The following is a 142,983-nucleotide window of genomic DNA, read 5'->3' as shown; positions in this document are numbered from 1 at the left end:
CTTCCATGCAGTCTGTAATTATCAGTAAATAAAAAAATTAATAAATGGTTACAAAAACGTCACGATACCACGATCTCTCAGATTATCACAATATCAATATCACCAAACTGCCTTTTATTACTATATTAAAAATAAAAAAATTTATATATTTTGACCGCACCTCTCTCTTCACGTCTGTCGTCCCGTCTTTCGTATCTGTCGTCTCCGTAGCGATCTCCATCTCGCCTGTCGTCATAATCGCGCCTGTAGCCGCTACCGAAAGCCCGCCGTCCTCCGCCACGGGAGTCGTAACCTGGAAGTCACATGACCAAAAGCTCAAATAAAAAAGTTTCAAATAAATAATTAAACAAACAAATAAATATGATGATAAATATGTGCCTAATTTGCTATTAATATTTTAGAACCACTAACCACCACGGTCGAAGTCCCTGCCCCCTCGGTCGTCATAGCGATCCCTGCGGTCCCGGTCGTCATAGCGCTCCCGGTCGTCATAGCGATCACGACCGCCATAGCGATCGTCGCGTCGCGGCCCATCCCTGTATCGATCGGACTCATACCGGTCACGTGACCCTGAGGAAGAAACGAGGGTTATAAAGGATAAACGTATGGAGCGAAATTACAGTCGCGTGATTAAGAACACACTCTCGCCGAAGCCGTCGTCTCTGCGCGGCCCGTCATCCTGCTCCACGCTGGGACGAGCCCTCCAATCAGAATCCGTCTTATCAGGACCGCCGTCACCGCCACGCCCACGATCACGGTCTCGGTCACGCCCCGACATCAAACCTCCGTCTCGCTCTGCGGAGGAAATACAGGAACGTCGTCAGAGACACACAATCAACACACACGGGGGAAAACGTACTATTTAACTAAATGCACTAATTAGTTTCCTGACGGCTTTCGCACTTTGTTTACTTTCACAGCTGCAGGTTTTCAAAAGCAAAATCCTAACAATTTGTTTAAAAAAAAGAAGAAAAAAAAGATGATATTTATTTTCTGGACACTGATGACAAACATGCACCAACATTTATTATTACACAATAGTCCAATACAAATAATAATATTTTACTAATATTTTTTTACAACTATAAACTATTTTTGTACTATTTTTATTAAGCGTTTATGATTTTATATATATATATATATATATATTACATTGTATTACTTTTTTTTACATTTTTTTAAAAGTAAAAATCTTACTGCATTGGCAGATAAGTTTATTTCCTTTTTTTTGGGGCAAATTGCTAGTGAAATAAACAAGCTTAAGAAGATTAAATACTTAGAGTCAATAAAGAAATGTCTAAAAATGGGTTTAACATTCTCTAAAAATTTACAAATATGTTTAACTTGTATTATTTGATCATTTACAGAACATGTTTAAGTCCGATTTGGTTTCTTCTCAAACTGCTTTATAAAGAGTTCCCTGCTATTTTTATGAAGTGTTAAAGCTAAGAGAAATATCTTTTAACACTCATTATTTCCTTTAAAAGCAATATAAATGAGTTTTAAAGATATTTCTCTGAGCTAAATACATAAACAAGCCTTCAACTGCTTGAGAAATGTAAAATATGAAGCAGACACTGAACTCTCTCACTGTTTATCTCCACCACATTCACTTACCTTTGTCATTGGACTGATCTGCGATATCTACTCGAATGCGTCTGTTCCCCAGGTTCTACACACACACACACACACACACTGAATGTAGAGCACTAAATGATGATGTAAGTAACAGTGACCTGTGCGGTGTGTAACTCTACCTCCTCGTTGAGGGTGAGCGCGCGGAGCAGCGAGTCGACATCATCAAACTCAGCGTAGCCGAAACCCTTCAGTCTCTCGGGGTTACTGGGTTCACGCGGCAACCGCACGGCACTGATCTGAAAACACACACACACACCCCAAATTCATGTATTTCTTTGCTTACATTTGTGTTGCAACACAACATGACACAGATACAAACCCTCCTTAAATAACGGACGGTGTATCGTTTAATGTTCTGTGTTTTACTGGCTACTTCAGGGTGTAACATCAAGTTGTAACGTCAAGGTGTAACCTGAAGTTGTAACGCCGAGGAGTAAAAGAAAAGTTAAACGTCACAGATTAACCTCAAAATTTAACAGCAAAGTGTTACAAAGCGTGACAGCAAGGTGTGATGTTAATCAGAAACCTCAGAGCGCAACGTACAGCGTAACCCCGCAGCGTAACCCCGCAGCGTAACCCCACAGCATCACCGCACAGAGTAACCCCACAGAGTAACCCCGCAGCGTAACCCCACAGCATCACCGCACAGAGTAACCCCACAGAGTAACCCCGCAGCGTAACCCCACAGCATCACCGCACAGCGTAACCCCGCGGCGTAACCCCACAGCATCACCGCACAGAGTAACCCCACAGCGTAACCCCACAGCATCACCGCACAGCGTAACCCCGCGGCGTAACCCCGCGGCGTAACCCCGCGGCGTAACCCCACAGAGTAATTTCATAGCGTAACTTCATAGCGTAACTTCATAGCGTAACTTCATAGTGTAATCTCATAGCGTAACTTCATAGCGTAAAAGACTGAGTCAACAAGTGGCACAGTTTTCACAGTGTGTGGTTTACGAGACATTATAACCTCATGAATATTAATTCTGAATATTTTACTACACTCGTCTCACCGCGAGGCCTCTGAAGAACTGTTTGATGGACTCTTCGGTGACATCATAGGGCAGATTTCCGAGGAAGGCGGTGTAGGGCGGGCTGCGGGGCAGACGTGACCGGTCGACGTTGGGCTCCCGGGCCGCACGAGGAGCCGTGGGCAGGATGGAGCGATCGATGGGCGGAGCACGATACGAATCTTCAGGGGTGTGCCAGGAAGTGGACACTGCGGAGAGACGGAGAGGTGTGTATTAGAGGAGGAAACCACAGATGCAGGAAAAGGAAGCAGTCAAGAAATTAAAAAAAAAAAATATATATATAAAAATGTATTCAGTAGGGTGAACGATATAAAAAAAAAAATTAGGATTAAATATTAAACAATGGCGCTTTACACATTTCATCCTGCGCTTTTATTACTGAACAAACGGTTTATAGACACACACACACACACACACACACACACACACCCCTTCGTAAGTGAGTAAAAAAAAATGTAACTGTGAAATATTGCAGTTTTCCCTTTTAATATTAATCGACCTGTTTATCCAAAAAAAAAAAAAAAAGCTAGATCCTTGTTTTGTTGTTGGTTTTTTTTTTTGTTAGCACACAAGACCAAAGTTCACAAAGTCACAGTTCAAAGTTCACTCAGATAAAGTCTGTAAAATAAACAAAAAGTACTGCAGAAGTGGTTTTCGTGTCCTGCGCGCTCTGACAAGCGTTTAGTTTTCAGTCATATCGCCATAGCAACGGGTCTAATATCATACGTTACACCTAAACCCTGTGCAGAAGTCAAGACTTGTAACGTTTTAAAAACATTTAGCTCTTATTTTAACTCCTGAACACCTTCTCCATCCAGGTCCTCGGTCTCATCTGCCCAGCTGGTGGCCTTCGCGGCGGGATAAGCGGGCGGTCCGGATCCACCGCTATCCTCCGCCAGGAAGTCTGTCAGGGTTAAAGTCTTCCCCTTCTTCTTATTCTTCTTAGCTGCAGAAAGCAAAAGAAAAAAAAATATAATGAAAGATCACCATTTAAATAGAAAGCCGTATTCTACTTTATTAATATCGCAGTGCTGCTGAGTTCTGGACTGCGATTGGTCAGAAGGTGCTGATTAATATAACTGCATTATTATATTAACGTAATTGCTGTGGTATAAGAGGAATAAAACACGTGCTGTTCTAGGAAAATTATTCACTTCAGGGTGGTAACAGAAACTCAGTAACAGAGTGGTTTCTTCTTTATATACAGTTCTGTGCAAAAGTCTTAGACACATGTAAAGAAATGCTGTAGAGCAAAGGCACCTTCCGAAATAATGAAATTAAATGTTTTTACATTAAAAAAAAAACCCTATAAAGAGCAGTAAACAGTAATAAATGACACAAAGTCAATATTTAATGTGATGATCCTTCACTTTAAATAAATAAAGCAGTATCTGAGGTGCAGTGTGTGCAGTTTTATAAGGAAATGAGCTGGAAGTGTTACTGAGCATCTTGCAGAAGCAGCCACAGTTCTTCTGGAGACTTTGACTGTCGACTCGCTTCTTATTTCTGCAGCGAAACCCAGCAGCCTTCATTATGTTTTTATCTGAAAAGTGTCTCTTATGGAATCTGCTGCTTTCTTTACTGACATACAAACATTTTTCTGGAACATTTCATTTTGTGCTGGAAAACTAATGTTTGGAATCTAAAAGGTTTCTGTACTGAATCAATAATGTAGAAGTCAGAAAATAAACATCTATAACAAAGTTTGTACTAAAAAAAAAAAAAGGGAGCCAAGACTTTTGCGCAGTACTGTAAATGTCAGTATGTTTAGACGTTGAAAGCGATAGCGGCTCTAAACCATGTGGACTTGAAGATAAACGCAAGTCAGCGGGTGAACAGTGATAAAGGCGTCTGATATCTCCTGTACAGATAAAAACCAGAACGCTAAATTTCACTTCAGCTTTTTTTTTTTTTCAGACGGCGACGCCCAGCTTCTTTGTCCCTAAATCCACCATATAACGAAAAATAAATAAATAAATAAATAAACCACAAAAATAATTGCCTTATACTACCAGCGATTGCACAGCAAAATGAACGAGAACTCACGAGCACGAAGTTTTAATTTCTGTTTGCAGTTTTAGTTTTAACATTTGACTACAGAGGAGGAAAAAAACATTACATTCTTTATTTCTCTCTTTTCTCACTAAATACATTAATATTCATTAAGGACTAGTCAGGACGCGATACACTAAAGCCACGACACGAGACGTATCCCGATACAGGCCTCCTGAGACGCTGACACAAATAAAACATTACATTTATTTTCTAATGATATCAAATCAAACCGCTGCAATATTAGTACACCGTACTGTAAAAAACAAACAAACAAACAAACATGCAAAAAAAAAAAAACCAGCTCATGTTAGAGATATTAATCGATTTAAAATTAACTGACAGTGGATTTGCTTGTTTGTTGGTTGGTTTGTATGTAATTTAACGCCACGCCAGCTATCGTGGCTATACTCATGATGAGAAACAGGTTAAATCGTAGCAAATTACAAAAGTTTTTTAAAAATTATCTTTAATAAAAAAATCTAAAACTAAATCTGGCCTCAATGCATAAAAAAAAATCTTTTCATACGAATCAACCGAATAAAAAAAAACGAGTCCTAGAGGAGTTGAAACCATCACAGTCCATTAAAATACGCCTCAAAGATACGAGACTGTGGCATAAGCGGCATAAAGGAGGATCTTCAGCCGTGAGTCTGAAGTCTGGGAGAGAGTCTGAAGTGGCTTATTCAACCTGACATTTACTTTATAACGTTTTGAGGCAATACGGCAGAAATTCAGCGAGGATGCAGAACATACACACGGTACAACAACACGACGAAACCTTTATTTCTTGTGAGGTCATCGCCGAAACAATGACGTTTATCGTCGGGAGGATTAGTAAATGAGTAAAGGCATTACATATCTGTTTTACTGATGCGCATTTGGATAATTTTATCAAGTCGTTGCTCTTGAATCTCAGATTAAACGTACGTGAGGTTCTGGGGTAATTTCTAATTTTACAGGAGCAACTCTGTGATTTTATTTCCTTCCGGATCGGCCATGTTGGTGTTTCTCTCCGTCCTCCTCTGAGAAAATTACAGGATTACTGTTTTGTTTTTTTCAATTCAGCGCTCAGTTGATCATTTTAGTCCGGATACATGTCTGTGATTTTTCTATGTAGATTTCACTTCATATTTAAAAAAAAAAAAAAAAAAAAAAAAAAAAAAAAAAAAAAGATGTTTGACTTCTGCTGCTTGCTGTATTTAGTCTCGTAGCGCGTGTATCAGCGCCTCTCCCCCAGATACTAAACACTTCCTGAATCGGCTAACATTTTCAGGAGGAGAAAGAAAATAAAATCATTAAGAAAAGCGAGGCTGATTAAAGGAGCCGTTATAACGGCAGCTACAGGGATAAAACATTACGTTCACACACACACGATATCATCAACTTTTACTATTCATTATTAATAGAAACGTATCACTGACACTTTACGTAAACATCTGGGTTCATAGAAAACACAACCTGCTGGAAAATCACTCCTTCTGTGGGAATTTTACTGCTGTACAATATACTGAAGGGCTGGACAATATATCGAAATTATCGAAATATCACGATACGCATATCACAACGGCTCGCGATAACTGAATGATTTTTATCCTTTAAAAAGTTACGAAAAGTTTTAGGGCGACGCTGAGAGCAGAGAACGCTTTCTTTTCCTCAGAAGAACATGAAACATGTATGTTGGTTAAGTCATTTCCAGTTTTTAAATATATAAATATATATATATAAATATAATTTAAATTGATTTTACACATTTATCGTACGGCATATCGCATTGTCCATCAATATCGTGCAATATCGTGTCCTGATGCGAGAGTTTTATCGCTGAAAAGTGTAAAAATAGTTATTACAGACGACCCGCTGATAAACGAATCCAATCTGTATACGGCTAAATATAAAACGCTGAGCGACTTTCCTGCGTCCACAAACTCCTTTTCTCACTGTGTATGTATTAATCACGTTTAATAATCAGATGGAAATGATTCGGGACCTGTTTAAAGCTAAAAGCAGCGTGAACTCATGCGCTCTGTGTTGTTACGTTAATGTTGACGTCGACTAAACCTCGTTCCACACACGCGCTCATAACTCTGGATCGGATTACGACGTGTAGTGCGCATGTAAACAGAGATTATAAACAGAGGGTGTGGTTTAGGATACAAATAAACAACTCATTCGAAATCTGTGCTCAGAATGACGCTGATTGGGATTGGGAGCAAATCTTTGCGTGTAAAACAGTTATTTCAGACAGATTAAAATATGCAACATGAATTTCACAAGTAATCAGATACTCTACTGCGACCGAGCTGCTTATATGAACGTTTTAAATCAGACTGAACTCGGATTATAATCAGATTCATGCTCATTCATAATGAAACTGCATGCAAAAATGACCTGATCAGCTATAGAGAGGTCACGTGACTCTAATAAATGTTAATTCTGACCTCCAGGACACTGTAACTCTGAGAAACAGTGTAGTATTGAGTGGTGCATGTGCTCAGTCTGTACACTGTAAGCCATTTTGAACACAGCCTCGACCCTTTGTTGGTTAATTACTGTCTAATTAATGAAGACATCAATTAAATAATTAGATATTTTTCTAATACGCGATAAGGAGGTTGTATATATATTATTTCTTTTGCACCAGCTGCGTTTAAGACTGCAGGATGAATCGTAAAAGCACGTTTGAATGCAGTGAGTGACAACTCGTCTGCGTCGACAGCACTGCGCACTGCTACACGTGGAAAAGCCCTCCTCTGAGACCCTTGTGCGCATGCGCGGAAAATGCACCTCGTCATTCGCACGGCACACGCCATTTCGCACGCGCACAAAAAATAAAATAAATAAATAAATAAAAACCCCGCACATTTCAGCTCCGTGTCTAATAAGAATTATAATACCCAGGAATTGCGCACACACACACGCATGTGCATACGAGCCAACGACAAAACAAACACATCACACAGTGCGCGAGATGGACAGACCACATGACTTGCTAGCTAGTTAGCTAACTGGCTACTCCGCCTGGATTAGCTAACCCGCCGCTTGCTTGCACAACACTCTATTTTGTAGTGTTTTTTTCCACAAACGCTTCACGGATTATCATTAGAAGACTGTAACTAATCATTTCCCTAAAACAAAGCTGCATTCGAAAAACTGGCTTTTTAAGTTTCCCTTAAAATTCACACAGACCGTAAGTGCACATTCAGCTCACCTGACGCCGCCATGTTGGAAAGTGTGCACGTCACACAGAACCCGGATGAAAGCGGAATGCGTCATAGGGGCGCGTCAGAACAGTGGAGTGTACACATTACAGCATCCAGCTCCTATTTCCGTACTGTGTACAAGTACATGTTCAATAAATGTATTTTATTGGCTTTTATTGTGTCATATTTCATTCTTGACAAATAAAGAATCTTAAATTAATTTTGGAGTTAAATGTTATGACCAATTAAAGTATAAAAGGCAAAGAACGTCATAGTGTCCCGAACTGTTAGACTTTTTAGTGTTTTTTTTAAATAGTATATTGTTATAGTATATTTCCTAATACACACTGTTGTGTTTTAAATAATTAGGTGTTTAACTGTAAAAAGAAGTATCTGCTTTTATATAAGAAGTGTCTTCTTTTATATAGGTATTCTCTGTTATATTTATTCTTAATGTTTAACGTAACGTTTAATAAAAATACACAGTCAAATAAAAAACAAAACAAAACAAAGCAGCATCCAGCTTTTGCTACCTATCCTGTTCCCCTTCCAGATTTTCATAAGCAGGCGCTCGATTCTTGGAAAATTTCTCTTAAGCTTTACTTTGTACAACACACATTTATTGTATGTAATAATCAACACATAATATCAGATAGTGAACTGATCAGAATATGAGTAAATGAACGAGCATGGGGAATTTCTTGACTCATTGAAAGGCTCTTCTTGGCATTAAAAGGGGTGAATATTTTCTGAAAGATGACATCAACATTACAAAAAGCATTTTAGATCATTTAAGAGCTCTGTTTAGGGCACAATTTAGTTATGGTTCCTTGATCAATAGCATTTCATTACTCTCAATTTGTGCTACTGATATTTTACATTTAAAAAAAATTTAAATAATTACCTTATTAGAAAATCTTTCATGTCTGAGAACAGTTTTGTGTCTAGTATGTGCTCTAAATAGAAAACTTTATACCTCAGTGCAAAGATTAGTGAAATGTGGCCTGCTTCTCGCAAGCTACTTTTATAAAATATTAGAAGTTTATTATATGATTCTTCATAATTACTCTCCATGTCACACAGTTTGAATAGATTTTTAAAAATGACACTTTCCCAAAAATGTTATTTTGGTAAACAGGATGATGGGACTTTTTAAAAAAAAATCATTTATTTTGTGACTGTCCTCACTCAAATAAGTTATGGGTGGATATGTTTACACTGTTATTTTTTTAAAGAAGTGTTGCAGACGTATGATATTTGTTTTACACACACAGACAAATGTTGCTGACCCTGATAATGCAATAATTTTACTTTGTCTTGCAGGAAAGTTCCATATTCATGAAGTCAGAGCTCTTAATACTAAGCCTATTTTTAGTATTTTTGTTTTGCTCATGATAATAAACTATCTACAAATGAATGGAAGAGATTTACTCTATCTACAGTAGTGGAAGAGATTTACTCTTAACTGACTTTTTTGTGCTTAGCATTATATAGACTTTGACCAGTAAATGTGTTTGTTCTGATGGATGCTGTAGAGTTCAAAACCCCTACAGTAAACTCTACAGCTAAACTGTAGTTGTTGACACCTCTGCATTTTGTGATAAAATACTTTATGTAATGATGTCACTTCCATGATATGTGATATTTAGTTCCCTTTATATTGTATTACTTTCTCTTCCAACTCTGACGCATGTCTCCTCTACACCACATGAGTGTCTCCTTGCACAAGAAATGTAGTAGAGGAAGGTAGGAGCAGAAAAAAATCTACCCAAGTTATGTCATCTATGATTGTTAGATGGACTGTGTGAATACACATAACCCAATTTGCATATTTAAATGTTATATATGTGTAGATAATTTATTGCTCCTGCAAGCACTTTGTTCTCCATTTTTTCACACTGTTTTTAAAAAAATTAGAGTGGTGCTCGAGATTTGACTTTAGCCTTTAGAGCTTTATTTAAGTTTAAGTAATTCAACAGCCTTTAGAGTAAACAATGAGGGCAAGTTGATGAGGGCGTGTTATAAAACAGCACTGGGTTGTAATGGGGCTCTCCAGACTGGTTTACGTAACAGGGAAGTCAATTAACATATTTTTACTTCATTATGTAATTATATAATTATGTAGTGTACCTTCGAAACTTGTATGGCATGCAATAACATGATGCTACCACAACCATGCTTCACGGCAGGGATGGTGTTCTCAAAGTGATGGTTTCTGCTAAACATACTACTTTGTGCCAATTTCAATTTTGGTCTCATCGCACCAGAAACCTTCCCCATCATGATGTTAGGCAAACCTTAATGACTTATTTTTCTCTACTCACAACTCCTCCATAAAGCCGAGCATGCGATCACAACTTGTAAATAATTTTGCAATCTATATATTGATTTTATAATGAATAATTATGCTACATTGTAATTAGGGGCTCATATGGGTTAGGTTTAGTAGTTTGAATAGGACAGCTATATGCACTATATGGCTAAAAGTATGTGCACCCTGATCATCACACCCATATGTGGTTCTTCCCCAAACTGAGGCCACAAAATCTGAAGCACACAGTTGTATAGAGCGTCTCTGTGTGCTGTAGCTTTACAGTTTTCCTTCACTGGAACTAAGAGACCCAAACCTGTTCCAGCATGACAATGCCCCTGTGCACAAAGCGAGCTCCATGAAGACATGGTGTGTGAAGGTTGGAGTGGAAGAACTCGAGTGTCCTGCACAGAGCCCTGACCTCAACCCCACTGAACACCTTTGGGATGAACTGGAACACCGACTGAACCCCAGACCTCCTCGACATCCCAACATCAGCGCCTGATCTCACTAATGCTCTTGTAGCTGAATGAACACAAATCCCCACAGCCACGCTCCAACATCTAGTGGAAAGCTTCCCAGAAGAGTGGAGCTCATTATAACAGCAAACACAGGGAGAATAAATCTGGAATGAAATGTTCAACAAGCACATATGTCACACAGAACCATGACAGTCATCTGACAGACATTTTGTGCTTCTCATTTCCAGTAGGAAACCAAACACTGTATATATATTTTTTATTTGTGTGTCAACATATCTGACTCAAGGTTTATGACATAATATGTTGACACAGATGTATTACAGCAGGCAAGCCACAAGCCAAATTATATAATTACATGACACACCACTACAGGAATGACATTTAACCAGTGACATGACATTCCTACGTCAGAACTAATTATTACAGAAAGGGAAATGCTAAAACATCTAATAGTAAAATGCTTCAAAATAAACAACAACACATCTTTTCAAGAAGTCACTACATGAAAAACAGGACTCACCCATCTTACGTAAAGGCATACAGGAACAGCCATAATAACACAGCCTACGATAAAGCAAGGCAAGAAAAACAGCTCTTATTCAAAGTACTCATTACAAAAACGTCTCTTCTTCTCTCATCCAGCTAATCACTGTACGCTATACACCAGTTGCATTTCATTTACATTTCATTTTAAAGCATCCAATCACGCTTATCAATATATATATAAAAAAAAAACTTTGCCAATTTGTCATCTGCTGCAACCTTCTCATTCTACAGTGTAGTTAGTGCTATAGCTATCCATTTATCCTACACAAGGTCACAGGGAGCCTGGAGCCTATCCCAGGGAGCTTGGGGCACACCCTGGACAGGGTGCCAATGCATCGCAAGGCACAATCCCACACACACTCACACAATACGGTCAATTTGGAAACCCCATTCAGTCTGCAACGCATGTCTTTGGACTGAGGGAGGAAACCGGAGTACCTGGAGGAAACCCCCAAAGCATGGGGAGAACATGCATACTCCCTGCAAACAGGCATTGGTGGGATTTGAACCCCCAACCCTGAGGGTGCGGGGCAACAGCGCTAACCACTAAGCCACTATTTTAATAAGCTGGAGTAAGTAAAGACTCCACAAATAAAATGATTTGTCTCCTTTCCCAGCTTAGAAGGCATGAACTCCAAGTTGAAAAACATTTTGAGTTAAGATTCTCTAATTTGCTAAGATTAACTGGTTATGTTTAATTTAATTGAACCAGGTTTCTTTGCTAATGCCAGATTAGACTAGCATTGATTCCAATAACCAAGGTAACCAGCTAGATAGCAAATCAAATTCTAGCTAATGGTAACTATTTATTGTTTACAGCATATTTCATTTCTGATTAGTTCATTAGCAAACTCATTCAGCTCATCAGCTGAAACTTAATAGCAGCAAAACTGAATTGCTGTTCATCTCAGGTGATTCATCCCCATGTCAGGATCTTGCGCTCTCCGTGAACAACTCTCTGATCTCACTTTTGTTTAGTGAACGCAACCTTGGGGCAACCATGGACAATCAACTCTCCTTTTCCTCTCACATTGCTAATCTGACACGCTCATGTTGATTTCTCCTTTATAACATCAGAAGGATTCGTCCATTTCTGTCCACACAGGCCACACAGGTGCTTGTTCAGTCCCTTGACATTTCGAGACTGGACTCCTGGCAGGTCTGCCTCTGAGCGCCATTCGACCTCTGCGACTGATCCAGAATGCAGCTGCACGACTTGTTTTCAACCTTCCTAAGTTCTCCCACGCCACCCCATTGCTGCGCTCCCTCCACTGGCTTCCTGTAGCGTTGGTGGAATGGAACTTCCCCTAGATTTCCAAACAGCTCAGTCACTGGCAGTCTTCAAATGACGTCTAAAGACTTACCTCTTCATAAAGTACTTAAAATAGCACTTTAAAAAAAAGAAAACTTGTATTGTCTGAGTACTATATTACCTCCCCAACAGAGTTTTTTGGACTGATGGTATTCTTAGCTTGTGACCTAGTGAACCAGAATCAAAATATATTTATTGACAGAGACTTCAAAACACTTCTGTAAGTCGCTCTGGATAAGGGCATCTGCCAAATGCCATAAATGTAAATGTAAATACAAATGCAAACTATTTTGTGTTAGTCATGCATATGACCAGCAAACTTCCAGAGACTGAATGGCATAGTTGCCTTATCACATAGATAAGTAATAAAAGTTGGTTTTCATGAAAACACAATAGTACTTAATTTCAATTTTACTTTTTAACACCCGAGTACATTTACAAGTAGCAACTTTTTACTTCTACTGAGTATATTTTCAGCTGGATACTTCCATTTTTAATTCAGTAAGATTTACTAAGATACTATTACTATACTTTCATTTAAGTATAATTTCTCAGTACTTTTTCCACCGCTGCTGGCATAAATCGCTTCCCAGGTTTGCATGCTCCTGCACATCCGGTCATCTGCTAGCGCATCTCAGGACTTGTCTAACCAGAGATTCATAGAAGGTTGTTATCGGATGCACTGGAAGAGTGGGGAAGTTGTTCCAATAGACTCCAATCTTCCAAAAAGACAGAATTTTCCAACTTGGGTTGCACCAATTTTTTTTTTTTTTACCCTCGGATTGTTGGGGACACTGCTGACCCATAACTTTTTTTTTATGGTTATAGTCATGCTTACACCTATCAGTAAGTCAGTTTAAAATTAAAAATAGACACATGTCACTGTGTCACTGTGTCAATATGTCAAGCTTTAGAAAAGAAGCTGCTTTTGACAACTAGGCCACACATGAAATACTGACATGCAGGTAATAATTATTTAACTGCCAGTAGTTAATTAAGTAATTAAGGTAAGATGATTAAGTAAGAATATGTAGGCTGGTGTATTTGTAGTACCATACAAGATTCCATACATTCATTATAATTACAAGAAAGCTTAAATACAATGGCTAAATAGTAAAACGTATAAACCCATTGAGCACCTCTGGAATGAACTGGAACAATAACTTCGCTCCAGACCTTCTTGCCAGACATCAGTGTCTGACCTCATGTGCTCTTGTGGCTGAATGGACAAAAATCCCCAGAACTACAGTCCAAAATCTAGTGAAAAGTCTTCTCAGAAGTGTGGAGGCTGTTATAGCAGCAAAGGGGGAGCAACTCAATATTAATGCCCATGGCACGACCAATATGTGCTGAAGTATCAAGTGAATTTGTTTTCAACCCTCAAAACAAAGGCTTTTTAACTGCAAACAGTCCACATGAGTACCTGGTTTTGGAATCTTTGCTCTGACAACAATGGGATGAGCCAATTTTCCTTGACTTTGCTGGCTTCACCACATCTCACTGACTGGTCCCTTGTTACAAGCAGAATTTTCTGATGTGTTTTTATCTCCCCTTGATTACAATGACCGCATAGAGCAATTTTTAGAAATATATCTGCTAAAGCAAAATATAATTGACCCCAAATTGCTCACAAATAGGCCCCACATTCAGTTTAACTCAATTTTATTTGTGTAGCACTTTTAACAGTGGACGATGGCAGTGACGGTTCCTGAGACAACACGAGGAAGAAAGCTTGAGAGGAACCAGACTCAAAAGGGAATCCATCCTCATTTGGGTGACACCAGATAGTGCGATTGTAAATTATTTCCCTTCTATAACTGTTTACTATATAGTCAAAAAGTGCAATTGTGTAACCAGGAACTTATGAATATGAGCATCAGAGTCATTTCTGAATTCATTATATTTTTAACTTGAAGTCTATTTTGTTGAAGTTATTAACTGCTCAATGATGGAGACTTGAGTGCAAAACTGTTTGTAGCAGTTGCAGTCCAAAGGCTAGGACAAGGAAGAACATCCACAGCCATCCTTATGGTTTCTATATGGTACTATCCACAGTAATCTCATGGTGATCTTTAGGCTGTCCATGTGGGGCATCAGGATGGATCAGGCAGGTTTGGAGAGCAGAAGCAGTCAGGATCACTGGTATCTCAGGAGTAGCATGTGTAGCTCGACAGGGAGAGAGAGAGAGAGAAACACAGATTATTACATATGCTCATTGTCACGTAATGGTTAAAGACAATGTACATTGCGTGCAGAGTGCAAGCAGGGACTCTGGCATTAACTAGCTATAACAGCATAACTAAAAGGGAGAGCCAGAAGGTAACACAGATATAAGGGCATCCTGGGACATAAAGCAATCTGCCACTCCACCGTCAACAAACCTGAGTGAACGCGTGAGCGTAGAGGGGGGTGACAGCGTCCAAACTTCCCAGTTCACCACAACACTCTATGCTAAGAAAAAACTATTAACAAAAGCCTTGACTAAACAAATATGTTTTCAGCCTAGACTTAAACACTGAGACTATGTCTGAGTCCCGAACACTAAGTGGAAGGCTGTTCCATAACTGTGGGGCTTTGTAAGAGAAAGCTCTACCCCCAGCTGTAGCCTTCACTATTTGAGGTACCAACAAAGAACCTGCACTTTTTGATCGAAGTAGGCGTGGCGGATCATAAAAGATCAGAAGTTCAATCAGGTACTGAGGTGTGAGACTATTCAGTGCTTTATAGGTTAATAGTAGTGTTTTATAATCAATAAGAACTTTGATCATGAGCCAATGCAGTCTGGATAAGATAGGGGTGATGTAGTCATATCTTCTACTAAGGACTCTCACTGCTACATTCTGGACTAACTGGAGTTTGTTTATGCTCCTACTGGAACATCCACACAGTAAGTCTTTTCAATAATCCAAGCTAGAAGCAACAAAATCATGAACTAGTTTTTCTGCATCATCTGGTGGCATTACATTTCTTATCTTAGCAATATTACTGAGATGAAAGAAGACTATCTAATAATATTATCTACGATGAAACTGAACGGCCATCCAGAGTTATTATGTAATCAGAAAGCTTACTTCTAGCTGCATGTGGTCCTAGTACAAGTACTTCTGTCTTGTCAGAATTAAGTAGAAGGAAGTTAGTAAGCATCCAGTGTTTAATGTCCTCAACTTTACTAAGCTGGTGTCTGTCATCTGGCTTTGCTGAAACATACAAATGTGTGGAGTGGAAGCTAATACCATGTTTATGATTAATTTTACCCAGAGATAGCATATATTAGAGAAAAAGCAGTGGGTCTATCCTTGTAGATCCTTGTGGAACACCAAACTTAGTAGGCATAGAGAAGTCACTATTTACATCTACAAACTGATAACGATAAGTCAAATAAGACCTGAGCAGGGAGATCCATTCCCTTAACACCAACAACATTTTCTAATCTATCACAGAGAATAGTATGATCAATGATGTCAAAAGCTGCACTAAGGTCAAGCTACACAAGCAAGGACACACAACCCTGATCTGACTGAGTCACAGACCCTGATCTGACCGTGGGGTCAGATGGCGATCCAATCAAAGTTGATAACTCTGGGAGATTATTGCTAAAACATTGTGCAGTAGCTGACGTGAATGTACGTTTTATGTGTTAGCATGGCAATTTTAAATGAGATTGGGTAATGATCTGAGAATGTGACTATATTTTCTGTATTCAATCTGACAGAGTGTTTATGTTGTGTAGAATGTTTTCTATATTTAATCCACATGAAATGATGACTCACCAACCAAGAGGTTTATTCAGGTAATTACTATTTTATTATTTGAATAGTTAATTAAAGTGATTACATTAAAAATATGTAATCCCCAGTACATATAGGACTATACAAGATGATTATCACAATATTCATCATTATTACAACAAAGCTTAAATACAATGACTATGTATAGATAATTTATTAGATACATCTCAGTAAAAAAAATAAATATAGACCTGTATAGTAAAACATATAGACACCTTATGTTATATAATACATGCTGTTGTTAAATTAAAATGCTTTCATTTTGCGTGATCCATCAGAACTGCCACCGGTCGTCCCACTGTGTTAATACCTGGCAAGACACAAGAACACATTATGACCAAGAAGTCAGTGACTCATGGCCTGAGTCATATATGTTCATGACCAAATAATGTCTTACTTGATAAAGCCAGGCAGATTTTGGTTGATGATGCTGGATATCCAGATCTGGTACTGGGACACCAGAGTATAAACGCCAGGTGAGTAGGACTGAGCACAGCCTCTACCCCAGCTAGTGATACCAGCCTGAATCCAGACTGCACCCTGCTTAGTCACCATCGGACCTCCAGAATCCCCCTTCAGAAAGAGAAATAACTTTTGTTGTTTGTGATTGTTAAGGGCCATACACAATTCTATTATGCCTTGTACTATTCAGATACTTGTTCATATTGTATGTGTGAGACTGTGTGTACCTGGCAGGTGTCCGTGCCTCCTTGTAGATAACCAGCACAGATCATGTTTGCAGTAATGGATCCAAATCCCAGTAGAAAATCACAAATATATGTATTGACAGTGGGCACCATTGCCTCCTGCAGCACACCAGGGGATGGAAGTTGCACTACACACAAACACAAACAAATACAAACATATCTTATAAGAGTAACAAATTATACCCCAGAATCAACCTATGCCCCTATTTGCTCTGCTTTCTCGAGCCCAACACCTGGCTTCAGGACCGTGGAGAGCAACTATTCACAACCCGTCAGCTCAGCCCATGAGGAATAGAGTCACCAGATAGAGCAATGCCTGGCAACCTGGTCTAGAGTAGTTGTAGCCACCCCAGGCAATTTCAGGATCCTTACACAAATTCTTGTCTTTTGTGTCAATGATCAGCAACCAAACCCTGAGCACCTCTACTACTACTGAGACACGTACATGATGATGCAAATAAAACACCTCTGTGGTTGAAATTGGCCTAATAAGTACAATATGAGTATGGTAACTTGTGCACAGAGACCTATGTTTGTGTGTGTGTGTGTGTGTGGCTGTGTATGTATTTTACCTCCAGAGGCAATGCTTCCCCAGCCTGAGATCCAGCAATTGGTGCCATCTGGAAAACTGCTGCCTTGACCTGCCAGACACACTGGTCTGATGTAGTTCGTGAAGGTGACGGAGGAGTTCAGACGTAGAAGGGCGATGTCATTGTTTTGGGTTGCATTGTTATAGCTGGGGTGAAGGACTATCTGTGCAACACCTCTTGCAATTTGATTGGGATTAGAGCCACTTAGAGTCTGTTTCCCCAAATACACAGTCAGACCAGAAGTCTTAGTGCTGAAGGCGTAAAAAAGAAATAAAAGCGTTTAGTCATTTGTTCAGTTTCGTCTAAGAGTAGAGTCAGTACAGTGTTATGTGCAGAAATGTGTGTGATATTAACCTGGAGAAGCAGTGTGCTGCTGTCAGAACCCAGTCCTTGTTAATGAGGGTACCTCCACAGAAATGGCCGCCGTAATAAGCGGGGCTCTGTAAACTAACCTGCCATGGCCACACCCCATCTGAGGCACTCTGTCCACCCACAATACGGGTGTTAAAAGGTGCACGACCACATACTGAAAAAAGAGAAACATCAGTTACAATCCCACTGTCACCAGAATCTGACTGAGCAGAACAGAGGAAAATAAATGCCTTCAGCAAACACTGAGAGTGATTAAGATTAAGAGAAGTACCTACCATCAAGCTGGGAAAGGGAACCTGAAATGAGAGAAAGAATATGTGTCACAAAATGCAATGCTGACCCTGTTGTTATAGAATCTATGGTCTGTATTCAGAGTTCAGTTATGCATGCATAGTGAGGATTTAATACTGATAATTGCACGCATCGGTATTCAGACCTCAGACATAACTACAGACTTAAGTCCTATTCAGACTTGCATGCAGGATCGAATCTGCCTGAAACCGTGGCCACATTTGCAGTGATAATTACAACTATGACTTTTCATGTAGTAATGTTTTTCTCTTGAACAGTTTTGTGTTCAATTTACCATCATAGTAATTGTAAAAATAAATATAAAAACATTTATCAGCTAAGAGATCATTGCAAATCAGCTAAGAGTGATAATTGCAAATACCTTACCTTTTAAATACAAGACCAAGGCCAGGACCACACACTGCAATCTCAGCATAGTTGCAATCAGCTCTCTGTCTCTGTCTGTGTAAGTCAGCAGGTGTCCTTGTCCTCTCTCAGCACTCTCTTATATCTACCCAGTAGTGCTGCAACTAACAATGTGACTGGTTTAACCTGTTACAATCCTGGAATGCCCTGGGGAAATAACCTTTTACGCATCCAGTCAAATTACATAGTTTGAATTCTATAATTCTGAGAGTACAGCATGTACAGGTCAAAAACACAATCCCAGGGTTTGTGCAGTGATACAATCCTTACTAAAGACCAACAGGTCATGATACTTTGCCAGGATCTCTGTGGAGGTGGGGCCACATTGAAACCTGCTCCTCTACAAAGCTGAAGTGAAGTGAAGTGACTTGTGGCCAAGTATGGTGACCCATACTCGGAATTTGTGCTCTGCATTTAACCCATCCAAGTGCACACACACAGTAGTGAACACACACACACAGTAGTGAACACACACCCGGAGCAGTGGGCAGCCTTTTTGCTGCGGCGCCCGGGGAGCAGTTGGGGGTTTGGTGCCTTGCTCAAGGGTCTCACCTCAGTCGTGGTATTGAGGGTGGGAGAGAGCGCTTGTCATTCACTCCCCCCACCTACAATCCCTGCTGGACCTTTGTGCAGCTTGGTGACCAGCTGATTATCTTCCCTCTTGACCAGCTTATCTTTTAGTTGTGTTTCTACAACCATGGAAGAAGTAGAATGACAGATGTGAATCCATGTGAATAAATGACAGAGAGTGAAAGAGACTCAGAATGGTTAGTTTCAATCTATATAGTTAGTTTCATCTATACGGTCTCTCTGTGCCATTGATTCACATTGATATTCTGTCATCCTAGTTCTCCCATGGTTTAGGAAACATGACCACAGGATTCAGAGATCGACAGGGGAGAGAATCAGCTGCTGAGACGAGCTGCTCAAACAGTTGTCTCATTTACATTCACCTCATTTTGCTGACAGTTTTATCCAAAATGACTTACAACTTATACAGGATACAACTGAGTAGTTTTGGGTCTTGCTCAAGGGCCCAACAGTGGAAGCTTGGTGATGCTGGGATTTGAACTCATGCCCAGGAAAGTACAATAATGTGCTGGCATGTGTGTTGACTAGTCACAGGATCCACTGTAATGATGACGAAGAAAAAACTCTTATTGGAAAAAAATTTTGAAAAATTTAGATGTCTTAATATGGCTTTTGGAATGTCATTTTTTAAATAAAATGTCTTTGACTGTTATTTAAAGCATAGTAATTTCTTGTCTCTGTTCCTTACAGTACCTCTGGTAAATTATAGCATTTTTAAAACGTATTTTCTAAAAAGCAGCAGTGCTACAGTGTTACTGAATTTAACATAAGGTGTGGAACGTTCTCTTATTATAGTTCAGGAAGTCTATTTTTAAAATCTTAATTTTGATTTCCTGCTCATGATGATGATAATTGCGTATCAAGTATGTAGACTGTAAATGCTGCAATTGTCATTGACCTGCTTCCAGCCAGCAATCAGACTCAGAATCAGAATCTTTTTATTCCCCAAGTACAGAGTGTACAAGAAATACAAGAACACTGCCATTTCAACAGCCAACAGAAACAGTTAATACCTGATGATGCTATATGGCCTGGCCCCAGTTGTTTTTTTTGCCCCAGTGATTCATAAATTACAGTCCCTCCTCCATCCTCTTTTGTTTTTGCAATACAATGAAGACATTTGGGTTTGAGATCAAAAGAAGAATATGAGATGATTGATCAGAATTTCAGCTTTCATTTCCTGATATTTACATCTCGATGTATTGATCAACTTAGAACATGGCACCTTTTGTTTGAACCCTCCTATTTTTCAAGTGATCAAAAATTCTGCAACATGTGACTGACAGTTTCTTGTTGCCCAGGTGTGTCCTGTTAATTGTTTAAACAATTAATAGCTCTGAATGCCTACTCTTGGTTTGAGCCCTGGGTTTTGCCTGTGAAGACAGTATTTGTTGTTAAAAAAAGAATAAACCAACAGGAAGACCAGAGAGCTGTCTATGGGAGAAAAGCCACTGGTGTACTAACAACCAGACATGGAACAAGTCAGCCAAGGAAAACAACAGCCGATGATGACAGAAACAATGTGAGAGCTGTAAAGAAAACCCCAAAAACAACAGTCAGTGACATCAGCAACAACCTCCACAGGAATGCATTTTTGAGCAATTGTATTAACTAACCAAGCAAGCTATGCTGAAATGAACATCACCTTGATTATCATCAGTATACAAAGAAAGGTAATGTTAGCTGGCTAGCTAAATTAGTCAAATGCTGCTGGGGTTTTAGTAGCTTGCTAGCTTGCACATGTTTCAGCTAAATAGTTAGCTATCTAGAAAATAGGCCCCTTTTAATCATGAACATATCCTATATGCTGTAGCAGCACTGAGATATACACTACATGGCCAAAAGTTTGTGGACACCTAGGTATTGAAGATTCCATTTGAAAACCATGGGCATTATTACTGAGTTCCTTTTTGCTGCTATAACAGCCTTAAGATTGATTAGATAGAGTGATCAGATAGATTAGCATGGCTATGGGGATGCAAGTGAAGGAGGCCATCATTAGGCTGAAAAAAAAAACCCAGACCTATCAGAGAGATAGCAGAAACTTTAAGAGTGGTGTGGTGTTGCAAATGAAAAGGACCGAGGCCAAGGCTAACTCTAAACAACGGGGATTTTATTACAGCAATACCGCCGGACAACCCGAGTCTCTCTGCAATCATCTGAACTCTCTTAATCTCTCTATATCTTATCACTCTCAGGTGCGGAGGCAGAACGAGCCAAGTGTGTGGCATTCCATCTCTTCCCATCGCTTAGAAGAAATGTGTTTGGTCCCACACGCTTTTCCACAGTTAAGGGAGCAGAGAATTTAGGGTGTGCTTTAGGAACTAAGCGAGGAATTCTGACCCTCACTTTCTCTCCTTGAGCAAATGATGGTGTATGTGCATGCCACTTAGTGTCAGTGTACTGCTTCATCTTGGCTTGTTTCTTTTCCACCGTGTCATGGGCAGATGTGTATGGCACATGCGCAACGGGCAAAATGTCCAACTTGGTTTGCATTTTTCTTCCATAGAGCAGTTCATAAGGCGAGGTTGAGGTAGTTGCATGCGGCGTAGCACGATACACTTGAAGCCAGGTAGTCACAGCCTCCTTCCAGTGCTGTGACTGCAAGATGGCTGTTTGTATGCAGCCTTTCAGGGCACGATAGAACCTCTCAACTGCTCCATTGGCTGCGGGGTAGTACACGGATGTCCTGTTGTGCTGTATACCTCTAGTCCGTAGAAAGTCACAGAAGGTAGCCGATGTAAACTGCATTCCATTATCAGTGACGATGGTTTCTGGATTCCCAACGGTAGTCAGGAAGTCTAAGACTGCATCAATTGTGGCGGACGGGCAAAAGGCAAGTTCTGGCCACTTCGAATAGTAGTCAGTCAGAGTCACAGCATACTGACAAGCAGGAACAGCAGTCTCAAATGACCCTACCATATCAAGGCCCAATTTCTTTCAGGGGCCGTCAGGGAGTGGAACAGGCTGTAGAGGAGCTGGGTGAGTGACAGCTGTCTTATCATTGGACTGGCAAGAGATACAGGCAGATATGCAGGCCTGCACCTGGGAGTCCATATGAGGCCACCAGTAAAGGTCACGCAGACGCTGTTTAGTGCGTACAATACCCTGATGACCTTCATGGGCCAGGATGATCAGTGTGTGGCGCAATGAGACAGGCACCACGAGTCTGGCACCACGGAAGATGTAAAGACCCTGGACTGAAAACTCATCCCTCAGCTTATAGTAAGACGTTAGATTTTGGGCAACGGCACGTATGGAGGGAGGCCACCCACGGCTGATCTGTTCCCGGAGAGCCACCATTTTTGAACAAGAAGAACAAGCACGGTCAAAATCAGAGACTGGAAGGGGACTCAGTGCTGAGGAAATCAGTGCTACCAGTTCTGGTTCCACATCTGTGGATGCATCTGCTGGCCCGTGCAGAGGGAGGCGGGAAAGGCAGTCCGCGGTGTGATTTTGTGAACCTGGTTTATAGACAACCTCATAGTCGAAACAAAGCAGGTGTGCCGACCATCGAGCAATGCGCAATCCTGCTCTATTCATTCCCTTTGTAGTAAGCAATGCTGTAAGAGCTTGGTGGTCGGTACATAAGGTAAAACGTTTACCCCACAAATATGTGTGCCACTTCTCCGTAGCCCACACACACGCGAGTGGCTGTTTTTACACAATTGAGTATTTACTCTCTGTCACCATCAGAGTACGCGATGCAAAAGCCACTGGTTTCTCTGTGCCGTCTTGCTGAATTTGGGAAAACACCGCTCCCAGTCCATAATCACAAGCATCAGTCGAGATGACAGAGCGAAGGGAGGGGTCGTATAGGGCTAGGGCAGAGCTGCACACCAGGAGCTGTTTCACATGGCCTGTGCAGCTTCAGACCATGAGAAAGTCTCTTTGTCCTTGGCACACTCGCGCATGGGGGCTACCACCAAAATTTGGGATAAACTTCGAGTACCAGGATGCAAGACCCAAAAAGGATCAGTGAAGGAGGCGGTCAAGCTCAGTTGAGACAGCATTCCTTACTGCGAATGGTAAACTCAGCAGTTTCTGACGTATGGGTTGGACTGTAGGATCAATTTTTACTTTATGTACGAACTGGTTTACACATCCTATCTCAGGTGGGGGTGCAAGGAAGGGTGCGGTTGCAGTTGTGGACTGGACAGGAGTGACTGGCATGGCATCTGCAGTTGTGACTGTATCAGCATTAATAGAGAGATGCAAGCTACTGATTAAGTCCATACCTAATAATGCAGTGCCATCCTCTACCACAAAGAATGTGGCTGGAGCGCTAGAATTTCCTACACGCACCTGAGCATGGAGACATCCAAGTACTGGTATATGTGTTTGTGTGTAGGTCACAAGTCTAGCAGCAGGTGGAGATAATGGGGTGAGACTAAAATGTTGCTTGTAGATGTGGTGCGGCAGTATGGAGACAGCAGAGCCTGTATCTAGAATAAGGCATATCTCCTTGGCAACGGAAGCATGTGTCAGGTGCTTTATCAGAATTGTCCAAATACAGTATGGTTACATCAGGTAACTGCACCTCATGCACTTTGCTAGTTGGGACGGAACGGCATACACGGGCAAAATGACCCCTTTTGTTACAAGATTTGCATTGAGCATTTGCAGCAGGACATTGAGAGGAGTTGGCTAAGTGCTTATCAGAGCCACATCTAAAGCAGGACTTACGTGGGGCAGGAGTGGTGGCATGAGGCTTAGCTGGGCGATGGGGCTGCTTGTTTGTAGTTTTGTGCGATTTGGAACGCACGACCTGCACTGGGATTCCCCTTTCTGAGGCTCCTCTGTCTGAGACCATTTTTTTTAGCTTGATCAGCAGCCGCTTCCATCTGCGTTGCAAGCGTTACGGCTGTATCTAGTGTGAGGTCTGACTCCAGTAACAGCCTTTCTCTGATACTGTCACTACACAAATGTTCCAGTAACTGGTCTCGTATCATGTCGTCAGCTTTATCTTCAAAACCGCAAGTGGCAGCAAGGGCACGCAAAGCAGCTACATATTGCATGATAGTCTCGTGTGGAAATTGAGCACGTTTTCTGAATGCATAGCGTTCAACGACGACATTGACTTTTGGAGTGAAATGTTTCTGTAATGCACTGATAGCAGAGGCATAAGTGTCACCTGTTTCAGGTAGAGCATAGAAAATCCGCTGCCCCTCCATCCCTAGACAGTGGAGTAATGTAGCTCTTTTGCAGGCGTCTGGCCAAGCATCCCCCGTCGCATTAATCACTAATAAGTAGTTTTGAAACATCCGCAAACACATGTCGAAAGGCATAGACGGCTCCCCAGGGCAGGGAAGAAACATCGCAGGCGCCGGAACATTCACGGACATTTTGAAATCAGCAACAAAACAAACTTGCAGGCGGGTTATCCTCTTCGCCAATTTGTGGTGTTGCAGATGAAAAGGACCGAGGCCAAGGCTAACTCTAAACAACGGGGATTTTATTACAGCAATACCGCCGGACAACCCGAGTCTCTCTGCAATCATCTGAACTCTCTTATTCTCTCTCTATCTTATTACTTATCATGTTATTATAGTGCCACCTAGCAGTCATGTGCAGAATCACAGTGTTTCACAGAACACAACAAGTGGCCAAATCAACATTTTGGTACATTCTTAAAAAGAAGGAATTCACTGGAGAGCTCAGCAAAACCAAAAGGCCTGGAAGACCAATTAAAATGAGGATGATCCCAGAATTTTTTCCTTGGTGAAGAAAAACCCCTTTACACCATGTAGCCAAGTCAAGAACACTCTAGAGGAGGTAGGCATGTCCTTGTCAAAGTCTACAATCAAGAGACACCTTCATGAATGTAAATACAGAGGGTTTACCTCAAGATGTGAACCACTGGTAACATTCAAAAAAAGAAAGACCAGATTAGACTTTGTTAGAAAACGTCTTGTGCCAGAATGATGGGAAGTGAAGTGTATGGAGAAGGGAAGGAAGGGCTCGTGATCCAAAGCACATCATATGTCCAACATGGTGGAGGTAGTGTTATGGCATGGGCATGTATGGCTGCCAGTGGAACTGGATCACTGGTGTTTACTGGTGGATCACTGGTGTCACTGAAGTGTATAGAGCTATACTTTATTCTCAGATTCAGTTCAATGCTGCAAAAATGATAGGACAGCGCTTCACAATACAGATGGATAATGACCCAAAATGTACCATGAAAGCAAAAAATGGAATGTTTTAAATGGCCTGATAAAGCATCTCAGTGGAGGAAACTCAGCAGTTGGTGATGTCCAGTCATTGACTGCAAAGGATTTGCATCCGAGTATTAAAAATAATCCTTATATTTATAATTATGTTAGTTTGTCTAACTACTTTTGAGCCTGTTAAAAGGGAGGGACTCTGTAAAAAATGTCTGTTCTTTATTGCCCCTTTCCTAGACTTGAGCAGGGACACTGCTGATCCATATCCCTCATGTTATGGTTAGAGTTGGTTTGAAAGCAAATCTTTGTAGGTTTGTATCAATTTTTCAAGTGTTCACAAGTGTTAGGCAATGCATGAAAAGATGAGACAGCAACCAAGAGGCTCATGAAGGTAATTATTATTTAATTATATGTTAATTAAAATAGTTAATTAAGTTAGGACGATTACATTAATAATATGTAATCTTGTGTATGTGTAGCACCATACAAGATGATTATCACAATATTCATCATACAAAAAAAAAATACAATGGCTACTTATTAGATTGATGTCAGTAAAAAAATAAATAAATATACCTGTACAGTAAAATATATACATTACATTTCATGTAAAATAATAAAGGCTGTTATTAAATTAAAATGTTTCCATTCTTCCTGATCCATCAGAACTGACACCAGTCCTCCCACTGAGTTAGTACCTGGCAAGACACAAGAACACATTATGACCAAGATTTACTGAATAGCCATTAAAGCCAGTCAATGACTCATTGCCTGATTTTGTTGTATAAACTCATGACCAATTAATTTTATACCTGATAAATCCAGGAAGGTTCTGTTTGATGATGCTGGATATCCAGATCTGGTACTGGGACACCAGAGTATACACACCAGGTGATCTGTACTGACCACAGCCTCTACCCCAGCTAGTGATACCAGCCTGAATCCAGGCTGCACCCTGCTTAGTCACCATTGGACCTCCAGAATCCCCCTTTTAAAAGAGAAATAACTTTTGTTGTTTGTGATTGTTAAGGGCCATACACAATTCTATTATGTGTTCACACTAGAAGGATGAGCTAGGCTGTATTATTCGGATATTTGTTCATATTGTATGTGTGAGTCTGTGTGTACCTGGCAGGTGTCAGCGCCTCCTTGTAGATAACCAGCACAGATCATGTTTGAAGTAACGGATCCAAATCCCAGTAGCAAATCACAAAGATATGTATTGACAGTGGGCACCATTGCCTCCTGCAGCACACCAGGAGATGGCAGTTGTACTACACACAAACACAAACAAATACAAACATATCTTATAAAAGTAATAAATTATACTCCAGATTGGCTGCCAGAACCCACTTTTGTATACAAACCTAAGTTTGTGTGTGTGCCTGTGTATGTATTTTACCTCCAGAGGCAATGCTTCCCCAGCCTGAGATCCAGCAATTGGTGCCAACTGGAAAACTGCTGCCTTGACCTGCCAGACACACTGGTCTGATGTAGTTCGTGAAGGTGACGGAGGAGTTCAGACGTAGAAGGGCGATGTCATTGTTTTGGGTTGCGCTGTTATAGCTGGGGTGAAGGACTATCTGTGCAACACCTCTTGCAATTTGATTGGGATTAGAGCCACTTAGAGTCTTTTTCCCCAAATACACAGTCAGACCAGAAGTCTTAGTGCTGAAGGTGTAAAAAAAGAAATAAAAGCGTTTAGTCATTTGTTCAGTTTCGTCTAAGAGTAGAGTCAGTGCGGTGTTACGTGCAGAAATGTGTGTGAAATTAACCTGGAGAAACAGTGTGCTGCGGTCAGAACCCAGTCTTTGTTGATGAGGGATCCTCCACAGAAATGGCCGCCGTAATAAGCGGGGCTCTGTAAACTAACCTGCCATGGCCACACCCCATCTGAGGCACTCTGTCCACCCACAATACGGGTGTTAAAAGGTGCACGACCACATACTGAAAAAAGAGAAACATCAGTTACAATCCCACTGTCACCAGAATCTGACTGAGCAGAACAGAGGAAAATAAATGCCTTCAGAAAAGCCTGAGAGTGATTAAGATTAAGAGAAGTACCTACCATTAAGCTGGGAAAGGGAACCTGAAATGAGAGAATGAGTTGAGTTAAGCATAGTGAGGATTGAATACCAAAATTGCGCATATGACTATATAGACTTCAGACGTTAGTACACAGGAGCATCTCAGTTATGCTCGGTTCTGACCTTGGATTTAAGTCCAGTTTTCTTGCTCAATACCAGCTTGAGTGAGGAGCAGCATTTAATCAATTCAATTCAATTCATATCAATTCAACTGACATAGCACTTTTACTGATGGTGATTTAGTGATTGTCACAAAGCAGCTTTACAGAAATCTGGCTATATATATACATATACATTTAGATTTGTCCCTAATGAGCAAGCCAGAGGTGACGGTGGCAAGGAAAAGCTCCCGGAAACGATATGAAAAAGAAACCTTGAGAGGAAAGAGAATCCAGCGCCACTGACAGTTTGACGGAACCACAAAATCTCGTATTGAAATTTCTGTTTTTGGCTGTAAAAATTAATTATCATCCCTTTAAAGTTAGTGAAAAGCTTTTTTATCCACATGGAAGACATTAGAGACACATCTTACTCAGAGACATTATCTCAAGGACTATAAGAGATGAATGATCAGTCAGCGTATGCTTAAATTGATGTGCACATTTTCTTTATAGAAGTTTGCATTGAATTATGTAGAACATTTGCATTATTTTATTAATTTGACAACTCAAAATACAAAATAAAAGAGTGATAGCCTACATCCTGCACACACATTATGATTTCATTATCTTTATTAGATACCTTTTGGCTTCTTTAAATTGTGTGGACAATCGATTGTCATCGCATAATATAATAAAATAAAATGCAAAGCTACAGGATGCGCTAGATCAAGTGCTGTTTTATACGCTACTGAACAATAAAGGTGGAAACCATACGGTTAAATTACAGCTAATTTTCTGTGATTAATGTGATAATTACAACTATAACTATTCATGCAGCAACGTTTTTCTTGTGAACAGTTCTTATGTTCAGAAATATAGTAACTTTCATCAGTAATAATTGCAAAAGCCTTACCTTTTAAATATAAGGCCAGGGCCACAGCCACACACTGAAATCTCAGCATCTTTGCGTTCAGCCCTGTGTCTCTGTCTGTGTAAGTCAGCAGTTGTTCTTGTTCTCTCTCGACACTATCTTATATATTCCCAGCCTTTCCACAGCTAACAAAGGTATGACCTGTTACATCACTAGACTGCCCTCCTTTACTCAGGAAATAACATCTGTGTTACAGCACCACAGAAGTTCCAGTCTATACTCATAGCATGCAATTATCTTCATGACAAGAACTCCATGTATGTGACAGAAATTTTAAAAATGGTACTTCCTCAACTATAGCAGGGCAAATTCTGCGCCTTATTTCGAATGCGGTACAGCGTAGCACTATAGCTCTGCTGCTTTTTAGAAAATAAATAAAAAATTTGCAATACCCAAATCAAATCTTAAACAATTGAAATGGTAAATGATTATTCACAAAAAGCAATATTTTACCATTACTGAAAAAAAAAAACATCTGCAATGAACTGGTACTGCATATTGAATGTGCTTTTGGTAAATACTTTTAATCTTTTATATAATTTATTATCTTTTAATATTTTATTCTTTATGGGGATCCATCACTCATGAGAGCAAGTGGTGGTATTTCTGAGGGGACAGCATCCTGCAGAGGTCCTGGAACTACAGGGTGAAGGAGAGAGACATGGGTAGAGGGTGATGTATGGCCTAGGTGACACATTTATGCAACGGTGAATCTTAAAAGCCTGACATAGCGTGGACAGGAGTCTCAGGTGCAGGCCTTTTGTGACCACACTCTCTCTTGTTCTGTTTTCTGGGCCCTTTCTGCGGCGGCGATCGGCCTGTATCTTTAGTTTTAAGACCTCTTGCCCAAATATTTAGAGCTTACCGTATACTGCTCTATTCAAATTCACTCATCAGACAGCATGCCTTTAAACAATGTTCTAAGAACTATGTCTGTTGGACTCTGGCCCAAGGTGTGGCTGATGATGACACATAACATTACCATCAATAGGTGGGGAGAGTTCAGACTCGAAATGTGATCTTAAGCCCGCAATGGGAAACAATGTATTCCACGAAACTGAATTGGAGAAATGCATTCAGGGAAGACCTGGAAGAGGAATCAGACAAGCATTAGAGAACTGACCAGAACCACTATGGTATGATATCACAGGAAGACTGATATCACTGAATGATATTACTGAAAGGTGTGTCTGTGGCCTTTGGGCTACTGGTAAGAGTTCTAGGTTGCCAGCAGGTCATGGGAGTCATGGTATTTCTATACATCGGCACGTAGACTAGGACTCCAATAATGTCTGACAGAGTATTAGAGTAAATATATCTGACAGTCATTTAAAGTAATCATCAAATTCTCACTATCGAGTGTCACTCAGAATAGGATGGGTTCCCTTTGAAGCTGGATCCTTACAAGGTTTCTTCCTCATTCCGTCTCAGGGAGGTTTTCAGTGCCACCGTTGCCTCAGGTGTGCTAAAAAGGGACGCAGACAAAAATAGTTCTTGCTTTTGGTACCTTGTTGTCTGGATTTTCCCGTGGGTGCACAAACAAGCCCCAGTTAGTCAAAAATGCAGCAGCCAGAGTTCTTAGTAGGACCTGAAAGTTTCAGCGATGTTGTTTACACACTCATGTTCATGAACCCAAGGCTCCTTTTCTGGCTATCTATGATTTTTGACATCAGTCCATCCGTGTGTCCATATATCTACACATCTGTTCAAGATGCTTAAATGATGGTAAGCAGTAGTCTAGTCTGCAATAATCAGACATACAATCCCCTCTGAAAGCCAATTCTTTTTTTTGTTTGTTTTTGCTATACCCTGAAGACATTTGGGTTTGAGATCAAATGATGAATATGAGATGATAGATCAGAAATTCAGCTTTCATTTTCTGATATTTACATCTAGATGTGTTAAACAACTTAGAACATGGCACCTTTAGTTTGAACCCACCCATTTTTCAAGTGATCAAAAATATTGGAACTGACAGGTGTTTCCTGTTGTTCAGGTGTTTAAACAATTAATAGCTCTGAATGTTTACTCTGGGATTGAGGCCTTGGTTTCTCCTGTGGAGACTGCATTTGTTGTTAAAAAGGATAAACCAATGTGAAAAACAGAGAGCTGTCTATGTGAGAAAAAGAAAGCCATTTTGAATCTGAGAAAAGAGGGACAATTAAAGAGGGAAAAGAAAGGCCAAAGAGAGGAGAAAGAATGGATCTGCTCATGATCCAAAATATACGAGTTCAACAGTCAAGCATGGTGGAGGTAGTGTCATGGCTTGGGCTCACATGGCTGCTCCTGGAACAGACTCACTCATCTTTATTGATGATGGAACTCATAATGGTAGCAGCAGAATGAGTTCAGAAGTCTACAGAAACATTCTGTCTGCTAATTTACAGAGAAATGCATCCACCTGATCATCCGCATCCTTTTATTTATTGTCAAATATCTTCTATTACACATTTAATGTTAGGAATAAATGCATAATAGGAGTTAATAGAAATATTGGGGGAGATATCAGGATCAACTGAACTCATAAAAATGATAGAACACTAGTCCCAAAAATAATTTGTGGAGCTGTAACTTAAAACAAAAGATTGCCTGATGTCCCATTCACTAACATGGGAATGGGTGGGGTTAAAAATTGTACTCCAGTCAGTCAATAGAGGACATGATGACATCATGTCTAACCATCCATTTAAATATGCCATTTGGTTTTACCTTCACAACAGGTAAATCAGACAGTTCATAGTAGAACTACAAACCCAATCTATGTCCCTGGTTTCAAGCTGTTCCACGCCAAAAGTAGAACCTGCAACTGTCAAAGACGTATGACAAAGTCAATTAGACAATTAGGCTTTGGAGAATCATTTATACAACAGATTAGGGTTCTTTACTTCACCTATGGCCTGTGGAGTTAATACTAACTGACTTATATCACAAAGTTTCAGATTGTGCATATGTGCCCATTCTCCCTGTTTAAATTTTACATTTTTATTGAACTTAGCTGCAATTATTCGCCAAAATATACAGTACTGTGCAAAAGTCTTAGGCACCCTATTTTTTTAGTACAAACTTTGTTATAGATGTTTATTTTCTGACTTCTCCATTACTGATTCAGTACAAAAACATTTTAGATTCCAAACATTAGTTTTCCAGCACAAAATGAAATGTTCCAGAAAAATGTTTGTATGTCAGTAAAGAAAGCAGCAGATTCCATAAGAGACACTTTTCAGATAAAAACATAATGAAGGCTGCTGGGTTTCGCTGCAGAAATAAGAAGCGAGTCTACAGTCAAAGTCTCCAGAAGAACTGTGGCTGCTTCTGCAAGATGCTCAGTAACACTTCCAGCTCATTTCCTTATAAAACTGCACACACTGCACCTCAGATACTGCTTTATTTTTTAAAAAATGCGAAGGATCGTCACACCAAATACTGACTTTGTTTCATTTATTACTGTTTACTGCTCTTTATAGGATTTTTTTAATGTAGAAACATTTAATTATTTTTGAAGACATCTTCGCTCTACAGCATTTCTTTACATGTGCCTAAGACTTTTGCACAGAACCGTATACGTCAACAGAATTCTGATATCTAACATACAACATAAAATCGGCCTATATGCAGATATTTTATTCTTCCTAAGCCTGACAATCGCATGCCTGCTGCCCGACTTTGCACCTGACCCCCACCCTTCATCTTGCAAGTGGTGAGTCCTCAGGACTCCACGTTGCCATTTTGGGCTGAGCCACACCTGGTTACTCAGTCACCATGTGCTTGCCTGTGGACACCTGCCCAAGGCCTGGCTCCAAGGAATGCTCTTTGTCTGATCTCAGATCTGTTCACCAAAGGTGGCACTACTGGGAGCATTAAGCTCTAGGTGGTACACATACCCTTTCACCATGAAAAGGTCTCAATCCACAAAGGAAGTCATACTTTTATTGCAATAAAAAGCTTTAGTAATGTATCTGCTTGAGGCAAAATGTAATTTATTCCAAATTGTTCACAAATAGTCCACAACTGAAAGAAAGACTCAGCAACTGAGACATTCATTCATGTGTCTGCAATTTAATTATGATACTAAACAACACTGTTTACAACACTGCTTCAAAATAACAGCTATATATCAAAAGTATTATCTTCAACTCCAGTAAAAAAATATATATAGACATGTGTAGTAAATAATTAAATAATAAATACAGTTGTTAAATTAAAATGTTTTCATCCATCAGTACTGCCGCCGGTCGTCCCACTGCGCTGGTACCTGCCAAGACACAAGAACACATTATGACCAAGATTTAGTGGATTGCTGACGTGAATTTGTTATGTATATATTCATGACTAAATAATGTTATACCTGACAAATCCGGGAAGGTTCTGTTTGATGATGCTGGATATCCAGATCTGATACTGGGACACCAGAGTATACACACCGGGTGAGCTGTGCTGATCACAGCCCTTACCCCAGCTAGTGATACCAGCCTGAATCCAAGCTGCACCCAGCTTAGTCACCATCGGACCACCAAAGTCCCCCTTTCAAAAGAGAAAATAAATTTTGTCTTAATCTCAGTGTTTTGTAGACGTGATGCAAAGTACCATACAATTCTATTATGCGTTCACACTAGAAGGTTGATCTAGGTTATATTATTCAGATATATGTTCATATTTCATGATGCTGGGTATACCTGACAGGTGTCCGGGCCTCCATCTAGATAACCGGCACAGATCATGTTTGTGGTCATGGATCCAGGATTCAATAGATAATCACAAACATATGCATTAGCAATGGGCACCATTGCCTCCTGCAGCACACCAGGCGAAGGCACTACACACAAACGATCACACATAAACATCACTATGTATTAAAAAGGTACTAGATTATACTCATATTTCAGTGTGTATGCATTTCTGTATAGTTACAATGGCCTAATGGAACCTACTTCTGACTTCCCAGACCCGAAACTTAGTTTCTGAGTCAGTTGCACCAGTTTGACTGTAAGTCTGGGATTAACGTTGGTCCTAAACCATGCCTTGAGAGGACTTAGTTTAAACTAGAGCAGTGTATAATACTGCACCATAGACATTTAAGGTGCTTCACAACCAGTAATATATAAAGTTATCATAGATAAAAATGTTTTCAATGTCAAAACGCAAGTATTAATGTACATCTTTTTTCATTAATTCATTCTTCTTCAGTACTGCTTTATTCTGGTCAGGGCCATGCAATGCATATCCTGGGTGCATGGTCAGAGATTTCACTCAAGATGGGACACCAGTCCATCACAGGATACCATGCACACACATTTACACAGTCATTTACACCTAGGGGCAATTTAGAGCAGCCAAGCGAACTACCTACATGATTTTGAACTGCAGGAGGAAACTGCAGGACCCAGAGTAAACCCACACAAACACTGCACAGAGAACACGAGAAACTCTGAACAGACAATAACCAGAGGTCAGGATTGAACCGGGGACCCTGGAGGTGTGAGGCAGCAATGCTGCCATCTGCGTTACTGTGCATCCCATATATTTTTTTTTTTTTTAGGGTAATTATATATCCAGTTTAAACTTAATCTGCATTTGAATACACTGAATGATGATGTAGCTTAGCAGGACTTATCTTCAGCTGATTCAACTGGCTGCTAGACCACAGAAAGCAACTATTTGCAATATTCAAGCTCGGCAGCCTTGGAGGAGACTGGCCAGATAGAGGAATGCCTGGCAATCTGTTCTGATATACAGTTGATCCAGCTCAAGACTTGTTAAATTTATGATTTAGTGGTCAGCTCGTTAAGGTCTGGAGGCTGTCTGAGTATTCTCTAAACACTTCCTAATTCAAACACTCGAACAAGAGAAATCCAGTATGTTTTCTCTCAGATGCTCGTGGTCAGTTGCCTATGAGTTTTAGTGTTACTCTAAAGAGAACACACTCATTGTACTTCTTGTGCATGGAGCGATGGATTTGTATATGCATTTTACCTGTAGAGTTAATGTTTCCCCAGCCTGTGATCCAGCTTATGGTGTCATCAGGAAAATTGCTGCCTTGTCCAGCCAAGCATACTGGTCTGATGTAGTCTGAGAAGTTGACAGAAGCGTGCAGACGCACAAGCGCGATGTCATTGTTTTTGGTTGTGCTGTTGTAGTTGGGGTGCAGGATCACCTGTTTAGCATGTCTGGTAATCTGATTGGGATTGAAGCCATTGAAAGTCTGTTTCCCCAAATACACAGTCACAGCAGAATTACTTTTCCTAAAAGAAAGAAAGAAAGACGTTTAGTCATTTCTTCAGTTATCTCTCTGAGTGGCGTCCGTACAGTGTTACGCGCAGAAATGTGTGTGATGTTAACCTGGTGAAACACTGGGCTGCTGTCAGAACCCAGTCTTTGCTGATGAGGGATCCTCCACAGAAATGGCCGCCGTCTTTACCAGGCCTCTGTAAACTAACCTGCCATGGCCATGCCCCTTCTGAAGCATTCTGCCCACCCATAATACGGCTGTTAAAAGGTGCACGACCACATACTGAAAAAAGGAGAAACTCTATTACAGATGTGTATCTTTATTTTTTAATGATTGAGCAGAACAGAACAAAATAAATGTGACTTAAGATTAAGGTAAGTACGTACCATTGAGTTGGGAGAGCGAACCTGTAGTGTGAAAAGATCACATAGAATATGCGTTACAAAATGTTATGCTGACTCTGATATAAAAGTTATTGTAAATTACAATGTTTACATGCAATGTCACGATAAGATCCATAACTATTAAACAATGTCTATTCTTATTAGTAGGACACAAAGGTGTCATATTTTGCTGGCGAAATGTTTTTATATTCTGATTTCCTATACCCTGATCTCCTTTATTCAAGCAAACAAACACAAATAAATATAAAAACATTTATCAGCTAAGAGTGATAATTGCAAATACCTTACCTTTTAAATACAAGACCAAGGCCATGACCACACACTGAAATCTCAGCATGTTTGCATTCAGCCCTCTGTCTCTGTCTGTGTAAGTCAGAAGGTGTACTTGTTCTCCTTTGACACACTGTTGTATCTACCCAGTCTTCCCACAGTGCTATTTGTCAGACCTGCTACATCACTGGAATGTCCTCCTCAGTTATGGAAATAACCTACAACCGCATTTCCAGTTTAAGCACATAGCATGCAATTATCTTCACTTGCTACAGTTTGCTTGACAAAACAAAACAAGCAGGAAATACATGTAATGGGATTAAAAAAAAGCACCTGAACTGTAACGGGGCAAAATTCAACACCTACTGTTGAATGCAATAGAGTGTAGCATTATAGATTGATTTTATTTGTATAATGCCTTTAACAATAGACATCACTGCAGAAATCCAGATGTAAATTTTGATTATAATGAACGAGCCAGAGATGACAGAGGTGAAGAAAATTCCATGAGACAACAAAAGGAAGAAATTTTTGAGACAAACCTTAAGAGGACCTTAAAAGGGAACCCTTCCTCTTTTGGGTGATGTACTGGGATAAATCATTACACTATACAGGTGTAGAAGAGTAAAGACAAACGGTACTAAGCGTGTTGAAAGGATGTATGAATGAGTCCTGGGATGAGCACAGGACAGTCTTACCGACTACAGCAGCAGTTTCAGTACAAATCTAAAGTATCTGGCTAAGATTATCCAGTGATGTAAGGGGGACTCTTGGGCATAAACTGGTTTTGGGGAGGGAAATCTTTAGGTGCTCATGTGGGACCTTCTAGAGCAGCAGAAGGTGAGTCACAACTGCAGAAGCTCCAAGTGGAAGTAAAGCATCAGGATAAATCAGGCAATCCGGAAGTCAAGAGGACCCAGAACAGTAGAAGTGTGTAAGGTTCAGACATCTGCATCACATCAGCAGGCCTTGCCACTATGGAGGCTTCTAACTGCCATAGGAACCTCAACCACAGAGATGTACTACAAAACCCCAGAGATTTCTGGTCTGCTGAGTTAAGGTGCTCCTCAACATGCTCCTTCCATCGCTCAGCAATATCCTCAGTAGATTGGTTAGAGTAGAGTAGAGACTCTCGACACTCCTACACTTGCTTGTCAGAGCTTGTGCATGGCCTTTTGTTTTTGCAGTTGCTTTTTTTCCTCCTACACCTCTTAATTTAATCACAAAAGCCCCAATCTCTGACCTCTGACCAGTAAGGTGGCACTACTAGGACCACTAGTTCATAGCATGATGTTCACTGAAGTACATAAATAATGAAAAGAATAAAGAAAAGAAATAAACAAATAATGAAACGAAAAGGGCCATGAACTGATACCTGGGGAACACCTTGAGTAGCAGATATTTGTGGAAATTGTGGAAAAAATGATGTCTGTTAGTACGATAAGATTTGAACCAGACAAGAGCTAAACCTGTAACCCCAATACCTGAGAGAATGGAAATGAGTGCATCATGATTTATTATATTAAAAGCAGCACTGACATCAAAAATGAAATGAATGGTGATGGCAGTAGAGTCAGAGGAGAGACGAAGACTATTTAAGACACATAAAAGTGCAGTCTCAGTATTGTTCAGTGTTTGAAAGCCATTATTATTATTTGTAACTGTGAGGCTATAACCATTCCAACACTTTAGCCAGGAAAGGTAGATTAGAAATAGGTCGATAGGCGGACTACTGAGTGTTGTCACATTAAAAAAACAGAGATTGTACGTTCGAACTCAACGATGCCTTCGCTATCTTTAGCCAGGAGTCCCAGAGAGCTGGTCTTGGTCTCTAGATGGGAATGATGACATACTCTATCTCCTTTGTCAATGAGTTCAACACTAACCAATCATGGGCATCTTAGGGCAGTTAGCGTTTTTCTCCAAGTGTGTTCTTCTGGCCAGCAAAGTTGCATGTGCAGCAGTTTGAAAAGATGTAGAGGTATGCTTTACATCGCTGTTGGTAGAGGTCACGTGATAGGGGATAGCTAGCTAGCTAGCTAGTGGGTGGGATTTGGCAAATGAATAAAAAAATATGAGTTAATAGTTTTCCAGTAAAGCAGGGCCATGATAAGCATTACAGACCAAATGACTGAAAAAATCATGCTGATCTTATTTCGATGATTTGCACTGAATGGAGTCAGACAGGTTTGTGTCGTTCTGCTGATAACAATCAAAATTATTGCAACCACTTCCTGGTTACATCACATTACAATCACATCACATTTATTGATCTGGCTGATAAGTTTATGCAAATATTCTGTTAAGTTGAGACAGAATATAATCCCCAACATTCACAGTGTTATTTTTCAGACCTGTTCCTTCATTATTTTATTAAATAACCTCTGTCTTGCTGCATCTATTAGTGTATCAATTACTGCATTTCCAGGTTATACACATGTATGTATGGTACGTAATTATCTGCTGGAATTTCAGGTCAGGAGCTCTCACCACCAGGATAGGAATGAAAATAAGTCTTTAAAAATGTATAGTTATGATCCTGTCAAAAAGAAATTCCTGGAGATAGAATTTCACCCCTGTCATAGGCATGTTCTGTTTATAATAATAATAATAATAATAATAATAACTGCTCTCTTAAATAATTGATGACAAACTGTGTATTTATGCCATCTTTATCTCTCTGTGCAGCTGCTGTTGTTCTGACCATAAAATCCTTCATATAATAATATTTCTCTGAACTCTACAGGCACATTTAAATGTTGGTCAAGAGGAAGTGTGTACAAAAATTATTCTAACAAATGAATCATAGGAAATGCTACAGCTGCTAATTCTTCTGCCCTTCGTCCTCACCAACTCAGTCCTAAACTTTCATATCAAGTGGCTCAAACAAATTCTTGCAAATACTGTAATTGTGACACCAAGCAGCCCCGCTTTCATTATTTTAGATAACTTACTTACCAGATTATGTGTACTGTAAATAGTTGTCAGGGCTCGAAACACAGAAGTAAAAACCCCAAAACACAAAATACAAATGCTCAAACAATTAAATTAAAGAATGTACAAATGACTCAGAATGAATATGCACTAGAGAAGACACACTAGCGAATAACGAGACTGGGGTCACCAGATCTGATCCTTCACAAGTCATCTGATCCTTCCTTCATAACTCCATGAGTGTTAAAGCTGCACTCTGTGGTGGTGATCTGCTCCACTCTCCTAACTTTAATCTCCTTATGTGTTGCACACCAGAGGACTGGGGCCGATTTGTCCTGGGTGGTGGACGTGGAGGGCTGCTTGGTGTTAAACATTAGTTGGGAGCTCTCAGTGTGGAAGTCTAAATACCACTGAGAAGGAGGTTCTTGCCGACAAGCGGGTGGTCTTCACTCCGTGGTACTACCTACTGAGGCGCCCAGTCACACCGGGCAGCTCCCTGGTCTGCGTTGAGGGTTCTGTGGCTGGTGGTTTAGTGGGAATCTGCAGCAGGAAGGTGGTGTATGGAGATTAGCTGATTTGTAGGGCACGTCTAACATCTATCTTCCTTGCTACGTATATTAAAGAGCTGTGTGTGTGTCTTTCTCTAGCAGTGAGCTGAGCAGGTGTGTGTGTGTGTGTGTGTGTGTGAACGTGAGTCTGTCGAAGCAGAAGCAACCAATTAAACCTGCCAAGATTCATGCTATTTACTTTCTTCTTTTTTTTTTTTTTTTTTGCCCACTAACATGCCACAACAGACACGTGCCCAAAATAAAGAAAGCTCACGTGAGATCTCAGCCTAATACACGTTATTTTTGTATTGAATACTGATACAGATACTCAGCTTTTGAACATAAAATGTGAAAGTGCATGTGTGTTATTGATGGCAGTTCATGATAAAAACAGCTTTGGTCATGAGCATTTAAAATTGTGGAGTTTGTATAGATCTTCATTCACAAACAGTCTGCAACGGGATTGTGTGAGTCTCTGATAGTTGTAAACCATATGAATGGGTCATATATGCATCTCCAAAACCTTGCCAGAACTTTGCACACTAACCCTAACGTGTCCAGTTCTTTGTCCATATCTGCAGTCACCCAGACTCTCGCTCTTCCTTGATACCAGTAACGATATGAAATACAAATGTTTTTGTTATGTTTAATAGCAGAAAACTTTGTGACCAAAAACCCTTTTAGAGCCGAAAGCGACCTTTTTGCGGACTCCAATCTGTTGAAATTAGGATTATGCAGAATGTTTGAAGTGATAAAACTTACAAATGATGACTTTCAGTGCATGAACTTCTCACCAAAGTAGTTTCTCACCTCCGCTGAAACAACAGAGCAAACAAACTACATTTCCTACGTGACTCACAATCAGTGTATGGTCAGGGTTGCCAGATAATCACTTCCTCGATATAAACCATTAACTGTGCATTCCCCAACTAACATGCTTTATTTCTTTATCAGTAAATTTTCTATGCAAAGTTCATAGTTTTATTTCTTAACTATTTCATTTTCAAGGTGGAGCTTAGCAGGCTCCCAAATGGTTACAAGCAAGACATTTTGACCATGTTTTGTTATTCGGTCTCTACATCAATCATATATATATATGGACATATAGAATTGTGGAGTTTGTGTAGTTCTTCATTCACAAACTTTAATAAAATTCCATCTATCAAGTCTGTGCATTCATGATAGAGCTTTTACTACGTTTGGATTGAGATTGATTTTTTTTCTGCGGCGAGGCAAAAAACAACAACAACAACAACAATAACCTTGGCCTCAACCCTTTTGAAAAGCATTAAACCTAATATTTGATTTAAAAACTATAATATTGGTATTATCAGCATTACAGACCAAATGACTGAAAAATCACACTAACCTTCTGATGATTTGCACTGAATGGAATCAGACAGGTTTGTGTCTTTCTCAAAAATATTGCAGCCACTTCCTGATTACTCATCACCAGTTACGTCACATTTATTTATTTAGCCGACCTGATATTTTTCAAACCTGTTCCTTCACCACAAAGTCCTTGTTATTCATTATTTTCATAAATAACTTTTGGATTTCTTCATCAGTTACTGCACCAGTTACTGCATTTCCAGTCTAAACACATGGTATATAATTATCTGCTGGAATTTCAGGTCATGAGCGCTCACAAGGTAAACACCAGGGTAGGAAAGGAAATGTCTGATATATTATTAGTGATTATAATCCTGTCAAAAAGAAATGGGAGATATTTCATTCCTGTCATGGACATTTCCTGTTCATAATAATAATAATAATAATAATAATAATAATAATAATAATAATTGTTGTTGTTTTTGTTATTAATACACTGTTCATTAGAACCTTAGCACATTCTATTATTTTTATAACCTTTATAAATTTTATACCAACAGAACACATTGGGTCCAAGCTGACATTATTTATAGGCTTATTATTCATAAATTCATCCATTTTCATAAAAGTGGGTTGTGATTTCCATCGTTCTAACTAAAATTTTAAAAATAACAAACCCCCTTGCTTTGCTTCATGGATCTCCGGACTCCATTTTGAGAACCACTGCTGTAAATAATCAACAAACGGAAGAAACCAGCACTACTTACAAGCTAATCAATGGACTGCAACAGTTAATTTAGCAATAGATAACTTATTTTGCACACTGTTTCATATGAAATGATCAAATTTAAAGAATTTTAGTAAGGAGTAACAACAGATATGACTTCAAACTCACACTATTGAAACTCACACATCATGCAAAATGCCTGTAAGCTTACATAAGGTATTTATATATAAATATAAATTCCACATAAGGATTAAAAAACACAGGGAAAATAAATGACTACAAGCCTTGTTAAAAAAAAAAAAAGAAAGAAGTAAAACTCGGTTACATGCCATGCCGTGTTTATAGGTGTATTTTAATACAGTACAGTACAATACAGTACACAGAACAATGTTTAGAAAAACTGATTAATTGAAATATCTAAAACTGTGATCACGAACTGCTTTTTTTCATATTGCTTTAGTGTAAGATGTATTATCATGGCTTTTATTGTAAGCAGAAGAATGTCACTCCACTGGTTAAATGATGTTTCTGTAGGATGTAATTATGAGATGATGCAATACAGCTTGTTGTACATATAGATTTGTTTAATTAATTGAGTAATGAATTAATTAGCTAAACCTAATTGTTTGGGATAATTGAAACATTTGCGGTGTACATGTTTATTACATGTATAATAATAATGATAATAATAATAATAATAATAATAATAATAAGGGGATAATAGCAGTAGGAAGCTCTTGTTTCATATTCGCTGGCAGATATAAGCGCAGGGAAAAGTGTGTGAGTGCGACATTTTTAATAAAATGAAATATCAGCTGAATGTCTGAAGAGTGAAGTCTGTAAACTGCTTGAAGATTTCAGGAGCAGAGCTGAACTGTCTATCCACAAATGACATAACCTTGGTAGGTTACATAACGTGAAGTAACTTAAGCCTGTAAATTACGAGGGTAATCATTTTGACATCACTTCTTGTGCGGTTCACACCTCCGAGCCGTGAGGGAAAGTCAGTTTTGGCATGTTAATAATTACTGGAATACGTGAACAAGCTCTGCAGCCATGAGTACATGATTGACCTTTTAGTACCGGGAGCTAAAACAAAACAAAAACCTGTTCGCTAAACGTTTGTATTCAATCATCAAAGCGAATACACGCCTGCAAGCATATTCATTAAATTTGGAGACACTAAAAACAGTACTAAATGTTCTCTTTTCAACTTGGGCCATATTCAGTGTTGAGTTAAGAGTGTGTAGTGACTTTCACGGACGACATCACAGCCGTGTGCCTGGTTACTACAGACAGCGCTTTCATTAAAACGTACAGTACACGCATGCATACGCAAACAGTCCTGTGCATTTATGAATATATATGTACTGTACACACACTTACTGTTGAGATACTCAGGGTTTGATGGCAGGAAGCAGTGAGTTAGTGGAAAAAAGTGGAAAAAAATAAACACTCTCTCTTCCTCTTGTTCCACTTTATTTATAGAGTGTTTATAACACATTAATAAGCATTGTATAAATCTTTTATAAACCAGTGCTGATGAAATTCTTGAAATTCTCACGTAAAACTTGTAAGATAACAGCTTTTACGTCACGACAGAATATAATTACAATATATATTTATAATCAACCCATAATATTAAGTGATACACATGTAATATAATATAATATATAAGTAATAAAACACTGTGCTGCTGCTTTAGTGAAATACTGAGTGATGGTTCCTCTCATGCCACAATGATTACAATTTTTATTTATTAAAGAGCAACATGTCCGTCTTTATTATCCATTTATAGTTATATTTAATGTTGTAGAATGTCCTCTGTCCTGAAAACGTAAAGTTTCATCTTTACCTCTGTTACGAAGTGCTGACACTGGAGACTCCTTCCATAATGCCTAAATAAATGTCTCATTAAATAAAACTTCACCATGTCAAAGATGACACACATTTTTAAAGATTTGTTCATGTGCAGCGTCCATCTTACATGTCCCTGTGATTTGCAGCTGCACTACTGTCAGAGCTGCTGTTTTAGAAAATTAATCAACACCTTCTGACCAATCAGAGTCCAGTATAAAACCTTTTGTCATCTCATGGGTTTTGGCTTGAGTCTAACCAAAAATCCTCCAGTGCTTCTTTATAAAAACATGTACGCAGTGATTATATTTTCATTCATTTCTAAGCCTTTTACAAGTCAGTGTTGTTGAGTTCTGCATTGTGATTGGTCAGTAGGTGTTGATTAATTTTCTATAACAGCAGCTCTGACAGTAGCTGCAGATCACAGGTTTATATTAATGTGCGCGTTCGAATACATTATCGCTTCTATAGTAACAGCTCATTCACAGGAGTGTGTGCGGCAGACGCTCCACACAAACAGATTAGAAAATGTGATAAAAATTGTTGATATGGTGAAGTTTTCGGTAAGGAAAATTTATTTAACATTTATGGAAGGAGTCTCCAGTGTCAGCACTTCGTAACAGGTGAAATTCTAACTTTAAGGCTGTACTCTATCAGAAATGCCACCAGGGGGTGATATAAGCAAACAGGAATAATCTGTGGTCTTTAGTGTTTCTCTGTTGTCACTACACAAAACAGGATTATAATCTGATTTCAAAACCTACAAATATATTTAATCATATTTAATTTTTGTGAATTATCAGTACAGCTTCCCATTCTATATAATTTATGTTCAGATTTATACATTTATAGAGCAGTGGATTCCAATGGCAGATGAATCCATTCACTGATAATTATCTTTTAGGAAGTCTTCACACAACAACCTGCAATCACTCCCATAAACAATGAGAATTATACAGCGATAAATTAACTTCATATACAGTTCTGTGCAAAAGTCTTAGGCATGTGCAAAGAAATGCTGTAGAGTAAAGACGCCTTCAGAAATAATGAAATTAAACATTTCTACATATAAAAAAAATCCTATGAAGAGCAGTAAACAGTAATAAATGAAACAAAGTCAATATTTGTTGTGACGATCCTTCACTTTAAATAAATAAAGCAGTATGTGAGGTGCAGTGTGTGCAGTTTTATAAGGAAATGAGCTGGAAGTGTTACTGAGCATCTTGCAGAAGCAGCCACAGTTCTTCTGGAGACTTTGACTGTCGACTCGCTTCTTATTTCTGCAGCGAAACCCAGCAGTCTTCATTATGTTTTTATCTGAAAAGTGTCTCTTATGGAATCTGCTGCTTTCTTTACTGACATACAAACATTTTTCTGTAACGTTTCATTTTGTTTCTGGAAAACTAATGTTTGGAATCTAAAATGTTTTTGTACTGAATCAATAATGTAGAAGTCAGAAAATAAACATCTATAACAAAGTTTGTACTAAAAAATAAACAGGGTGCCAAGACTTTTGCACAGTACTGTACATACCTAGACAATAATCGAATGTGTGACTACACGAGAACATTTCAATGAGCCGTTGAGTTGATCTTGAGTAAAAAGTCTACCTGAAGACAGGAAGTCAGCATTCGACTGCTGGGTTTTTGGGGGTATTTTCATTTACAATTACAGTATATACAGTTTCTAAAATCTCCCCTAAGCATTCAAGCAACAAATGATCAAACCACGTATAAATGCTTAACTGTATTATATAGCGACACTGATCACACCCAGACCGGTATGAGCACATGTTTATGAGGATTTACTTAACATGCAAAAGGAAAAAGAACAAAGGTGAAGCACGAACCGCATGCAATGTGATTTCAGTACATTAACCAAGAGATCACTGTACAAGGAAGTAAGAAACTAAACAATAATGACACATGCTAAAGGAAGAGCTTTTCATTAAAATTAGATTCAAGGTAATTTTTTTAAAAAAAGGAGGATAGTTTTGGTTGAATTTTTAGTTTAATTATCTGTTACGCTAAGTACACACCACTTTACTGCACTAGATTTTAAAAAGAAAGCTTTAAGGGAATAAACATGAAATATATCCTTTAATGTTATGAAAAAAGTATTCAATGCAATCTTTTTTTTTTTTTTGCTAATAGTAGTACATGTGTAATTACACCCTAACACTGGAGACTCCTTCCATAAATATTAAATAAATGTCTCCTTACACCTTACAGAAAACTTCACCATATCAATGAGTACACACATTTGTGATTTGCAGAACTACAGAACTACTGTCAGAGCTGCTCTTACAGAAAATGAATCAACACATTCTGACCAATCAGAATGCAGAATTAAACAGCGGTGTGGTATAAAGGCAATATAATATAGGAATGCTAAGATGTAGTTATAGTAGGTTGGATGGGGAACGTGTGAGGCAAGTGTTCAGAGAGAGGAGCTGTTCTTGCTTTTCAGCATTACTCCTTTCATCATGAATTCACAAACATGTTAATCATTCCTCTGTTTGATTGAGTTCAAGTTCAAGTTCACCATCACTGCTTGCTGAGCTCCACAGACATCTCCTATCTCAGCTTACTGACAAAAGAAACGCATGGAAATAGGCATGAGTTAACCACACATAACCACCTCAATAACCGCTCCTTCTCCTTCCAAAGCCAATGCTCAGCCATGCCTTTGCTGCCGCATGGGATAAATACAAGCAAGATTCGCAACTAGAGTCTCTTTAAAACCCAAAATTTGTGAAAGGATGGCGTGACATAGAGGCAGACAGCGAGACCTGAGCTGGACTCTGTGTGTGTGTGTGTGTGTGAGACTGTGATATAGAAAGTGCTGAAAAGTACTCGCAGACAAAAACAAAAGGAAATAAAGAGCACTTTTATATTGTGCCAAGTCTGCCTCTTGTTTCCTCGCAACCCACGCGATTGTCACACACATTAATCACATAAGGCTTCCACTCTTATTATTCAGCAGCACAAAAAATAGCACTTGATCCAGCGCATCCTGGTCCATATTCAGGAACTAGTGAGTCATACAGTGAAGATTTAATACTGAACTTGTGCACATCATTAACTCCAGACTTCAGTGCTATTCAGATGATCTACACATGCAGGGGTGGAGTCTGTCTAAAACAGAGACGTGTCTAGTTACGCATGATACTGACCTTGAACTTAAGCAACTAAGGGATTTCCACAGCCTTTGTGGTTGTCTGAAAGCTACCGCAGAGCTCTTTTTAATCATTATAATATGGTCATATAATCATATAACATATAATACGTGTTGGTCTTCGCAATCCGGAGCTATCAGTAAATACACTCAAAAATCTATGGCCTAAAATAATGCCAGATAAAAACACAAATATGGCACTATCAATTACTTACTTTCTTATTAACTTAATAATATCATTCCTTTAATATCTACACAAAACCTTTTTTTGTTTTTTTACACAGAGGGCATCAGAGGAGATGCATCTTTTTTTGAGACATTGCTTATCCCAAGTAGTGAATTTTCATGGATAAGGTTATGAATTATCCTAACGTGAGGTGTAAGCGTGTCAGAAGACGTTTGGTCGGATTACAAATCAAACACGTGGGCATGTTTTCGTTACAGCAGCGTGCATCAAATTAACAAAAACATTCATTATTTTATTCATTTTGACTTTAAATATGGAAATGAAGTCTGAAGACATAGTCTGCATCCCACAAACGTTATGATTTCATCACATTAATTAAGAATCTAGTGACTTCCTTAAGGTTTGCTCATAAGTCATCCTGCAGTTCTGCGTATTTCCCTGTTTTACCAGGTTTAATTCTCTTCACACGTAACATAATCATTCAGCTCTTATTTCAAACAGTCAATTACTTTTACATTTTTTGTGAGAGGAAACATTACTTTATCAGTAATTGTGAAAGAGATTTTCTTAATAAAGTATTGTACTGTATGAACTGACATTCACTCAGCTACACTGCTATTGTTTGTTGGCAAAAGTTTTCTGTCATGACTCTGCACTAAACCTTACATCACTTCCTATTAAATGTGCACATACAAAATTTCCCCTGGTTGATTGTCATTTTACACCTGAAATTCCTGTCCAACCAGGGACCACAATGACTGGAGACAGTATAAAAGTGTGCTTGATAAGGCATTACCTTATCTTGAGTTCAGAGCATTGCCATGAGTGCAAATATGCTGAAGTCGCGGTGCGTGGTCTTGGCACTGCTTTTACTTGTGAAAGGTAAGACACCTTTGTGATATCTCTAATAAGATTAATTTATCACTGCTGTTACAATGCCTGAGAGGAGAACTGATGCGACATATTCCTCAAGAAAATGTTTGCAATTTTATTAGTTTATTAACTTTAACAAAAAATAGAAAAGAATACTAAATAAAAATATAATGATAAAAATACAAATCATCATTTATCATCTGGCATCTAACAGACCATCTCCTTGAGCGATCGTAACACACGACTTCAGAGAAGTATTTATCGTATTTTATTTACAGCGAGAAGACAATTGTGTGTCAGTTTTCCACTGAACTATACAACTAATCAACTGAATACTAATAATACTACTACTACTACTAATAATAATAATAAAAAATAATAATAATAATAATTCATTATTGGCTAGAAAGATAATGAAACTGACAATTTTAAACACCACATTAAAAAAATTAAAAGAAATCAGCACAAAGCTCTCATAACATTAATAATTAAGTGCAATGCAGGTTGAAAATGATTATAGCATTATCATATTCCTAATTAAAGAAAAAGCTGCATTAAAAAAAAAAACATACGGTTTCCATCTCTGACGTCATTGTTTGGTATTTTGTTGGTGCACATATTTCTTAGTCTGATGTGCTACTTGTCTTTCTTGCTTGTTCCACTGAGAGTTCATTCCTCTACATTCAGGTGACAAACAACTAACCAGAGGAACGAAAGATTTCAAATCCAAATTCAAATTTTATTGGACTCAAATTTTATTGGACACACACACACACACACACACACACACACAGCAATACACAGTACAACGTGCAGCGAAATGCTTTTTACGGCTGTCCGTGACATAAAAATAGAATGTAGATAAACCAGAATTACTTGTATACAGGTAGAAAAGGAAAAGGAAAAGGAAAAATATAAAAATAATATGAGATTTTTTTAGACAAAGCGTTATTTCCATGAAAGACAAAAGCCATTTCAGGATAAGTGTCTTCTCGCCAAAAAAAAAAAAAAGTACTTTTTTCAGACAAAGTGGCATCTCACAAAAGAATAAAGATGTTTTTTTTAAGGCAAAAAAGTGGCATCTTATACCATTGAGTTTTTCCAGATCATCAAAGTGGCACCTCATCAAAAAATAATGGTTTGTTTTTTTTTGTTTTTTGCATTTTTTCTTCAGGAATCTCATAAAATAATCTCTTTTTTTCCTCAGATTAACAAAGTGGCATCTCATAAACAAATAAAGCTTTTCAAGTTAGCATCTAACAACAGAATAAAGTTTTTTGAGAAAAAATCAGGGCATCTCTGAAAGACTAAAATTCATCAGATTAATAAATTGGCATCTCAGAAAATAAAAAGTTTTTTTGGCCTTAAAAAAATACATTCCACAAGAACAAGAAGTTCAAAGTACATACATTCGAGTTGAGACAGAATGGATTCGTTGTACTCCAGTGAAGAGTGTGTCATGTGCCACTGGGAACTGGAACACCAAAATCCACTGATATGTCACATGAATGATGTAGTATTAAATTCTTACTGTTTTCTGTCTTTCATTGCAGGTTCTCTTGGCCAGCTAAATGGTAAGTGTTTCTCCTGGTCTTGGTCTTGGTCTTGGTAATCAAGAATGTATTATAATTAAAAATTGCACAGTGAGATTTCTCTCTTTTCTCAGTATGTGGTCGTGCACCTTTAAACACCCGTATCGTGGGTGGACAGAATGCCTCAGCAGGGGCGTGGCCATGGCAGGTCAGCTTACAAAGCTCTGCTTACGGAGGACATTTCTGTGGAGGTACCCTCATTAACAAGGACTGGGTTATGACCGCAGCGCACTGCTTCTCCAGGTTAATATCACACACATTTACATCACACTACACTAAGAGATCTAGCTGAACAAATGACTGAACATCTTTTGTCTTTGTCCAGCATTGGCACTTCTGGCCTGGTGGTGTATTTAGGGAAGCAGACTCTGGTGGGTGTCAATCCCAATCAAATCACCAGATCTGTCACCAAGATTGTCCGCCATCCCAAGTACAGCAGCATCACCAATGATAATGACATCGCCCTGCTGCTTCTGAGCTCCTCTGTGACCTTCACCAACTACATCAGACCCGTGTGCCTGGCTGGTCAAGGCAGCAGTTTTGCTTCCGGTACCCAGTGCTGGATCACAGGCTGGGGAAACATTGCCTCTGGAGGTAATTTGCATTCATGTTCACTTAGCTGCATTGTGTAGAATCAAAGGTGTTTCCCTGAGGTTGCCCTCTGACAATTCGTTAGGCCAATATCTTAGGGAAATACATAGATACATAATACAATATGTGGAAAGTATCGAAATGTTTGTCCACTGATGTGGCGCTTATCAAATACACTCACGAAAAAAATCAGAAATTCAACTGTTATTGAAATTCAATTGTCAGAAATTCGACAGTGTTACATTATCATTATGCATATAGACAAATACTCCCATACACTTGTGAAAATTCATTCACAGTTCAGAGATGGCTGCAGGTTACATCAATACTTACTCGTGGAAAATAATCCATAGTCAGAGTCAGGTAATGATGCAGGTTATGCAAATGACCTGAATGTAGTTCATCTCTCCAAGCTTGCTATATTTTTCCTGAGTAAAAATGTCTGAGTAAAAATGTCTGAGACAGATTTTTTTTTATGGGCTGAAAAAGGAAATAATTTTAAAAAATTAAAAATTTAAAATAAAAAGACTAACATGATGATATATGAATGAGAAGATGGTGAGCGGTGAAATTAATCAATCAGTTTGATTTAATTTAACAATATGGCTTCCACACACATTATTCAGACGTGCATAAAATAGCACTTGATCCAGCACATCCTGTTATTTTGCAATTCGTTATTATATCCTACTCTGACTGTCACTCATGAGCACAACTGGAAGCCATAAGATAGAGAATCAAGGTCATGAAATTGTAATGTGTATGTGTACGATGTTGGTGAGTTTATCAGACTTTTAAGTCACTATTTTGGGTTGCTGAATTAACAAAACAATGTCAATGTTTTTCTTAATTTAATGCCTTTTCTAGTAAAGAAAATGTTCCTGTGGTTTGATAAGGATAAGGGACGATATTATCAATTAATTAACAGTCATATTTACTATCAAAGATTATAAATCTTTACAGTATACAGGTGTAGAGGAGTAAAGACACACAGTACTGAGTTTAGAGGATGTTCAGCATATTGGGAATAAAAGTCCCTGGATGATCACAGGACAATCTTTATGATTACAGCAGTGGTTTTTAGCTACAAATCTACAGTATCCAGGTGAGATGATCTATTGAAGCAAGGCTGAGACTTGGGCATAAACTGTTGTTAGGAAACGCAATCTTTAGGTTATCCGTGTAGAAGCATCCACAACAGGGGAAAGTGAGTCACGAGTGCAGGAGCGCCGAGGATGAATTAGTATCAGGATGAATCAGAGAGCATGAGACACAGCAGGAGAAGGGCGTCAGTATCAGGCAGCAGGAGTACACTTACAGCTCAAGAGACAGAGAAGGAACAGACTATTAGATATGTTCTCACTCTACAGTTGTGTAAAAGGGTGTACATCGTGATCAGAGTGCAAACAGTGACAGTAAAACTAAAAGAAAGCGCCTGAAGGTAACACAAGCATGAAGGCATGCTGGGACGTAATGTAACACACAGCAAAGGTTAGTGACTTCTCTGTGTTTGCGTTTGTGTTTGTGTGTAGTGTGGCTGCCATCTCCTGGTGTGCTGCAGGATGCAAAGGTTCCCATCGTTAGCAAAACTCAGTGTGACAAACTACTGGGACCAGGAGTCATTACCAACAACATGATCTGTGCTGGATTACTACAAGGAGGCAAGGACACCTGCCAGGTACACCCACATTCCACCCAGAGCTACTCAGCAAATTTAGCCCACAGAAAGATCCAAAGTATTTGATGTTTTCAGTTCAAGTTTCTCTTTCTCTATTTCCTGAAAGGGAGACTCTGGAGGTCCGATGGTGACTAAGCAGGGTGCAGTCTGGGTCCAGGCTGGTATCACTAGCTGGGGGATAGGATGTGCTGAGAAAAATAAACCTGGTGTGTACACAATGGTGTCCCAGTACCAGTCCTGGATAACCAGCACCATCAAAACAAACCTACCTGGCTTTGTCAAGTTTCCCTCTGCAGGCTAGTCCAAGGTAAGACATAACACATACATAGACCTGTGTGTTACAGCCCTTTTTTAAGCATTAAAACATCAGGCTTGTTGTGACAGTAAGAAGTGAGAAGTGAGGGCTATTCCTCAAATAAATAAATAAATAAATACAAAGAAAAATACCTTTCTTCCCTTTCTCACTATCTGACAGAACACAGGAGAAAAAGGTTTGAGGGCTGGTATAGAGCTGAAAATTGCGTACAAAAGCGTGTGTAATGTTGTATTTTATAAAGATTTTTTAAAGACCATTCTAGAGATAAGAATAAACAGCTTATCGAAAAAAAGATTGAAATGTGCCACCTTTTTTGCCAGGAGTCTCCCTTTTATTTATTATTTTTTGAATCTGATAGCCTCATTCATGATCTGGCAATCACCACATTGAATCTGCTTCTCTTCTGGGAAATCGAAAATGTAGTAGAGAGAGAAACACAGAAAGTCAAAATGTGTCCAGGGTCATAAGAGTTTCTCAACTAGTCTTAGGTGTTTGGCACTACAGCATTATTCAGTGGGATATAATTACCTCTTAATGCTCTTAGAACAGAACAGAATCTTATAGCCCTTTTTAACAACAGAGATCGTCCATGTTGTAGCAGAAGCCAGACAAAGATGAAACCCTGGGAGGAACCAAGACTCCATCCAATCTCCTCTGGCCTGCAGTGTGAAAATTATTTTTACATCAAGTAGTCTAGGAATTCTAATTTATATATGGTTTATAAAGATTCGTTATCAATAGAATCAGTATAAATGTTACCGTTAACAGCAGGTAAAGTCATTGGTCAATTAGTGAAGATGAATCAGGAGCTCGTTGTCTGCCATGACGCTGTCTAGAATGGAAGAGCAGATCTAGCAACTTCCTATTGAGTCACTAAACATCATAAAATGCAAAACTGCCACCAGGAAGTAACTAAGTTCAACACCACACACTCCTCAAATCCATCTCAGAGACTTCCTTATTCATCTCACTATAATTATGTGTATTTGTGTCTCACCAGGTGCTAACTCAATCAATGGAAGACCGAAGATGTGCACACTTACCACACTTTTAACACACACTTGTATATTGATTTGTTTTTCTGTGATGTAAATGTATATGGATGTAAATAATGAGTTTTAAACTACATGTTTGGATAATGTGATAATCTTGTATCTACTAGATCTATACCTGATAATGGAATTTAATAGGTTTATACTGCCATAATGACTCATAATCACTGACATGAATAAAACTATACTACGATTACCGTGTCATGTGTGGTGTGTTTGTGGGAAAAATCAGATCGTTATCAATAGTTAACCTGAAAACACTGGGCATAAGGCAGGAATACACCCTGAATAGGAGGATAATAATAATAATAAGAAGAAGAAGAAGAAGAAGAAGAAGAAGAATGCATTTTATCTGTATAGCAACTTTCATACATAAAATGCAGCTGAAAGTGCTTCACATGTCAAAACATAAAAAGAAGAAAAAACAAGAAACAAATCAAGAATAATAAAAATCAACAAAGAAAGTAAAGTGTAAAAACTAAGATGAAGTAATAATAATAATAATGATAATAATAATAGAAATACTAAAATACAAAATTGTAAATAGTAACCAAAAGACAAAAATATATTAATCAAATGATAACTTAGAAAGATATGTCTTCAAATGCTTTTTAAAAATGTCAATATTCAGCGATTGTCTAATTTTAATAAAAGGTTCCAGATTTTTGGGGACTAAAAGCTGCTTCACCTGATCTCTTAAGGTTTATTTTATAATATCTCAGAAACTCAGTATTGGAAGACCTCAAACTACGAATTGCAGCATATTTTGATAAACAGTCAGTAAGATATGAAGGTGCAAAATCATTCAGTACTTTAAAAAACATCATCAAGGACACGTCACACCCAGGCCACCACCTGTCGGATCTCCTGCCCTCAGGGAGGCGCTACAGATCCTTAAGAGCAAGCACCACTCGCTTTCAGGACAGTTTTTCCCCAAATGCTATCAGGACTATAAACTCACAAATGCACTAAAAGTAAAATGTCAGTGTACAATACTCCCTCTGATCACTGTGTCCAACTCCAGTGTCTTATTTCATCCATCTCTACTTTTGTCTACACTTGCTGTTTAATATCATATGTAGAATGTCAATGTGTCGATGTGCAATACTATCACCTGATCACTTTATTTATCAGGACTCTAAACTCTCAATGCACTAAATGTTGAAGGTAAATGTGCAGTTACTGTCTCTGGTCACTTACTCAACTACAGTCACTTATTCCATTTCAATCTGTACTTCTGTGTGTCTTTACTAAACTGTTTACACCAGTGTAGAGGTTAATGTGCAATACTATCACTGCTCACTTATTCTGAATGCTCTGAATGTTCACTGTGCAATATTATGACTTAGTCACTTGCAGTATATACTTTATACTTTATACTGTATACCTGCTGTACATACATACATCCTTTTATACCATACAGTATACTCACTTTATAGTCTTATCTATTGTCTAATGTTATATCTTTGTTTTTATAACACCAGTCCGAAGCAGTGCACATAATTTCGTTGTATACAGAGATATACAATGACAAAAAAGGCTTTCATTCATTTAAAAACTATTAAAATATCCATAAACTCAATCCTGTACTTAACAGGTAACCAATGCAAATGAGCTAAAGCAGCTGTAATGTGATCTCTTCTCCTGGATCTCGTAAGCACTCAAGCTGCAGCATTTGGCACCAGTTGTTGTTCATCCAAACAATTCTTAGGCAAGCAGGTGTAAAGTGCATTACAGTAATAAAGGCGAGAAAAAGAAAAAAAAATTCTTAGCATCATCCAGTGAAACAAAGGGTTGAATTCGTGCTTTATTACTAAGATGATAAAAACAGGTCTCAGTAACATAATTTATGTGTAACTTAAAACTCTAAAATTACACCAAGGTTCTTAAGTTCCGTCTTTAACTGTAGAGCCAGAGCACGTAGTCCACAGTTCATTCCCGTGTTGAGACTTTATTCTTTGAAGAATCAAGCCGAGCAGTTCTCTGTAGAGAAAAACCTACCCATCTCTTCAGAAGGGCATTCTTCTATACATTTACATGAAAAAACTTCCACATCCTGTTCTTCACAAGACCCAACATCCCCATATATGCTTATGTTATTGTTTAAGGAAGCCCTAATCACTTAAATTTACAGCTTGTTCCTGCTCTCCCCACTTAGCAGGATACCGATGCCTATGTAAGGTCATATAGATCACTTTCAGACCTCCATGTCACCTTGAGCACTATATCGGTTCCATACATCTACAACACTGAGGATTAAATATTATCAGATATGAGAACACATTTTGGGGTTAATGTTTTATGGTTACAATATTTCTATACTAGACCCAGGTCACAGATTATAGCTTTTAGCTGACTCAGTGAAAGTTGACAAGGACAACAGTAACAGAGACCAGAGACAGGAACTGGAGCAGGATGGGAAACTGACAGTAGGGACCATGGACGCAGGCGTTGGTGATGCTGAGGGTGCAGCAGCACTCCTGGCTTTCGTGGTGACTGCTCATCTAGTGTTGCGTGCACGGTTCAGACGGTTCTTCGTCTGTGAGCAATCACTGAGGTTCTAATCTTTTAAGCATCTTTGAGAAACAGCCTATGAGACTCCGGGAAGAAATCGAATTCTGAAATCTGTGCAGTAGATCACTGAACGCCGTTATTCATCCATCTGTTTGTGTGAGTGCACAAGGACAAAATGTAAGCACAATTACAATGCTTCTAGAAGAAATTATATGGCACCTCATGCTCAAATAGTTGTTAAGAGCAGGAAATATAAAAACAAACACGGCATGATTCCTGGCAGTGCACATTAAAAAAACATAGCTACAGAAAGTCACATGATAGACAGCTCTTGTGTTAATTTGCATGAGAATGCCGCAATGGACTCAAAGGCAGCAAAGAAAAGAAATGGGCTGAAGGGCCTTTTTCAAATACTGAGAAACATAAGAAAAGAAATTACTTGCTAAACTAGTTTTGTCTCAAATGGCATATTATGTTTATTGAAGTATGAGGAGTGTGTTCACACTTCTGTGCACATGATGTACTAAAATCTTCAAAAAACTGTGTGGAATGATTGTTTTGGTACTCAGTGGTGGAGATTTAAGATCGATGCACCCAGCGAGGGGTATTTTGGTATTAAATTATTAAATTAACTCAACTCTGAATACAGCCTCATGGATAATAATTATTATTATTATAATAATAATAAGTCAGGGTCCAGGAGATCATGTTTTCCCAGGACCTTGAAGGTCTCCACAGCCCTCACAGATTTGAGAAGTATGGTAAGTAGTGTGGAAGACCTCTTCAGAGTCATATTCAGCTCCAGGCTGTTATGGTTGCACTCAAGGACTTCCCTTCTGTATACACACGCATTGCCATCCTTAACAGAACCATTACTGAGAACTCAATACCACGACTGAGGTGAGACCCTTGAGCAAGGCACTGAACCCCCAACTGCTCCCCGGGCTGCCCACTGCTCCAGGTGTGTGCTCACGGTGTGTGTGTGTGTGTGTGTGTGTTCACTACTGTGTGTGTGCACTTGGATGGGTTAAATGCAGAGCATAAATTCCGAGTATGGGTCACTGTACTTGGCCAAACAGAGAGGTACAATAACTCTGCCTTCTATCAGTAAAAAAAACTCATGGTCCACTAACAGTGGATCAGACAAGAGAAAAAAAACAAATACATTTTCTGTGATGCTGTGAGTCTTCAGAGGTAGCACACGGGCAGTTTATACCTCAGTGATGTCTCAAGGATCTTGTCTGGTAATTGGGACTTTGGTACAACATTGTTTTTAAATGATGATCCACAACTTCCAGGCATCATTCAGTACATGTGCTTTAATCTTGTCTGTGCTGTAATACAGTGCCACCTCCCGGTGAAGATTTATGATAATCTGTAATAATCAGATTCAGCTCACGTTCCCTTCATGCAACATTTATCTTGTGATTAATCAGCACATTTTACTATTTGTTGGGAATGATTCAGCCAGCATAGTGAAGGCTGAATGCCTGTGGATATACAAAAATACTGGCTGACAAGATGACTCGCGGTCTCCAGAAGAATATTCCAGGCTGATAATGATCCAAAGCACACTGCCAAATTCACACAAGAGTTTCTAAAGAAGAAAAAAATGAAAACTTTGGGGTATTTTAAAGAGAAACGTAGAGCAACACAACCCCTCCAGCAAAGAGCAGCTGAAAATTAGTGGCTCTGAAGAATATCAGAACATCTCTCCAGAAATTTGTGCAACACTGGAATCCTCGATACCGAGGACGATTGAGTCTGTCGTCAAAAATAAAGGTGGACATATGGAGTATTGAAAAAATAAAAGATTTGAATCTCAGTAATGAAAGGTGTACTGACTTTTTTGCATTGTGTTCCTCCTGTGGGGCCTGAATTTTTAATATAGTAAATCTAAACTATTAGTTTTTAATTTTACATAAGAGCAAATAGCCTACTGTTCAAATTAGAAGTAATGCAATCACTGTAAGGTGATACAATTTTGAATCATTTGACATTAAATGATATTGCACAGGGGTGTACAGTTCTGTGTGAAAGTCTTAGACACATGTAAAGAAATGCTGTAGAGCAAAGACTCCTTCAAAACTAATGAAATTAGATGTTTGTATATTAAAAAATACTATAAAGAGCAGCAAACAGTAATAAATAAAAACAAATTCAATATTTTTTGTTATGACCCTTTGCTTTATAAAGAAAAAATAGTATCCTCAGGTGCAGTGTGTCAAGACTAATAAATAAGAATAATACATAATAAAAATGATTTAGTTACTATGTTAGAAAGATGGCATGAAAACTGAGTCATGTCAACAAAATTGCTTTTGCCAACTTTATTCATAAGAACCACACAGCAACAGTTATAGTCATTAAAAAATCTTTATTCACAAATATTGATTTATTGATTTAAAAATATCATAATCAAACATCTTAGATCATTGGGAAAGCAATACTGCCCATGTGGGTCACAGTCACAACATAAACCTTATGCATAGGTAAACAGAAAGGGTTCAAAACCAGCAGTATTGCTTCGAGTCTTCCTCTTCGTCTGTGGTAGTACCTGCCAAAACACAAAAACACACTGTAACAGACACACAGAGAGAGCTAAGACCTCACACTTGGTGAGGGTCAGATGTTAGACCAAATACTGGTCCTGCAATCTATACGACTATATTGAAATCATTAATGATAGAAACATTAAACAGGACAACAGGAAGTAGCAGGAGGACTGCAGCTAGTTTTAATAGTCCACTTTTTTCCCATACCATAATATTTCAGAGCAAGTCACAGAGTTTGGATGAGATGGATTTCTAATGGTACAGCTATGAACGCATGTTGATGTCTGTGTGTGAACGTCTCACCTTGTCCTAAGGTGTAGGGGTATAGGTAACAAAACCAGGCAGATTTTGTTTGATGGTGCTGGAAATCCAGGACTGGTACTGGGACACCAGAGTGTACACTCCAGGTAATCCAGGCAGAGCACAGCCCTTACCCCAACTAGTGATACCAGCCTGAATCCAGACTGCACCCTGCTTAGTCACCATGGGACCTCCAGAATCCCCCTTCAGAAAGAGAGGGAGAGAGTGGGAAACTCTTACTACTATCTGACCATAAACCTGGGAACTTGAAGAAGCTCTGAACATCAGTGACCAATCTCAATCTACTTATGGAGCTGAGGTTAGTTGGCATGCAGCAAATGGAAAAACCAGCTCTTACTTGGGTGCGAATAGTGTCCTATGTAGTAAAACACAGATGTTGGTGTATATTGCATGTAAGACGCTGTGTGTACCTGGCAGGTGTCCGTGCCTCCTTCTAGTACTCCAGCACAGATCATGTTTTCAGTAACGAGCCCAGGTCCCAGCATACTATCACACTGAATTCTGTCAACAACAGGCACTTCTGCTTCTTGCAGCACACCAGGAGATAGCAACCACACTACACACACACACACACACACACGCAGGTCACAGCATGTACAGCAGAAGACAGTTGTCATGAATGCACTGATCTATGCATTTGTATGTTCATGTGTATGTGTTATACCTCCAGAGGCAATGTTTCCCCAGCCTGTGATCCAGCAGCTGGTGCCATAAGGAAAATTACTCTCTTGTCCGGCCAGGCACACTGGTCTGATGTAGTCTGTGAAGGTCACAGCACTGTTCAGACGCAGCAGAGTGATGTCATTGTCATTGGTGAAGCCATTGTACTTGGGGTGACGAATGATCTTTGAAACACCTCTGGAGACCTCATACGGATTGGAGCCAATTAAAGTCTGTTTCCCCAAATACACAACCAGGCCGAAAGTGCGAGTGCTGTAGAGAAAAAAACAAAATGTTCAGTCCTTTGTTCAGTCACCCTTCAGCATGGTGTCAGTAGAGTGTTATATGCAGAACTGTGATGGTGAAGTTAACCTGGAGAAACAGTGTGCTGCGGTCATAACCCAGTCTTTGTTGATGAGGCTTCCTCCACAGAAATGGCTGCCATATTTTTGCAGACTAACCTGCCATGGCCACGACCCTTCTGGGGCATTCTGTCCCCCCACAATACGGTCATTTAAAGGTGCAAGACCACATACTGAGAAAGGAGAAACATTTGTAAAATCTGACATTGATTAACTGCACTTTTCCCATTTTTAAATGTAACTTTTCATTGCACCCTATTCCACTTTTTTATCTTCTATTTATATTTTATATTTTAGTAACTCGAGAGCAAGCCAGAACAGGATAAATAGCTACCACAGCTACTTTAAACAACAGAATATGAGAAGTACTTACTATCCAGCTGTGAAAGGGAACCTGCAATGTGAGTGAATAATTAAGAATTAAAGCAATATCAGAGTTAAAAGGGATAAACAATACGTCAGTTTAAACAACATACGAAATGTCCCTTGCTGGAAACATAAAGTTAATAATAATAATAATAATAATAATAATAATAATAATTCCATTTATATAATGCCTTTCTAACACTCAAGGTTGCTGCACACACATCTACATATTAACCAAAAAAAAGAATCCTATTAGGAAGAAGGAAGAAAAAAGTGTCGGGAAAGAAGACATGAATTAAGCAAACTGTTAAAATGAGAAAAGGAAGTGCAGTCATGTAGGTCCTGAAGGAGGGCATTAGATAGTGTGGCAGCTATGGCATTCTGCCCCCCCACTGATGTCAGTCTGGTCTTGGGCACGACTTGCAAACCAGTAATGGTGGACCTGAGAGTCCTGAGAGGGGTTTAGAGCTGTAGCAGCTCAGACAGGGCGATGAGTAGGATTTCAATCTTGCCAGGATTTCATTTAAGGACGTTGGGGTCCATCCATGATTTTATATCATGAATATATTCCGTTAAAAAGGGGCGGGAGAAAGAGCTGTGGTGGACCGTGTGTCATCTGTGTAACTGAGGAAGCTAAGACCATGTCCGTGAATGACCTGGCCAAGGGGAAGAATATATATAGTAAAAAAGAAGGGGACCAAAGACTAATCCTTGAGGGATGCCATTTGTGAAGTGGGCAGTAGAGTTTTGTTACCAATATGGTAAGATGGGAACCAAGCATGCGCCAGACGAGAAATACCAATCAGTAAGAAGCAGGAGAGCAGAATGTCATGGTTAAATGCATCAAAATCTGCACTGAGATCTAACAGAATAAGAATACTAACAGCACCAGCATTAGCAGACAGGAGAAGATCATTGGTGACTCTCAGAAGAGCAGTCACAGTACTATGAAAAGGACAGAAACCTGACTGAAAAGGCTTAAAGAGATTGATGGTAGTGAGATATTTTTTTAGTTGGGAGGCAAACACTCTTCTGAGCAATTTGGACAGAAATGGAAGATTGGATATTGGTCTATAACTCAAATGATCAAATTAAAATGAAAACTGGTTGAGCGAACGCTGTGGGCAGCTGTGCTGCTGTCCCTCGCTGGCATTTATTTGTTTATTCAGCATATTTATGCTTTTTACTCTTCTAAAGTTACAGCTTTACCTTTGACTGTTACAAAGCACTAACGCTGGAGACTCTTTCATACATGTTAAATAAACGTCTCCTTACAGAAAACATCATCATATCAACAATTTCACACACTAAAAAAAAAAATCCATTTATGTGGAACATCTGCCATACAAGTGAATAGAAACTTAATGTATTCGAACAAGTGCATTACTATATAAACATGTTAATTGTTAGAGAAATGTAGAAAATTCAACATCGTCTGACTCATCAGATTTGACAATTCAACAGTTTTGTATTGTAAGAGTTTTTAATCAAACATCTGATTTAATTTCATAAAATCTAATAGTGGATAAATATATAGAGTTACCTTGTTCTAATCCTCTCTCAGTTACTGTAACGCTATAAATCAATAGTGTTTTTACAGGAGTCTTACCTTTTACAAAAAAGAGCAGGGTCACGACTACACACCCCGACTTCAGCATATCTGCACTCAGTGCTGTGTCTCCGTCTGTGTATTCACACTTCCTCTCTGGAGCTCTTATATTCTCTTCAGCTCCTTCAGTTCTTCATCAATCATTCCAATCCACCCATTCATTAAATCTCACTTTCAGCTCTTCCTTTCTTTCACAGTGACATCTGTCTCAGTTGGCTAATCCACTAATTAGACTAATTATATATATTATTATTATTATTATTATTATTATAATTATATATATATATATATATATATATTGTCAGTATCAGTTGCTTATTTGGCATTATTTACTGCACAAGGCTTTCTGGTATTTCAGAAATGAGAACAATGAGAAAATTGCATGCAATCTAATGTATTAGTGAAGCGAAGTGAAGCCAAGTATGGTGACCCATACTCGGAATCTGTGCTCTGCATTTAACCCATCCAAGTGCACACACACACGTACACGTACACATACACGTACACACACACACACGGAGCAGTGGGCAGCCTTTTTTGCTGTGCGCCCGTGGAGCAGTTGGGGGTTCGGTGCCTTGCTTAAGAATCTCACTTCAGTCGTGGTATTGAGGGTGGGAGAGAGCGCTGGTCGTGTTCTGTAATGCGTGATTATTCTCATCTGTGTCTTATTACCGCCAATCTACTTATGTGTGATTTTTGTGCTTTCAGAAAACACCATGAGCCAGAAAAAGAGAGAGAGAGAGAGAGAGAAAGAGACATGAAGCCGCCAGAGACTGCACATACGCAAAAAAAAACCACGAAAGGTGACCGTGAAAATGAATCGTAACGTAAAAGCAGAGAAGCTGTGAACTAGTATTGGATTGATTGCTTTCTTTTTTTTAAATTTAGTTTGAGAGCACATACTGAAAAGTGCTTGGTGAAAACAAGCAAAAAAGGGAAAATAAAAGACAACTTAGAAAGCTCTGCCAAAGTATGCCCGTCTCCTGAGTCCTCCTTCTGACACACCCACACAGCCTACAGTGGTGCTGAAATCCGGGAGGAGGTACCATCATGTAAACTTCTCTGCTCATTTAACTCGCTCAGTCCCTTGCCTGCCTCCACCAGACGCACCATCATGCGGTCCTCAACATCCACCACAAACAACAGCAGCAGTTTGAAGCCGTTGCAACCCATGGCTCCTCCCCCTCCATCTATGGACGCTCATGAAGATGTCCTCCATGGACGATCCAGAGGCCTTTGTGGAGCTCTTCAAGCACACGGGTGCTGTGTGGGGGTGGCTGCAGGACGAGTGGGCCCTGTGCCTCCTCCGCTTGCTGTCAGGGGAAACCCATATCATCGCCCTGCAGCTGCTGCCTCGTGTGCAGCTGGAGTACCAGAGTGTCAATTGGTGCCCATATTAGCCCATATTACCATTGAATGAACTTTCAGGGCCAAACACCAAAGTGTTGATGTGGCAGTTAGTCCCCACCTCACCCATCCACTTTGGGGACAATGGGGTCGTCATTGTAAATGAGAACTGGTTCTCAGTTGACTTACCTGGTTAAATAAAGGTTATTATTATTATTATAAACTGGCCAGGGTTTAGGAAGATTATAAAATGATAATGGTGGATGGGTCCTGCCACAGCATAGTGAGGTGTGGGATATGTGTAGCTCTGGCCAAGGAGGCGGTGCCGGGGCCATCGACTTCTGTTACCCCCGACCCGACTCCGTGGAGAATCCCTACGGAGACTTCCCTTTGGAACAGACACATGACTAGTCCCTTCACTATTCCTCTGACCAAGTGAGACCAATCAATGGTCAAATAATGCAGAAATTGCACCCACCTACCCATATTTTTCAGTCATTAAGGATAAGTTGTATTGTTGTGACGCAGGACATTCACACAAATGAAAAAAGCAATCAGCAACTTAAAACTAGTTCGCTGCTTTGCTTCAGTATGTTCAAGTTCCAATTCAGGTTCGTGTTTTGTGGAAATTTTTTGCGTGTATGCATACATAAGCTTCGACTCTCTCTGGCTCATAGAATTTTCTGAAAGCACAAAAAGCACACATTAGATTGACGGTAATAAGACACAGGTGAGAGTCATCACTCATTACCTGCTGGTTCACCCCACCCCTGCTTCCACAATAAGCCAGAAACCACAGCGTGTCATGTTACAGCGAAAACGCAAGGCAGAACCTCCTCTGCGCTTAAGACTTTCCATTGTTGGGAATCTTAAAATCAGAACTTTACCACTGACACTGGAGACTCCTTCCATAAATGTTAAATAAACTTGCTGTTGTAGAAGATTAATAAACATCTTCTGACCAATGAGATTTGAGAATTTAACAGTGCTGTGCTATTTATATTACAATTTAAAACTGAGTTAATATTACTATCTATCGAATAGATTTTTTTTAGATAAAAAAAGGGAATAATAGTTATAATCCTCTCTCAGTTACTGTAACGCTATAAATCAATAGTGTTTTTACAGGAGTCTTACCTTTTACAAAAAAGAGCAGGGTCGTGACCACACACCCCGACTTCAGCATATCTGCACTCAGTGCTGTGTCTCCGTCTGTGTATTCACACTTCCTCTCTGGAGCTCTTATATTCTCTTCAGCTCCTTCAGTCCTTCATCAATCATTCCAATCCACCCATTCATTAAATCTCACTTTCAGCTCTTTCTTTCTTTCACAGTGACAGTATAATGCACTAATTATACTGATTATATTTTATATACTCTGAAAATAAAATCGTCATCAATTGCTCTTTGGCGTTACCTACTGCACAACGCCTTCTGGTATTTCAGAAATGAAAACAATGAGAAATTTGCTTACAATGTTTCCTGAATGTGTTTTTAGCGTCCAAATACTTTCGAATAATTATCTATTGAGAGTTCAGCAATAGCACTTAGTGCTGAATTGTGACATTAATTTTCACCCACTTCACTACATTAAAACTCGTGTTAACAAGTAAACACTTTTTGAATATAGGCAGATTTTATGTCAGTTGGGAATTATAATAAAATAATCAAGATATTTTTTGCCATTATATGTTTAACACTGTCCTAATGAAAGTGGCATATAATTTCAATTTTGTTTCAAGAAATAAATTATCTAAAAAAAAAAACACCATTATCTGCTAACGGAATGTTCAGGACTATTAATCTTGTAATTATTTTATAATCATAATCATCTCACAATGATAAATATAAAATAAATATGTTTTTTACAAAATGTTCTCACTTGTGGGGTTTAATGTTTGATGGTCATCTAAAACTGAAATGTTCACAATATTTTTTAATATTGTAATATTATAATTTTGGTTTTAATTAGTCACAACATAAGTTTAAAATGCAAGAACTTTACTTCTGGTTGAGATATGTGCAAAAATGAATGTTTTTAGTGCTATATAAAGTAGAAAATGTTACAATTTGACCATGTTTTAACCAGAGTTTTCACAGGCTACCTCACATAATATATAGTATATTAATTAAATGTATTACGTCGGATTAAATGTAATACATCTTTGGGCATGTTGTTTTGGTTGTAAGTTTTAAGACGAAGAGCTGAAAACATACAGCGAGCTTTGTGTGGTGTCTATAAATTGGAGTTTAAATTGGGAATTTAATTCCCCATCCTGGTGAAGCTGGTTTGGATTGCCCTTCCCTGCTATTGATGAACAACGCAACTCTGCTTTTATATACAAGGAATTTTTCTAATGAAAGAAATAAACACGTTCATTAACCTTCATTAACTGGGTGGCCGTCGTTGCTGAATCCTCTCAACTCCTCGCATTGAGCAAATGACAAAATGGAGGATATTTTTAAAGCATTTTAGCATTTTACAGGGCTAACAGAAACCATCTATGGACTGTACATAAAATTTACATAGTTTTCTGCATATCATACGTGACACTGCTGCTTATATAACCACAGAGTGCTGAGCTCATGCTATGACAGGGAGCTTGATAAATGTAGTGAGACATACCTGACAAAAGAACTGAACACAGCGTTCATTAACTGGGCAGTTCTTTAAGTTTCCTATGTACACGAAAAAAAGCAGAAATAGGATAGCTGGCAAATCACACTATTCATAGCAAAAATATCATACTTATACTGGATTTTATACTGGACTCAATCCTCAATTCTTCATGGCACAGATTCCACAAGGTGTTAGGAATATTCCTTTGAGATTCTCATCCATGTTGACATGATTGCATTACATAATTTTTGGAGATTCATCAGCTGAACATTTGTGCTGTAAATAACCCATTCTACCACATCCAAAAGGTGGATCTGGTGACTGCTAAGGCCACTGAAGTGCATAGAGCTCATGTTTAGGAAGACTGTTTGAGATTGAATGATGAGTCAGCATACAGGGAGGAGGCGGTGAACCAGCTCGCAGAATGGTCTAGAGACAATAATCTATCTCTTAATGTTGATAAGAATAAAGAGATGGTTGAACTTCAGGAGGACCATGGACCACTCACCACTGCACATCAACAGAACGACTATGGAGAGAGTCAAAAACTCCAAGTTTCTTGGTGAGCACATGACAGAAGACCTCTCCTGGACTCCTGCAGAGTCTGAACAGAGCCAAACTCCCCTCTCCCATTCTTGCCACCTTCTTCAGAGGGACAACAGAGAGCATTCTGACCAGCCATCTCACCGTGTGGTACGGGAACTGCACAGCCTCTGACCGCAAGACCCTACAGTGAATTGTAAGAACATCTGAAAAGATCATCGGGGTCTCTCTTCCCACCATCAATGTCTCTTATAACAACCATTGCATCCAGTGTCCTGCGTATTTATTGTTCTGTTCTGTGTATTATTTGTTGTGCACTCGTCTCACACTGTTGTGTATTTGCACTTTATGTAGTCTTGTGGACTGTTATGTGTTGGTCCTGGAGAAACAACATTTTATTCCAATGTATACAAGCCATACAGAGGAATGACAATAAAATCAAACTTGATTGACTCGACTTTACAGCCTACTGCATATATTTCATGGATCCCACATTACATTTTATACTGTACTAATTATCATTTTATTTTGAAACCAGACAAGTTTACAAAAATATTATAAGCACAATTATTCACATGGTCTCATACAGCCACTGGGAATGTACTCTCAGTGCCGGACCCAAGTCCGGATAAAAATGGGTTGCGTCAGGAAGGGCATTCGACATAAAGCCTGTGCCAAATCAAACATGCGGACCAATGATCCACTGCGGTAACCCCTAACAGGAGCAGCCAAAAGAAGAAGTCGTCTCATGGCAATCTTGCAATTGCAAATGCAAATGTTTACCCGGCTGAGTTACTAGGGTTAGACGCTTAGCTCAGCTTAATGAATTTTTGAAATTCAGTTTTGAAGCTTAGCTCGGCTTAATGAACTCTAATGATGAATACTCAGGAACAACTGTTCAGCCATAGTGCAATCAAAACATTGCAATGCAAATTCTAGCTTGAACAAGTTGTACCTGAATTTCATTTGCATGTCTCACTCAGCCTGGATTGACCTGCCATGCTATATCATGCCAAGCTATTTCAAATAAGCACGGGTTTAATTAGCTGGCTTTGTGAAACACCCCACAGGACTGTGAAACAAAGGTAAACAGGGTTCGCAATCACAGAAATTAATAGATTACTTCGAAGAGCACATGGACCAATGTAAGGTATGTACAGTATTTGTACAAAAGTTAACAAGAGAGAACAATTATTAAGGGTGTGAATAGTTAATAACAGGAGCTAAGAAAAAAAAACAAAAACAGTAAGGAACCAGAACATGACTGTGACTTCTATGTTGTGATTATAGAAGATTATTATCATTACAGTCATCTTTATTATGATCACTGACACAGTTATTCTGCCACTAGAAGGACAAATGTCAGCAGGTGCACCTTGGGGAGGTATTATTCTAAGCTCTAAAGCTGTGCTCAAGTATTTAACACAGTCTTATTAAAAACATCATTGAGATTTACTCAAAATTGGTCACTGCGGTGGAGCTGAAATCCATTAGTTATGATGACAATGGTTTGGCCTGGGCACTTATTATAATATGATACTAATGACCAAGTCTTCTCTTTCTCTCTTTGTCCTTGTTCGTTTGTTTGGGGTGAAGAATTTATAAAGTACCTAAAGTACACCTAACCATGTATTTATCATAATTAACCATAACTACTTACATAATTACACAGAATGGTACGAAAAACAACAACAAGAAAATTCCAGTGAGCAGCAGTTATGCAGGTGGAAATGCCTTTTGACGCCTTTTTGACGCCTGCTGTCACATGATTGGCTGATTGCACGAAGGTACAGGAGTTCTGTTGTAAATGCTTTTATAACATTACAAAGCAACTTACAGACATATCTTCTAAAATATCATTAAATAAGTCATAAAATGCTAAATTACTGTGCTTTGAAGCATGCACATAGCTGGAACTATTTTTTTCACCGCAGCTGCATTTATGCAATTATCATCAAGTTAACTAATCTTTGATTTTGAATTGTAGTTCCAAATACAAAGGCTCAAATTTTGTCATCAAAACGACAAGATTATGTCTTTGTTTCTTGGCCTGAAATCAAATTCACCTTGTGAAATATTCAATAATTACATGCAATGTTCAAGTCATCAACTGTGAAGAAATTCTATTGTTTATTCAGGTACTTTGTTCTAGATGAATTGGGGAAAATGGTGCAGATGTAATAAAGAGTCATAAAGAGTCCCACAGTGAATTGAACAGATCCATCGCGCTGGTGCCCAAGGCCAATGCAGTGGTCTGTTTGTATGTGGACTTCTGCAACGTAAAGGCAGTTTTGAAATTTGATGCCTATCCCATACTTCATATTGATATGATTATGTTAATTCGACCATGGATTTTAACAAGGGCTATTGGCAATTTGTCCACCGGCAATGCTTCACACTGCCACAAAGACGCTTCAGCTGTTTTCCATGGACTACACCAACACACATTGTACACACACACACGCGCACTACAATGTAAACCCATATGAGGATGGGTTCTCTGTTGAGTCTGGTTCCTCTCAAGGTTTCTTCCTATCACCATCTCAGGGAGTTTTTCCTTGCCACCGTCGCCCTGCTTGCTCATCAGAGACGTCACACACACACACTTCACTTTACTTTTGTTTGTGTAAAGCTGCTTTGAGACAATGACCTTTGTAAAAAAGCGCTATACAAATAAAAATGAATTGAATTGAATATTGGCAAAGTCTCTTGTCACCAAAGACCAAGACAAAAATGGCTTTCCCAACCCCATTTGGTTTACACCAGATTGTTACACTTCTGTTCGGGCTTTTCGGCTTATTTATGAAAACACCGATACAGACAAGGAACCAGCAAACGATTTGAAAACAGGAAACTTTACAACACACTGCACATGTATTATTTTCTAGGTCAAGTCATTCTCTATCTTGTCTGGCAGATCGAGTTCTTGGTGTTTACATGTAGCACATTTCAGCTCAGTATGTTGAGTATATACTTTCTCAACTCTCTGAAAGCCTTCCCATATCATCTTCCTCCAGCCTGTGCGATCCTTTGCTATTTCTTCCCAGTGGGTACCTACCAATCATCAGTTCACCATAAAAACCTATTTTGGCATAATAGTAACCTTCATCTGTACAACATGTCCTCCTTATCACATCTGGTTCCCGATGATTTGCATTTCAATACTTGGACACTATGAAGCACCTTTGAAGCACCTATGGAGCACCATGGTGTCAGAATTCATGGGGTTGGTCACACTGTTGGATGCTTTGAAGCAGTCAGGGGCCCTGCATAACTGCAGGGAAGTGTTGGAAATGTGGGTGACTACAGGAGCTAGTTGATCTTTACAGTGTCATAAGGTGCCAGGTGAGACCGCGTCTGGTCCAGCTGCTTTCCTGACATTCTGTTTGCTGAAGTTCTTGTAAACGTCCTCCTGTTTCACTGACAGTGATGACGATGATGGTTGAGTGGATGGAGGATGACAGGCTGTGACTTTTGTCTTTGGTGTTAAGTTGGAGGGGAGAGGAGTCTGAGGGCTTGGGGGAAGGAACTGTTGCTCGGTCTGGTTGTGAGGCCCGAATGCTTCGGTACCGTTTGCCAGACCCCAGGAGGGTGAAGAGTTTGTGTGAGGGGTGTGTGGTCATCCTGGTGGCTTTGCGGATGCAGCGTGCGTTGTAAATGTCTCTGATGGAGGAAACAGAGACCCCGATGGAGCATGTGTTGATGGGGAGACATTGTGGATGTGCAGGTAGGATAGGTGTGTAGAGGTCATCGATGGTCAAAATGGCAGTAAAACTGGTTCAGCTGGTTGGCCACAATGGGGGAAGCAGGTGCTTGGGGGCTCCTCTGTTTGAATGTTTAAACCTCACGAGAGCGCCGCACCCATGGCGTTACACATTCGGGAAAAACTGCATGGAAATCTTTTATTTCTGAAATACCACAAGGTGTTGTGCAGTAGGTAATGCCAAAAAGCAACTGATGACAAGAAAACCAGGTTATTTTCAGAGTATATAATATATAATTAGTACAATTAGTGGATTAGCCAAGACTGATGTCAATGCGAAAGAAAAGAACAGCTGATTTAATGATATATTAGAATGACTAGATTGGATGATTGGGTAGATTGGAATGTTTAATGAAAGACTGAAAGACTGAGCTCCAGAGAGGAAGTGTGAATACACAGACGGAGACACAGCACTGAGTGCAGATATGCTGAAGTCGGCGTGTGTGGTCGCGACCTTGCTCTTTTTCGTAAAAGGTAAGACTCCTGTAATAACACTATTGATTTATAGCCATTACGGGAACTGATTAGAGTAAAAGAACTCTTTAGGAGGAATAAAAGTTTTTATATAACAGTTTATCTACTATTAGATTTTGTCATATTCATGGCAAGCTGCGCTTATTATCTTCGAGACTGGTGAAGGAACGACTGTTTTTAACACAAGTGATAACAGGAACTGTCTTGTCTTTATAAACATTAAAAGTGCCTGTACCTGTAGCTTCATCACACCATCCCATCACTGTATTTTACTGTAACAGTAACACACAGAGAGTTTTATTCCTTATTCCTTATTTAAGAACCTAGTAAATAAAATTTATGCAACATTGTATTTTCCAATAAATACCTACAACACCATAACATGAATGTATTTATCATTATACTACCATTTTCTGAATGTATAATATTCTGCATCTTACCTATTTGTATGTTGTTTTAACTGGCATATTGTTTATCTCTTTTTAACTCTGATATCACTTTGACTCTTAAATATTCACTCACATTGTAGGTTCCCTTTCACAGCCAGATGGTAAGTGCTTCTCATATTCTATTGCTTAAAGTGGCTAGCTAAGTTAAATTTTAAACTGGGAAAAGGTACACGGGTAATCAATGTCAGATTTTACAAATGTTTCTCCTTTCTCAGTATGTGGTCTTGCACCTTTAAATGACCGTATTGTGGGGGGACAGAATGCCCCAGAAGGGTCGTGGCCATGGCAGGTTAGTCTGCAAAAATATGGCAGCCATTTCTGTGGAGGAAGCCTCATCAACAAAGACTGGGTTATGACCGCAGCACACTGTTTCTCCAGGTTAACTTCACCATCACAGTTCTGCATATAACACTCTACTGACACCATGCTGAAGGGTGACTGAACAAAGGACTCAACATTTTGTTTTTTTCTCTACAGCACTCGCACTTTCGGCCTGGTTGTGTATTTGGGGAAACAGACTTTAGTTGGCTCCAATCCGTATGAGGTCTCCAGAGGTGTTTCAAAGATCATTCGTCACCCCAAGTACAATGGCTTCACCAATGACAATGACATCACTCTGCTGCGTCTGAACAGTGCTGTGACCTTCACAGACTACATCAGACCAGTGTGCCTGGCCGGACAAGAGAGTAATTTTCCTGATGGCACCAGCTGCTGGATCACAGGCTGGGGAAACATTGCCTCTGGAGGTAAAACACATACACATGAACATACAAATGCATAGATCAGTGCATTCATGACAACTGTCTTCTGCTGTACATGCTGTGACCTGCGTGTGTGTGTGTGTGTGTGTGTGTGTAGTGTGGTTGCCCTCTCCTGGTGTGCTGCAAGAAGCAGAAGTGCCTGTTGTTGACAGAATTCAGTGTGATAGTATGCTGGGACCTGGGCTCGTTACTGAAAACATGATCTGTGCTGGAGTACTAGAAGGAGGCACGGACACCTGCCAGGTACACACAGCGTCTTACATGCAATATACACCAACATTTTACTACATAGGACACTATTCGCACCCAAGTAAGAGCTGGTTTTTCCATTTGCTGCATGCCAACTAACCTCAGCTCCATAAGTAGATTGAGATTGGTCACTGATGTTCAGAGCTTCTTCAAGTTCCCAGGTTTATGGTCAGATAGTAGTAAGAGTTTCCCACTCTCTCCCTCTCTTTCTGAAGGGGGATTCTGGAGGTCCCATGGTGACTAAGCAGGGTGCAGTCTGGATTCAGGCTGGTATCACTAGTTGGGGTAAGGGCTGTGCTCTGCCTGGATTACCTGGAGTGTACACTCTGGTGTCCCAGTACCAGTCCTGGATTTCCAGCACCATCAAACAAAATCTGCCTGGTTTTGTTACCTATACCCCTACACCTTAGGACAAGGTGAGATGTTCACACACAGACATCAACATGCTTGCTATGAAATATTATGAAAGGGAATAAATTATTACAACTCAAAGAGGAAAGAGCACTAATACACTATATGACCAAAGGTATGTGCGCACCTGACCAATCACACCCATTTGTGCTTCTTCCCCAAACTGTTACCACAAAGTCTGAAGCACACAGTTCTATAGAACGTCTCTGTGTGCTGTAGCTTTACAGTTTCCCTTCACTGGAACTCAGAGGAACAAACCTGTTCCAGCATGACAATGCCCCTGTGCACAAAGCGAGCTCCATGAAGACATGGTGTGTGAAGGTTGGAGTGGAAGAACTCGAGTGTCCTGCACAGAGCCCTGACCTCAACCCCACTGAACACCTTTGGGATGAACTGGAACACCGACTGAACCCCAGACCTCCTCGACATCCCAACATCAGCGCCTGACCTCACTAATGCTCTTGTAGCTGAATGAACACAAATCCCCACAGCCACGCTCCAACATCTAGTGGAAAGCTTCCCAGAAGAGTGGAGCTCATTATAACAGCAAAGGGGAGAATAACTCTGGAATGAAAAGTTCAGCACGTGTCCACATACTTTTGGCCATTTGGTTCAACATCCAACCCTCACCAAATCTTAGGGGTTTAAGTTCTCTCCATGTGTCTGTTAAAATGTGTTCTTGTGTTTTTGCAGATACTACGACAGAGGAAGAAGACGAATAGAGGAAGTACTGATGGTTTTGAGACCCTTCTGTTTATCAGTTCTGTTCCTCATAAAGTTTAAGTCTATGGTGTGATTGTAACCCACATGGGCAGTAGTGCTTTCTCTATGATCTAAGATGTATGATGTTTATATCCTTCTTTTTTTATTAAGTTTATATCTTTCTTTCAATTTTTGTGAAACTTCCTATGCTATGGTTCTTGAATAAATCTGGGAAAAAGCAGTTTGTCATCACATTTTTTTGAAATGCAATCATTCTAGTCAAGTAACTAAAGTATTAATTGTGATAATTTCAACATATCAGTATAGTATAAGACATAATTTTAAGATTTACAGATTGTTGGAAACACTCATGGTTCTGTGCTTGAAGGTATCTAACATCTTGGTAATAAGCTTTTGAGTGGTAACCTCATCCCATGCACAGTGTTCCAGGCTATATCCAAGGACCTCTTCCCCTTCATGGCATCCATCATAAATGGCTCCATAACATCAAGACATCAGTACCAACTGTCTTGAAGATCAGCAAGGTGGTGTCCATTCTGAAATACACCACACTAGAACACTCTGGCATTAGAAGCTACCAACCAGTGTCTTCCATATTTCCTTTCAAAAACATACTGTCTACAACCAACTGCCTGCCTTTCTTAGACAGTACCAGCTTCAGGATCCCAAAAAGTCTGGCTTCAAACTGACACACACTGAGAATTTTTATATTTCTAGATCAGCTACCAGGCTCAGTGTTCTGTTTTTCTCTATAGCTGTTATCTTATCACTGACTAAGGGTTGCTTTTCTGGCAAAAATCTCATCACATAAAATGAATCCCAGCGTAACTGAGTTTTTATGTATTGCTAAAACATGCCATTAGGTCCTTACGACTTATCCAGAATGCAGCAGACTGACCTCAGCAGTGGAGTGATGTTCTCTTCACTGGCTTCCTGGAGCTGGAATGTAGCTCATCATAAAAACTTTGCCTCAGGCTACCTGCTAAATGCACTTTGCATAAGTGCATATTGTGCTTTAAAAGCTACTGTGTAATGGTGCAAATGGTTAAACACAGAGACGTTAAAAGGTTTAGTAAAGAGGAGATTTGCACTGTTAATAAATGAAGACTCTTCAGAGAGAGAGCAAGTAAACAGTGTGGAAAGGAAGGAAATTATTCTGGAAGCTAACATTTGACATTTTTGTTGGTTTAAAACTAAGATAGATAGATAGATAGATAGATAGAATAATGTACTTGATAGCTGTAAAAATTGTAATTTACCCATATTCCACTTTTTATGTGGCTGACTGTAGTTCCTGTAAAATTTTATGAATATTAATGTCACAAAAATCCCATTTAGTGTGTTGAATATCTTTGTGAAATGAGGAATTTGGTTTGTGTCCTATGACCAACAAACTGTTTAGAAGAAAGCTCTTCTTGAGATAAACCTACTGCCTTACTGTACATTCACCAAGCATTACTGAAACTAGAGAAACAGGCTCAGTGCTTTTATTCTCCCCAAGTACATGTTGGAGGTGCCAATCATTATGGAGGTGCCAATCATTTTACAAGTAGTGTTCTGCAGATAAAAATAATCGAATACTATTTTTTGTTTAAAATAAATTTGTATTAAATTAAAACCATACAGAATGCTCATATATTTAAGTGATATTTTGATATCACTAATTGCTTGTGGTCAGGAAACATAGGCTGAGACAGATGCAGTTGCAGTTAATAGCTTTAATGAAGGCAACGCAGACAAATCTAAAAAAATTGAAAGGCAAAGTGAAGGTCAAAAATTAAATAGGCAAAGGCAAAATGCGAGAAAAAGTCAGAAAACCAGGAAATCAAACATGGCAGCATAAGGCTCGGTAAAGTTCATGTGTATGGGACAAAACTGAGTGTTTACTTGGCAGGCTGGGAATGAAAGTCTCTTTATAAAGGGTGAGTGTGAGTATGGGGAATTGGTAACAGGTGTGTGTGTGTGTGTGTGTGTGTGTGTGTGTGTGTGTGTGTGTGTGTGTGTGTGTGTGTGTGTGTGTGTGTGTGTGTGTGTGTGTGTGTGTGTGTGCTCAGACGTTGATGATTGGGAGCAGGTGAATGCAGTGTAGTCCGGCGCGGCCATGTTTGAAGGCCGTGGTGAAGTTCTGGGAAATGGAGTTCGTGGACTGCGTGGACCTGACACGTCTGAGTTTTACAATTTAAATATTTATCTTTGTTTAAGGCCAGTGTTAATCTGGAGCTGTCTGTATTTAATTATATGTTGTTTTAACAGCTTCTACCCTGAAGGTAGCCAGGAATGGCATCTCACAAAATTAAGTCATCACTTTAGCTGTCATTTTACAAGCAAGAACAGAGTGTACAGTACCGGCTTCTTAGGTGAGAGGTCTAGCTTGAAAGTTGGGACAGTTTGGTGGGGTGTGATGTGTTAGGGATCGGATACAATACAAGATAAATGGTTAATTTTGTTAAAACACAATAGTGTCTAGAGACTAACTATCAGTTTAATATAATGACTTGAGTAAAATAACATGTATGCAAGGCAATGGTCTGTCATGATATGCACACTTTAGGGCATACAAAAGACCAAATTCACTACCTGACCAGGAGATGTACATGCCTATTAATAACAGTAAATATTAATAAATTATATTTCACAATTATACCAAGATGATAGATCAGATTTTTACTGTAATATCACTGTGCTTAGAATTTTATATATTGGGTTCCTATAGGTTGTTGCTAATTTTGCCTGAGTTGTTGGACTGATTGTTCCAAGAGTGTGGGCTTTGTCCTTTTTCGCTGCTGACACAAAGTGTGGTTTAATAATGCACCAAAAGGATGAACAGCTGACACCAGACTATCTACTGTCCAAAGGACAAATCAGTAATTAAAAAAGAACATAATAATATTCACATTTAACATTTCCAGCTCTAGAGAAACCCAAAAGGAAACAGATTAATGTGGCTTAATTTGTTAAACAGCAACCTAAAAACACCAATTTTCTCCCAAACGTTATTAATCATATACACCGTCTACTGTCCATATATAAAAAAGAAAAAACAGTGGAGAGTCAGATGTGGATGGAAAACTGGAGTTACTAGACTACTAACCCGAATTCTCTCTCTCTCTCTCTCTCTCTCTGTGTGTGTGTGTAATTACTCTGTGTGTGTAATTAAAATTTTAAAATGTCAAAGAAAAATGTATATATAGGGTTTTTGACCACTCTCCAGAGGACAAGGAGATTGGCAAGAAACTCCTCAGCCTTTAGGAAGACGGCCTTTAGCACCACCTCTGGTCGCTTCGAATACTGCGTAATGCCATATGGCTATCATCAGCACCCGCAGTGTTCCAACGCCTGATCAGTGACATGCTGCCTGACATGCTGGGGAACTTCCTCATCACTTACATCAACAAACTCTGGCAAGATCCTATTCTACTCCCTGACAAGGAGACACACGTTGACCAGGTCAAACAGGAAATCAGCAATGGCTGAAAGGAATCAAGGCATCAATCATAAACTGGTTATTATCAAAAAGGGACAGATGACTAATACGAAAAATATAATTGTCTATTTTTAAACTGATGGGAAAATAATTAAATAGGCTAGCAAAGCAATTTCCCCATACTTCCTCAATCACTCAATCAATCAATCAATGTTTATTTATAAAGCACATTTAAAAGCAACCAAGGTTGACCAAAGTGCTGTACAAAGAATAAGACAACGAAAAATACAGAAAATAAAACTACAAGAAAAACAAAACAGACAACAAAGCAAAGCAAATACAGTAGTAAAGCCGTGATCAAGCCAATGTTCATGGAATACTGAAGGCCAGAGAGGATAAATATGTCTTCAGAGCAGACTTGAAAGCTGAAATAGAAGCGGCTAATCTGATATGGAGAGGTTCACTGTTCCAGAGTTTCAGACCAGCGATCGCAAAGGCGCGATCACCTCGTGTTTCAAGTCTGGATCTAGGAACAGAAAGTAAGCCAAGATCACAAGATCTCAGAGATCTGGAGGGAGCATACGGATGGAGCAAATTTGTCAGATACTGAGGGGCCAAATTGTTGAGGGCTTTGTAAACATACAGTAGAAATTTCAAATCGATTCTGTATTTAACAGGTAGCAGTGCAATGCAATTAAAAGGAGTAACAGGAGTAACAGGCTCGTACTTGCGAGTCCCCGTGAGAAGTCTGGCAGCTGCGTTCTGTACCAGCTGTAAACGGGGAAGGGAAGACTGAGAGACTCCATAATAAAGCGAGGTGCAATAATCTAAGCGAGATGTTACGAAAGCGCGAATCGCAGTTTGAAAGTTACTCTTAGATAAAAAGGGTTTTACTTTAGTGAGAAGGCGAAGGTGAAAAAAGCATGACTTTACAACAGTACTAATCTGTCTATCAAATTTTAGTTTGTGATCAAACAGGACACACAGGTTTCTAGCGCAGTGAGTTTCACATGGAGCAAGAGAACCAAGGTCAAGGTCAAGGACACAATTTTCCTTAGACCCAAAGAGAATTATTTCAGTTTTATTCTCCTTTAGGTTTAGGAAATTGCTTGAGAGCCATAGCTTTAGTTCTTTTAAACAGGTCAACATTGGTTGTAAAGCAGTTATATCATTATGTTTTAAGGGAAGGTACTTCGAATACTGCGTAATGCCGTATGGCTATCATCAGCATCCACGGTGTTCCAACGCTGCGTGACATGCTGGGGAACTTCGTCATCGCTTACGTCAACGATCTATATCAAGATCCTAATCTACTCCCCAGACAAGGAAACATAAAGCTGAAAGGAATCAAGGCATCAGTCATAAATAGATTTTTATCCAAAAGGGACAGACGACTGATATTCTATTTTTAAACTGATGGGAAAATAATTAAAGAGGCTAGCAAGGAAATTTCCCGGTAAAAAATAAATGGTTTTAAAACACTCCTTCTCGACATCATCATTATTCACAAATTAACAGATTGCCTACCCCAGATTCTGAGCAAATTTGGTCAAGTGTTGGTCAGAGGCTACGAAATCAAATCAGATTGTAGTGGATTCAGTGGATTCAGTAATAAAGCAAGTGCATTGTATTATAAACCTGTGATTTGCCTTCTGACCAATCAGAATCAAGAATTCATCAGCACTATGCCTTAATTCCACTTATTTCCATTTTCCTTAGTATTCATTTCTTTGCTCAAAAATTTCGTTTCAAACCTTCTGTGTCCTACTGATAGGATCTTAGTCCAAACAAGAGGAACAGCGCTTTAGTTGGTTTCTGATATCTAAAGTTAATAAGGCAGTAAAATCAGTGGTGTTGAATAAATACACTGAACCTTTTCTTAATAATCTCTTTCTTAATTGAATGATGATGGGAGCAGAGCCTTAGCCTTGGTTATAGTAAAAAAAAAAAAAAAATAAAAAAAAAAAAACTCTTTGCAGAATAAACACATCAACCATTTTGGCACATGATGGACAAGAAAATGTTGATAACAGATTATCTTATACTCCTCAAGTACAGGTAGAAGTGGGCAGTTCCACTCGGCTGACTCCTGGAATGTGCTTGTCTGATTATTTTTTTTAGACGTATAAAGAGTAACATAGTTTAACACAAAACAGGAAGGGGAGGAAGATTGCAACATTAAAAGTTACGGACAGCTCTAATAAAAGACAAGTGAGACAGAGACGATATCAGTGGGTGTGAGAAGAGTTTACGAACAGAGCGTGACAGAGTGCTGCGTGCAGATATGATGAAGTCCGGGTGTGTCGCTTTGGCCCTGCTCTTATTTGTAAAGGGTAAGTCATCTGTGAAACCATTGTGTGCTAATTAAATTAATTTAATGAAAATATTTAATTATTAAGACATTTGTGTAAAGTTTGGACCGGACAAAACACAAAAATAAAAAAAACATATATATTAACCTTAATGTACTGTATAATGTAATATATTTCTTTTTTTTTTTTTTTGTCTAAAAAAGCGTCATAGGTCAAATTATTATTATTATTATTATTATTATTATTATTATTATTATTATTATTAAAGAACATCACATCATACTGTTTATCCATTTATAGATACATATAAACTAGTTCCATTTGCCACTTATGTTACAGCAGCTATAAACAGTTGTTCCCTCACCAGCCTCTCTTTTTTCTCTCCCTTGAAGTTAATAGGACAAAAACACACACACACACACACACACACACACACAAAACAAAATACAGCTTGTCATGTTACAAAGAAACTGTAAAGTGTAAACTCCTCTGTCCTGAAGATGTGGGAAAACTGAAGTTACAGCTTTACCTCTGACTGTTATAAAGAGCTGGCACTGGAGACTCAGTTGAACGATGATGGGAGCGGAGCCTTAGCCTTGGTTATAGTTTAAAAATTGATTATTTTTAATACAGGTCCCGTCCTGTGTAAATCTTTTTTTTTCTGTTTGACATTTCATATTGTTGTTCTTTAAGTGCAGAATGCGTGTGTACTAAATTGTGCTGCACTGAAAAATGTCACATCTTGTTATTGTTATACAGCAAATCAGAGAACTTAAAAAAATACTGTGATTTCTCCATATTAAACTTATTAAATGTTCGCTCTGTCCCACTGCAGGTTCCTTTTGCCAGCTGAATGGTAAGTATTTCTTTTGCTTATAGCCAGTATTTATGATTTATAGGTTCTCTTCTTCTCCAAAGAAGCATTAATATATATTAAGGGTTAATATAATAAGTAGAAATGGCTTTATTTATTACAATCCCATAGTAACACGTGTCTCTTTTCTCAGTATGCGGTCGTGCACCTTTAAACACCCGTATCGTGGGCGGACAAAACGCCATTGCTGGTGCGTGGCCGTGGCAGGTCAGTTTGCAAAACCTTTACTCTGGTGTCCATTTTTGTGGAGGAACCCTCATCAACAAGGACTGGATCCTAACCGCAGCACACTGTTTCGCAAGGTCTTAACATCTCGTTCACGTTTCTGTATATGAAAATAAACTGACAGTAAATAAAAGGCATAAAACCTTTTTTTTTCTCCTCGTATTTAATACAGCTCCACTGATCCCCGCACCCTGGTCGTGTACTTGGGGAAATACACTCTAGCGGGCTCCAATCCCAATCAGATCTCCAGAGGTGTTACAAGGATCGTCCGTCACCCCATGTATGACTCACGAACCCATAACAACGACATCGCCCTGCTGTTGTTGAGTAGCTCTGTCACCTTCACGAACTACATCAAACCTGCGTGCCTGGCTAGTCAAAGCAGGAGTTTTCCCTCTGGCACTACATGTTGGCTCACAGGATGGGGACACATTGCTTCTGGAGGTAACACCCACATGTCCACATACACACATTCTTAACACACACATGCGCAGAAATTCCGCACAGACAGTAACCTGAGCATAAGATCGAACCAAGGACCCTGGAGCTGTGAGGCGGCAACACTGTACCCACTGATGCATAAACTTCAACTTTAATTTATAAAAGTTATATCTTATCACACAAACTGAGACTGGGACTGATGACCTGCCATGTGTTATGAGATGTCTGCCAGACCTGCTGAGATCTGAGCAGAAAGATGAGTGTCTGAAGGAGGGAAGGAGAGGATGAGTTGAGTGTCATCTGCATAGCAGTGGTATGAAAACCCATGTCAGGATATGACCTCAATAAGAGATCGACTACAGAGGGAAAACAGAAGAAGACCAAGCACTGAGGCTTGGGGGACACCAGTGGAGAGTCTGCATGGAACTACTAACCCTAATTCTCTCTCTCTGTGTGTGTGTGTGTGTGTGTGTGTGTGTGTAGTGCAGCTGCCCTTTCCTGGTGTGCTGCAGGAGGTAGCAGTGCCCATTGTTTCTAGAAGTGTGTGTGATAAACTGCTGCAGCCTTACCTGGGAGCTGGATCCATTACCCAAAACATGATTTGTGCTGGACTCCTGGAAGGTGGAAAAGACACGTGCCAGGTACACACAGAGCCACAACTACAAGGGGCTGTATTCAGAGTTGAGTTACACACACAGTGAGGATTTTAATACTGAAATTGTGCACATCGGTATCCAGACTTCTGATGTAACAGACACAGACAGTGTTCAAGAGCTGGATAAAATGGATAAAATTATGAATTCATTTAGAGTGAGCTGTAAGCATAGCAGATGAGTGCACAGTCAGCTTCAAACCATCTGCATGATTTCAAATTAAAAAACATTATTTTATTAATTGGACATTTCAAAATAGCGAAATAAAAGAGTGATAAAATGGCCTAAAATTGCATGTATCTCAATTTAGTATCTTGTAGCTTCCTTAAGTTGTGTGCAATACGAATTACTCTCAACACATAAAATACTTCTGGCCTTCAGTAACCAACCCTGAATACATCCCAGTGTAAACACGCTGTACATTGTCCCAGTGGACGTAAATTTTCTAATTGATAGTAACAAGCCTCTCTCTCTCTGAAGGGAGACTCTGGAGGTCCAATGGTGACTAAGCAGGGTGCAATCTGGGTCCAGGCTGGTATCACTAGCTGGGGGATAGGTTGCGCTCGGCCTAAATTACCTGGTGTGTACACAATGGTGTCCCAGTACCAGTCCTGGATAACCAGCACCATCAGAACAAACCTACCTGGCTTTGTCTAGTTTCCTTCTGCAGGCTAGTCCAAGGTAAGACACAAAGACACAAAGATACATCCACAATATGCACTAATGACTGTTTCTAGTAATCACCTGAACCAGCCTCGGGTACCTCGACAACGAAGTGTTTCCCATTGGGATAAAGTCATCTTCCTGAATTTTTGCTAAATGTTATTGTCTTAAATTCATTGGATTTTGTCATTGTGATTGCTAGCTTCAACACCAGACACCAAATCAGGAGTGTTCGTGGCTCCTTCTTAATCATAATGTGTGTGTTTGTGTCTCAGCAGGTGCTCATACAGTCACAGAGGAAGACTGCTTGCAGTACTGATGGTTCTGCCGGCCCAAATCACACAACTACACACATTATATAAACATTAGCCTACATATAAGAATAGCATTACTTAAAACTGCAATGACGAAAACTGAAATTACTGAAAATCTATGAAATCAATGGTGTAATAGCTTGGATATGATCAACTTGTATGGAAAAAAATCTTGACATGAATGATTAATAAAAATTCAGCAGCATGAGCTCCTTGGTTGTTGAGTCATTATTTCTGTGATCTACAGTCAGGTCCATAAATATTGGGACAAATGAAACAAACAAGATGTGCTTTAACTGCAGACTGTCAGCTTTAATTTGAGGGTATTTACATCCAAATCAGGTGAACGGTGTAGGAATTACAACAGTTTGCATATGTGCCTCCCACTTGTTAAGGGACCAAAAGTAATGGGACAATTGGCTTCTCAGCTGTTCCATGGCCAGGTGTGTGTTATTCCCTCATTATCCCAATTACAATGAGCAGATAAAAGGTCCAGAGTTCATTTCAAGTGTGCTATTTGCATTTGGAATCTGTTGCTGTCAACTCTCAAGATGAGATCCAAAGAGCTGTCACTATCAGTGAAGCAAGCCATCATTAGGCTGAAAAAACAAAACAAACCCATCAGAGAGATAGCAAAAACATTAGGCGTGGCCAAAACAACTGTTTGGAACATTCTTAAAGAGAAGGAACGCACCGGTGAGCTCAGCAACACCAAAAGACCCGGAAGACCACGGAAAACAACTGTGGTGGATGACCGAAGAATTCTTTCCCTGGTGAAGAAAACACCCTTCACAACAGTTGGCCAGATCAAGAACACTCTCCAGGAGGTAGGTGTATGTGTGTCAAAGTCAACAATCAAGAGAAGTCTTCACCAGAGTGAATACAGAGGGTTCACCACAAGATGTAAACCATTGGTGAGCCTCAAAAACAGGAAGGGCAGATTAGAGTTTGCCAAACAACATCTAAAAAAGCCTTCACAGTTCTGGAACAACATCCTATGGACAGATGAGACCAAGATCAACTTGTACCAGAGTGACGGGAAGAGAAGAGTATGGAGAAGGAACGGAACTGCTCATGATCCTAAGCATACCACCTCATCAGTGAAGCATGGTGGTGGTAGTGTCATGGCGTGGGCATGTATGGCTGCCAATGGAACTGGTTCTCTTGTATTTATTGATGATGTGACTGCTGACAAAAGCAGCAGGATGAATTCTGAAGTGTTTCGGGCAATATTGTCTGCTCATATTCAGCCAAATGCTTCAGAACTCATTGGACGGCGCTTCACAGTGCAGATGGACAATGACCCAAAGCATACTGCAAAAGCAACCAAAGAGTTTTTGAAGGGAAAGAAGTGGACTGTTATGCAATGGCCAAGTCAATCACCTGACCTGAATCCGATTGAGCAGCATCTCACTTGCTGAAGACAAAACTGAAGGGAAAATGCCCCAAGAACAAGCAGGAACAGAAAACAGTTGCAGTAGAGGCCTGGCAGAGCGTCACCAGGGATGAAACCCAGCGTCTGGTGATGTCTATGCGTTCCAGAATTCGGGCTGTAATTGACTGCAAAGGATTTGCAACCAAGTATTAAAAAGTGAAAGTTTGATTTATGATTATTATTCTGTCCCATTACTTTTGGTCCCTTAACAAGTGGGAGGCACATATGCATATGTAATTCCTACACCGTTCACCTGATTTGGATGTAAATACCCTCAAATTAAAGCTGACAGTCTGCAGTTAAAGCACATCTTGTTTGTTTCATTTGAAATCCATTGTGGTGGTGTATAGAGCCAAAAATGTTAGAATTGTGTCGATGTCCCAATATTTATGGACCTGACTGTATTTGTGCAAGTGTTCAAGCTGTAATTAAAATTTTAAAATGTCAAAGAAAAATGTATATATAGGGTTTTTGACCACTCTCCAGAGGACAAGGAGATTGGCAAGAAACTCCTCAGCCTTTAGGAAGACGGCCTTTAGCACCACCTCTGGTCGCTTCGAATACTGCGTAATGTCATATGGCTATCATCAGCACCCGCAGTGTTCCAACGCCTGATCAGTGACATGCTGCCTGACATGCTGGGGAACTTCCTCATCACTTACATCAACAAACTCTCTGGCAAGATCCTATTCTACTCCCTGACAAGGAGACACACGTTGACCAGGTCAAACAGGAAATCAGCAATGGCTGAAAGGAATCAAGGCATCAATCATAAACTGGTTATTATCAAAAAGGGACAGATGACTAATACGAAAAATATAATTGTCTATTTTTAAACTGATGGGAAAATAATTAAATAGGCTAGCAAAGCAATTTCCCCATACTTCCTCAATCACTCAATCACTCAATCATTCAATCAATGTTTATTTATAAAGCACATTTAAAAGCAACCAAGGTTGACCAAAGTGCTGTACAAAGAATAAGACACCGAAAAATACAGAAAATAAAACTACAAGAAAAACAAAACAGACAACAAAGCAAGCAAATACAGTAGTAAAGCCGTGATCAAGCCAATGTTCATGGAATACTGAAGGCCAGAGAGGATAAATATGTCTTCAGAGCAGACTTGAAAGCTGAAATAGAAGAGGCTAATCTCATAGGGAGAGGTTCACTGTTCCAGAGTTTCAGACCAGCGATCGCAAAGGCGCGATCACCTCGTGTTTCAAGTCTGGATCTAGGAACAGAAAGTAAGCCAAGATCACAAGATCTCAGAGATCTGGAGGGAGCATACGGATGGAGCAAATTTGTCAGATACTGAGGGGCCAAATTGTTGAGGGCTTTGTAAACATACAGTAGAAATTTCAAATCGATTCTGTATTTAACAGGTAGCAGTGCAATGCAATTAAAAGGAGTAACAGGAGTAACAGGCTCGTACTTGCGAGTCCCCGTGAGAAGTCTGGGAGCTGCGTTCTGTACCAGCTGTAAACGGGGAAGGGAAGACTGAGAGACTCCATAATAAAGCGAGGTGCAATAATCTAAGCGAGATGTTACGAAAGCATGAATCGCAGTTCGATTGCCTACCCCAGATTCTGAGCAAATTTGGTCAAGTGTTGGTCAGAAGCTACGAAATCAAATCAGATTGTAGCAGATTCAGGGGTATTGTGCTTTTTGTACTGGGAGGTGTTTTTTTTAAATACTCAAGACAGATAAGTTCCTCAACAATGACAGAGGGAACAATAGGTTCTTCTGTTTTTTTTTCACAGGTGCAGCATCTCAACAAATTATTGGAATTTTTTTAACGATTTCACAATACTATTCTAGAGAACATTAAAAACCAACACCCTAGTTGTTTGCTTCCACTGAAGAGAAATAAAGTGTGTATAAAGTTTGGAATCATGCCAGACTTAAAGGAAATAATAGGTGCATTATTAGACCTAATGTTAAAAAGAAGCAAATAAATGAAAGCATTCACAACGACTGCATCCTCTTTTCCATTCTGACGCATGCAAGATGCTGTCAGAATGAGATCTTTTCCCCATTCCTTTTGAAGTGACCTGATATTAGTAGCGTCTTAGTTGTGCCATATTTTTTCCACTTTGGTTACAATGGATTTCACAGTGCTCCTAAGAAGGTCTCCATTTTTGTTTCCCCTCACGACTTCATCTTGACGCTTCACAGGCAGATCCTTGGTCCTCATGGCAGCAGATCTGATCTGCCATTTTAGCTCTCCTAAACTCAGAGATATTTATTGTGCAGTCATACAGTTGGACGCCGGTGGATTTAAAATGAACACAGGTGTACACTGTTTAATATATTCAGTATGAAAAATGAAATTCCAGCCTTAATTTAGATTACTAAAAGTGAATACTTACCAATTATGCAGTTTTTGGGTATTTTTTAACTAATTCAGGGAACATCTACATCTACAGAAACAAATACAGTCTCAAGTTGAAGGTTTCATTTTAATTTTAATTTAAAAACAAAACACAAACACGACCTACGGAACTCATGGCAGTGTACCAAGACTAGGAATGAATCAATAAACATGAGACTAGAAGCATAACATTATAAGCAAAGACAAAAGCAAGACAACTAGTGCGGTGCAAACGTGACTTAAAAACTAGTGCTAATTAAAATGAAAAACGTGAAACAGGTGAAACCAGACATGATCTGATGCAGTGGCTGATGGGAATCTTAGTCTGTAGTCTTTTCTGGGCCTGTCCATGACAACATCTAAATTTTTTATTTAGTGTTATTTCTTTAGAGAGTCCCTTCAAAATGAGCAGAAGTATATATACAACTTGTAGCATACAGGATCTTTTACCACCAAAGATTGTACTCTTTATGGAGGTTTTTTATTTTTTTTAGGCTTCGAGACCCATCCTGAGTCATGGAACACAAGCACCATTCACTGAAACTTACAATGACCTAGAGGAAGTGTTCCATTTATCAAAAAAAGATTACTAGAACCAAGTAGGATGTTATTTGTGTTCTAGGTAAAATAAAGAAAGAAAGATTTTCATGTGTTATTTGTTATAAAATGATACACATTGTTCAAAACAGTGCGATTAGCCTGGGACATCCTGCGTTTCCAGGACAGTAGCTGTGGAATGTAAAAGAACGAGTCAGCTGACTTCTTGGTGGTGTTGTAAGATGGCACACGTGGTGCAGATTTCTCAGACGGAAAAAGCCTTCAGACTCGGGCAATCTGAATATTTTTCTGCTTTATCTAAAATCACCTACGTACTGATGCATCTCTAGAATGCAGAAGAACAACAACTTAGATGAATGAACAAGAAAACTTTCAGCAGAAAATGGTGGAACATTCTGTACACAACAACAGGAAAAGTGCGTTCTTCCCCGTCGTACATATGCGCTTCAGAGATACGTACAACTGATCAAAAATGAGAAGTAAAATGCTCAAAGTGTCATGTGAGCGAATATTTAGAATTGAGAAACTTTAAACAAGATGATTTTTTTTTTCACAGTTTTGAGTTTTGGCTTCTTTTTTTTTTTTTTTGCATAGTATTTATACCTACAGTTAATACAGTACTAAAACACACAGTGGCATCCATCTTATGTGCAAACCTCCACGCATGTGAGAGTTTGGGTGTATTATTTGAGTTTGTCTGGGCACTGAAAGTGTGTGTGAGCAGTGAATATTTTATTTAATAGAAAATGGAGGTGATTGTGGAACTGAACGAAGATCTTCAGTTGTGGTTTCTGTTTAAAAACAGGATTTGTTCCACAGTGCCAGCGCCAGATTTTTCTTTTTTTTATTAACAGTTTCTCCTGCTATTGGAAAAACACATTCACACGGTACTGAGGAGGCTGGAGTACATAAAACTCCAGCACGAGTTTATACAGATGGAGATAAACAGCTTTCTTCACTGACTAGAACAGCAGTGGATCTTCAAAACGCAGATCTCTGAAGTACAACTGAACCTCAGTGGTCACATCTGCGGAAGCATTTCAATCACGTGACTGTCCAAAAGATCCCACATTTGTAAATTGTACAAATTTAAGCGCATTTAAAGTGGAAGAAAAGAAAGAGAGAATATCTGAAAATTGCATATTGCGGAAATTAAAGATGCCGGTTATTCATTTTCGTGTTATGGTACACACATTATTAATACAATTTTACAACCTTATTTGTCAGTACTTATTTGTATAGGACATTTCCTACACATGCAAAGTGCTTTACGTAGGAGAAAAGATAATAAAATGTATAAAAAGATAAGATAATTGAATAACAAAAAGAAATCAAATGTAGAATAAATGAAATAGAATTAATTAAAAATGAATTAAATGAAGATTAAAACACAAATTAATAGTGAGACTAAAAATAAAGTGCAAGTCTTAGAGGCACAAGAAATATTTTAAATGATATATTCTTCATATTATTATATTATATTATATTCTTTATATTCTTGTACTTTTGGTAGCTTAGCTAATGTAGCAAGTGACGTTTTTTTTTCTGATGTATTTTCAAGCAGTTAGATTAGCTATTTAAAATACTCCGAGCTCCGTCTTTACAGCGCCCATTTCAGCAAGTAGCTAACTATCTTATCAGTGAAGTTACCGTGCTAAATAAGTCTCGAACAAGCTTTGCTTACTAGTTAGCTAACATACTTCATTTATATTGCTTTAACAGTCTTACATAGGTCGCCATTTTTGCTCATTTCAATCCAATTCCTAAATAAAAATCGTGATAGATTCACCAGTCTGATTATATAGCTATTATTGATAGCTAGCTAACCAAGTAGCATCAGGTTGCTAGGCTACTCGGGTCTACACATACAGTGTATGTCAGAATTTGTGTTATAAAGGATGTTGAGAAAGAAAATCCTCAGATGGTGTTTGAGATTAGTAATGAACTAATTTAATGAACTAATAATTGAGTTTTTAAAAAAATTGCTCCATGGAAATATTATATACAATCAGATAAAGTACAAATCTCCTAAAACGACACTTAATTAACAAAATAAAATACCTTAAACACTTCACACCTCTGCAGTTCACCTATGACGAGAGGAAATTAGCTGCCTATGGGCCTTTACGACCTCGTTCATTAACTGATCACTAATTAATAATGGAATAATTGGTCTAGTTTCAATAATATTAAAAGCATGCATCCTGTTTTTATATATTTACTTTAATATACTTTAATAAATGAGCATTTTCCAGTTTTCACAGTGACACTTCCAGTCTTTTCGAATTTGTTAATAAGTTTGGCGACAGTGTGGTGTGTGTGATGTGCTCGCCATGTTTCCTGTTAAAGTCCATCGCAACCTTGTGACAGCCTCCTGATCCAGCCATGAGAATGATTTCAATACCTTCTTCTTTTGTCCAAGGCGTTCTTAAAGGCTATCTGAAAAAAATATATATAATATAAACTAAGCATGAAAAATTTTGGAAAACATTTTGTTTAATAAAAGTGTTAATTTCCACTGTAGTATGTAGACAAAAAATGGGCCAAGCACAAAATAGTAAAATATGAAGGTTTTAATGATCGTAACAGCGAACCACTGGTCAGGAAATGAGCAGGAATGAAACAGAGAGATGAAGGAGCTCAGTATACGAGAGCTTTTCTCTTTAATTTCTTTAAATGTTTAAGTCTTGAGGCTCTTGATGAGCTGCATCAGGTGCGGCAGAAAACCAAATAATCACTAATCTATTAAGAAAAAAAATCCCAGAAGATATTTTTGGAAAAGTTTGTACACCCAGACACGTGTTAGTTTGAATTTTACACCAAACATTTTATTCATTATCATGATTCTGTGTACAAGAAGACTATAGAAGTGAATTTCGCTGTTTCTAGCTTTTCCCCAAACAGCAAAAGGAAACCAGTGAATGGAGGCACAGGAGCTCTCAGCAGCATCTGCTTCATTCTGCTCATTTCCTCACCAATCATTTGTTCTTAAACAATTCATATTTGTTATTTTGGGTTTGGCCCTTTTTTTTTTTTTTTTTTTTCCCAGGAGTGTACATATATATGCGGCAAATACGCCACATGGTCCTGAACACATGTGGACATACTGCCCTCTAGTGGTCATGTGGTGGCACTTATTACTGTATTAGCATTAGCATTTAAACAACAACAACAGCAACATTTTACCTTTTTTTAGTGGGTGTCCAGGAATCTATACAATACAAGAACTTTCAATACAATGAAAAAGCACTTTGTTATTTAATTCCAGTTCAATTCCTGTTCAGGTTTAATAAAAGTAATAACCTCTGCAAGGTTAGAAATCATTTACATGCAAAAGCCTTTGGTTTGACTTCATCTTATTGTTTTGATTGAGATGGAGTGTGGAGAAGATGGAAAATATTATCTGGTGTAAATTTTACGTCAAAACCATTCCGAACCAAACAGAAGGAGTGTTGCTGAGCAGAGTTCACGATTGTAATAACCATCCGATGTTAAACTGTTTGAACAGCGTCACAGTCATAATCATAAACCTGAACACACAGTCAGTGTTCTTGTAATGAGCAATAACATCTGCACTGCTGAGCTCATAAACATTAAACTCATTCTTATGTAAAGATCATAATATTACGTAATATAATATAGAGCTCAGGTGTGGGGTGTGAATCCGTTTTTAGTAGGTAGCATTTTACTTATGAGTGTTTTTTTTTCTCTTGAGTTCATTCAGGTGTCTAATCCAGTTTCTGTGGCAGTTACCATGGCGACAGTAGCTTCTCTGTCCAATCACCAGAATGCTTTTACACATGGTGTTTTTTTTTCTCAACTGCTAGCACACATTTTACAGATAATCCTATTTAAAACTTTATTTATTTTTTTAAATTTTCATTACAACAGAGTTTATGAAGTTTTTATCTCCTGACCAATCACGACACAGCTCTCAGAGCAAACAAGAAAATCCAACATGGAGGACAAAGTGCAGGTGAAAACTGTGTTGTCTAAATAAATATATTGATTTATTATATTTTGCGCTCGTTCTAATACATTATCGTTTCTATAGTAGCAGCTTATTCACAGGGACGCACACGGAAGACGCACCACTTTATAAACGGATTTAAAAATCGTGACGTTTTCTCTAAAGAGATGTTTATGTAACATGTATGGAAGGAGTCTCCAGTGTCAGCACTTTGTAACAGTCAGAGGTAAAGCTGTAACTTTTTTAACTAAGTTTTCCGACATCTTCAGGACGGAGGACTTTACGCTTCTCTGCGGTTTCTCGGTAACATGACAAGATGCGTTTTTTTGTCTAATTATCTTCAAGAGAGAGAAAAACGAGAGTCTGGAGAGGGAAGGAGTGTTTACAGCTGCTATAACGTAAGTGACAACAGGAGCTAACTTGTTTGCTGTAAGATTAATGTAACTATAAACAGATAAAAAGTATGACATGTCATTCTTTAGTAAATAAAAATTTGTAATTATTGGTAAATGGCTGTGGTGTAAGAGGAATAAAACAGTTGGAGATGAAAAGAATGAAGTTCGGTGTGGTAACAGTAACTCCGCCACATCTACAGTAGATACGTTGCTAGTAAAAGGGAAGATGTTTTGAATAGGCTTTGTGCTGAGTGTGTGTGTGTGTGTGTGTGTGTCTGAATTCCTCACCGGATGCTTTTGACACACACACACACACACACTCACACACACACTCACACACACACTCACACATGTGCATCATACAAGAGTCATGAAGGTGATATGGATAAAAAGAGGAAGGATTAAGAAATGTAGAGTTAGGATTATTGTAGTGTGGCATCACAAACTTTCCAACTTCTCTTAACTCTCTGCACTTTATAATAGCTGCTGTAGCCACTTCCTCGTTCCTGAGCTGGGTGCACTTCTTCATTTCCTTCTTTTATATCAGTTTCTAACCTTAGTGTACAATACAAACCACAATTTAATACCCGGAATAACCACTGACACGAAAAGATAAAACACATCCAGTGGTTCATTTATAGTCTGTATTTTCTTTCATTTTATTATCACTTCCCTGCACTGAGAAAAGAACAGAAAACCTCCAGATTTGCTTATTATGAATATCTAAAAGCAGATGCTAAACACTGAAATTACGCATCTATAAAACAGAAATGTAATCTGCAGCTGTTCCACAGGAACAATATCGGTGTTCAGATGAGACAGATGTGAGAGAAAATCTTCCCAGATCTGTTCTTATGGACTTTTATTTTTAACTTTCCAACACTGAAGCAATTCAGTAAAAAAGCAGTTACACTTTCCTGAAGATTTTGCTCTATACGCCATCGAAGACACACAACTACCACAGATTCTTCCCTCTGAAAAAGTAGTTCCATCATTGAAAGAAGTGATTACATACACATAGCCTAAAGATATTAATCTTAGTTTTTCACAACTCCACACGTTTCACGTTACTGTGCATTTCTTTTGGAAAGTCAATTAGGGCGTCTACTTTATTCACATTAGAGGTTATTTTACAGCAATCGATAAAAGACAGATTTATTTCAGCTTTTCATCTCAGAATTTCAGTGGGTCAGACGTGTACATACGCTACGTCTCTTTAAACAGTCTGGAAGATCCCAGAAACTGATGTCATGACTTTTAGAAGCTGCTGATTGGCTAATCGTCACCGTTAGGGTCAGTGACTTTTTGCTCTTGATGCCATAGGAAACTCCAAGCAACTCAGCCCAAGACTTCAGGAAAAAAAATGTGGACCTCGACAAGTTTGGTTCCTCCTTAGGAGCAATTTTCAAACAACTGAACTGTTGGTTTCTTCTGACTGAAGATGGAAGAAATGAAGCCTCATGAAACACAGAATAGTTCGAAGCGATTGTGTCGGAAATTGCTTCAAAATGGATTTTGTTGTGCTGTGCTAGGGCTAAGGCAACTTCTTTTCTTACTACTCCAGCCTTTAAAAAATTATTTACACTAAACAGATGTGGCAGACTTACACAGATACTTTTTTATACCATAATTAAATAAAAGTTTGGATATACAGCTGATCTGGTTTTCCAGTTCTCCAATAGGTCTTTTAAAATCTTTTATCTTTTAAAATATAGGCTTTAAGCTGATATTGAAGACTCTTTGTTACTAAGTAAGATGAATTCAGTGTAAAATAGTTGAAATGGAGCTTTTTTAGTTTCATTTGTCCACCAGCTACATGGGAACAATGTATTATTTGCTGGATTTTATGCATATCTTGTTTAAATGATCCATTATGAGCCGTTACAGTTGGATGAGTATCTCAAATGGTGAATCACTGAAGATATTGATGTTATTGCAATAGGTAAGTTGTCTATCACAAATTGTGCATTGCACCTTTGATGGGGACTGCAGGTGGAAATAATTTCACACCGTAGACTGTTGTCTCTTGGATGCACCTTCCATAAAACTGACACCTAAACTCAAATTTGGATGCATCTGAACCACTTTTAACAAAGCGTTCTCACTCCCAACGCACCATTAAACATTCTGAGAGTTTGTGGGCAAGACCAACTTGGCTTCAGCTGATGGACTTAGAAACTGAAATCAAAACTTGAGCCGCTGTTACCACTGAAGCCTTTCAAACCCTCGCTTCCTCTATTATAACACTCGAGACAGCTTTGAAATGTCAGTACCAAGCGCCCATCACTAGTACAAACAATTGTATGCAAATATAAAAATCTTGGGATGCAGACACTGCATGATTCCCGAAGGAGGCACACAGGAACTCCCAGGGATGAAGGAGCTGAACCCAAAGACTGCTGAAGGAGTTGGAGGCATCAGGTACCAGAGTATGTACATCCCATCCACCTTTAAGACATCGCCATGGCTTGAAAGGTTGTCATGAAAGGAAGAAGCTCCTACACTAAAACTGGCATAAAAAGCCAGACTGAAGTTTGCAGGTGATCACCAGCCTTTGGGAGGAGTGTTCTCTGGTCAGATGAAACAAAAACCGAAGAACACCATCCCAGCTGTGAAGCATGGGGGTGGTAGCATCACATTGTGTTTTTTTTTTTTTTTTTGCTGGAAAACTGACTGGTGCATGTGAGGAAAGAAGATTATTTAGACTGAAGCAACACCTCAAGGCATCAGGCAGAAAGTTAAAACTTGGTCGCAAGTTGGTCTTCCAGAAGGACAATGATCCTTAACAAACCTACAAAGTTTTAACAAAATGACTTAAAGACGTAAAAATCAAAGTGGCCATCACAAAGCCCTGACCTGAATCCTAAAGAAAATTTGTGGACTGAGCAGAAAACGCGTGTCTGAGTGAGGAGGCCTACTGCTGTGCGAAGCTCGTGGAAGGCAACAACAAGAGTTTGATTCAAGTTCAAGCAAATAAAAAGCAACACACCAAATACTAATTTTGAAATCATCTCTTATGAAAATAAATTAAATACCCTAACTGACTTAACACAGTGTATGGTATTTATTATAGTAGCTTCTAATTGGGTTTCTTTAAAGGTTCATTTGATAATAAAGGTTTCTTAGCTTCCAAAAAGGGTTCAAATTTGCAGGACAGAAAACTGGAATATCTATCGGTTCTGAAGTGCTTTAAACGTAAGTTATGATTATCATGAGATGTTTCCAAACTGGATCTTTGACCAGTTGTTAATCTCACACACACACACACACACACACACACACACACACATAAAGTTTACTGCTTCAGAAAAAGCTCCAGAGTCACAAAATTAAATCACATGCTGGACTTTGATCAGCTGTAAAATACAAAATTAAATAAAATGTAGTTTTAACCATAAAGTTTACACACTCAATTTATTTTCCAGCAACACACCTGACAATACAAAACCACCATGTTGTAATGAGTAAAAGTTACACAGTTCTCCTGTACTTTCTACTTTAACTGCTGAGACGTGAGATCTTTCATGTTTACTGTTAATGTTAATTTACATATAGTTACAGCAAAAAGCTCCCATGATGCTTTAGTGATCTCCTGACTGCTGAGAGCTGACGGCTTTGCAACACAGTGTCTTACATTCAGCACAACAAAATGCTTCTTAGTCCAGTCAGAACATAAGAAGATCTGCTACGGCTCTCAGCTTTCCATCAGAAACGTGTTTGTACGTTTGATCAAATTATCACTTCCCTCACAGTAAAGGTCCTCTTCATGACTGGAAGTAGAAGTTTAGTGAAGTTTAGAGAAATAGCTGCTCGGGATGATGAGGTATCGGTTTCTCCCCCCGTCACGTTGCTTCACATGAAACACTCCGACTCTAGGATAAATAAGATCACAATCAACTACATTAACCTGAATAATTATGTGTGTAGCTAGTGGGTATGTTGCAGCTAATTTATATATACTGCACACTTATGCAGTTAATACACACACACAGGGTTTAATAAGATTTTATTGGATAATAAAGGGTTCTACTTGGAATCTATAAGGGTTCACCCAGAGGAACAGCCGAGGAACTCATGGTGTGCCATATAGTCCACTGTGGTTCTGAGATATTATAATAAACATGATGAGCGTTAGAGCTGTACCACTTCCTCGCATAATCAGATTCCTGTTTTTCTTTAAAAGTCCTTTAAAAAGAGAAGTGTGTGTGTGTGTGTGTGTGTGTGTGTGTAGATTAAATGTAAAGCAGATAATGCAGTCCTTCCCCTCATACACACATCCATCCAACTTCACTATACATCACTGCAGATGAATAAATGCTGCATTCAGCTAAAGCTCCTAAAGCTCATAACTCGGAATTTCTGACCTCCGACTAGGAAAAACTAAAGAAAACACAGAATTCCTACTCGGAAAGTCAGGAAAGCATCCTCAACACTGAGCTGACGGTTTAAACCTTACAAGTCGACATTTATTTATATATAAAAATCATTTCACTAAGTTTAACTGAGTTTATAGTCGTATTTACTCTAGATTAATCATCACAGACACATTAGTGGGTTAAATCTATGACTCTGACCTACAGTTCACTGTTCTGAGAAAATAAATACATTATAAACTCATTATCACTAAAGTTAGCTTGTTGCTACAGAGACAGCCATGTTTTTCCAACTTTGCAGCTTAAAAATGACATAATTCTGACTCAGACTTCACACTCCCTGAGATGACTAAAACAATTATTCATGTAAGAATGGGAAGGAAGAAAACATGAAGAAAGTATAAACCACAACATGAATATTATTATTCATGTTTATTATCATTATTAAAATATACAAATGAAAGTATACACAGTTAAATATAATATAATTTGTGCATTCACATAACATTTCAGAATTATTTTTACTTTTAATTGGATTATTTCAAAATTTCAAATATTCAAATTTCAAATAAGGGCAAATTTTATATAGCTTAAATTACGTTAAAGGAAGTGGATGTTCACGGTAATAAATAAATAAATAAATAAATAAATAAATAAAATTTAAAAGATTAATTAATTAGTTAATTAATAAAAAGATTAATTGTATTTTTTAAAAATGTTGGGCTTCTTTCTGAAATATTGAAAACATCTAAATGTTGCTCATTGTAGAGAATTCAGTTACCATAAAAGTATTCAGTTAAAGCTGTTATATGAAAAATGAGAAAAAATTAATGTTTACACTTAAAATAGCTTATCGTTAGTAAAAAATTGTTATTTTTGCACATTTGTCTGACCTTAAAACCTTTTCTTTTTTTTTTTTTTTTTGAGCAGGATGTATTAGTAGGTCAGCTTCCGGGAAAATAATGAGGCCTGAGAATAATTCACAATAACAGAACCTATGTGTAAAGTCAGTTTTCTGTACACTGTGTTCATGGACGTTCCCTCATGGAACACTGTGTTCTGGTGTGTTTCAAACTCGTCACACACCGAGTAACGTCGCGGTGCAGTGAGGAACGTACAGATTTATACACAACACAGCACATTCCTCAGGTCAGCACTCAGACGCTGGCTTTAGAACCCTTAAGAGCTCTTCGGCTGTCCGTCCAACAACACTACAACACAAGGTTTCCTTTTCAGCGAAGGGTTACAAGTAGAACCATTTTGGGAGCTTAAGAACCCTTGAAGAACGCAGATAACAAGGTATGAAGGTAAATGTTAAACTCCAGACAAGTTCTAGGTGTTTAAAAAAAATAAAGAGCAGTAATCTGGAGTTTGTACCACACACGTACCCAGTTAATACACACACTCCTAGAAAAAAACGGGTTCTTCAAAAGATAGTAATTAAAGGTTCTGAAAACTGGAACCCTTTCTGACAGGAAAAGAGAGTTCTCCCTCTGGAGGAACCCTTAAAGGTTCTACATACTGTATAAGAATCTCCTAGCAAAAAGTATTTTAAAAGCTAAGAACCCTAAATCATTTAATGAACCCATGAAGAACCCGTTTTTTTTTTTTTTTTCTGGGAGTGTGTGCATTAACTGAGAACGTGTGTGGTACTCCAAACTCCAAATTACTGCTCATTACTTTCTTAGAACCTGTCAGGAGTTTAACATTTCACTTATTCGTACACTCAGAAAAAAAAGATGTAATGAAGGGTTCTACTCTCTGCCGATAGGAAAACACTTTGTTGTAGGGTTCTACGCAGAACCTTTAAAGGTTCCCCTACAGGGGACAACCGAAGATCTCTTAAAGGTTCTACATTTTTTATAAGAATATACACCGAAACGATGAAGGACATTCATTTTAGAAGAACCATGAACACATTCTGGACAGGAACAAAAGGGGGTGTCTGAGGCAACAGCATTCTGGGATATTTACCCTAATGCTCCATTCGCACCTGTACTCAGGTAGCCACGCCCACCAATCAACACAGACTCTGAAACCATTTGAGATTTTCTTAAAGGATTATAACAATACAGGACAGCTGCAGTAACGTCTAGCCTGCACTAGATTAGCATTTCTATTAGCAGTTCCCGTACAAACGCCGAATTATTATTCATCGTTTTCTTCTTAATATCTAGAACGTCAGGACTGACACTCTGTTTTAGTACAAGGTTCTACATAGAAACTTAAAGAGCTCCCCAAAATGGACAACTGAAGACCCTAAACTAGCAGATATTAGCATATGTATAGCTATGTTTGAGTTATTTATTTTATTATAAATCGCTGGACTTCATGTTCTACGTTTGGTTTAGGTTTGTTTTTTTGTTGTTTTCTTTGAAACTTCCGGTCGGTTTCTATGTAACGTTTACCATCATAATGTAAACGCAAAATAACTGCCACAGTTTTAACGTCTGTAACAGTGAAATAAACAAGACATGGATTTTTTTGTAGAAAACAACTAGTTAATGCTAATAATAAAAAAAATCAATTAATAAATAAACGACTAGATTAGCGAGCCAGCTAACCTCAGCCTCAGGTAACAGCACTTGACTTTAAATCACAACTCAGGATTTTGTTATGAAAAGAAAAAAAAGATTTTCACAGTCGAAATGATCTTCTTGCCATTAATTACAAACGTTAGCTGAAGATACAACAAACTACAAAATATCTGAATGTAGAAAAAAGGGGAAAAAAGACGAGTGAAATGAAGTAAAGCTGATGTGAAACATTCGAGAAGCTTCCTCATGATGCACTCACGCTGGTCACAAAAAGGCCAGAGAGGAAAAGGTTTATATTACAACTTAATTTATTTATTAAACTTTTTATTAGCTCCACTTCGTGTTCTGCTCAGGAGTTTGAGACGATCTAATTTGCCATGCAAAGCAGAACCGATTATTTAAGGGTTTTTTTTTGCGGTTCTTAACTGACCACTCAGTGTTTATAAATATTTATCGCCCTCATGCTGGGAAAATTCAGTCTTTCTAAATGAGACGCATGTTCAACATGACTTCCTTCCAGTATTGAGAAATAGAAATGGTGCGCGCACACATAACACACACACACACACACACACACACACACCTCGGTATTTTATGAACTAAGACGAGCCGAGTGGGAGGAGATAAGAGAAGTGAACAGCGGAACACTGAGAGACGAGTTAATCTAAAGGTGAAGGGAAAGATAAACACAGAGATCTAAAGCCCTGGAGAAGAAGGTAAGATTTTATCATTCTCATTCTTCAGACTCTTGTTTAATTTTCTGTTTGGTCATATTTTTAAAGCTAAAGCAAGTGTCTCAATGTTCAGTTATACAACTAACCCTTAAAGAACCCTTGGAGTGCTAAATCACAGGTTCTAGGTGTTAAGAAGAAAACAATGAGCAATAATTCGGAGTTTGTACCACACACTTACCCACTTAAAACACACACACACGCACATTTAGAAAAAAAAAAAGTTTCTACTTGGAAACATCTTCTTAAGGGTTCTTCAGATGTTCCCCTGGAGGAACTCTTTAAGAAGCTGTGTAGAACCTTACAGCAGAGTGTTCTTGGGTTCTTCAAGGATTCTTTAGACATCTAAGGGTTCTTAGCTTCTTAATTATCCAATTAACCCCTTAAAGAACCCAAGTATCAACAGCTAAATGTCAAGCTCCTGACAGGTTCTTGATATTAAGAAGAAAATACTGAGCAATATCTTGGAGTTTGTACAGCACACTTATCCGGTTAATACACACACTCTTAGAACAAAGGGTTCTTCAAGGGTTCTTTGAATAACTAAAGGTTCTTAGCTTCTTGATATCAGAGAGCTTTCTTATTTTTTATTTCTTTAAATGTAATATTACAGATAGCTCGTAGTTTGTGTCTACATATAAGCTATAAAGTCTGTTTAAAGTAAGTAAAGGATTATACAGCATAAAGCGATACGCCAAAAAATTCCAGTTTTAACTCCAAACCACTTCAGTGTTAAAGCACGCAGCTGCTTTGGAGATAAATATCTGGTACTAAGAAACAGCTGCAGTGCCATAAAGAGGAAAAGAAGAAGGTAAATATTTGAGAGTGAGCAGTGTTTGAGTCACAGCAGGGTTTCTAAAGGGCAAAAAAGATACACGTTTTAAAGCAATCAGATTATTCTGATACTAAAATTCCTAAATTCCAACATAATATTTATATCTCCAGTGGAGGAGTAGTTGGCTCCTGAGCAAAGAATTTATTTAATCTAGAATATAACAACTCCAAGAAGCTGTCAGTTGGTCCTGATTTACTCTTCTCACTCTTCTCACTCTCGTAACTACAGAACGTTAATGGTTCTGCAGAGATCAGAAACGATTCCAGCTAGAACCTTGTAAAGGAGCTCAGATCAGAACCCTAAATTATGCAACGCATCCTTCAGGAACATAACATCCTTATTATTAAATAAATCATAATTCATTAATAATTCTAAAATCAGTAAAAGTGATTGTTACTTAAACTAAAAAAACAGTTCCTTTCTTAAACTTTTTTATATTTTATACAGCATTTTTTTTTTCTTTTGGTTTATTTTTTTATTTGATTATGATTTATGTTTATGTTGAGGGTTTAATGAGAAAATGAGCTTCCTGTGCAAAAACGTAATGTTTAATGGAACTGAATTAAACCTAAGATTAAAATTAAAATGTTTAAGTATCTTTAAAGAATATTACAAATTGTTTCATTTCATCTTTTATTTCCTTAAAGTCTACCATTAATGTTTCTTCTGTTTCATCCACCAGGATGTTGCTAAACACCACAGATCTCTATGGAAACGACTCATTTTCCTGCGCCTCCCCCTCGGTGGAAGGTTACCGCTACTTCGGGGTGTTCTGGGGTTGCGTCGTGACCGTGGTGGGAACTCTGGGGAACGTCCTGACTGTTCTAGCCTTCGCCACTGATGCCCGCCTGCGCACTCGCTTCAACGTCCTCATCGTGAACCTGGCGCTGGCCGACATCCTGTACTGCACCATCCTGCAGCCAGTGAGCGTCGACTCCTACCTGCACCTGCGCTGGAGGGGCGGAGCTACCTGGTGTCAAATGTTCGGGCTCCTCCTTTTCCTGTCCAACAGCGTGTCGATTATTACATTGTGTCTCATTGCTCTGAGTCGATACCTGGTGGTTGCTCATCGGAATTCACGTGTCGCTCGGCTTCTGCTGTCTCACCAGGGCGTCGCTGTGCTCCTTGTAAGTTCCTGGGCACTTGGTCTTGGCAGCTTTGCCCCTTTGTGGCCTGTCTACGTCTTCGCTCCTCAGGTCTGCACCTGCAGCTTCCACCGCATCAAAGGTCGCCCTTACACCACCATCTTGCTTTTTATGTACTTCTTCCTCGGGTTGGGATTCGTTGGACTTTTCTACTTTCTGATCTATCGTAAGGTGCGTGTTGCCGCAAAGGCGCTGATCAAGTACAGACCAAGTCGACGTTCCTCGAGACGCAAACAGCCCGAGCCTGAAGGCACGGATGGGGACGATAGCGGGATTGGGATTGGGACTGCAGCAACTCAGAGCAGTGAAGTCAGTGAGCAAGCCAGCGAGATACACCACAGCAAGACCAACGTGAACGAGCCTCAAACCATCTCCAGTGTCACCAACGCTGTTAATGTGGCATCAAATGGAACAAAAGATTCACCCAAAGCGGCAGCTCCAGCTCCAGCTGCAGCACCAGCATCCTCAGGAGAAGACAACGAGTTTAAACGTGTAACGAGGATGTGCTTCACTGTCTTCCTGTGCTTCGTAGGATGCTTCGTGCCTTTTCTGCTCCTGAACATCGCGGATAAAAACAGCCAAGCTCCACAGGTGGTCCACATGTTCTGTGCAAACCTCACCTGGCTTAACAGCTGCATCAACCCGTTGCTGTACGCGGCCATGAACCGTCAGTTTAATCAGGCCTATCGGGACCTGCTGGCCAAAGCAGCGTGGCCAATAATGCGATTATGGAAAAAGCGCTGAAGGACAAGTAGCTGCATCATCCGAGATAATCCTCGCTGCAGAACCAAAATCCAGAGGGTGGAGCTGGATCTGATCCAGCTCCGCTTATAACCCCTAACCCAGGAGACACTCTAGATCATGGAACAACAAACATACTTATCAGCTCTGAAACACAGGCAGTTCTCTCCACCCCCTGGTTTGACTCTGTCAAGGTACAAAGATCTGGTTTAGGTCCGACTCCACCCACTGGACTTTTGGTTCAACTCTACCGAGGTACAAGGAGCTGGATCAGGTCCGACTCCACCCACTGGACTTTTGCTTCTGCACCGAGCGGTACTTGCATCAACCTGCAGAGACTCTTACTAACCATAACTAATAGTTGACAATGCTAATGACGCACAAAGCAAAACTGCTAACTCGAACTTGACACTCTGTGATGCTTACGCCAAGACTGCTAATGACTGAAAATAAACAACACCGTATTTACTAACAGAGAAAATAAGAGAAAGATGTGATGAAGTGTAAACTAAAGCCTCTATATCTGTGTCTTATTAAAGTATTTTTGTATCTGTACTGTGTGTATTTGAAGCCTGTATATTTTTAATAAATGATGAAAAGCCAGTTTCTGTCTCAGATTGCCCACGAGTCATTAATATTCACAGATCAGACCCTCGAAGTTACAGCTTTACTGTTACAAAGCACTGACACTGGAGACTCCTTACAGAAAACTGCACCATATCAGCGATTACACACATGCGTCCGCCGTACAAATTCCTGTGAATGAGCTGTTACTATAGAAACGATTACGTATTAGGACACCATTGTGTAATTGCGTGCGGAATCTGCTGATCTAAATCAAAAGTTATTTTTAGAAATTATTTTTTATTACAATGTTACGGCTGGTACAACTTTATTTTTATTAGTAAAGCATTTTGCCCATCGTAATTCCTACTGGGATAGTTTATATTACATTGTATTGCATACGATTCAAGATACATACGGTTATGTGCAAAAGTTTGTGCCCCCATTTGTTTTATAATGGAAAAAAATGGTGAAACCAACCTTTATTTTAGTTAAAAATGCAATGGCTGTGTCTTTTCTTTGTAAGTTAGTAATAATTCCTTGTAAGCATTTTATACAATGATTGTTTTAAAAAAAAAAAAAAGTATAAAAAGTCTAATAATGCCTAATAAAGTTCTAATAAGGTGCTATAAATAATTTGACTTTGATAATTTGAAACCTGCATTAGTTCATTTTTGGAAGTTTTAGAATAATTGTTCGTAAAATGTCTTTTTTTATTTGGACATTAAAATGTTCAAACTTCAATAATTTCTCCATATTAATAACGAAGTCTTTCCATATTATATTCCAAAAATAAATAATTAGTGCCTTACAAATGACTTATAATGAGGAATAACTTGATGACTTTAGTGGACGCACTCACTGATGACATTTTAAAATGTAATAAAATGTTATAAATACATTCATAAGTAAGTGTTAGAGTTACTTTAGACCACTTTAGAGTTATTCACAGGCCATTATTATTATTATTAGTAGTAGTAGTAGTAGTAGTAATTAGCTCTATGAAGCATTATTAGAGTTTATAAAAATGCTTATTACCAACATAAAGAACTATACTATAAGCACAGTTATAATGTTTTATGAATTTTTTGAGTTTTGTTAGAAAGTGTTATGGAATTTACACATTAACATTCATCATTGATTGTTTTGTTGTTTAATTTTTGTTATTTGTGATGATGAAAGAGCGTCTGTCTGAAGCACGACACACACAAGTCTTGGTTTCTGTGTCATATCGTCCTAAGCGTACGCAAATTTATGTCCTGCACACGACAATACACACACACACACACGCTCACATGGAAGATTGCGATATAAATTCCTGCTCTTTGACAAGCTGGGCCTTGCTCTGATGACACACACGCACACACACACACACACACACACACACACACACACACGGCATGTTTCCTCTATAACAGCGTAGAGTATGAGGACATCACGAATCTCAAGTACTGCGTGTTATTTCTTACAAAGGTTAAGTGTTTACTGATGGCTGACCTTTATACTGATTTTTCCTCTTAATCTCCAAAAAAGAAAAACAGCCAGTCACGTACCAGGGTGGAGAATTTCATTCAAAACATTACACGATATTAAACAAAACCTTATAATAATAATAATAATAATAATAATAATAATAATAATAATATATATATATATATATATATATATATATATTTAAAGGACTACACATACGTCCAGCTCTGCATCTCTGACGTGGACAAATAAGCAGGAAAAAACACATCAGACATAAAATAATCATCAGCAGCAGTGAGTTACATAAAAATATTCTGTTCATTAGGATGTAAAATTGTTCAAAGAAGCTTTTTTATTATTTTTGCATTTACAATTCAGAGCGGAGAAAACATTTACTAGTAGGGCATCAAGTCACATCAGACTTTCATCAGATTCCAGCTGTTAATTCAAATGTACCTTCAAAATATTTTTGACCTTTGAGATAATAATTATTATCTTAAAGGAAAGTGGTTTCTATTTATCTATATAGTGCTTTCAGGTTCTTTTCATTTTCTATAAAAATTTTATAAAGTGCTTTGTTGGTTGACAGAATGTCATATTTCTGTATTTCACCATCAATCTCACATCAATCATTTCACTTCTACATTCAAAACCATCATTTTTAAGATTATTAATTAGTGCCACTTAATAGAGCTGAACTGACTTCAGAGGGAAACAGTCACCCAAGAGGAGAATATAATAAGAAGAACAGGTTCAAAAATAAGAATTAAGGAATTCTGTAATTAAAAAGACTGATCTGGTTTTTATACTGTGAGTAAATCTGAATTATCTGGATTTAGAGACTAGCTATTTTCCCCGAATGTGAAAATCAGACAGAATTAAAACTGCAGTGAAACTAGAGTCACATTTCCATACGTAAGTACTGTACAAAGAAAGAAAGAAAGAGGTAGAGACAAAAAAATGAAAAACAAAAGAAAAAGTAGTAAAAAAAACAATATGAAATAGAAAAGGAGAAAGAAAGACGGAAAAGAAAGAAAGAGATAGAGACAAAAAAGATAAAGAGATAAAAATACTAAAGAAAAAAATAACTCAATTTTTTAAAACCAAAAATGAAGCAAAAAGAAAAGAAAGAAAGAAATGGGTCGGAAAGAAAACAAATTTTTGGAAGACAAAAGGAAGACAGCAGGCAGACCAAAAATCTGTATATGTTAGAGATTAAAAAAATGACAATAAGAAAGAAAGGGGGAAATAAAAGAAATAGAAACAGAAATAAAGAGCAAGGAGGATAAAAATAAGAGAAAGGAAAAAGGATGTGATTGAGGGAATGTGATAAGAAGAAAAAAAAAAGACAGGATGTAAATTAGAGAAGAAAAAGAAAAAGACAATGAAAGCTCATCAAATTTGCGCTGTTAGAGCTTTTCCACCGGGCAGTGCAGTACGGTTACTATGGTTACGGTATAATTATGGTACGGTTACTACAGTTACTGTATGAGGTTCTGAGGTTGCTACACTGTTACTAAGCAACCAAGAGGCCAAGGGTGATGCTCAACACGATGCTACCACCTTCATGCTTCACAGTGGCGACGTGAAGGTTTCAGCGCTTTGTTCTAAGGTTCGGTTTCGATCTCATCAGACCTGAGAACTTTTCACAGATTTGCTGAGGTTCCAACATGACGTTTGGTAAACTCTAAACAGGATCATATACGCTTCCATGAAGACCAGCTCTGTGGGGTGTTTTTTGTTTGTCTTTACACTTGGCCTCTTTACCCGCTGACTGATTTTTGGTGGTCGGTCTCCTGTAGGCAGAGTCGCGCTTGTGTCGTAATCTTTCCACTTTTTAATCATGGAATGATCGTCTCTCAGGGATTTCAAAGTTTGGGACATTTTTTATAACCAAACCCTGACTGAAATTTTTCCAGAAGTTTGCCCGGACTTGTCTTGGCTCGCTCCTTGGCCTTCAGCTGTGTGTGTGTGTGTGTGTGTGTGTAGGTACGTTCTCGAACACGCTCTGGATTCTTCCAGGAACAGATGTATTCCTACATCTGTATATCATCTGACACTTTACACATTCCACACAGGACAACTAATTAAATAAATTCAGCTAATTATGTCACTCTTGATGGTATCTGGTTTCACCAGAACTGATTTTGGGGTTTAACAGCAATGTGGGGTGAATACTTACGCAAGCACAATTTTTTTTTATTTAGAAATACTTTTTCAAACTACAGTGATTGATTTTTCCTTCAGCTGAAATATTACGTGCTGTTTTGTGTAGATTCACGCCATAAAATCTCAATTAAACCCCAGGTTGTGAAAACTGTGGAAAAGTTCATGGGGCGGGGATCAAAACTTACGCAAAGTAAGCATATAGTGCACTACGTAGGGTTTACAGTGCCACAGTTATACCCTAGGTAGTGAGCATACAGTGTATATAGTGCACTATGCATTCAACAAATATTACTCTTCATAAAGTCCTGAGTGACAGCTCCATACATTTTAAATTCTGGTGAAATGATAATCACCTCTTTGAGTCACGAATGATTTAAAAAGAAATGTTCTTTGACAGATATAAGCTGATGTTCAGGTGATTTGCTCTCTGTCTCTGCCTCACTTAGCTTCCATCCAGTTATTATTACACCTAGTGGTCAAAAATGGGAACTGCAACAAGCGCTAATAGACGTCCATCTGGGCAGGATTCCTCCTGCCCCACGCTATGAACATGTTCAGTAGGAGGAGCAGACAGGGCAGTTAATGACGGGCTCCAGAATGGGCTGGTTTAAAAAAATAAGCTGTGTCGAAAAAGATCTTGTTTTCTAGCAAATAAACTGAATTAAATGTCATCAGAAAAAGCTGAGAAAAAGAAGAAAAATGTGTCTGCCTTTCCAACAGCCAGATTTTTTGGGCTAGTTTCAGGTGTCTTGTGTCGTGTTTGAGATGTAGCTGGGCTGGAGATTCTGCTGAAACCTGACCATTCGGTTAATTCATTAATTAATTGATTGATTAATTAAACCTTGAACAAAGGTTTGTCTAAAACCGCACAAAACGAGGTGCTAGACTGTACGCTGGATGATCGCATGTTGTCTACTTTCTACTGCGATTATGCGGTTACTCTAAAAACTCACTACACAGCAGCGTGCAGCACGGGTCAAGCGTGATAGCCTCGGGACTCCATTTTGTTTGAGGCTATCTGGTTATCAGTGTCTTACTGCAACACCAACACGAGATTTGAAGAGAGAGACAGTCACTACACTGCTGAAGATCACTGTGACTAATCATTGGTCCGGACTGTTTTTAGCTCCGCCCACACATCCCTGTCCGTTACACGAGCGCAGGTACTATTTCTTCAGTCCTCAAGAAATAACGACTAAACGCATTACCATGGTTTATTTACCGATCTGTAAATCTGCACTGTCCGGTGGGGGAAAAAAAAACAGAATTACATTGTAATAGATGTTCACTGATTTTTTTTTTCCCTCCCAATCGTTTAGCCCCAGCAGCCGATGCGTAGAGTAGCGTCCCAGCACCACAGGATAGCTTTAGGAAATAAAAAGTACTAGAAATTAAACAGACTTATTTTTTTTTTAGAGAGAATAACAGGATCAAATGATCAAAGTTGATGGTTCACACCCTCCAAGAGGTTTGGGTCGTTAAGAAACTCCTGCAGCGGCGTCAGATCAGCGGGAGAAAACGCCTCGGCGAGCATGTCCAGGAGGGGTGTGGCACCGTGGGAGCCCTTCAGAGGAACATCTGCGAAAGGATCTGTAATGAGGTCCAGAGTTCCCAGGAGATCTTCTGGAACGTCGTTGAAAGAAGTATCCAGAATGCTGTCGGGCGGAGTGGGACTGTCGCCGTAGCCAGAGAGCATCGGCGAGTTCTCTGGGCCTCGCAGCATGATGTCATTGTTCACGTCAGAAGGTGAAGGAGGGTCTTAAAGAAAGATGGAAATGTTGATGTGGAACAGAGGAGGAGATTTTAGTGCACATGAAGACAAGATTACAAACGTGTGAATTCGGGCCTGACCGATTTTAGAGGCGCTGAAATTTATGCTAGCGTCAGCCGACGTCATTTTACGATTTAAAAATTAAACCAACGTCATTTTTATAATTCAAAATCAAACTAAAACCGAGGTCCATTTAAATTAAGTTAGATAAAATCATGCTAACATCAGCTGACATTATTTTACAATTTAAAAATAAAACCACCTTCATTTTACAATCTAAAAATTAAACTGATGTCATGTTTTTTACTGAATTTATTGTTTTTTTGTTTTTTAGAATCTCACAAACTCAAATCTGAAAATAATATTAGGCAAGCCATTTAAATTATAAAATCACGTCAGTTTGATTTTTAAATCTAGTCAAATGGCTTAGTCGAGTGCAAAAGTTTGTGCACCCTTAGGACAGAATAACGTGCAAAGAAACATTAGTGTGTTTGGGGTCATGCATGTGGTCCTTCAGTATCACTATATTAAATATTAATATATTCCTCGTTTTAAAAAATATCAGTTTAAAAGTTTGCATCTCCCTTTCAACATAATATAAAAATTCTGTAACTCTGTATAATTGTTCTTGTTGCATTATGCTCCCGCATTTTCCACCCCATTTGTGTCCTGGTCAAGTATCACTGGGGGATGCAAACTTTTGCATTTAACGCAACACACAAAATCTGAGTGATTAGCGCCCCCTAGTGTCTGAAACTGAGTTTGGCATGACAGCTTTCTTACAGAATATTCTTAATGCTTCACTGGTGTAATTTTGATCAATTCTCATAATAAAAATTTTATCACCCAATTTTATCAGTCAGGCCCTGGTGTGAATTACGTTTATGAAATTATTAACATGAAACACACACATAAGAAATGTAAGAATGTGCACATGCAGACAGCGGAAGTGTAATAGTAATGCAGTGGAAGGTTAGTAAAAGAAATACATCAGTTCATTAATAAACTTCCCAGACGGACACCATTAATGTAAATGAATGACACATGACCAGATCCTGCTAAACATTCAAACAGCGCTTGAAGCACAGCGTGCTGTTATCAGCCAATCGCCGAGAGTAAGGAGACGGATGATCTGATTGGCTGTCTGGGTGACAGGGAGGCGGGACTCACCGTTGTGCTGAGCACACGGCTCAGGCGCTGGGCCTTCAGGCGCGCTCGTACACCCATTCCTGTTGCAACCAAGCACACAGTAACACAGTTACTATGGCAACCACCCTTACCAACCAATGGCAACGTTACAGCCATCTCAGTGACCAATAAGAATCGTCGCGGCTTGATTCTCTTTTACGATTACGCCGCTCTTTGGTGGGTCACAAACATTTTTTAATATCATAACATTCTTTTGGCAGTCAATAAACAAGATCATTGTAACCACGGCAACCAATAATCGAGAATCAGGGCACAACACAATGATGACACGCGATGAGAAAGTGACTATAAGTGGACAAAAATTAAATTTCAGCACTGAGATCCGAAAGATTTTCGATGCTCCACTTTATAAACAGATTGAAAGACGTGCGTTTATGGAAGGAGTCTCCAGTGTCAGCGCTTTGTTAAAAGTCAGAGGTAAAGCTGTAACTGTAAGTTTTCTGACATCTTCAGGACAGAGGAGTTTACTCTCCTTTATGGTTTCTTGGTTTGGTGCTTTTTTTTTTGTCTTATTAACTTCAAGAGAGAGAATAAAGAGAGGCTGGTGAGGGAACGACTGTTTATAGCTGCTATAACGTAAGTGACAAGTTAGTAGGAACTAATTCGTTTAAATGTAACAATAAATGGATAAAACGTGTGTGTCATTCTTTAATAAAACAAAACATTGTATGTGTTGGCAAATTGCTGTGGTACAAGAGGAACAAAACACTCGGGTACATGCTGTTATAGGAAAATAATCAACTCCAGAGAGCTAAGAGTAACTCCACTGATTATTTTACTGTAGCAGCACAACACGCGGTGTTTTATTCCTTACGTAATTAGTGCATGAGCATGTTTCTACAACACTACAGAGCACATACTTACTCTTTTGAAACGAAGACCAGCTTGGTTTTAATGTATTTAATGTAGGGACTTTGATCTGAAACACACACACACACACACACACACACACACACACACACACACACACAAAGATAAAAATGAAAGAGTAAAAGAGTCAACTCTGTCAACATTTCACTTTCACACGTATCTTCTGTTGTGAATTTTCTTTTTTTTTAACATTAAGAGAAAGACGCATGCTGCTCTTTTTAATTCTCTGATGTTTTCTTCCGGCTGGTTAGAAGTGGGCGGAGCTATACTGGAATTAGGTGATGTCAGTGAACCCCGTGCACCAATCAGAAATAAGGATTTTCACCTGTAAAATTACCATGCACTGATTTACATTTAGCCAAACCCTCAAAACTCCATAAAAGGAAATTCAATTTGATTTTATTTATATATATATCGCTTTTAAAAATGGACACGGTCACAGAGCAGCTTTATAGAAATGTTAACTATTGGTCCAAAAATTGATTTTAATTTTGTCTGTTACTTTTCCTTGACCTTGCCCGTAACACACACACACACACACACACACACACACACACACACACACACTGAGCCGCTCACCTCCAGTCTTCTCGTTGTAGTACTTGCCGAACACCTGGTCTTTAGGCGTGTTGGGGTAGAGGAACTGCAGCGGGTACACGGGCGCGTTCTCCGCCTCCATGATCTGAAAGTTGCGCAGGATCTCGGGGAAAGGAATCTGCTTGAGGTCCACGCTGGTGAAGGGCTGCACCGTCCTCACGTTGGGGTTACCTGCAACCACACGGCGTACGCCTGCGTTAGGACTGTGTGTGGAGACGTAGCTGGAGGAATTGCAGGTTTTAAACCCTCAGAAATATCTTACGAAAGTTCCGAATGCTTAACATGTAAAAAGATCAACGTAGTTACATATTTAACCGCCCCAAACGCCAAACGAACTCATCTCTTAGCTTGTTAAAGCATGTTTTATAGGCTAGCAGGTGCTATGAAACAGGATTAACCAATCAGGATCAGGCATTCGTCCCGTTTCTGCTTGAACGCTACTAGCTAGCTAGCTACTCTCTGAGCTCAGGGATGTCGATGGAGGAGAAAAAAGAAAAGTAGATCTGGTTTTATAAGAATAAAAATGTCATTATACCACCATACGCTAGCATCATAATTTAATTGTTTTCAGAGGAAAATGATTTCTGGCTTTGCTACTGGCTCTGACAGGAAAAGTGGGCGGTCCTCTGTCCATCAAACAAGGGGGCGGAGCAACAAACAGTGCGGAACAATACAGAATCACACTGTGTAATGGACAATGACTGGGTATTACATACAATTTAATCAGAAATGTTAGGTGAAAAAATGGTTAATGGAGAAATTTAACCTTTAACTGAACAAAAATGGAGAAGAAAATAATTATTGGCACCCCTGGAAATTCTTCTGGAGCATGTTGCCATACTGAGCTTATCTTTTAGATAGTGTGTGTGTGTGTGTGTGTTAATACCTTTATTAGAGTACTCCACCCAGCTGAACGTGATTCCTCCATCTCTGATGCTTTCACTGAAGCGCAGGAGGAACGTTCCACCCTGTTTCTTCTTCAGCAGAACCTTCTCCGTCCCCCTACTCACAAAACCCATGATGGACCTACACACACACACACACACACACACACACACACACACACACACAACAATAACCTTCTATCAGTTGTTTTTTTCAGTTTTCAGTTTCTGTTTTTATTCATTGACAGCCCTGAAGCTTCTCGCTGATTGCGATGCTGTTAATCGAGGCGTTCCTCAGGGTTCAGTACTCGGTCCACTCGCTTCCACCTCAATACTTAATACAGTTTTTTACCAATAATAACAACGATTTATTGTCGGAAAACCTAAAGTTACAGCTTTACCTCTGACTGTTACAAAGCGCCGACACTGACACTGGAGACTCCTTCCATTAAATGTTCAATAAACGTCTCCTCACGTATCAACGATTGCATGCTGTTTTTTTTTTTTTTTTTGGAGCATGCGCCGTACGAGTCCCTGTGAATGAGCTGTTGCTATAGAAACGATAACGTATTAGAGCGAGCGCATTAATATAAACCTGCGCTACTGTCAGAGCTGCTGTTATAAAAAAAAACTAATCAACACCTTCTGACCAATCAGAATCCAGAATTCAACAGCAGTGTAGTGTCACTAAGTCAAAGAACACACACACACACACACATACCCATCCTCCCACATATTGGCGAGGTAGACCTTCACCAGGTTCAGAATTCCATCCAGCCAAACCCACAGCGTGAAGTTCTGCCCAAGAATGTTCTCCTACAAGAGCAACACACACACACTTGCTTTCGTAACTCTTCACACACACACACAAACTTGCATAAACACTTTAATACCAGATAGCAGATTATTTATTAAAGTTTAACTCTTACCTTGCTGAATCTGGTCCAGGATATTTTACAGTTTTCATAATCGTCTTGTTTTCCTGAACAAATAAAGTGCTTCATATTATAAAGTGTGAAATAAATTCTAGCTGAGAAACATTAAGAAACATGAAAACCACTTTAAATATTGTAAATATTGAAAAAAAATATGCAGTGTATTAAATTATGTTTGTGAATTATGTTTTAATTTCATTAACTAAAAGTAAACTGTACAAATTAATACACTAAAACCTTTTTTATTTTTTTATTCATAATTTCTATTTCGAGTAAAAGTGTCTTGGTGTCTAATTTGCAGTACTTCATAAATAATCTCTTGATCTTGTTAATAAATTTGTAGTATTTGATAAATCGCACATTTACTACATGCATATAAAATAAGAACTATATCGGGGCTAAAGCGGAACCCTGTGGGACGCCACACTGCATGTTTTCACTGAACAATCTCCATTAAAGCTAACAAGCTATTAACGTTCTGTCACTGCACAAAAGCTTAAAAGCGCTAGTTTCTCAAAAGACTCTAGAGTTAGCATATGCCTTACTTCAGCTACGTATTCCAAGGATTGTATTCGGAGTCAATGACTCTGTTATGACAGTATTTCCATGGGGAAAGTTCCTGGTATTCAGAGTTGGGTTACGCAGCTTCTTAACTTTTATTTTCTGAGCTCCGCATTCAGATGATTTGAATCACCTGTGTGTAGTTAACACCTCCGAGGTTGCCAGATTTTTCTTGAGTAGAAGCATCACTGAGTTTTCAGTAGACCACCGCCTTTAAACCCGAAAGAAATCAGGGATAGAAAATGAGGACTGAAGAAGGAAATTACGTTTATCTAAATCTAACAGGAGTCTAGTATATTCTCGATATATAGCTGCAGGAATAGTCCTAGTTGTACTTATGACATTAATCCCTGGTTTAGTTTAACAAAATGGCTTCCACACTCATTATTCAGCAGCGCATAGAATAGCACTTGATCCAGCACAACATTCAACAGTCTCTCGCATGCACCATTTAATGAAGCCACTTTAGCAAGAGATAATAAACCGAGGCCAGGAAATCATAATGTGTGCACGGGATATAATCTAATTCGATGTTTAAAAAAAAAAAAGAAAAAAAAAATGTGTCCACGGTTTGAAGGATAATCTGACCTAGCGCTCATCTGCTACGCTTCCAGAGAAACTTTAAATTAATTCATAATTTTATCCATAAAAATTTCACTCATTGAGATAAGCCACGTCTCTGATAAAGAAGAGTCTTCTCAGATGTCCTCCTTGCCCTTTAAAGTGACAATATCGTTAATTAATTAATTAAATGTGTCGTATTTATGTCTTTAATAAAGACATGTATTTAATATTGTCCTCAAATGACATTCCACAGTGTGTTTGAGTGTATTTAAGTTCAAGATCAGAATTATGTGTAACTGAGCCACGCCTCTGTTTAAGACAAACTCCGCCCCCGCTTGCGTAACTCTCACGTAACTTCTGAATAGCGCTGAAGTCGGTAGTTACGCCTGAGCTCTGAATACTGCTGTGTGTAATTTCAGTATTGAATCCTCACTGTGCTCTTAACTCAACTCTGCACATGAGACGCAAATTTGAAACAATAACGCTGCATGTTCCGTGATTTTACCGAAGAGCTTCTGCGCAAGAGTCTCAAGCTGGTCTGCGTCCAGGCCTCGTTTAGCACACGACTGGAACTGCCAGCTCAGCATCTGCCCCAGCTGAGACCAGGTCGCTACGGGAGAACTCGCAAAGAACACCAGGTTCTAACAAAGCACGCAAACACACACACACACACACACACACACGGTAGTGATATTAGTGATGCTTAACATATACGTTTTATTCTGTATGTTAGAAGGATGTGCATATGTGTGTGTGTACGCATGTGTGTGTGTGTGTGTGTGTGCGTGTTTGAGCCTCTGACCTTGGGGTCAGTAGACAGCATGTTGAACCACAGTACGGACGCCCAGGCGCTCTGCTGCTGGCTGGAGTTAGAGATCACTACGACAGGCAGCGAGCACGTCTGACAACGAGACAGAGAGATTTTTAGAAAACTATAAAAACCTTCTAAAGCTTTGTGAAGAACAATCGGAGCAGTCTCACCTCCAGAGGGACAGACAGGTCGTGCAGGTTGAACTGCGTCTCAAAGTGTATGGTGTGGAGCTCCTCGGTCACGCTCAGAGACAGCTGGATACACACACACACACACACATACACACACACGACTATAGCTATTAAAACCAGTCACTTATGAATACATAGCAATGATAGAAATTTTTAGCTACACAGTGATCACTAAAGTTGAACGTTTTCATTTTAAACTTCACACAGTCGCTGCCAAAAATATGACAAAACAAAAATATATTATAAGTTATATTATGGTTGTGCTAACACTTTAAAAAAAAGTATTTGTGTTGGTTTGTGCTGTAATATGTTTAACAGAAACATGTTCATTCCTTTTCTGGTTGTGTCGTCACGGTGACTGCGCATTTCACGTGTTTCTGTGTTGAACTGATGGTGTGTGTGTGTGTGTGTGTGCATGAAAACCTTAAACACGGTTCATGAAACATAATGAAACATTTTTGAAAACCTACACAACATATCGAGACGTATGTAAATTATTTTGTTGCGGTTTGTTCCAAAATGTCTGCTTTTCCTCTGGCTTAAATACAATTAACCAAATCCATTTTAGACCAAATCAATCAATTAGTTCATTCATTATGTAATTACAGACAAATTAAGACTTTTAACAACACTACTCACGTCATTGTTGCCTTTCCCTCCTGCTCCAACCTTCTGCTCTTTTAAAGTCTGAGAGGAAACACATCATTTCATTTATCTTTCTCAGGATTAGATAAACAACATGTAAAGCCTGAGAATTTATAAAAATAAAATTTAAAATAACCCACCAAATGTCTGAAATCTGCCACCATTCCACCGTTCATGCTCTCGGACATGTTTAAGGCTTTACTCGACGTCCCCAGAACGTTAAACTTGCGATACCTTCAGCAAAAACGCACAAACAAACGAATATATTAATAATTTTAACTATTAAAAGTTTGAATAAAAAGCATTTATTACACACACGTCATGCTTTTGTTGGGAAATATCCGTTTGTTTGTTTTTTTTTTTAAACACATACCCTTTCACATTCGGGGCGTCCCTTAAACACACAGAGAAAGAAACACACGGTCACAACAGTATCGGACGTTCCACGTGACGTCTATTTTACATAGAAAGTATATTTAAAAAAAAAAAAAAAAAGAAAGAGAGGAAAAAGTTCTTACTTGTTAATGGACACGCTCACTTTCATGGCATGGTTGAGTTCAGGAACCTTAAAGAGAAACCTGTAGACACATGATCAGTGATATGGATGAGCTCGAGTAACGTGTAAAACCTGCGCCTCATCCTACGTGAGCTTCACGCTGTACGACATTTCCGCCCGACGTCGCTGTCGCAGGCAACAATCACACGCTGTAAAAGAATTCGTTGGTTGTGAGATGAGATACGTGAACTTCGAGGGCACGGGACACCACAAGGTTCTGATTTAGGTCCGCTCTTCTTCTCTCTTAATTCACTCCTCATTATCGCTCAGGGCCTTTTTCCGCTGCGCAACTTTTTTCTCCTAAATTTTATCATCAATTCCTGCCTACTAGCCAGCGATCACATGACAGCTACAGACTGGAGAGGGTGAAGGCTAACACGTGCTTCGTCCACGACACACATCTTTCCAAACTGCTGCTCATGCACACGCAGAACCAGAGATGTGCACTCGAGTTAGTGACTCAGACTCGAGTCGCATTTTCATAGACTTCAGACTCAACAAAAAGGACTCGTGAATGTTTTCAGTGTATTTTTTGTGCTGTAAAGATGATGCAGTGACTCTTACTATCGTCATGGTAACCATCTCAGCTGTCTCTCAAGCTGCTAGAGAAGAGAGAACTAACGCCCCAAAGTCGCATCAGTTCCGGTTTATTTCTTGGTTTTGAATGCGGGGGAAAAAAATTAGCACGTGAGGACGGAACAGAAGCTAATTCGACCTTCAGGCGTCTAAAATGGTGAAGAGAGTGACGATGCTTTACCTGGCTTTGACTGAGAACTGGATGCTTGTGCGCAGGACCAGGGGACCTCGACCCTGCGGCATGGAGGGCTGCGTCTCCACCACAAAAGCGCTAAAGCAAACACAAAACACACACACACACACACACACACACCTGTGTTTGAAGTGCTGGAGGAAGGTGTATGGAGTGTGAAATTGTAAGTGTGTTTTATTGCTTTCATATAATTTTTATGACAATGGATATCCTCCTGTAAAGAGTGTGTGTGTGTGTGTGTGTGTGCGTGTGTGTGTACGTACCTCTTCAGCAGACTGGTTAGCAATGTGTCCACTCGTTCCTGTAGCCCGGGCTTTTGAGTCTTGATGGGATCTTCATCGTAAGTCAGCTTGCCATGAAGCTCCTCCAGTTTCTGCAGGAACTTACGCAGTTGGAACATTCCGTCTCCCACCGCAGTGAACCTGTCCGGGTCAGACAGAGGTTTTAGATCAGACAGGGATTAGACGCCATACACAGTTGCGGAAGAGAGTGACTTGATCGCTCTGTATTGGTGCTGAAGCGGCTCGTTGTTACGCGTCGCTGCCGTACTCGTTTAGGTGAACGCTGAGAGTCGAGTCGCTTATATCATACAGACTGTTTTCTTCTTTTCTGTAAGGAGACGTTTCTTTAACATTTATGGAAGGAGTCTCCAGTGTCAGTGCTTTGTAAAAGTCTGAGGTAAAGCTGTTATCTGATGTAATGTCAGAAAATGATTCGAATGATTTGAGTCACTAAAGAAGAGCTGAAATTTTCATCACTAGCTAAGATAACATGCGGCCACACTAACGAGAGGAATGTGATTAAATAAAATAAAAAAACAATTACTTTAATTAAACACAATCAACCAGGATCATTTTCATGCGTGTCACTATAAATGACATCACTTCCTGTATCAAAGTTGTCTCCGATTGGTCGTTTTTTTTTAAAAAAGATGACGCAGATCAGTGACTTTGTGGGTTTTAAATAATTGAGATACATTTATTATTAAACATACAGCTGCAGCATGTTATATACTATAAGCTTCGATTGTTTTCTTAACATTAAAATAAATTTAAAATTGAATCTTCTCTAACACGATGTTTTCTCTAATGGAGCTATCGATCAGATTATTAACAGATTATTAGTTAGTGGCATAGAGTCGTACCATTTCTCCAGAGGTTCGAGGTTGGTGTCTTCCGAAGCCCCGATGCAGGAGACCTGCTGCCTGCGCTTCCACTCCTTCACTTCCTCCAAGAGCACGGACAGGAGATGATCGGCACTGCTCAGCAGAGACGCTGTCTCCAAGAGAAACGACTGAGGAACACAGGGATGTTCTCAAAGTTCTATCAAAGAACCAGCAGGAACACCAGACACACGTGCACACGTTATACTCGTACCTTTCTAGCCGTGTTGAGTCTGTTGAGCATCACTTTAAGCTCTTTTATCTGCCTGTTATTCTCCGTTTCGTCTGTCGTTCCTGAAATCGCATGATTACTGTTACGTTTGAATTCACACCTCACATTTCAACACACGCTTATGTTTCTTCAGATGGAACATCATCCAAAACAAACCTCTGAAATCCCTGAGTTCTTGGTTTTTTTTTTTTGTTTATTTTTAATTGAGATGTCAATCAAACGAGGAGAATGCATGATGAGTCAAAGATGAAGATGTCTCTGTAGTATTAAATAACCAAAATGTCATTGTGAAATAGGAAACAGGAAGTGATGTAAGGACACCGAGGGTCTGATGAAGAGGGAAGCTGATCTCACCATCCATCTTGTGTGTCTGATATTTGAAGTCAAACTCGTCCTGCTGCTCCTCCAAAGACCTCAGTGAGTGCTCCATCGTCTGTCAATCAATCCATCCATCAATACATCAATTATTTATTCATCCATCCATCCATCCAAATGTACACAGTAGTAAGTCACTGACACACACCTGGACTTTGCTCTTAAAATCTCGGATGTTCTTCTCTAAGTGTCTCTGATTTTCCGACTCCATGGAGCTCTGCTGAACCTGTAACATCTGCACCTGAGAGAAGAACAAGCAAGTTGGGGTTGGGTGGAGGGAGGTGGGGTGTTGGAGTGTGGCTAGAGATGCTTGCTTTTCATTTGCACGATGCATAAACCTGCCCATTGCATCATGTAACCCCGCCCACCTTTACTTTTATATAATCAGCGATTACTCGCATGCCAGTTCAGCGATAATGTTAATGTGTTAACACAGGGTGAAGGAAACGGCGCGGTCGAGGATGATGAGTGATGGCACTGATGATGACGGGGATGATGATGATGACGGCAGTGAGAGTGAGGACCGTAATAACAGTGATGGTGACGACGACGACAATTACAGTGTTGGTGATAATCACAGTGATGATGTCACTGATAATTATGATGATAAGGAAGGTGAAAGTGATGGCAGTGATGATCGTGATGATGATTGTGATGATGACAGTGATGGTGATAATGACAGTGATGACGATAATGACAGTGATGATAATTACAGTGATGACGATAATGACAGTGATGACAGTGATGGTGATAATTACAGTGATGACGACAATGACAGTGATGACGATAATGACAGTGATGATAATTACAGTGATGACGATAATGACAGTGATGGTGATAATGACAGTGATGGCGATAATGACAGTGATGGTGATAATGACAGTGATGACGATAATGACAGTGATGACGATAACGACAGTGATGGTGATAATGACAGTGATGACGATAATGACAGTGATGGCGATAATGACAGTGATGATGATAATGACAGTGATGGTGATAATGACAGTGATGACGATAATGACAGCGATAATGACAGTGATGGCGATAATGACAGTGATGACGATAATGACAGTGATGGCGATAATGACAGTGATGATGATAATGACAGTGATGACGATAATGACAGCGATAATGACAGTGATGGCGATAATGACAGTGATGACGATAATGACAGTGATGATAATGACAGTGATGGCGATAATGACAGTGATGACGATAATGACAGTGATGATAATGACAGTGATGGCGATAATGACAGTGATGATAATGACAGTGATGGCGATAATGACAGTGATGATAATGACAGTGATGGCGATAATGACAGTGATGACGATAATGACAGTGATGGTGATAATGACAGTGATGGTGATAATGACAGTGATGATAATGACAGTGATGGCGATAATGACAGTGATGGCGATAATGACAGTGATGACGATAATGACAGTGATGACAGTGATGGTGATAATGACAGTGATGACGATAATGACAGTGATGACGATAACGACAGTGATGGTGATAATGACAGTGATGACGATAACGACAGTGATGGTGATAATGACAGTGATGACGACAATGACAGTGATGGTGATAATGACAGTGATGGTGATAATGACAGTGATGACGATAATGACAGTGATGGCGACAATGACAGTGATGGCGATAATGACAGTGATGGCGATAATGACAGTGATGACGACAATGACAGTGATGACGACAATGACAGTGATGACGATAATGACAGTGATGACGACAATGACAGTGATGACGATAATGACAGTGATGACGATAATGACAGTAATGACAGTGATGGCGATAATGACAGTGATGACGACAATGACAGTGATGGCGACAATGACAGTGATGACGATAATGACAGTGATGACGATAATGACAGTGATGACGATAATGACAGTGATGACGACAATGACAGTGATGACGATAATGACAGTGATGACGATAATGACAGTAATGACAGTGATGGCGATAATGACAGTGATGGCGATAATGACAGTGATGACGACAATGACAGTGATGACGATAATGACAGTGATGACGATAATGACAGTGATGACGACAATGACAGTGATGACGATAATGACAGTGATGACGATAATGACAGTGATGGCGATAATGACAGTGATGGCGATAATGACAGTGATGACGACAATGACAGTGATGACGATAATGACAGTGATGACGATAATGACAGTGATGACGACAATGACAGTGATGACGATAATGACAGTGATGACGATAATGACAGTGATGACGATAATGACAGTAATGACAGTGATGACGATAATGACAGTGATGACGACAATGACAGTGATGACGACAATGACAGTGATGACGATAATGACAGTGATGACGACAATGACAGTGATGACGATAATGACAGTGATGACGATAATTACAGTGATGACGACAATGACAGTGATGACGATAATGACAGTGATGACGATAATGACAGTGATGGTGATAATGACAGTGATGGTGATAATGACAGTGATGACGATAATTACAGTGATGGTGATAATGACAGTGATGACGATAATTACAGTGATGACGATAAGGACAATGATGATGACGCTGACAATCATGGATAACTACTTTTATATTATATTTCAGTAATATAAATAAACAGTTTCACACTTCTTGTGCCAGCTCTGCAGCCTTCAGAATCTCTTGCTCTTTACGCAGGAACCAGTTGATGGTTTCAGTCAGCCTGCACGGATCTTCCTGGTACCTCTGCTACAAACAGAAGAAATTTAATTAAATGAAAAATTCTTCCACGGTCCATTAAACTGAAAGTGACAAGAGAAACAAGTTTTACCTGAAATTGTTGCTTGAAGTGACGGAAATTACGGTGCATGAGGAAATTATTCTCCTGCACAAACCGGCTGTACTGATTATCCAGGTTCTCCAACAGGATCTGGAACAGGACCACGGCCCGGGACGAGTCCCGCGAAGCCCCTTCCCTAGTGATACACACACACACACACACACACACACACACACACACACACACACACCGTACACAGCTAATGAAGTTATCGTTTGTGCACCAACGCTACAGTCTAAACAGGAAGGTTTTTTATTTTATGTTTCGGATACACTCTAAATCTGACTATCCTTCATTCATTCTTTCATTCGTTCTTTCACTCATCCACTCATTCGTTCATTTGTTTGTTCATTTATTGGTTCAGCCGTCCATTCATTCATTCATCTATCCAAAAATTCATCCATCTGTTTGTTCGTTCATTTATTGGTTCATCCATCAGTTCAATCATTCATCCATTCATTCATACATTTGTTTGTTCGGTTCATCTGTCCATTCACTCACTCATTCATTCGCTTCTGTGTGCGTGTGTGTGTGTGTGTGTGTGTTACTCACCAGTCCTGCTCCTCTATCCAGTGAGCGAGATATTCTCTCACAGCCATGGGTAGAGCATCAGTGTGGTACAGCTCATCTACCCTTTGCAAACACACCAAGTCCAACTGCTTCAGACGCTCCCACTGCGCCATTCTATACACACACACACACACACACACACACACACACAATATATATATATATATATATATACATACATTTATCTGCATTTTAGGAAATGTACAGAATCCACTGTTGGATTATATTAATGCGCTCATTACATTAATACGTTATCGTTTCTATAGTAACAGAGACCTGTACTGCGCTGTAACATTGATGGAAGGAGTCTCCAGTGTCAGAGCTATGTAACAGTCAGAGATAAAGCTGTAACTTTAAGTTTTCTGACATCTTCAGGACAGAGGAGGAGTTTACACTTTGACTTCAAGTTTACTTCAAACTCAGGAGGGAAAAGAAAAGGAGAGGGGAGGCTGGTGAGGAAACGACGTCACCGGAAGTTGTGCATAAAGTTGTCTTGTGCAAGGCATCATTGGATTCAAGAACATTGTGAATGATGAAAAAAATAATACTAATAAATTAAATGCAAATTGTATCATTCATGGTGTTAAAAATGTTATTTTATTTGTAGCAAAGGAAATAAGTAAAAAAAATGTACACTTTACCTTTAAAAGCTGGTTTTTATTATCCTCTGCTACTCTACACTGAGTTTGATGAGCGTTAAAAAATAAAATAAGCAATTTAATTTATGACAACATCCACAATCCACGAGAGGTTCGCTTCATCTAATCTTACCTGTGTTCTCCGCTCCACACCCGCTGATCAACACCTGAACCCAGGACAAAGACTACAGATAAACACAAATAAACACACCGCTGCTGTGCGCCTCAGTGCCGCTGTTCCCTCTCACCCCCTCCGCCAACGCTGCAGCTGATTGGTCCAAAAGCGCCGAGTGCGTCCTCTGTGCTGCTCCACCATTGGCTGCTCGTCTCTCAGCTCCCGCCCTTACATGACGCGCAACACGTGAGCAAGAGAGAAGACTGCGATTGGACGACAGCGCCGTCAATCAAACCTGCGGAGGGGGAAAGCGAGAGGAACAGCGAGAACGAAACCTAAGCAGAGAGAATCGGTTCTTCCAAGAAATGACGAAGTGAAAGTTAAAGTGCGTCACAGCAGCGCGCGCCATTTAAATTATTATTATTAGTAGTAGTAGTAATAGTAGTAGTATTGATAATAAAAATAATAGTAATTAATTAACCAATCAACCAACCAATTACTTAATTAATTAATTAATTGATACTTCTATTACCTGATAGCAGTAGTAGTATTACTATTAGTAGCCTTTGTTAGCAAACAACACAAACCGTTCTTAAGTAGCAAAAAAAATAAATAAATCTTTGAGTTTTGTCCGGTTTTTGGAAACGTCACAGCACTGTAACTATTATTAATACTCTCTTGATCATAAAAAAAGAAATCCTGTGCTGCTCTTTTCTAAGATGTAAGCCAACAAAACCGCATCTTCTCAAATTGCTGCATCACAAGGCGGCGTAACGCGCTCCGAGGAAAGAGCTGTCTGCCCTCTTCCACATACCTGAGCTCACGGACGACCACGATTGGCTAGTATTGACGTGATTGACACCGGAGTGAGAGTGTGCCCCTCCCATCCAGACAGCACCGCCAGTTATGGCCGTAGCATCCTGAACTCGTGATCTCTGGACGATAAGATGATCGCCGTTCTTTTGTATCATCTAAGACCTTGGGTTTGTTTGGGAATTATTTACCAATGCAGGTCCAAAATCCTGATGGACCGATGGAATGAAACGGACTAGTGTCTGTCAGGTGAACTTTTTTTTTTACTCTTTTTACAAGTTCATACTTACTGCAGTTCATGTTGTTGCTATTTAGTGTATAGGTTTTTTGCCTCTGATCGCTCTGATCGCTCGTCCCAGTCGCAGGAGGCGATAACCGCACACTGCATGCGCTTCACACAGTGAATAGTGTGAAAGATATTACTCACAAAAAATGCTAATTTTTGAAATTGCGCTTGCTAACACGGCTCTGGGGCTCCTGAACTGAACTGCAACCAGGAGCAATGTGAACGCTTCAAGTCAGGATTCTTCTGCTGTCTCTTGAGAGAAACCTCCTAAGCATAGCTGTGTAAAAGATGGAAGTGCACATGTGCGTTCATGAAAGCTTCCAATTAACTGTTGAGTTGATGTTACAAAGACTCCTTGAATGATGGTGCAGTTGGGGTATGAGTATGAAAAAGACAGGCATTTGGATAGGTGTTCGGTGTTTGGTTTGTTTTGATAGCAGACCTGTCTGATCCATCCTGATGTCCTACTGGGGCCCCATATGGACGGCCTGAAGATCAGTGGGATTGCTGGGGATGGTGCTGCTTGAGGACTGTGGAGATGGCTTCAGGATTTCATATGCTGGCTTTGGGGCTGCGGTTGCAGCAAGCAGTTTTGCACTCAGGTCTCCTTCAACAAACCGGACTTCATGTGAAAACTGTGATGAATTTCCTGGTTGCACAACTGCACTATTTGTCCATGTAGTACACAGTCACAGAAGGGAATGATTTATAATCGCACTATCCGGTGACACCCAGATGAGGATGAGTTCCCTTTTGAGCCTGGTTCCTCTCAAGGTTTCTTCCTCATATCATCTCAAGGAGTTTTTCCTCACCATCGTCACCTCTGGCTCACTCATTAGGGAAAAATTCACACATTTACAGTTTATTTTGATTTAATTTCATTTGAATGTACTTATTTCTGTAAAGCTGCTTTGTGACAATGTCCATTGTTAAAAGCGCTATACAAATAAAATAAAATTGAATTGAATTGATAGCTTTCATGAATGGAAGCTATTCTGAACATCCAGAACTTCATTTTACATCAAAACAAAAACAATGGGGTTTTTTTTGAGGGGAGTTTCACATTTCTGTGCATTCACGGGGCATAATTATTTTCAAAATGATGAAATAAAATATTTTTAAACATTTTTAAACCATGATCTACAATGCTATATGTTTTTTTTAATTCTGCTAAGATGAATGCTAAAGGTTGAGTTCCACAGAGCTCAGTTCTCGCCCTTCTGTTATTCTCGCTGTCTATATTAAGCGCCGATTGGCATTTATAAGCTGATGATGCTGTTCTCTTTTGTTCTGCCCGAGGCACACCTCTAGTCTCAATAAGATGAAACTTTCAGAAAAGCTTTCTAAAAAAGAAAAGAAAGAAAGAAAACAATAACGAGTAAGGTGTCATACATTACACCGCATTCCAGTGTTTATTTTACAGTTCATTTTAAAGCGTGTTCATTTCCACTTACTCCTTCCTCATTGTATTTGAGTTTGAAGTTGTTCAACCAGTAACACTTTCACTCTCCTTTCTCACACTTTTCAGTGATACAGGACGTGATAATCGACATGTTTCACAAGGACTTATACAAGAAGCGAAATCATCATGTGACGTCGACTTGCCAGGCCTCAGGAACAGGAAGAACTGTTCAAACAGCGACAAGCAGAAATGAATAAACCTGAAAGCTGATCAAAAAAAGACAGAGAGATTTTGCAATTTCACAGCATACAGCAACTGTCACTCATGTCATCATCATTATTATTATTATTATTATTATTATTATTATTATTATTATTTAAACTGCTATTAAACTACTCGTATTGACTTGTTGATGGTGAAAATGGACAGAACATAACCCACATTTACAAAACGTTTTTTTTCTGTGAGATGCTCTGAAGAGTGAACTGACAATCACCAGCTTTAAACTGCTTCAAACGTCTTGAATCCACCTCTCTCTGTCCTTTTTCATCATAAAAATAACATAAATTAATGAACAACCATTCACACACTCACCTAAAATAACCTGAACTTTGAATATTAAATATTCACATCATTTATTAGTTCATTTAAGCCTTTGGAAATGAAAGAATGAACATCTGTAACTGATATTTTAGATTGTTTTAAAAAGAGAGTGACTCCAATTTTGTCCACAAAAGTTTGATTCTCTTGAATGATTTGATTCAGATTCATTTAAGCGCACGTCCATTTTGTCCAAGTTTATACACCTGTAACTACCGTTTTTGAAACAATACTGATTTATTCAGACCACAAACATTTTAAACAATGTAGAGATAATCACTAATCACCGCTATAGTGAGTTATTTACAGTTTCAGTCGGAAGTTTACAGGATGATCAGCATATATTGTTATTATTTTGTTTAAAGATCTTATTTTTTTCATTTAGTCCTGCTCTTCAGAAGCCTCATAAGATATTTACATGTTTCCCAGAAGAACACAGTAATTTACACCGATCATCTTGTTCAAAAGTTTACACCCCCTTGGCTCTTAATGTATCATGTTTCCTTCTTGAGCATCAGTGAATGTTTGCAGCTTCTGTAATAGTCGTGTTCGAGTCCCTCAGCTGTCCTCAGTGTGAAAAGATGGATCTCAGCATCATATAGCTGCTGATGGAAAGGAGTCAGATACGCAGAAGATGCTGGAAAAGCAGAGAAGGTGCAGGAGCTGGAGGATTTTACTGAAGAACAGTGTGCAGTTTAACTGCTCAGGACAAACAAGAGACTCATGAACAACGATCACAAAACATAAAAACAGTCGCTGATCTTCAGGAAACACACACAGGATTAAGAATCAAGCGAATGGAAACTTCTGAACTGGTTCATTTGTGTAAATTCAGTTATTTTTGTGTCTTGTGGACGAGATGTAAACATCTGCTATGTGAAATAGCTTATTCAGGACAGAACTAAATAAAAAACAACATGCAATTTTTATGTCTTATTTTTAAAATTATTAACATTTTGCAGATTCTGCAAGGCGTCTTTAAACTTATGATCACAATTATATAATACGCTTGTATTGTTACGAATAAAAAAAACATCATTACTCCTGTTTATAGCAAAAAATTATATCTCACTGGCCAATTTTGTACCACATCGTTTTTAAACTCTGGACTCTGATTGGTCAGAAGGTGTTGATTAATTTTCTATAACAGCAGCTCTGACAGTAGCGCAGGTTTATATTGATGTGCTGTGTTACAGTCAGAGGTAAAGCTGTAACTTTAAGTTCTTAAATAATTAAAAAATGATTATTGTTAGGAAATTGCTGTGGTATAAGGGGAATAAAGCACGTGCTGTTATAGGAAGCTGATCAACGTCAGGGCTGATAAGAGTAACTCCACTTCATCACACCACACCGTTTACTGTAACAGCACAATGCACAGTGTTTTATTTTCACTTAAACCACTTTATGGAACAGAAAACACATATTTATCTCCACAATAAAGTCACGTATGGACGAAACTTATTTTCATAGACAGTTTCAGAACAAAAGTAAAACGACTGTTCCATACATTTAAGTAGGAAATTTTCCAATTTCTTTATTTCTATTGCCATAAACACCTGATAGTAACAGATCAAACATGTATAAAGTTATATATAATGCATAATATACATTGCAAACAATTGTATATTAGTAGCATAGTGTTTTTGTTTGATAGTTTCTTAAAAAAAAAAAAAAAGATGAGTCATATTGTTAAGAAATTAATTATCTAGTCAACTAAAAACAAAAACATTTATAGAGGTCTTGATTGAGTTTGTTCACCTGAAACCTGTGAAGAGTCACGAGTCCAACGCGATATCTTTTAACTACACAGCAGTAGAGCTGGTTTTTTATTTACTTTCTGGTATTTTATGGACGTTTTTTCACTGCACACTCAAAAAACTAGAACTAAACAGGAAGTAACACATATATCCAACATGGAAGACGAGTTTGGACAGCAATCAATCATCGGGGTTTTAATGAGATCACTGTGATGAAATGAAACCAACTGTTGGTGAAAATATAACAACATGAAAATATAACACAGTAAAAAAAACTCTAAAGTCACAGAACTGTTGCAATTTGTTGTGTTTTTATCCTCAGATCAGCTCCGGGATGTTCTTTAGATTAATTTCATTGATGTTTTGGGAACGAAACAAATGAGCTGAGCTAAGTGACTAATTTTACTGTATGAATGTGTGATGATGTGTGAAAGAAACTCTGTAAAGGAAAGTCTGGCTTCAAAAATAAGAAGAACACATCTACAGGAAGCTGTAGTAAAGTAAAATCAGGATTTGCTGTGACATTTTGCCTTTAAAGCTGCATCTTTATCTCAGGTTCACTGTCGTATTATAATGAAATCAGCTGGAAGTTTTTCCTTCATTTTCCAGAACCTGCTGCAGTTCTTCTGTTTCTGCAGTAAAATCAGAAATATGGTTTTATCTGAAAAATACTCGAGTGCTGAATATCATCATCCTGATGAACAGCAGTTGGAAAAGAAGTTTTTGTCTCGCAGGAAGCCTGTGTGAGACGTCATGCTCCCCGGGTGGTAGCTGTCATGTGGCCAAGACTAAATTGGGGAGAAAATGGGGAATTTTTTTTAAAATATGAGCAGTAGAAATAATCCCAGGTAATATACATCCTGTATGAAGTGACATGTCGGTAAGGATTGCATTATGGATGGCGCTTCTTCTTCTTCTTCTTCAGTATAAAGACGCTCGCTCTTTTCTATCATCTGCCATCAAAACTAAAGTGAAACCGAGTTTAAAACACAGAACAATAAAATATAGACTATGTTTAAAAGGGCGTGTCGGAGAAGTAACGCTTCCAGGGGTTTAGTTTAGTTTAGTTCTGGGTTTAGTTCCTACCACAGGTGCAGCTACAGACCTGTTATGATCATGTGACCTACTAATGATCACGCACGGCCACGCCCCCTACAACAAGTACTTCAACTTTTTTGTGTGTGTGTGTGATGAGCGTGCATATATTGTGAAGACACACCCTTCTCTCTGTGTAAATATACAGAGATCACTTATTCCACGTGAATTGATCGGAATTATTACACACATCCTCGGAAAATTTTGGACCATATATAAAAACAAGAAATCATTTTAGGTCCTCAAGAAAAAAGAAATTAGTATTAATACTGGTTTAATAAAAGAAATCAGTTGTATGGTGTTACTTGAAGAGTAAGTGAAGAGTTTTATGCTGTTTGAAAGGGTTTTGGATGGAATTTTGCTGCCTTTGTGTGAAATGATGTATATATATGTATATATATGATTATGTATGTTATCATTGTATGATTAAATGCTATTAGCTCCGCCCCTGAATACAAATTAAAGAAACACCCAGCTGGAAATGTTAGTACCTTTGGAAAAAGCACCTTTGTATTTTCTAGTGCTAAAAGTACTGTTCCTGTGGTGCAGTGGAAAAACATCCAATGATGAGCTAATCATTAGTTTATAATCATTATTTATTATGATTGAAAGCTGATGGTTCCGTCCTCCCAGCTGTTTTGGTTCAGGAGCAGGTCTTCCTCCTGGTTCATTCTGTTCAGCAGATATTTTACTCCTGCTTTTACGCCTGTTTTAAGCCCCGCCCCCAGGGCGTATCCGGCTATGCCCGCAGTGCCGCCTGTGGCTGCCACGAGAGCGTCAGTTCCCAGATCCACGGCGCTCATCAGGGCTCTTTCTTTCGCTGTATCCGAGCAGCTCATGGAGGCGTAATAAACAGCCGTACCCAGGTTATAGAGCGTAGAGACAGCAGGGATCCACTCCACGACTTTATACACACGCTCCTCTTTTTCATTTGTACAGCCTGGCTGAGGAGCGGTGTGTCTGCGCCAGCGTACAGGCCACGCCCTGCAGCTCTGAATCCAGCTCTCTGATTGGTTGGGAGGAGGCGATGGCATGAGCCAGCTGCCGGATCTGAGGACGACGTGGTACGACTCAGGGCTGGTGGGATCTTCCTGCGTCACGCCTGCGCAGACAAATCCCAGATTTCGGCAAACATGCTTTGCTTTGCTTAGACGCATCTTTCCATGATCAACCTTCTGACCTAATAACATCGTGTCCTTCATCCTCATCCAGCCCTGACATCTCTTCTCCAAGCCAGGAACATCTCCACCCACATCTTCTTCCTCCACCAGCTGTTGGATGTTAAACATCACGGCTTGCAGGTGGCGCTCCGACTGACCGCTCAGTTTGGACCGAATGGATGCGGAATTTGAACGATGTAGAGATGATTTTCTCATCAGAGCAACTATGTCCTCCAGAAGCTCCTGTGTATCGTCCTGACCCAGCAATGTGAACAAGTTCCTCACCAGTTCCTCGGCTTCAGGTTCACATCCTGCAGACACCAGTACAGGCACCATGACCAAGCCCAGAAGCTCATGCGAAAACCCCGCCCCTTTCCAAGGCCCCACCTCCAAATCCACACAGCTCAAGTTCCCATGGAGATGCACAAGACCGTGTAAAGATTCCGCAAGGCCAGAGACCAGATGCCGGATGGGGTCACCGTGAGGTTCTTCATCTCGGATGGACCTTGCTTCCTCTGGTGGGATTGGAGATGATGACGGAGGAATGACAGAGAAAATGCCAGACCCAATTCTGTTCTTGTAGCGAGGAGGGGGTGGAGCTTGAGAATGAACCAAGTCAGACAGCAGGAAGTGGATCAGAATCAGGAAGCGGAATTTGTGACCCCCCATCGCTGTGATCCAGTAAAAAGTGAGAATTCTGGGACACAAAAAGAGGGAGGGAGAGTCAGATAACAGTGCTGGAAAATATTTCAGTAATGTGTACCTTGGGGAGTATGTACTTCACCTGAGTGTCACTAATTACTTAATTACATAATTAGTTAATTATGTAACTACAGAATTCGTTAATTATTTAATTATGTATAATTAGTTAATTACTTAATTACCACTCCATCACAAAACAAATTTTTACCTCTTCACTTTCAGGTTTCATTTTGTCCTACCACTCTCACTACAACTTGAAAACATTATGATAAATCTTTTATCATCATTTCTGTGTATATTAATTTATTATTATGTAACAAATAAAACACTCTCTCTATGTGTGTGTGTGTGTGTGTGTGTGTTACAGTAAAATACCGTAGTGACGAGGTGGTGTGATGAAGCGGAGTCACTGTTACCACCCTGAAGCTGATTATTTTCCTATAACAGCACTTCCCCTCGTGTTTTATTCCTCGTACACCACAGCAATATTTTTAATTAAAGAACAACACATCATGCTATTTATCCATGTGTAGCTACATTTAATGCTGTAGAAGATCCGCAAAACCAGTTAGTTCCTGTTCTCACTTACGTTATAGCAGCTATAAACAGTCGTTATCTCGCCAGCCTCTGTTTTTTTTCTCTCTCTTGAGGTTAAAAAGACAAAAAATGCATCTTGTCACTTACAGAGGAACCACAAAGAAGCGTAAACTCCTCTGTCCTGAAGATGTCGGAAAACGTAAAGTCACAGCTTTACCTCTGACTGTTACAAAGCGCTGACACTGGAGACTCCTTCCAGAAATGTTAAATAAACATCTCCTTACAGACAAGTAGAACTTCGACGGCAACAGCGTGGATGGAGACGTCTCCTAGTCCTAACTAGTCCTAGCAAGTCTAGTCCTTCTTGTTGCCAGATAATGTCAGACGTTTGACCTTGCTGTGACTTTGGCCCTGTTTGGATCAATTCCAAAATCAGTTTATTCACTAGTTAAAATGATAATTAACTTATAAATCCATCAAATATTCAACCACTCGTTCTTGACACGAGAATCTCAGACAGACATGCAGACAGACAACTCGAAAACACAAAGCCTCCACCAGCTAGTGACGGAGACATAAAAACTTCACTATATCAACGATTACACACGTTTTTTTTTTAAGTCTGTTTATGTGTAGCTCCATCCACACTGTGCTGTACATTTATTTATGTGAGGTTTATAATAAATCTCTTTTTTTGAACAGTATCATCTCCTTTTGTTCTGTTTGTCGAAAACCTCCATGAAGTGCAAACAGAAATGTCCTGATGTTAGTGTACATGGCTTTTGGTCTAATGCCAGGAGCACAGTTCACAGTCTGGGGCGTTTTCACAGTCTGCTCACATTCTGTAGCTTTTAACATAAAGCAAAAAAAAAATGAATATAGTGTATCGTTTGTTTTTTATTTCAAACTGAATGAAATGTTTTGGCTATTTGATTGTATTTACATACAGAATTTGTCGTACGCTGTTTGGGAGGAAAAATTGGTTAAATACACCAGCTTAGAGTCTTCTTCAGCTTTACTTCAATTACTTTAAATATTTTTTTAGACAATATTCAAACTGCACTGAAAATAAATATAAAGTTTGCGCTTACCTTATTTTCCTCACAGCAAAAGTATGTGTGGTCTCTCTCTCGCTCTCTCTCACTCTCTCTCACGTGGTGTCTCTGGATTTGTCTGTGTTTTGCTGTGTGTGTGTGTGTGTGTGTGTGTGTGTGTGTGGTTGGGAATGGGGGTGGGATTCAGGGATTCACGTTGAGAGGATCATCCATGCTTTCCAAAGACACACTGTTTATCCGGTCTTTCGTCCCGTCACTCTCTTTCTCTTTTTCTCTTTTCTGTTTCTGACCCAGATCTTTTATAGAAGCTCCTCTTTTTGGGCCTCAGAGAGAGAGAGGGAGTGTGTGTGTGTGTGTGTGTGTGTGTGTGTGTGTGTGTTTTAATTTCTGTCTCATATTTGTATGGCTACTCAGTGAATACATTACGAAGATCTACAGGAATTAGTTGTGTGTGATTAATGAAGAGGAGTGATGTATATAATGTAAATCAACTGTCCTGTTCATCTTTGCTCATAAAAGTCTGTTACACTGAGTTTAACACGTTAGTAAATTTGGGCTTCAAAGCTGTAAACACACAAAAAGCAGTAAACACACAACACAAAGCTATAAACACAACACAAAGCTGTAAACACACAACACAAAGCAGTAAACACACAACACAAAGCTGTAAACACACAACACAAAGCTGTAAACACACAACACAAAGCTATAAACACACAACACAAAGCTATAAACACACAACACAAAGCTATAAACACAACACAAAGCTGTAAACACACAACACAAAGCAGTAAACACACAACACAAAGCTATAAACACAACACAAAGCTGTAAACACACAACACAAAGCTGTAAACACAACACAAAGCTGTAAACACACAACACAAAGCTGTAAACACACAACACAAAGCAGTAAACACACAACACAAAGCTATAAACACAACACAAAGCTGTAAACACACAACACAAAGCTGTAAACACACAACACAAAGCAGTAAACACACAACACAAAGCTGTAAACACACAACACAAAGCTGTAAACACACAACACAAAGTTGTAAACACACAACACAAAGCTGTAAACACACAACACAAAGCTGTAAACACACAACACAAAGCTATAAACACAACACAAAGCAGTAAACACACAACACAAAGCTATAAACACAACACAAAGCAGTAAACACACAACACAAAGCTATAAACACAACACAAAGCTGTAAACACACAACACAAAGCTATAAACACAACACAAAGCTGTAAACACACAACACAAAGCTATAAACACAACACAAAGCTGTAAACACACAACACAAAGCAGTAAACACACAACACAAAGTTGTAAACACACAACACAAAGCAGTAAACACACAACACAAAGCAGTAAACACACAACACAAAGCTGTGAACACACAACACAAAGCTATAAACACAACACAAAGCAGTAAACACACAACACAAAGCTGTAAACACACAACACAAAGCTGTAAACACACAACACAAAGCTGTAAGCACACAACACAAAGTTGTAAACACACAACACAAAGCAGTAAACACACAACACAAAGCAGTAAACACACAACACAAAGCTGTGAACACACAACACAAAGCAGTAAACACACAACACAAAGCTGTGAACACACAACACAAAGCTGTAAACACAACACAAAGCTGTGAACACACAACACAAAGCTGTAAACACACAACACAAAGCTGTAAACACACAACACAAAGCTACATATGATTACGATCAGGTTTTGTAAAGTAGGAAGTGACGCAGAGGGAATTCTCTTTACTGTTGACTGTGAGTGCGCCACCATGTTGTTGTGACGTCGAGTGTGTTTATGTCAGAGAAGTCACACTCACGAGGAGTTCCAGGTTGGAGGACATTCCACTGCACTTTTTCCATGTTGGAGATCAGGTTTTTTCTGAGTTCTGCGTCCAACTGATTACAGCATAATTCCTCTACCTCATCTGTTTCCATTCGTCTGCTTCGTCTGTTTCCCTTTTTCTATCTCATCTGTTTGTGTTGCTCTACTTTGCCTGTTCTCATTCCTCTACCTCATCTGTTCTTCTACCTCACCTGTTGTCCTTCCTCTACCTCATCTGTTCTTCTACCTCACCTGTTGTCCTTCCTCTACCTCATCTGTTCTCATTCCTCTACCTCGTCTGTACTCCTTCCTCTACCTCATCTGTTCTTCTACCTCACCTGTTGTCCTTCTGCTACCTCGTCTGTTCTCCTTCCTCTACCTCATCTGTTGTCCTTCCTCTACCTCGTCTGTTCTCATTCCTCTACCTCGTCTGTTCTCCTTCCTCTACCTCATCTGTTCTTCTACCTCACCTGTTCTCCTTCCTCTACCTCATCTGTTCTCCTTCCTCTACCTCATCTGTTCTTCTACCTCACCTGTTGTCCTTCCTCTACCTCATCTGTTCTTCTACCTCACCTGTTCTCCTTCCTCTACCTCGTCTGTTCTCATTCCTCTACCTCATCTGTTCTTCTACCTCACCTGTTGTCCTTCCTCTACCTCATCTGTTCTTCTACCTCACCTGTTGTCCTTCCTCTACCTCATCTGTTCTCATTCCTCTACCTCGTCTGTACTCCTTCCTCTACCTCATCTGTTCTTCTACCTCACCTGTTGTCCTTCTGCTACCTCGTCTGTTCTCCTTCCTCTACCTCATCTGTTGTCCTTCCTCTACCTCGTCTGTTCTCATTCCTCTACCTCGTCTGTTCTCCTTCCTCTACCTCATCTGTTCTTCTACCTCACCTGTTCTCCTTCCTCTACCTCATCTGTTCTCCTTCCTCTACCTCATCTGTTCTTCTACCTCACCTGTTGTCCTTCTGCTACCTCGTCTGTTCTCCTTCCTCTACCTCGTCTGTTCTCCTTCCTCTACCTCGTCTGTTCTCATTTCTCTACCTTGGCTGTTTAATTCCTCCATGTCATCTGTTTTGTTCCTCTACCTCATACTTTGAACTATTTACAGACAATTAAAAGGTTTATTTTAAATGTGGTTCTTGTTAAATACGTGATAACAACAATGGAATCATTTTTAGGGAACAAATTGCACAGAGCCATTTCAGAGCTGAAAGCGTCGGCTCTAACGCGTGAGCTGAGTCGATTCACTGAGAAGAGCCGGAATTCCCATCACTACTTCGGAAAACATCTGTCCGAGGGAGAGCAGAGGGACGCTGCAGTGCAGCGAGAAGACGGAGTGTTTTTGGTTAGAATTGTAATTAGACTGAAACAAGCTGCAGGTGAATTCAGGAGAAACGGAGAGCTGGGCACGCCTCCGAGGGCGGGGCTAAAGAAATCACACACACCTTTCAGATGTTTAAATAATCTGTACTAAACAGTTGATGAAGTATTGCACAGCATTTAAAGGCAAATTGGTCGTAAATCCTGTTATGTTCTTACGCATGATCACATCATCCAGAGCAACAGCAGGACGCAAAACGCAAACACGAACATCTCAAGGTCACATCTGTGTACACAAATCTTCAGATCACTCGTCCGCCTCTGCCGTGCTCCTTTAACAGCTCAACTTCAGCAGCTGGTGCTTTCGTGGTTCAAACTTCAGGTCCGTTTAAAAATAGCTGCTTTATAATAATTTAATTTTTATAATTATAATTACTCTTTCATGTCAGTGAGATGTACAGTGTCCACACAGACGCATGAAACTCTGTAAAGATTTTAAAGATTTTAAAGATTTAAAATGAACATTGTAAATGTAAAATATCTGATTTGTCCATTAAATGTAAATTAAATCAGATTTTTTAAGGGAGAAAAAGAAAATAAAGCATTTCTTAAATTCATATAATTTAGTTTATAATTAGTTTACAAAGGCATTGCTAAACGTTTAAGCTTAAAATTGATGCCAATTAATTCAAATTACAAACTAAAATAAGCGTAGCATTAGCTAACAAATTAAATAACACTGAAATAAAGTGAATGAAATGGTTCTCAAATTTGATTCAAAGTTTCTCCAGAAGAAGGTTTTAATCAGACGAATGAGTGCAAAAGTTTTCACCCCCTTAGCGTAAAGTGAAAAAGACAGAATATAATTTCAAGCAATGAGACATTTAGTGTGTTTCACAAAAATTACTTCATTATTACAATTAACACATTTCATTGTTTAAGCTCATTTATTAATTGTGAAAAAGATAAATGACACATATAGAAGCTGAGAGAGCAGGTTCACTCCACTCACCACCAGAGTGTAAAGCCAACGACCAATCACTGATCACCACTGTTCCCGACAACCAATCACTGATCTCCACTGTTCCCAACAACCAATCACTGATCTCCACTGTTCCCGACAACCAATCACTGATCTCCACTGTTCCCAACAACCAATCACTGATCTCCACTGTTCCCAACAACCAATCACTGATCTCCACTGTTCCCAACGACCAATCACTGATCTCCACTGTTCCCAACAACCAATCACTGATCTCCACTGTTCCCAACGACCAATCACTGATCTCCACTGTTCCCAACAACCAATCACTGATCTCCACTGTTCCCAACGACCAATCACTGATCTCCACTGTTCCCAACAACCAATCACTGATCACCACTGTTCCCAACGACCAATCACTGATCTCCACTGTTCCCAATGACCAATCACTGATCACCACTGTTCCCAACGACCAATCACTGATCTCCACTGTTCCCAACAACCAATCACTGATCTCCACTGTTCCCAACGACCAATCACTGATCTCCACTGTTCCCAACAACCAATCACTGATCTCCACTGTTCCCGACGACCAATCACTGATCACCACTGTTCCCAACGACCAATCACTGATCTCCACTGTTCCCAAAAACTAATCACCGATCTCCATGACTGAAATTATAGAATTTATTTTGTTAATGCATGAATAGTTACTTTGTGGTGCCATGACCAAAGACGACTTCCTTCTGTAAGAAAAAAGGTTCTAATCTATTTTATACTCTGATAAAACTCGATTCTGTCTTCAGTAAATGTTCCATCTTTATGTAACATGTTAATGTGTAAATATTCATGAAGATTCAATGAATATGCAAATTATTCCATGATGTCACGCATCATTTTGAGCGTGCGTTATCCATCTTCACTGTTTATAACAGCCTTCATGTCCTCTGAACGTGGATCCTTTTAGCTGTAATTTTCAGCAACCTGTAACACACACACTCTCTCACACACACACACACACACACACACACACACACAAACACACACACATTCCTCCTGCCGTCTCTGTTCTAACTCTACCAGATGTCACACACCCCCTACATCTGAAAACATCTGGAGGCCGAGACGCTCAGAGCAAAACTTTTCTGTACGTTTTTGGATCGTTGCCTTGTTCCCGGATAAATCCACATTTCCAACATTTTGGAATTCTAATGTTTGGAAAATAAAGGTGGATTTTCTCCTTTTTCCATTTAAAAAAAAACATTTAGGGGGTGCAAACTTTTGCACTTAAAACTGTGGCCTCCTGAGGTTTAAACTGAACACACACACACACACACACACACACATACACACACACACACACACACAGACACAGACACGTATGTGTGGAATATTCCGGCCTCAGGTCTGTCTCTTCGGTCGCGTTGCTATGGAAACGGAGATGTAACTGGGGAATTTGTATGTTGTTATGAAAATGGGCTCGGGGAGTCAGAGACAGAGTGTTTATGAGCTTCGTGATGCTGCTAAGAGAAAAGATTGTGGTGTTTTCTGTAATAATTATTAAAACATCCATATTTCCCTCTGTAGTTGGATCAGGTGATGAATTAAAAAAAAAAATCTGATCTCCTCTCAGACACTGAGTCTGATTATTTGTTTCTAAACAGACTTTCTTGGTACTTCAGTATAAAACTGATTGAGGGGCGGGGTTTGTGAGTTCCTTATCAGCTTTGAACCAATCAGATTTAATATGCAAATTAGAAGATGTGTTTTTTGTAACAGCAGTATAACGTGTCGATTTCTAATTAATTAAAAAGAAATGGAATCGTTGGCAGATTGCTGAGGTGTAAGAGGAATAAAACACTTGAGGATGTGCTGTTATAGGAAAATAATCAACTCTCAGTAACTCTCAGTATTTTACTGTAACACACACACACACACACACACACATACACACACACACACACACACACACACAGTGGTTACTTACTTATACATGCTACACAACATGTTATAAATACATATGACTTTATACAAGCTTATGCCAGACATTATAAAGCTTTATGTACACTACATAACATGTTATGACTACAGAGTCATATGCTAAATAATGTTATGAATACATATGATTTTTTACAGATTTATTCCAGGCATTATAAAGTCTAACGCATGCTACATAACACGGTACAAATGTATTTGACATTTTAGAGGCTTTTTACAGGCATTATAAAATCTTATGCCTGCTACACAAAATGCTGTCTATGTAACTTCACATGCTACATGGCATGTTATGAATGCATATGACATTTTACAAGCTTATGCCTGGCATTATAAACTCTTGTGTATGCTACATAACATGTTATGAATGCATATGACATTTTACAAGCTTATGCCTGGCATTATAAAGTCTTGTGTATGCTACATGGCATGTTATGAATGCATATGACATTTTACAAGATTATGCCTGGCATTATAAAGTCTTGTGTATGCTACATAACATGTTATGAATGCATATGACATTTTACAAGCTTATGCCTGGCATTATAAAGTCTTGTGTATGCTACATAACATGTTATGAATGCATATGACATTTTACAAGCTTATGCCTGGCATTATAAGGTCTTGTGTATGCTACATAACATGTTATGAATGCATATGATTTGTAACTGCTACTGGGCATTATGAAGTCTTATTAATACTACATAACTTGTTATTAATTCATATGTAATAAATGATAAATACAGGGTCTTTAGAAATTGTTTCCATTTTTATAGTTATCTACAATTACACGCTCAAGAACTTTAAGAAGAGTTTATGTATCACAGAGAAGTTATAAAGTGACTCCTAGGGATTTTCACCTCATATCCATGACGCTATGTCACCTTTATTCCTTGTGGAGTCGCACCGTCGCCTCTGACTGCTCTGAGAGCGTTCCAAACATAGGTTGAGGCACCTGGAGAAATATGGGAAAGTGTGAGTAGATCATTAACGTGCCCACTCACTGAGCCAGCAGCCGAAAACACACAGCGGCGTCTCGACGCGTCTCAGGAAACACACACACCTGCGAGAACGCAGGAACTCGCCAAGAACCTTTACAGGAACCTGAGACGTCACGACGGAGGAAATCAAGGACAAAAATTCAGTTCACTGCGTCTTTTACTCGGGTACTTTGTGGTAACTATGCTGAGTGTATGAATATTACTGTCTGGTGCTCATATGTAGCGCTGCAGAAAGTATTGGCACCCCTCTGCCTCATGCATCAGTGTAAATGGAGTACCATAGGAGCTCCAACGCGCAGATATTCCTTTTATCTGGTGGTTTATTCTCAGTCCAGCAATGACACTGACAAGAAGAAGAAGAATATGTTTAATTTATATAGCTCTTTTCTCAAATCCAGCTTTCTCTTTGCACTTCATATGTAGAAGTAGAATAAGTAGAAGTATGTAAAATAAACATGTTCACAGTTATACTTTGTTTGCATTGTCTTTTAAGCGTCTTAAGTTTTAGACCTTTTGCCCACTAGATCTGGTTGAATTCAGACCTCCTCTGTCCAAACTCAGAGTCTGCAACTTAAGATCAAAAGTTATGTCTTTGGAAGTTTTTCAGTAGCGTCTAGACGACTGCCTTTAACCATTAACACTCAAATTTAAACCTGAAAAAAATCAGGGATAGAAAATACAGACTGAAGAAGGAAGCAGTGTTTTTTTTTCTTTGCTGTCATATGTAATATGATGAAACGTAAAAGCAAGATACAATTTCAAGATGAAAAATAAAAAGACTAATATGATGATGTTGAAATAAGTCTAATAGGATTCTAGTATTTTGCTAAAATGTTACTGCATGACTCGTCCTAGTTGTAACTATAATATTAATCACTGGTTTAATAGAACAAAATGGCTTCCACACTCATTATTCAGCAGCGCATAGAATAGCACATGATCCAGCGCATCGTAATGAAACCATGAGATGCTAACTCGAGGTCATGAAATGCGATACAACACTGCTGTATTGAGAATAAACCACGATTCAAATCATACCTGTGCTCATTTTCCATTGATGGAAGAGGGGGTGCCAATATTTATAGCTATTTAGAAGGTTAAACAGGCCTTCTAAATGAGTGTGTGTTTAACTACAGTTTTATGTGGTGTCTATGGTAACACAATTAACCATATGTTTCAATAGGTATCAATTTTGTTTGTGTAGAGCCTTTAACAATACATTATGTTTGTGTGTGTGTGTGTGTGTGTGTGTGTTTGGGGGCCATTTTAATAACGATACGCTTCCCAGAAGAAGCTCATCCATCTTATGACTATCCTCCTGTCCTTAACAGCAAATTTGATTATAGATCACTACAGAACACAAACATACACACTCCAGTTACACACACACACACACTTAAACAGCTTCCTGTGTATTTTGTTGCCGGTGGTGAAACTCCTCCACACTTCGGGCCGCATCGGTGTGTCAGTGAGCACCGACCAACATCGATCATAAACGTGGGATTTTCCCCTAAGCTACACTTTTATGACTGCAGTCAGTAACGCATTAGTAGTCAGGACAGCGTGACCAGCTACGAGATATTATATTCCTCAACGTGAAGCGTACCTATAAACAGATAAAAACATATGACGAGTCATTCCTAAAAAAATTAAATCTCAGCGGTATAAGAGGAATAAAACACTTGGGGATGTGTTGTTCACAGTAACACCATTACTTATTATTTTACTGTAACAGCACCCCACACACACACACACACACACGTGGTGGTTTATCGCAGGTCTGGGTATTGTGTTCGTTTTCGTGAATCGTAAATCTAACCTCACAGCTGGGAGGCTGAATTTGCAGATGCACCTGCAGCAATTAAAACGTTCTCTAATCGCAATCTCTAATATGTTCAGGGTCTGAAATGTGGCGTAAAATCTGAAAATCTCCCAGAAGCCCAATGCAATTTGCAGCAATACCTGAGGCTCCAGAGATAACACGAGGCAAATAGGATGTTGTTATTGTGTAAACTTCCTGTTATTGTTTTATCTTCTTCTTTAATGCACTGTACAGATTTCACTGAACAACTTTAATACATCATGTCAGGAAAAAAGTGTTTCATAGACTGGAATCAAACCGATTAGCTATTTGCATTTATAATAAATGCTTCTTTTTTTTTTTTTTTTTGAAAGTACACGTGACATAACACCAAACATCAGCATTTATGATTTCCGAGCTTTTTTACACCATCTTTTTTACTTGTTGAGGAATAACAGCAGTCCAAAAATGGAACTTCGAACAACATCTTGTTCATTTTTCTGCTTTTTTTAACCTTTAACATATTAGATTTTGATTTAACTGAATAATAAAATAAAGATGTGGTTTAAATATTACAGCTGGTGCATTAAAGAAAGCAAAGTCGCATCAAATTTATTTATACAGCATGTTGAACTTTTCAACACTTTGTAATGTTAAAGCCTGGAACTGAAATGGACACATGAATCTATGCAAAATAACCCAAATTACTGAAATCAATAGAGTTTGCAAAATTATTTACAAATAAAATCATAAGTGATTGCATAAGTATTCACCCCCTGTTGTTGTGAAACCCTTAAATTAGCATCAGAAGCCACATAACTAGATGAACAGAGTCAAACTGTGTGCAATTATTAAAGTGTCACGTGATCTCAATATGAAAACACATGTTCCTGGAAGAACCCAGAGTTTTTTAGAGAACATACTCTAAACACACATCATCATGAAGACAGAGGAGCGATCAAAAAAAGTCCGGGACAAAGTTCTGGGAAAAAAAATCACAAACTTTGGACATCCTGCACAGCGACATTCAATCTGTTAATGGAAAATAGAAAGAATATGTCTGTAAAGAGGAGATTAGTCAGAGAAGCAACCAAGAGAACGAGCGTAACGCTGAACATGATGCTACCACCACCATGCTTCACAGTGGTTACATTAATAGTTTCAGGTTGTAACTCTACAAAATGTGTAAAAGGTCATGGGGGGCAAATACTTATGCAAGCCACTGCAAAAGGGGGATTATGTAGTAAATGATTTTGTTTCATAACTATATTATTACTAAAATCTAAACGTAAACTAACTAATTGTGTATTTTCTCCACGTACATTTTAATATATTTGTATTAAACTTGTAATATACATTAAATTATTAGTTATTAGTTATTTATTAGTTATTTTTCCACATGAGTTTTTAATTGCTCAGGTTTTTCAGGCATTCGTTCCTTAAGATATTTCAGTTTCAGAACTAAATTTTACAGTGTTTTTGACTTCTGACACACACACACACACACACACACACACACACTGAGCGTCCCATGAGTTATACAGTGTTGTTTTTCTCACTCACACATATGATTACAATAAGCCTTGCTCGGTATCTGTGAGTCTCGCAGTGTTATTGACACGAACTCACGGGTTCGTCGCGATCTGATGTCATTTGAGGCGGAGACGTGAGAGACGGGAGATGTACGACATCCAGTTTAAAAAAAGACAGAAATGATCTCTCTTCTGTAACTAACATCCTGCTTTGAGTTCATGCCAGTCTGTGATGTCATCATTATTATTATTATTATTATTATTATTACTTTAACAGGCAATGTCAGACTTAAAATGTGGCTTGGAAAATGTTTCATCCCATCAGAAAACGCTTGGATGCTGATTTTGATGATATAAAATGTGTGTAATCAGGTTAATTTAACATGATTCACATCTTATTTATCTAATAAATAAGAAGCAGGAATAGTGAACTGCAAGGGGAAAAAGGGGGCGGGGCTAAAAGTACAAACGTAGTTAAAAATATAAGACAATATATTTTCGATGTATTACTGATTTGTTCATCAACTGAACCTCGTAAATTGGTTTTCACTATTTTTTCTCCCAATTTTCTCCAGTTCCCGCCCACCATCCAGCTACCAATCAGGAGAGGGCGAAGGCTATAACACGATTCCTCCAAGTCACGTGAAACCGCATGCATGAGCTCATGAGCCACGATTGGCTAGTTTCGCTGTAATTGATAGGGCAGAGAGAATATGCCCCTCCCACCCAGAGAGAACAGCCAATTTAGCTCTCTTGGCTCTCGCCCACAGATAGCAGTGGCATCATCTTGATCTCCAGATGATAGTTTTTTCAGGAAGCCAAGTGGGTTTTCACTGTTGATCTGCTGCTGAAATGCGTATTTAATAACTTTCTAATTATCATTAACATTAAAATTATTTGTAAAGTGTTAAATCTGACACTTGATTGTAGAACTGTTTAAACTTTTTCTCAGCCAAACGTTTTCAGTAGCTGAAATTTCAATGCATCATTAATCACTCTAGCTAACTGCTGTTAGCTTTATAGAGTACGTGTGTAATGTTAGCTAAGTGGAACACAAACACCGATAGATTTTATTTCATGTTAATGAACTCAAAACATTCTTCGTTTACCGTGACAGAAAGCGAGGACGCCGCATCAGCGCATCTTTCGATGAGAGATTACTAACGTGAGATGATGGGAAGGGGCGGAGCTTCAAGGGGTCAGTTCATATCAGCGAGTTCAAAACAACTACACAACTGTCAATCATTCCTGATTTACATGTCAATTGGTTCATCTGTCATGTTTTTTATTTAGGAAAGTATAGCAGACCCTTCTGGTGTATTTTTGAGTGAAAACTCGTAGCAACGTTTTCTGAAAATATGTAAAAATCAGCAAGTCTGGATCCGAAACACAGACTTTTTCAGCACTTACTGTATGTATTTATGGAGCTTATTCAGGGGCGGAGCTACATATAAGCTCAATTTATGATGTCACAAAACTACAATGTCAACAGCTTTGGACCAATCACATGTGATATGCAAATGATTAGAGGATGACAGAGTGATACTCGAACACTTTCAGCCATAGAAATTGCATGATAAAGCTAGTCAGCTTGCTAACTTAGCTAGTTTTAGCATTGAACTGATAAAGTGGTTGTTATGGTATCGTTGAAATATTTTCAGGCTAATGTGAGCTAGTTTACTAGCAGTTAGCTAATCAGAATAATCAAGTTGCATATAAATTAAGCATGTTTAATGAAGGTGAAAGTGCAGCAATGATCCTCAGTCGCTTATTAAACAATTAATAAAACAGTTTATTATGATCGTCATGGTGCAGGTTACAGAAGGTTTCTTTTTTTTGAGCGTGATGAAACACGTGAACTCTCTCAGGAGCGCGGGAGTGTGACGCGACGGAGAGCGAGAGCTATAAAACAGGCGCGGTGAACGCTTTAACACAGACGTTCCTCTCCATCAGGACCGAGCTCAGAGCATCATGCATTAAATTAGAAAGAGATTAATAGCGTGTGAGCATGAGGAGCTGTGTGTTACACTCGCTGTTCCTGCTGCTGCTCTCCTGCAACACCAGCTTCAGCAACTTCACCTTCCAGGTACGAAACTCATCCATCTGCATGTTCCTTCACGCTTACAGACTCGGGACGCAATGTCTCTCTGATTGCTTTATTATATTACAGGATCCATTTTTTAAAAAGTTTTTTACATTGCCTCTTTTTCCAGTTCAACATAGAACTTGCCTTTCTCATTTCTGATTATTTATTCATATTTATTAAGTATTCATTCATACCATTTTTTCAAACACACCACTGTTTTTAAAATAAAATTATAACTGATACATTTATAAAATATTATAGAAATAAAACTAAACCCTGCTACATTTCATCTTTATTCTATTCAGTAGGGAAGATGCAACTTTTCGCACTCAGCTGTATATTTTTAAAATCCTTAT

General features: G+C 39.0%; 12 protein-coding genes across 21 annotated transcripts in view; 5 read left to right on the top strand and 7 right to left on the bottom strand.

Annotated features, from left to right (window-relative positions):
• Positions 1–8,070, bottom strand: part of eif4bb (eukaryotic translation initiation factor 4Bb) — a 13,309-nt gene extending 5,239 nt beyond the window's left edge. For 2 of the 3 annotated variants that reach the window (XM_034299441.2, XM_034299450.2), the window contains exons 1-8: positions 7,936–8,070; positions 3,478–3,618; positions 2,655–2,860; positions 1,758–1,874; positions 1,618–1,672; positions 643–795; positions 412–570; positions 161–292 (exon numbers count right to left, since the gene is read on the bottom strand). In XM_034299441.2, coding sequence (XP_034155332.2) covers positions 161–292; positions 412–570; positions 643–795; positions 1,618–1,672; positions 1,758–1,874; positions 2,655–2,860; positions 3,478–3,618; positions 7,936–7,948 — 976 coding nt within the window. In that variant the 5' untranslated portion in view covers positions 7,949–8,070. Of the gene's footprint in view, positions 1–160; positions 293–411; positions 571–642; positions 796–1,617; positions 1,673–1,757; positions 1,875–2,654; positions 2,861–3,477; positions 3,619–7,913 lie in introns of all 3 variants that reach the window. The other variant, XM_034299445.2, reaches the window with a different exon arrangement.
• Positions 8,071–16,359: 8,289 nt separating this feature from the next.
• Positions 16,360–18,846, bottom strand: LOC113545883 (serine protease 27). The gene is made up of 7 exons (XM_026945522.3): positions 18,714–18,846; positions 18,311–18,331; positions 18,018–18,189; positions 17,646–17,914; positions 17,056–17,201; positions 16,764–16,939; positions 16,360–16,676 (listed from the first exon to the last, which is right to left on the bottom strand). Exons 1-7 carry the CDS (start codon positions 18,760–18,762, stop codon positions 16,670–16,672), a joined length of 840 nt encoding a protein of 279 aa, XP_026801323.2. The 5' UTR covers positions 18,763–18,846; the 3' UTR covers positions 16,360–16,669.
• Positions 18,847–25,932: 7,086 nt separating this feature from the next.
• On the bottom strand, positions 25,933–28,728 carry LOC113545878 (serine protease 27-like). The gene is made up of 7 exons (XM_026945514.3): positions 28,612–28,728; positions 27,579–27,599; positions 27,286–27,457; positions 26,913–27,181; positions 26,639–26,784; positions 26,323–26,498; positions 25,933–26,208 (listed from the first exon to the last, which is right to left on the bottom strand). The coding sequence occupies exons 1-7, from the start codon at positions 28,658–28,660 to the stop codon at positions 26,202–26,204; spliced, it is 840 nt and encodes a 279-aa protein (XP_026801315.3). The 5' UTR covers positions 28,661–28,728; the 3' UTR covers positions 25,933–26,201.
• Positions 28,729–32,669: 3,941 nt separating this feature from the next.
• On the bottom strand, positions 32,670–40,447 carry LOC113545879 (serine protease 27). Of its 2 annotated transcripts, none has more exons than XM_053231602.1 (8): positions 40,381–40,447; positions 35,548–39,826; positions 35,242–35,262; positions 34,966–35,137; positions 34,600–34,868; positions 33,303–33,442; positions 32,975–33,150; positions 32,670–32,881 (listed from the first exon to the last, which is right to left on the bottom strand). In XM_053231602.1, exons 2-8 carry the CDS (start codon positions 35,594–35,596, stop codon positions 32,839–32,841), a joined length of 870 nt encoding a protein of 289 aa, XP_053087577.1. In that variant the 5' UTR covers positions 35,597–39,826; positions 40,381–40,447; the 3' UTR covers positions 32,670–32,838. The 2 variants fall into 2 exon arrangements, with proteins under 2 accessions (XP_053087577.1, XP_034168780.2); XM_034312889.2 differs by lacking the exon at positions 40,381–40,447 and having other exon boundaries at positions 35,548–35,747; positions 39,774–39,826.
• Positions 40,448–47,068: 6,621 nt separating this feature from the next.
• Positions 47,069–52,586, top strand: LOC113545880 (trypsin). The gene is made up of 7 exons (XM_026945516.3): positions 47,069–47,173; positions 48,718–48,738; positions 48,831–48,999; positions 49,082–49,350; positions 50,880–51,025; positions 51,132–51,332; positions 52,342–52,586. The coding sequence occupies exons 1-6, from the start codon at positions 47,113–47,115 to the stop codon at positions 51,324–51,326; spliced, it is 861 nt and encodes a 286-aa protein (XP_026801317.3). The 5' UTR covers positions 47,069–47,112; the 3' UTR covers positions 51,327–51,332; positions 52,342–52,586.
• Positions 52,587–57,264: 4,678 nt separating this feature from the next.
• Positions 57,265–63,368, bottom strand: LOC113545882 (serine protease 27). 2 transcript variants are annotated; one of them, XM_026945519.3, is made up of 8 exons: positions 63,265–63,367; positions 60,781–60,911; positions 59,179–59,199; positions 58,816–58,978; positions 58,448–58,716; positions 58,194–58,339; positions 57,766–57,966; positions 57,265–57,464 (listed from the first exon to the last, which is right to left on the bottom strand). In XM_026945519.3, exons 2-7 carry the CDS (start codon positions 60,827–60,829, stop codon positions 57,772–57,774), a joined length of 843 nt encoding a protein of 280 aa, XP_026801320.3. In that variant the 5' UTR covers positions 60,830–60,911; positions 63,265–63,367; the 3' UTR covers positions 57,265–57,464; positions 57,766–57,771. The 2 variants fall into 2 exon arrangements, with proteins under 2 accessions (XP_026801320.3, XP_026801321.3); XM_026945520.3 differs by lacking the exon at positions 60,781–60,911 and having other exon boundaries at positions 63,265–63,368.
• A 6,022-nt stretch (positions 63,369–69,390) lies between these two features.
• On the top strand, positions 69,391–72,332 carry LOC113545884 (serine protease 27). The gene is made up of 7 exons (XM_053231609.1): positions 69,391–69,527; positions 70,057–70,077; positions 70,192–70,354; positions 70,454–70,722; positions 70,835–70,980; positions 71,202–71,402; positions 72,091–72,332. Exons 1-6 carry the CDS (start codon positions 69,479–69,481, stop codon positions 71,394–71,396), a joined length of 843 nt encoding a protein of 280 aa, XP_053087584.1. The 5' UTR covers positions 69,391–69,478; the 3' UTR covers positions 71,397–71,402; positions 72,091–72,332.
• Positions 72,333–77,684: 5,352 nt separating this feature from the next.
• On the top strand, positions 77,685–81,234 carry LOC113545881 (serine protease 27). Of its 2 annotated transcripts, none has more exons than XM_026945517.3 (7): positions 77,685–77,877; positions 78,692–78,712; positions 78,864–79,032; positions 79,128–79,399; positions 79,880–80,037; positions 80,530–80,730; positions 80,991–81,234. In XM_026945517.3, exons 1-6 carry the CDS (start codon positions 77,829–77,831, stop codon positions 80,704–80,706), a joined length of 846 nt encoding a protein of 281 aa, XP_026801318.1. In that variant the 5' UTR covers positions 77,685–77,828; the 3' UTR covers positions 80,707–80,730; positions 80,991–81,234. The 2 variants fall into 2 exon arrangements, with proteins under 2 accessions (XP_026801318.1, XP_026801319.1); XM_026945518.3 differs by having other exon boundaries at positions 80,988–81,234.
• A 16,022-nt stretch (positions 81,235–97,256) lies between these two features.
• On the top strand, positions 97,257–100,723 carry gpr84 (G protein-coupled receptor 84). The gene is made up of 2 exons (XM_026945511.3): positions 97,257–97,384; positions 98,917–100,723. The coding sequence occupies exon 2, from the start codon at positions 98,918–98,920 to the stop codon at positions 100,121–100,123; it is 1,206 nt and encodes a 401-aa protein (XP_026801312.1). The 5' UTR covers positions 97,257–97,384; position 98,917; the 3' UTR covers positions 100,124–100,723.
• Positions 100,724–102,486: 1,763 nt separating this feature from the next.
• On the bottom strand, positions 102,487–120,793 carry stat2 (signal transducer and activator of transcription 2). 5 transcript variants are annotated; one of them, XM_026945505.3, is made up of 24 exons: positions 120,648–120,793; positions 119,859–119,990; positions 119,298–119,442; positions 119,117–119,215; positions 116,607–116,699; positions 116,438–116,516; positions 116,066–116,145; positions 115,834–115,982; positions 114,953–115,111; positions 114,678–114,767; positions 113,883–113,942; positions 113,738–113,758; positions 113,505–113,598; positions 113,359–113,406; positions 112,699–112,782; positions 112,520–112,618; positions 112,223–112,358; positions 110,587–110,639; positions 110,379–110,473; positions 109,660–109,799; positions 108,756–108,944; positions 108,171–108,225; positions 107,268–107,326; positions 102,487–106,084 (listed from the first exon to the last, which is right to left on the bottom strand). In XM_026945505.3, the coding sequence occupies exons 2-24, from the start codon at positions 119,987–119,989 to the stop codon at positions 105,765–105,767; spliced, it is 2,478 nt and encodes an 825-aa protein (XP_026801306.3). In that variant the 5' UTR covers position 119,990; positions 120,648–120,793; the 3' UTR covers positions 102,487–105,764. The 5 variants fall into 5 exon arrangements, with proteins under 5 accessions (XP_026801306.3, XP_026801308.3, XP_053086186.1 ...); XM_026945507.3 differs by having other exon boundaries at positions 119,117–119,212; XM_053230211.1 differs by lacking the exon at positions 120,648–120,793 and adding an exon at positions 120,518–120,562.
• Positions 120,794–125,234: 4,441 nt separating this feature from the next.
• On the bottom strand, positions 125,235–130,216 carry apof (apolipoprotein F). The gene is made up of 2 exons (XM_026945510.3): positions 130,073–130,216; positions 125,235–128,439 (listed from the first exon to the last, which is right to left on the bottom strand). The coding sequence occupies exon 2, from the start codon at positions 128,409–128,411 to the stop codon at positions 127,182–127,184; it is 1,230 nt and encodes a 409-aa protein (XP_026801311.3). The 5' UTR covers positions 128,412–128,439; positions 130,073–130,216; the 3' UTR covers positions 125,235–127,181.
• A 12,198-nt stretch (positions 130,217–142,414) lies between these two features.
• The window catches only part of tac3b (tachykinin precursor 3b), a 5,715-nt gene continuing 5,146 nt past the window's right edge, over positions 142,415–142,983 (top strand). Inside the window, exon 1 of the mRNA XM_034300522.2 lies at positions 142,415–142,627. Coding sequence (XP_034156413.1) covers positions 142,550–142,627 — 78 coding nt within the window. The 5' untranslated portion in view covers positions 142,415–142,549. The remainder of the gene's footprint in view (positions 142,628–142,983) is intronic.

This window comes from Pangasianodon hypophthalmus, chromosome 2 (assembly GCF_027358585.1).
Source record: "Pangasianodon hypophthalmus isolate fPanHyp1 chromosome 2, fPanHyp1.pri, whole genome shotgun sequence".
NCBI lineage: Eukaryota > Metazoa > Chordata > Actinopteri > Siluriformes > Pangasiidae > Pangasianodon > Pangasianodon hypophthalmus.
Note: the sequence above shows the minus strand (reverse complement) of the source record. Positions and strands in the feature narration are given on the sequence as shown.

Excerpts from the sequence above, each read along its gene's own strand:
- LOC113545883 (XM_026945522.3), bottom strand. The coding sequence starts at position 18,762 with ATGCTGAGATTGCAGTGTGTGGTCCTGGCCTTGGTCTTGTATTTAAAA. Across the intron at positions 17,915-18,017 it reads GCAGCACACTGCTTCTCCAG|CACTAAGACTTCTGGTCTGA; the intron begins GTTAATATCACA and ends TTACGCCTTCAG. Across the intron at positions 16,940-17,055 it reads GAGGCACGGACACCTGCCAG|GGGGATTCTGGAGGTCCGAT; the intron begins GTACACACAGTC and ends CTCTTTCTGAAG.
- LOC113545878 (XM_026945514.3), bottom strand. The coding sequence starts at position 28,660 with ATGCTGAGATTTCAGTGTGTGGCTGTGGCCCTGGCCTTATATTTAAAA. Across the intron at positions 27,458-27,578 it reads TTCCCTTTCCCAGCTTAATG|TATGTGGTCGTGCACCTTTT; the intron begins GTAGGTACTTCT and ends CTCTTTTTTCAG. Across the intron at positions 26,499-26,638 it reads GAGGCGCTGACACCTGCCAG|GGGGATTCTGGAGGTCCAAT; the intron begins GTACACACAGAC and ends CTCTTTTAAAAG.
- LOC113545879 (XM_053231602.1), bottom strand. The coding sequence starts at position 35,596 with ATGCTGAGATTTCAGTGTGTGGTCATGGCCTTGGTCTTGTATTTAAAA. Across the intron at positions 35,138-35,241 it reads TTCGCTCTCCCAACTCAATG|TATGTGGTCGTGCACCTTTT; the intron begins GTACGTACTTAC and ends TCCTTTTTTCAG. Across the intron at positions 34,869-34,965 it reads GCAGCCCAGTGTTTCACCAG|GAAAAGTAATTCTGCTGTGA; the intron begins GTTAACATCACA and ends TCTTTCTTTTAG.
- LOC113545880 (XM_026945516.3), top strand. The coding sequence starts at position 47,113 with ATGAGTGCAAATATGCTGAAGTCGCGGTGCGTGGTCTTGGCACTGCTT. Across the intron at positions 48,739-48,830 it reads TTCTCTTGGCCAGCTAAATG|TATGTGGTCGTGCACCTTTA; the intron begins GTAAGTGTTTCT and ends CTCTTTTCTCAG. Across the intron at positions 49,000-49,081 it reads GCAGCGCACTGCTTCTCCAG|CATTGGCACTTCTGGCCTGG; the intron begins GTTAATATCACA and ends GTCTTTGTCCAG.
- LOC113545882 (XM_026945520.3), bottom strand. The coding sequence starts at position 63,313 with ATGCTGAAGTCGGGGTGTGTGGTCACGACCCTGCTCTTTTTTGTAAAA. Across the intron at positions 58,979-59,178 it reads TTCCCTTTCACAGCTGGATA|TATGTGGTCTTGCACCTTTA; the intron begins GTAAGTACTTCT and ends CTCCTTTCTCAG. Across the intron at positions 57,967-58,193 it reads GAGGCACGGACACCTGCCAG|GGGGATTCTGGAGGTCCCAT; the intron begins GTACACACAGCG and ends CTCTTTCTGAAG.
- LOC113545884 (XM_053231609.1), top strand. The coding sequence starts at position 69,479 with ATGCTGAAGTCGGCGTGTGTGGTCGCGACCTTGCTCTTTTTCGTAAAA. Across the intron at positions 69,528-70,056 it reads CTTGCTCTTTTTCGTAAAAG|GTTCCCTTTCACAGCCAGAT; the intron begins GTAAGACTCCTG and ends CTCACATTGTAG. Across the intron at positions 70,078-70,191 it reads TTCCCTTTCACAGCCAGATG|TATGTGGTCTTGCACCTTTA; the intron begins GTAAGTGCTTCT and ends CTCCTTTCTCAG.
- LOC113545881 (XM_026945517.3), top strand. The coding sequence starts at position 77,829 with ATGATGAAGTCCGGGTGTGTCGCTTTGGCCCTGCTCTTATTTGTAAAG. Across the intron at positions 79,033-79,127 it reads GCAGCACACTGTTTCGCAAG|CTCCACTGATCCCCGCACCC; the intron begins GTCTTAACATCT and ends TATTTAATACAG. Across the intron at positions 79,400-79,879 it reads GGGACACATTGCTTCTGGAG|TGCAGCTGCCCTTTCCTGGT; the intron begins GTAACACCCACA and ends GTGTGTGTGTAG.
- gpr84 (XM_026945511.3), top strand. The coding sequence starts at position 98,918 with ATGTTGCTAAACACCACAGATCTCTATGGAAACGACTCATTTTCCTGC.
- stat2 (XM_026945505.3), bottom strand. The coding sequence starts at position 119,989 with ATGGCGCAGTGGGAGCGTCTGAAGCAGTTGGACTTGGTGTGTTTGCAA. Across the intron at positions 113,599-113,737 it reads GACGCCCCGAATGTGAAAGG|GTATCGCAAGTTTAACGTTC; the intron begins GTATGTGTTTAA and ends TTTTTGCTGAAG. Across the intron at positions 112,783-113,358 it reads GAGGGAAAGGCAACAATGAC|CTGTCTCTGAGCGTGACCGA; the intron begins GTGAGTAGTGTT and ends GTGTGTATCCAG.
- apof (XM_026945510.3), bottom strand. The coding sequence starts at position 128,411 with ATGGGGGGTCACAAATTCCGCTTCCTGATTCTGATCCACTTCCTGCTG.